The following is a 143,490-nucleotide window of genomic DNA, read 5'->3' as shown; positions in this document are numbered from 1 at the left end:
CGTTGCCATAGAAGCCGAGTTCTCGTTACCATAGAAGCGAGTTCTCGTTATCATAGAAGCCGAGTTGTCGTGACCATAGAAGCCGAGTTCTAGTTACCATAGAAGCCGAGTTCTGGTTACCATAGAAGCCGAGTTCTCATTACCATAGAAGCCGAGTTCTCGTTACCATAGAAGCCGAGTTCTAGTTACCATAGAAGCCGAATTCTCGTTACCATAGAAGCCGAGTTAAAGTTACCATAGAAGTCGTGTTCTCGTTACCATAGAAGCCCAGTTCTCGTTACCAAAGAAGCCCAGTTCTCATTGCCATAAAAGCCGAGTTTTCGTTACCATAGAAGCCGACTTATAGTTACCATAGAAGCCGAGTTCTCGTTACCAAAGAAGCCAAGTTCTCGTTACCATATAAGCCGAGTTCTCATTTCCATAGAAGCCGAATTCTCGTTACCATAGAAGCCGAGTTCTCATTACCATAGAAGCCCAGTTCTCGTTGCCATAGAAGCCGAGTACTCATTACCATAGAAGCCGAGTTCTTGTTACCATAGAAGCCGAGTTCTCGTTACCATAGAAACCGAGTTCTCGTTACCATAAAAGCCGAGTTAAAGTTACCATAGAAGCCGAGTTCTTGTTACCAAAGAAGCCCAGTTCTCGTTGCCATAGAAGCCGAGTTCTCGTTACCATAGAAGCCGAGGTCTGGTTACCATAGAAGCCGAATTCTCGTTACCATAGAAGCCGAGTTCTCGTTCCCAAATAAGCCGAGTTCTCGTTACCATAGAAGCTGAGTTCTGGTTAGCATAGAAGCCGAGTTCTCGTTACCATAGAAGCCGAGTTCTCGTTACCATAGAAGTCGAGTTCTCTTTACCATAGAAGCCGAGTTCTCGTTACCATAGAAGCCCAGTTCTCGTTGCCATAGAAGCCGAGTTTTCGTTACCATAGAAGCCGAGTTCTTGTTACCATAGAAGCCGAGTTCTCGTTACCATAGAAGCCGAGTTCTCGTTACCAAAGAAGCCGAGTTTCTTTTACCATAGAAGCCGAGTTCTCGTTACCATAGAAGCCGAGTTCTCGTTACCATAAAAGCCGAGTTCTCATTACCATAGAAGCCGAGTTCTCGTTACCATAGAAGCAGAGTTCTCGTTACCATAGAAGCCGAGTTCTCGTTACCATAGAAGTCGAGTTCTCGTTATCATAGAAGCCGAGTTGTCGTTACCATAGAAGCCCAGTTCTCGTTGCCATAGAAGCCGAGTACTCATTACCATAGAAGCCGAGTTCTGGTTACCATAGAAGCCGAGTTCTCGTTACCATAGAAGCCGAGTTCTCGTTACCATAGAAGCCGAGTTCTCATTACCATAGAAGCCGAGTTCTCGTTACCATAGAAGCCCAGTTCTGGTTACCATAGAAGCCGAGTTCTGGTTAGCATAGAAGCCGAGTTCTCGTTACCATAGAAGCCGAGTTCTCGTTACCATAGAAGCCGAGTTCTCGTTACCATAGAAGTCGAGTTCTCGTTACCATAGAAGCCGAGTTCTTGTTACCATAGAAGCCGAGTTCTCATTACCATAGAAGCCGAGTTCTCGTTACCAAAGAAGCCGAGTTTCTTTTACCATAGAAGCCGAGTTCTCGTTACCATAGAAGCCGAGTTCTCGTTACCATAAAAGCCGAGTTCTCATTACCATAGAAGCCGAGTTCTCGTTACCATAGAAGCAGAGTTCTCGTTACCATAGAAGCCGAGTTCTCGTTACCATTGAAGTCGAGTTCTCGTTATCATAGAAGCCGAGTTGTCGTTACCATAGAAGCCCAGTTCTCGTTGCCATAGAAGCCGAGTACTCATTACCATAGAAGCCGAGTTCTGGTTACCATAGAAGCCGAGTTCTCGTTACCATAGAAGCCGAGTTCTCGTTACCATAGAAGCCGAGTTCTCATTACCATAGAAGCCGAGTTCTCGTTACCATAGAAGCCCAGTTCTGGTTACCATAGAAGCCGAGTTCTCGTTACCAAAGAAGCCGAGTTCTGGTTACCATAGAAGCCGAGTACTGGTTACCATAGAAGCCGAGTTCTCATTACCATAGAAGCCGAGTTCTCGTTACCGTAGAAGCCGAGTTCTCGTTACCATAGAAGCCCAGTTCTCATTACCATAGAAGCCGAGTTCTCGTTACCATAGAAGCCGAGTTCTCGTTACCATAGAAGCCGAGTTCTCGATACCATAGAAGCCGAGTTCTCGTTACCATAGAAGCCCAGTTCTCATTACCATAGAAGCCGAGTTCTCGTTACCATAGAAGCCGAGTTCTTGTTACCAATGAAGCCGAGTTCTCCTAGCCATAGAAGCCGAGTTCTGGTTAGCATAGAAGCCGTGTTCTCGTTACCATAGAAGCCGAGTTCTCGTTACCATAGAAGCCGAGTATTCGTTAGCATAGAAGTCGAGTTCTCGTTACCATAGAAGCCGAGTTCTCGTTACCATAGAAGCCCAGTTCTCGTTGCCATAGAAGCCGAGTTCTCATTACCATAGAAGCCGAGGTCTGGTTACCATAGAAGCCGAGTTCTCGTTACCATAGAAGCCGAGTTCTCGTTCTCAAAGAAGCCGAGTTCTCGTTACCATAGAAGCCGAGTTCTGGTTACCATAGAAGCCGAGTTCTCGTTACCATAGAAGCCGAGTTGTCGTTACCATAGAAGCTGAGTTCTGGTTACCATAGAAGCCGAGTTCTGGCTATCACAGAAGCCGAGTTCTCGTTACCATAGGAGCCGAGTTCTGGTTACCATAGACGCCGAGTTCTCGTTGCCATAGAAGCCGAGTTCTCGTTACCATTGAAGTCGAGTTCTCGTTACCATAGAAGCCGAGTTCTCGTTACCATAGAAGCCCAGTTCTCATTACCATAGAAGCCGAGTTCTCGTTACCATAGAAGCCGAGTTCTCGTTACCATAGAAGCCGAGTTCTCGTTACCATATAAGCCGAGTTCTCGTTACCAATGAAGCCGAGTTCTCCTAGCCATAGAAGCCGAGTTCTGGTTAGCATAGAAGCCGTGTTCTCGTTACCATAGATGCCGAGTTCTCGATACCATAGAAGCCGAGTATTCGTTACCATAGAAGTCGAGGTCTGGTTACCATAGAAGCCGAGTTCTCGTTACCATAGAAGCCGAGTTCTCGTTGCCAAAGAAGCCGAGTTCTCGTTACCATAGAAGCCGAGTTCTGGTTACCATAGAAGCCGAGTTCTCGTTACCATAGAAGCCGAGTTGTCGTTACCATAGAAGCTGAGTTCTGGTTACCATAGAAGCCGAGTTCTGGCTATCACAGAAGCCGACTTCTCGTTACCATAGGAGCCGAGTTCTGGTTACCATAGACGCCGAGTTCTCGTTGCCATAGAAGCCGAGTTCTCGTTACCATTGAAGTCGAGTTCTCGTTACCATAGAAGCCGAGGTCTCGTTGCCATAGAAGCCCAGTTATCGTTGCCTTAGAAGCCGAGTTCTCGTTACCATAGAAGCCTTGTTCTCGTTACCATAGAAGCCTTGTTCTCGTTACCATAGAAGCCGAGTTCTAGTTACCATAGAAGCCGAGTTGTCGTTACCATAGAAGCCGAGTTCTAGTTACCATAGAAGCCGAGTTCTGGTTACCATTGAAGCCGAGTTCTCATTACCTTTAGAAGCCGAGTTCTCGTTACCTTAGAAGCCGAGTTCTAGTTACCATAGAAGCCGAATTCTCGTTACCATAGAAGCCGAGTTAAAGTTACCATAGAAGTCGTGTTCTCGTTACCATAGAAGCCCAGTTCTCGTTACCATAGAAGCCCAGTTCTGGCTATCATAGAAGCCGAGTTCTCGTTACCATAGAAGCCGAGTTCTGGCTATCACAGAAGCCGAGTTCTCGTTACCATAGAAGCCGAGATCTGGTTACCATAGAAGCCGAGTTCTCGTTACCATAGAAGCCGAGTTCTCGTTACCATAGAAGCCGAGTTCTCGTTACCATAGAAGCTGAGTTCTGGTTACCATAGAAGCCGAGTTCTGGTTACCATAGAAGCCGAGTTCTCATTACCATAGAAGCCGAGATCTCGATACGATAGAAGCCGAGTTCTCGTTACCATATAAGCCGAGTTCTCATTACCATATAAGCCGAGTTCTCGTTACCATAGAAGCCCAGTTCTCAACACCATAGAGGCCGAGTTCTCGTTATCATAGAAGCCGAGTTCTCATTACCATAGAAGCACAGTTCTCATTACCATAGAAGCCGAGTTCTCGTTACCATAGAAGCCGAGTTCTCGTTACCATAGAAGCCGAGTTCTCGTTACCATAGAAGCCGAGTTGTCGTTACCATAGAAGCTGAGTTCTGGTTACCATAGAAGCCGAGTTCTCGCTATCACAGAAGCCGAGTTCTCGTTACCATAGGAGCCGAGTTCTGGTTACCATAGACGCCGAATTCTCGTTGCCATAGAAGCCGAGTTCTCGTTACCATTGAAGTCGAGTTCTTGTTACCATAGAAGCCGAGGTCTCGTTACCATAGAAGCCCAGTTATCGTTGCCTTAGAAGCCGAGTTCTCGTTACCATAGAAGCCTTGTTCTCGTTACCATAGAAGCCGAGTTCTCGTTACCATAGAAGCCGAGTTCTAGTTACCATAGAAGCCGAGTTGTCGTTACCATAGAAGCCGAGTTCTAGTTACCATAGAAGCCGAGTTCTGGTTACCATAGAAGCCGAGTTCTCATTACCTTTAGAAGCCGAGTTCTCGTTACCATAGAAGCCGAGTTCTAGTTACCATAGAAGCCGAATTCTCGTTACCATAGAAGCCGAGTTAAAGTTACCATAGAAGTCGTGTTCTCGTTACCATAGAAGCCCAGTTCTCGTTACCATAGAAGCCCAGTTCTGGCTATCATAGAAGCCGAGTTCTCGTTACCATAGAAGCCGAGTTCTGGCTATCACAGAAGCCGAGTTCTCGTTACCATAGAAGCCGAGATCTGGTTACCATAGAAGCCGAGTTCTCGTTACCATAGAAGCCGAGTTCTGGCTATCACAGAAGCCGAGTTCTCGTTACCATAGAAGCCGAGATCTGGTTACCATAGAAGCCGAGTTCTCGTTACCATAGAAGCCGAGTTCTCGTTACCATAGAAGCTGAGTTCTGGTTACCATAGAAGCCGAGTTCTGGTTACCATAGAAGCCGAGTTCTCATTACCATAGAAGCCTAGTTCTCGATACGATAGAAGCCGAGTTCTCGTTACCATATAAGCCGAGTTCTCATTACCATATAAGCCGAGTTCTCGTTACCATAGAAGCCCAGTTCTCAACACCACAGAGGCCGAGTTCTCGTTACCATAGAAGCCGAGTTCTCATTACCATAGAAGCACAGTTCTCATTACCATAGAAGCCGAGTTCTCGTTACCATAGAAGCCGAGTTCTCGTTACCATAGAAGCCGAGTTCTCGTTACCATAGAAGCCGAGTTCTCGTTACCATAGAAGCCGAGTTCTCGTTACCATAGAAGCCGAGTTCTGGCTATCACAGAAGCCGAGTTCTCGTTGCCATAGAAGCCGAGTTCTGGTTACCATAGAAGCCGAGTTCTGGTTACCATAGAAGCCGAGTTCTCGTTGCCATAGAAGCCGAGTTCTTGTTACCATAGAAGCTGAGTTCTGGTTACCATAGAAGCCGAGTTCTGGTTACCATAGAAGCCGAGATCTAGTTACCATAGAAGCCGAGTTCTCGTTGCCATAGAAGCCGAGTTCTCGTTACCATAGAAGCCGAGTTCTCGTTACCATAGAAGCCGAGTTGTCGTTACCATAGAAACCGAGTTCTAGTTACCATAGTAGCCGAGTTCTGGTTACCATAGAAGCCGAGTTCTCGTTACCATAGAAGCCGAGTTCTCGTTACCATAGAAGCCGAGTTCTAGTAACCATAGAAGCCGCATTCTCGTTACCATAGAAGCCGAGTTAAAGTTACCATAGAAGTCGTGTTCTCGTTACCATAGAAGCCCAGTTCTCGTTACCATAGAAGCCCAGTTCTCGTTGCCATAAAAGCCGAGTTTTCGTTACCATAGAAGCCAAGTTATAGTTACCATAGAAGCCAAGTTCTCGTCACCAAAGAAGCCAAGTTCTCGTTACCATATAAGCCGAGTTCTCATTTCCATAGAAGCCGAATTCTCGTTACCATAGAAGCCGAGTTCTCATTACCATAGAAGCCGAGATCTAGTTACCATAGAAGCCGAGTTCTCGTTGCCATAGAAGCCGAGTTCTCGTTACCATAGAAGCGAGTTCTCGTTATCATAGAAGCTGAGTTGTCGTGACCATAGAAGCCGAGTTCTAGTTACCATAGAAGCCGAATTCTGGTTACCATAGAAGCCGAGTTCTCATTACCATAGAAGCCGAGTTCTCGTTACCATAGAAGCCGAGTTCTAGTTACCATAGAAGCCGAATTCTCGTTACCATAGAAGCCGAGTTAAAGTTACCATAGAAATCGTGTTCTCGTTACCATAGAAGCCCAGTTCTCGTTACCAAAGAAGCCCAGTTCTCATTGCCATAAAAGCCGAGTTTTCGTTACCATAGAAACCGACTTATAGTTACCATAGAAGCCGAGTTCTCGTTACCAAAGAAGCCAAGTTCTCGTTACCATATAAGCCGAGTTCTCATTTCCATAGAAGCCGAATTCTCGTTACCATAGAAGCCGAGTTCTCATTACCATAGAAGCCCAGTTCTCGTTGCCATAGAAGCCGAGTACTCATTACCATAGAAGCCGAGTTCTTGTTACCATAGAAGCCGAGTTCTCGTTACCATAAAAACCGAGTTCTCGTTACCATAAAAGCCGAGTTAAAGTTACCATAGATGCCGAGCTCTCGTTACCAAAGAAGCCAAATTCTCGTTACCATATGAGCCGAGTTCTCATTTCCATAGAAGCCGAATTCTCGTTACCATAGAAGCCGAGTTCTCATTACCATAGAAGCCGAGTTCTCATTACCATAGAAGCCCAGTTCTCATTACCATAGAAGCCGAGTTCTCGTTACCATAGAAGCCGAGTTCTCGTTACCATAGAAGCCGAGTTCTCGTTACCATAGAAGCCCAGTTCTGGCTATCATAGAAGCCGAGTTCTCGTTACCATAGAAGCCGAGATCTAGTTACCATAGAAGCCCAGTTCTGGTTACCATAGAAGCCGAGTTCTCGTTACCATCGAAGCCGAGTTCTCGTTACCATAGAAGCCGAGTTCTCGTTACCATAGAAGCCGAGTTCTCGTTACCATAGAAGCCCAGTTCTGGCTATCATAGAAGCCGAGTTCTCGTTACCATAGAAGCCGAGATCTAGTTACCATAGAAGCCCAGTTCTGGTTACCATAGAAGCCGAGTTCTGGTTACCATAGAAGCCGAGATCTAGTTACCATAGAAGCCGAGTTCTCGTTGCCATAGAAGCCGAGTTCTCGTTACCATAGAAGGCGAGTTCTCGTTACCATAGAAGCCGAGTTGTCGTTACCATAGAAACCGAGTTCTAGTTACCATAGTAGCCGAGATCTGGTTACCATAGAAGCCGAGTTCTGGTTACCATAGAAGCCGAGTTCTCGTTGCCATAGAAGCCGAGTTCTTGTTACCATAGAAGCTGAGTTCTGGTTACCATAGAAGCCGAGTTCTGGTTACCATAGAAGCCGAGATCTAGTTACCATAGAAGCCGAGTTCTCGTTGCCATAGAAGCCGAGTTCTCGTTACCAAAGAAGCCAAGTTCTCGTTACCATAGAAGCTGAGTTCTGGTTACCATAGAAGCCTAGTTCTGGTTACCATAGAAGCCAAGTTCTCGTCACCAAAGAAGCCAAGTTCTCGTTACCATATAAGCCGAGTTCTCATTTCCATAGAAGCCGAATTCTCGTTACCATAGAAGCCGAGTTCTCATTACCATAGAAGCCGAGATCTAGTTACCATAGAAGCCGAGTTCTCGTTGCCATAGAAGCCGAGTTCTCGTTACCATAGAAGCGAGTTCTCGTTATCATAGAAGCCGAGTTGTCGTGACCATAGAAGCCGAGTTCTAGTTACCATAGAAGCCGAGTTCTGGTTACCATAGAAGCCGAGTTCTCATTACCATAGAAGCCGAGTTCTCGTTACCATAGAAGCCGAGTTCTAGTTACCATAGAAGCCGAATTCTCGTTACCATAGAAGCCGAGTTAAAGTTACCATAGAAATCGTGTTCTCGTTACCATAGAAGCCCAGTTCTCGTTACCAAAGAAGCCCAGTTCTCATTGCCATAAAAGCCGAGTTTTCGTTACCATAGAAGCCGACTTATAGTTACCATAGAAGCCGAGTTCTCGTTACCAAAGAAGCCAAGTTCTCGTTACCATATAAGCCGAGTTCTCATTTCCATAGAAGCCGAATTCTCGTTACCATAGAAGCCGAGTTCTCATTACCATAGAAGCCCAGTTCTCGTTGCCATAGAAGCCGAGTACTCATTACCATAGAAGCCGAGTTCTTGTTACCATAGAAGCCGAGTTCTCGTTACCATAGAAACCGAGTTCTCGTTACCATAGAAGCCGAGTTCTCGTTACCATAGAAGCCCAGTTCTGGCTATCATAGAAGCCGAGTTCTCGTTACCATAGAAGCCGAGTTCTGGCTATCACAGAAGCCGAGTTCTCGTTACCATAGTAGCCGAGATCTGGTTACCATAGAAGCCGAGTTCTGGTTAGCATAGAAGCCGAGTTCTCGTTGCCATAGAAGCCGAGTTCTTGTTACCATAGAAGCTGAGTTCTGGTTACCATAGAAGCCGAGTTCTGGTTACCATAGAAGCCGAGATCTAGTTACCATAGAAGCCGAGTTCTCGTTGCCATAGAAGCCGAGTTCTCGTTACCATAGAAGCCGAGTTCTCGTTACCATAGAAGCCGAGTTGTCGTTACCATAGAAACCGAGTTCTAGTTACCATAGTAGCCGAGTTCTGGTTACCATAGTAGCCGAGTTCTCGTTACCATAGAAGCCGAGTTCTAGTAACCATAGAAGCTGAATTCTCGTTACCATAGAAGCCGAGTTAAAGTTACCATAGAAACCGAGTTCTAGTTACCATAGATACCCAGTTCTCGTTGCCATAAAAGCCGAGTTTTCGTTACCATAGAAGCCAAGTTATAGTTACCATAGAAGCCAAGTTCTCGTCACCAAAGAAGCCAAGTTCTCGTTACCATATAAGCCGAGTTCTCATTTCCATAGAAGCCGAATTCTCGTTACCATAGAAGCCGAGTTCTCATTACCATAGAAGCCGAGATCTAGTTACCATAGAAGCCGAGTTCTCGTTGCCATAGAAGCCGAGTTCTCGTTACCATAGAAGCGAGTTCTCGTTATCATAGAAGCCGAGTTGTCGTGACCATAGAAGCCGAGTTCTAGTTACCATAGAAGCCGAGTTCTGGTTACCATAGAAGCCGAGTTCTCATTACCATAGAAGCCGAGTTCTCGTTACCATAGAAGCCGAGTTCTAGTTACCATAGAAGCCGAATTCTCGTTACCATAGAAGCCGAGTTAAAGTTACCATAGAAGTCGTGTTCTCGTTACCATAGAAGCCCAGTTCTCGTTACCAAAGAAGCCCAGTTCTCATTGCCATAAAAGCCGAGTTTTCGTTACCATAGAAGCCGACTTATAGTTACCATAGAAGCCGAGTTCTCGTTACCAAAGAAGCCAAGTTCTCGTTACCATATAAGCCGAGTTCTCATTTCCATAGAAGCCGAATTCTCGTTACCATAGAAGCCGAGTTCTCATTACCATAGAAGCCCAGTTCTCGTTGCCATAGAAGCCGAGTACTCATTACCATAGAAGCCGAGTTCTTGTTACCATAGAAGCCGAGTTCTCGTTACCATAGAAACCGAGTTCTCGTTACCATAAAAGCCGAGTTAAAGTTACCATAGAAGCCGAGTTCTTGTTACCAAAGAAGCCAAGTTCTCGTTACCATATAAGCCGAGTTCTCATTTCCATAGAAGCCGAATTCTCGTTACCATAGAAGCCGAGTTCTCATTACCATAGAAGCCGAGTTCTCATTACCATAGAAGCCCAGTTCTCATTACCATAGCAGCCGAGTTCTCGTTACCATAGAAGCCGAGTTCTCGTTACCATAGAAGCCGAGTTCTCGTTACCATAGAAGCCGAGTTCTCGTTACCATAGAAGCCGAGTTCTCGTTACCATAGAAGCCGAGTTCTCGTTACCATAGAAGCCCAGTTCTGGCTATCATAGAAGCCGAGTTCTCGTTACCATAGAAGCCGAGATCTAGTTACCATAGAAGCCCAGTTCTGGTTACCATAGAAGCCGAGTTCTGGTTACCATAGAAGCCGAGATCTAGTTACCATAGAAGCCGAGTTCTCGTTGCCATAGAAGCCAAGTTCTCGTTACCATAGAAGCCGAGTTCTCGTTACCATAGAAGCCGAGTTGTCGTTACCATAGAAACCGAGTTCTAGTTACCATAGTAGCCGAGATCTGGTTACCATAGAAGCCGAGTTCTGGTTACCATAGAAGCCGAGTTCTCGTTGCCATAGAAGCCGAGATCTTGTTACCATAGAAGCTGAGTTCTGGTTACCATAGAAGCCGAGTTCTGGTTACCATAGAAGCCGAGATCTAGTTACCATAGAAGCCGAGTTCTCGTTGCCATAGAAGCCGAATTCTCGTTACCATAGAAGCCGAGTTCTCGTTACCATAGAAGCCGAGTTGTCGTTACCATAGAAACCGAGTTCTAGTTACCATAGTAGCCGAGTTCTGGTTACCATAGAAGCCGAGTTCTCATTACCATAGAAGCCGAGTTCTCGTTACCATAGAAGCCGAGTACTAGTAACCATAGAAGCCGAGTTCTCGTTGCCATAGAAGCCGAGTTCTCGTTACCATAGAAGCGAGTTCTCGTTATCATAGAAGCCGAGTTGTCGTGACCATAGAAGCCGAGTTCTAGTTACCATAGAAGCCGAGTTCTGGTTACCATAGAAGCCGAGTTCTCATTACCATAGAAGCCGAGTTCTCGTTACCATAGAAGCCGAGTTCTAGTTACCATAGAAGCCGAATTCTCGTTACCATAGAAGCCGAGTTAAAGTTACCATAGAAGTCGTGTTCTCGTTACCATAGAAGCCCAGTTCTCGTTACCAAAGAAGCCCAGTTCTCATTGCCATAAAAGCCGAGTTTTCGTTACCATAGAAGCCGACTTATAGTTACCATAGAAGCCGAGTTCTCGTTACCAAAGAAGCCAAGTTCTCGTTACCATATAAGCCGAGTTCTCATTTCCATAGAAGCCGAATTCTCGTTACCATAGAAGCCGAGTTCTCATTACCATAGAAGCCCAGTTCTCGTTGCCATAGAAGCCGAGTACTCATTACCATAGAAGCCGAGTTCTTGTTACCATAGAAGCCGAGTTCTCGTTACCATAGAAACCGAGTTCTCGTTACCATAAAAGCCGAGTTAAAGTTACCATAGAAGCCGAGTTCTTGTTACCAAAGAAGCCAAGTTCTCGTTACCATATAAGCCGAGTTCTCATTTCCATAGAAGCCGAATTCTCGTTACCATAGAAGCCGAGTTCTCATTACCATAGAAGCCGAGTTCTCATTACCATAGAAGCCCAGTTCTCATTACCATAGCAGCCGAGTTCTCGTTACCATAGAAGCCGAGTTCTTGTTACCATAGAAGCCGAGTTCTCGTTACCATAGAAGCCGAGTTCTCGTTACCATAGAAGCCCAGTTCTGGCTATCATAGAAGCCGAGTTCTCGTTACCATAGAAGCCGAGATCTAGTTACCATAGAAGCCCAGTTCTGGTTACCATAGAAGCCGAGTTCTGGTTACCATAGAAGCCGAGATCTAGTTACCATAGAAGCCGAGTTCTCGTTGCCATAGAAGCCAAGTTCTCGTTACCATAGAAGCCGAGTTCTCGTTACCATAGAAGCCGAGTTGTCGTTACCATAGAAACCGAGTTCTAGTTACCATAGTAGCCGAGATCTGGTTACCATAGAAGCCGAGTTCTGGTTACCATAGAAGCCGAGTTCTCGTTGCCATAGAAGCCGAGATCTTGTTACCATAGAAGCTGAGTTCTGGTTACCATAGAAGCCGAGTTCTGGTTACCATAGAAGCCGAGATCTAGTTACCATAGAAGCCGAGTTCTCGTTGCCATAGAAGCCGAGTTCTAGTTACCATAGAAGCCGAGTTCTGGTTACCATAGAAGCCGAGTTCTCATTACCATAGAAGCCGAGTTCTCGTTACCATAGAAGCCGAGTTCTAGTTACCATAGAAGCCGAATTCTCGTTACCATAGAAGCCGAGTTAAAGTTACCATAGAAGTCGTGTTCTCGTTACCATAGAAGCCCAGTTCTCGTTACCAAAGAAGCCCAGTTCCATTGCCATAAAAGCCGAGTTTTCGTTACCATAGAAGCCGACTTATAGTTACCATAGAAGCCGAGTTCTCGTTACCAAAGAAGCCAAGTTCTCGTTACCATATAAGCCGAGTTCTCATTTCCATAGAAGCCGAATTCTCGTTACCATAGAAGCCGAGTTCTCATTACCATAGAAGCCCAGTTCTCGTTGCCATAGAAGCCGAGTACTCATTACCATAGAAGCCGAGTTCTTGTTACCATAGAAGCCGAGTTCTCGTTACCATAGAAGCCGAGTTCTCGTTACCATAAAAGCCGAGTTAAAGTTACCATAGAAGCCGAGTTCTCGTTACCAAAGAAGCCAAGTTCTTGTTACCATATAAGCCGAGTTCTCATTTCCATAGAAGCCGAATTCTCGTTACCATAGAAGCCGAGTTCTCATTACCATAGAAGCCGAGTTCTCATTACCATAGAAGCCCAGTTCTCATTACCATAGAAGCCGAGTTCTCGTTACCATAGAAGCCGAGTTCTCGTTACCATAGAAGCCGAGTTCTCGTTACCATAGAAGCCGAGTTCTCGTTACCATAGAAGCCCAGTTCTGGCTATCATAGAAGCCGAGTTCTCGTTACCATAGAAGCCGAGATCTAGTTACCATAGAAGCCCAGTTCTGGTTCCCATAGAAGCCGAGTTTTGGTTACCATAGAAGCCGAGATCTAGTTACCATAGAAGCCGAGTTCTCGTTACCATAGAAGCCGAGTTCTCGTTACCATAGAAGCCCAGTTCTGGCTATCATAGAAGCCGAGTTCTCGTTACCATAGAAGCCGAGATCTAGTTACCATAGAAGCCCAGTTCTGGTTACCATAGAAGCCGAGTTTTGGTTACCATAGAAGCCGAGATCTAGTTACCATAGAAGCCGAGTTCTCGTTGCCATAGAAGCCGAGTTCTCGTTACCATAGAAGCCGAGTTCTCGTTACCATAGAAGCCGAGTTGTCGTTACCATAGAAACCGAGTTCTAGTTACCATAGTAGCCGAGTTCTGGTTACCATAGAAGCCGAGTTCTCATTACCATAGAAGCCGAGTTCTCGTTACCATAGAAGCCGAGTTCTAGTAACCATAGAAGCCGAATTCTCGTTACCATAGAAGCCGAGTTAAAGTTACCATAGAAGTCATGTTCTCGTTACCATAGAAGCCCAGTTCTCGTTACCATAGAAGCCCAGTTCTCGTTGCCATAAAAGCCGAGTTTTCGTTACCATAGAAGCCGAGTTATAGTTACCATAGAAGCCGAGTTCTCGTTACCAAAGAAGCCAAGTTCTCGTTACCATATAAGCCGAGTTCTCATTTCCATAGAAGCCGAATTCTCGTTACCATAGAAGCCGAGTTCTCATTACCATAGAATTCGAGATCTAGTTACCATAGAAGCCGAGTTCTCGTTGCAATAAAAGCCGAGTTCTCGTTACCATAGAAGCCGAGTTCTCGTTACCATAGAAGCCGAGTTGTCGTTACCATAGAAGCCGAGTTCTAGTTACCATAGAAGCCGAGTTCTGGTTACCATAGAAGCCGAGTTCTCGTTACCATAGAAGCCGAGTTCTCGTTACCATAAAAGCCGAGTTAAAGTTACCATAGAAGCCGAATTCTCGTTACCAAAGAAGCCAAGTTCTCGTTACCATATAAGCCGAGTTCTCATTTCCATAGAAGCCGAATTCTCGTTACCATAGAAGCCGAGTTCTCATTACCATAGAAGGCGAGTTCTCATTACCATAGAAGCCCAGTTCTCATTATCATAGAAGCCGAGTTCTCGTTACCATAGAAGCCGAGTTCTCGTTACCATAGAAGCCGAGTTCTCGTTACCATAGAAGCCGAGTTCTCGTTACCATAGAAGCCCAGTTCTGGCTATCATAGAAGCCGAGTTCTCGTTACCATAGAAGCCGAGATCTAGTTACCATAGAAGCCCAGTTCTGGTTACCATAGAAGACGAGTTCTGGTTACCATAGAAGCCGAGATCTAGTTACCATAGAAGCCGATTTCTCGTTGCCATAGAAGCCGAGTTCTCGTTACCATAGAAGCCGAGTTCTCGTTACCATAGAAGCCGAGTTGTCGTTACCATAGAAGCCGAGTTCTAGTTACCATAGTAGCCGAGTTCTGGTTACCATAGAAGCCGAGTTCTCATTACCATAGAAGCCGAGTTCTTGTTACCATAGAAGCCGAGTTCTAGTAACCATAGAAGCCGAATTCTCGTTACCATAGAAGCCGAGTTAAAGTTACCATAGAAGTCGTGTTCTCGTTACCATAGAAGCCCAGTTCTCGTTACCATAGAAGCCCAGTTCTCGTTGCCATAAAAGCCGAGTGTTCGTTACCATAGAAGCCGAGCTATAGTTACCATAGAAGCCGAGTTCTCGTTACCATAGAAGCCGAGTTCTCGTTACCATAGAAGCCGAGTTCTCATTACCATAGAAGCCGAGTTCTCGTTGCCATAGAAGCCGAGTTCTCGTTACCATAGAAGCCGAGTTCTAGTTACCATAGAAACCGAGTTCTCGTTACCATAGAAGCCGAGTTCTGGCTATCACAGAAGCCGAGTTCTCGTTACCATAGAAGCCGAGTTGTCGTTACCATAGACGCCGAGTTCTCGTTTCCATCGAAGCCGAGTTCTCGTTACCATTGAAGTCGAGTTCTCGTTACCATAGAAGCCGAGGTCTTGTTACCATAGAAGCCCAGTTCTCGTTGCCATAGAAGCCGAATTCTCGTTACCATAGAAGCCTAGTTCTTGTTACCATAGAAGCCGAGTTCTCATTACCATAGAAGCCGAGTTCTCGTTACCAAAGAAGCCGAGTTCTGGTTACCATAGAAGCCGAGTACTGGTTACCATAGAAGCCGAGTTCTCATTACCATAGAAGCCGAGTTCTCGTTACCATAGAAGCCGAGTTCCCGTTACCATATAAGCCGAAGTCTCGTTACCATTTAAGCCGAGTTCTCGTTACCATAGAAGCCCAGTTCTCATTACCATAGAAGCCGAGTTCTCGTTACCATAGAAGCCGAGTTCTCGTTACCATAGAAGCCGAGTTCTCGTTACCATAGAAGCCGAGTTCTCGTTACCATAGAAGCCGAGTTCTCGTTACCATAGAAGCCCAGTTCTCATTACCATAGAAGCCGAGTTCTCGTTACCATAGAAGCCGAGTTCTCGTTACCAAAGAAGCCGAGTTCTCCTAGCCATAGAAGCCGAGTTCTGGTTAGCATAGAAGCCGAGTTCTCGTTACCATAGAAGCCGAGTTCTCGTTACTATAGAAGCCGAGTATTCGTTACAATAGAAGTCGAGTTCTCGTTACCATAGAAGCCGAGTTCTCGTTACCATAGAAGCCCAGTTCTCGTTGCGATAGAAGCCGAGTTCTCGTTACCATAGAAGCTTAGGTCTGGTTACCATAGAAGCCGAGTTCTCGTTACCATAGAAGCCGAGTTCTCGTTCCCAAAGAAGCCGAGTTCTGGTTACCATAGAAGCCGAGTTCTCATTACCATAGAAGCCGAGTTCTCTTTACCATAGAAGCCGAGTACTAGTAACCATAGAAGCCGAATTCTCGTTACCATAGAAGCCGAGTTAAAGTTACCATAGAAGTCGTGTTCTCGTTACCATAGAAGCCCAGTTCTCGTTACCATAGAAGCCCAGTTCTCGTTGCCATAAAAGCCGAGTTTTCGTTACCATAGAAGCCAAGTTCTCGTTACCATATAAGCCGAGTTCTCATTTCCATAGAAGCCGAATTCTCGTTACCATAGAAGCCGAGTTCTCATTACCATAGAAGCCGAGATCTAGTTACCATAGAAGCCGAGTTCTCGTTGCCATAGAAGCCGAGTTCTCGTTACCATAGAAGCCGAGTTCTCGTTACCATAAAAGCCGAGTTGTCGTGACCATAGAAGCCGAGTTCTAGTTACCATAGAAGCCGAGTTCTGGTTACCATAGAAGCCGAGTTCTCATTACCATAGAAGCCGAGTTCTCGTTACCATAGAAGCCGAGTTCTAGTTACCATAGAAGCCGAATTCTCGTTACCATAGAAGCCGAGTTAAAGTTACCATAGAAGTCGTGTTCTCGTTACCATAGATGCCCAGTTCTCGTTACCAAAGAAGCCCAGTTCCATTGCCATAAAAGCCGAGTTTTCGTTACCATAGAAGCCGACTTATAGTTACCATAGAAGCCGAGTTCTCGTTACCAAAGAAGCCAAGTTCTCGTTACCATATAAGCCGAGTTCTCATTTCCATAGAAGCCGAATTCTCGTTACCATAGAAGCCGAGTTCTCATTACCATAGAAGCCCAGTTCTCGTTGCCATAGAAGCCGAGTACTCATTACCATAGAAGCCGAGTTCTTGTTACCATAGAAGCCGAGTTCTCGTTACCATAGAAGCCGAGTTCTCGTTACCATAAAAGCCGAGTTAAAGTTACCATAGAAGCCGAGTTCTCGTTACCAAAGAAGCCAAGTTCTTGTTACCATATAAGCCGAGTTCTCATTTCCATAGAAGCCGAATTCTCGTTACCATAGAAGCCGAGTTCTCATTACCATAGAAGCCGAGTTCTCATTACCATAGAAGCCCAGTTCTCATTACCATAGAAGCCGAGTTCTCGTTACCATAGAAGCCGAGTTCTCGTTACCATAGAAGCCGAGTTCTCGTTACCATAGAAGCCGAGTTCTCGTTACCATAGAAGCCCAGTTCTGGCTATCATAGAAGCCGAGTTCTCGTTACCATAGAAGCCGAGATCTAGTTACCATAGAAGCCCAGTTCTGGTTACCATAGAAGCCGAGTTTTGGTTACCATAGAAGCCGAGATCTAGTTACCATAGAAGCCGAGTTCTCGTTGCCATAGAAGCCGAGTTCTCGTTACCATAGAAGCCGAGTTCTCGTTACCATAGAAGCCGAGTTGTCGTTACCATAGAAACCGAGTTCTAGTTACCATAGTAGCCGAGTTCTGGTTACCATAGAAGCCGAGTTCTCATTACCATAGAAGCCGAGTTCTCGTTACCATAGAAGCCGAGTTCTAGTAACCATAGAAGCCGAATTCTCGTTACCATAGAAGCCGAGTTAAAGTTACCATAGAAGTCGTGTTCTCGTTACCATAGAAGCCCAGTTCTCGTTACCATAGAAGCCCAGTTCTCGTTGCCATAAAAGCCGAGTTTTCGTTACCATAGAAGCCGAGTTATAGTTACCATAGAAGCCGAGTTCTCGTTACCAAAGAAGCCAAGTTCTCGTTACCATATAAGCCGAGTTCTCATTTCCATAGAAGCCGAATTCTCGTTACCATAGAAGCCGAGTTCTCATTACCATAGAATTCGAGATCTAGTTACCATAGAAGCCGAGTTCTCGTTGCAATAAAAGCCGAGTTCTCGTTACCATAGAAGCCGAGTTCTCGTTACCATAGAAGCCGAGTTGTCGTTACCATAGAAGCCGAGTTCTAGTTACCATAGAAGCCGAGTTCTGGTTACCATAGAAGCCGAGTTCTCGTTACCATAGAAGCCGAGTTCTCGTTACCATAAAAGCCGAGTTAAAGTTACCATAGAAGCCGAATTCTCGTTACCAAAGAAGCCAAGTTCTCGTTACCATATAAGCCGAGTTCTCATTTCCATAGAAGCCGAATTCTCGTTACCATAGAAGCCGAGTTCTCATTACCATAGAAGGCGAGTTCTCATTACCATAGAAGCCCAGTTCTCATTATCATAGAAGCCGAGTTCTCGTTACCATAGAAGCCGAGTTCTCGTTACCATAGAAGCCGAGTTCTCGTTACCATAGAAGCCGAGTTCTCGTTACCATAGAAGCCCAGTTCTGGCTATCATAGAAGCCGAGTTCTCGTTACCATAGAAGCCGAGATCTAGTTACCATAGAAGCCCAGTACTGGTTACCATAGAAGCCGAGTTCTCGTTACCATAGAAGCCGAGTTGTCGTTACCATAGAAGCCGAGTTCTAGTTACCATAGTAGCCGAGTTCTGGTTACCATAGAAGCCGAGTTCTCATTACCATAGAAGCCGAGTTCTTGTTACCATAGAAGCCGAGTTCTAGTAACCATAGAAGCCGAATTCTCGTTACCATAGAAGCCGAGTTAAAGTTACCATAGAAGTCGTGTTCTCGTTACCATAGAAGCCCAGTTCTCGTTACCATAGAAGCCCAGTTCTCGTTGCCATAAAAGCCGAGTGTTCGTTACCATAGAAGCCGAGCTATAGTTACCATAGAAGCCGAGTTCTCGTTACCATAGAAGCCGAGTTCTCGTTACCATAGAAGCCGAGTTCTCATTACCATAGAAGCCGAGTTCTCGTTGCCATAGAAGCCGAGTTCTCGTTACCATAGAAGCCGAGTTCTAGTTACCATAGAAACCGAGTTCTCGTTACCATAGAAGCCGAGTTCTGGCTATCACAGAAGCCGAGTTCTCGTTACCATAGAAGCCGAGTTGTCGTTACCATAGACGCCGAGTTCTCGTTTCCATCGAAGCCGAGTTCTCGTTACCATTGAAGTCGAGTTCTCGTTACCATAGAAGCCGAGGTCTTGTTACCATAGAAGCCCAGTTCTCGTTGCCATAGAAGCCGAATTCTCGTTACATAGAAGCCTAGTTCTTGTTACCATAGAAGCCGAGTTCTCATTACCATAGAAGCCGAGTTCTCGTTACCAAAGAAGCCGAGTTCTGGTTACCATAGAAGCCGAGTACTGGTTACCATAGAAGCCGAGTTCTCATTACCATAGAAGCCGAGTTCTCGTTACCATAGAAGCCGAGTTCCCGTTACCATATAAGCCGAAGTCTCGTTACCATTTAAGCCGAGTTCTCGTTACCATAGAAGCCCAGTTCTCATTACCATAGAAGCCGAGTTCTCGTTACCATAGAAGCCGAGTTCTCGTTACCATAGAAGCCGAGTTCTCGTTACCATAGAAGCCGAGTTCTCGTTACCATAGAAGCCGAGTTCTCGTTACCATAGAAGCCCAGTTCTCATTACCATAGAAGCCGAGTTCTCGTTACCATAGAAGCCGAGTTCTCGTTACCAAAGAAGCCGAGTTCTCCTAGCCATAGAAGCCGAGTTCTGGTTAGCATAGAAGCCGAGTTCTCGTTACCATAGAAGCGAGTTCTCGTTACCATAGAAGCCGAGTATTCGTTACCATAGAAGTCGAGTTCTCGTTACCATAGAAGCCGAGTTCTCGTTACCATAGAAGCCCAGTTCTCGTTGCCATAGAAGCCGAGTTCTCGTTACCATAGAAGCCGAGGTCTGGTTACCATAGAAGCCGAGTTCTCGTTACCATAGAAGCCGAGTTCTCGTTCCCAAAGAAGCCGAGTTCTCGTTACCATAGAAGCCGAGTTCTGGTTACCATAGAAGCCGAGTTCTCGTTACCATAGAAGCCGAGTTCTCGTTACCATAGAAGCTGAGTTCTGGTTACCATAGAAGCCGAGTTCTCGTTACCATAGAAGCCGAGTTCTCGTTACCATAGAAGCCGAGTTCTCGTTACCATAGAAGCCGAGTTCTCGTTACCATGGAAGCCGAGTTCTCATTACCATAGAAGCCGAGTTCTCGTTACCATAGAAGCCGAGTTCTCGTTACCAAAGAAGCCGAGTTCTCCTAGCCATAGAAGCCGAGTTCTGGTTAGCATAGAAGCCGAGTTCTCGTTACCATAGAAGCCGAGTTCTCGTTACCATAGAAGCCGAGTATTCGTTACCATAGAAGTCGAGTTCTCGTTACCATAGAAGCCGAGTTCTCGTTACCATAGAAGCCCAGTTCTCGTTGCCATAGAAGCCGAGTTCTCGTTACCATAGAAGCCGAGGTCTGGTTACCATAGAAGCCGAGTTCTCGTTACCATAGAAGCCGAGTTCTCGTTCCCAAAGAAGCCGAGTTCTCGTTACCATAGAAGCCGAGTTCTGGTTACCATAGTTGCCGAGTTCTCGTTACCATAGAAGCCGAGTTCTCGTTACCATAGAAGCTGAGTTCTGGTTACCATAGAAGCCGAGTTCTCGTTACCATAGAAGCCGAGTTCTCGTTACCATAGAAGCCGAGTTCTCGTTACCATAGAAGCCGAGTTCTCGTTACCATGGAAGCCGAGTTCTCGTTACCATTCATCGGCGAGCGAGTGGCTGCGGACGATGGCGCGTTAAGCCCCTCCGGGATCACGGCGGCGTGGCGGCTGGGCCCTTAAACTCCTCTAAGCGGCGAACACCAAAATGAATGTCTCTGCCCGCCTCGCGGCGCGACGTTCGTGACCCCGTCCCTTGCTCCGAATCGGCGGAGCCCCCTGGGGAGCTGCAGCCACGACGCCCCCCCCCCCCCCCCCCTCGTACCCCCCCCCCCCGCTCCCCGCTTTGCGCCGCCACGAATAGCGATCGTGAAATTGGGAGTTTGAGGTCAAACAGAAGCAGCCGCTTCCCGTCATCGGCACAGACCACATCGCCCGTTGATGCTGCTGCTGGTCAGATATCTTTACCCCGGCCCATCATCATCATCCCTACATCCGTGGGTCGATAAAGTTCATTCCAACTCTTTTGGGGAGGTCAACGGTAGTTTCCTTATGAATATACTCGCCCTCGTCATAATGCGGAATTTCAACCACTGGCTGTGCAGGAGAGCTGTGAACGTTAAACGAGTACCGATAACATCCGTGCGTCTCATTGCATCAGCAGGAGCAGCAGCAGGGGAACCAGCAGCAGGAGCAGGGGGAGCAGCAGCATGAGCAGCAGTAGGTGCAGCAGCAGGTGCAGCAGCAGGAGCAGCAGCAGGGGGAGCAGTAGGAGCAGGAGTAGCAGCAGGGGGAGCAGCAGGAGCAGCAGCAGCAGCAGCAGGAGCAGCAGCAGGAGCAGCAGCAGGAGCAGCAGCAGGAGCAGCAGCAGCAGGAGCAGCAGAAGGAGCAGCAGCAGCAGGGGGAGGAGCAGGAGCAGCAGCAGCAGCAGGTGCAGCAGCAGCAGCAGCAGGAGCAGCAGCAGGGGGAGGAGCAGGAGCAGCAGCAGGAGCAGCAGCAGGAGCAGCAGGAGCAGCAGGGGGAGGAGCAGCAGCAGGAGCAGCAGCAGGGGGAGGAGCAGGAGCAGCAGCAGGAGCAGGGGGGGCAGCAGCAGGGGGAGCAGCAGCAGGAGGAGCAGCAGGAGCCCCACTCTCGACCTCTGACTCCACCCATTGTCCCATTCCCTCTGCTGAGGGAGCCGTTGCCTGACTCGTCGTGAACTCAGTGGGACGCGTAGCACTGCTTGCGGGGGGGGGGCTCTCGCCAAGTCTTCCAATTACAGGATTACACGAAAAAACAACAACTCTGTGCTGAGTGGGAGGGATTGGCCGATTAAGTCCTGGCGAATGTCAATATTATCAGGTTGCTGGAGCATGCGCTATTAAAAGCATTCCGTACCTCCACAGCCGTAGCAGCGGCAACAGCAGCAGCGGTGGCGCCTTTGTTAACGAGATACCGAGCTCAGTGACAATGCCATTCTGGCGAGTTGAGCATGCGCGTTCGCGTTTGTTCCGTGCTTGAATACTCTCACCTTGTCTATTTTCAAAGATCCCGTTGGCTCACATCTCTTACTACCTTGACCGTGCTGTTTGCTGCTGGCCGCATGACGTTTTGGACCTTTGAGGCAGTGTTCGGCAGTAGCTGTGTGCAAAAAAAAATGCATTTCCGGGCAAATTCTAATCCGAGTAATAATATCTCACAGGAATGACCCGCCTCGCGATTCCTGGTGAGGTTTCGTGTGAGGCCACGGAACTGAGCGATTATTTCATGTTAAGAGCCCTCGATTATGGATCGAGATGTTGGCTTGCTACGGGAACGCTAACGCGCAGAGAAAATGCAATTCTTTTGAGTTACGGGAGAGAATTGCCACTTATTCCGCACTTAAACACAGCACCGCATCCCATAGCAAACCGAGCCGCAGCGAACCACGGACAGTAATGCGAGTGGGCGCTTGTGAATTCAATCCTAGAGTGAACCCCACGGTAAAACAATCAACTCGTCGTGAATTAAACCACAGTGGCAGGCGCGATGCTGAAATGCAATTCCCTGCGTCACAATCGGATTCACTAATGCGGTGATGGCAGCCAAGTGGCTGATGTGCAGTGACTCATATTGCACGGAGCGCTCTGCACGACTCGCTGGGTTAGAGGACCCACAGGGGGCTGAGGGGAGGTGGAGGGAGTGCAGGGGGGCCGGGGGGATGGGTAATATTCCACGCATGCTGCTCGCCCACGAGATGTGAATTCTCCTATGAGGAGCACGTGGACCCCATCGCACTGTGGCTGTGGTGGCGGCTGCGATGGTGGTGGCGATGGTTTCAGCGGTGATGGTGGCGGTGGTGGTGGCGATGGTGGTGGCTGCGGTGGTGGTTGTGTGTGTGGTGCAAGGGATCCTCTGCGAAGATGTAACAATGCAGAAGATTCGCTTACCAAACATGACATTACAGTTAATAAAACTGTAATGTCATGTCGTGTATGTAGTGTGCTGATCATGTAGTGTATGTGAGTAAGTTCATGGAGTGTATTAGGGAGTGGCAGTATGACGGTCAGCACGCTGCTCTACAATCCCCGCAAACCGAGTTCGATTCCCGCTCACGGCAAACATCAGTGACGATCATCTGAACCGGTCCTGGGCCTCCCCTAGGTCGACTCGGCCTCAAATTAGTACCTGGTGTGATGTGTAAAAATCGCCACTGGGGAGGGAGACAAAGGCAGTCGGGCGTGGTGCTGGCCACCAACCCCCTCGTGTGCCGTACCGACCTTCATAGTGCTACTTGCTAACAGCACCAACAGTCCGTTAAGGCTGTACGGGGGATCTTTGTACTTATAGTGTATATGTGGAGTTCGTGTCATGTATGTAGCAGAACTGGTCCAGAGTAGTGACGCAGCACAGCACTGGTGGAGACACTCGCGCGACACACGGCCATGGCACGGCGACCGGGCAGCAACGTCCATAACGATGGCGACGGTGTTCAGGGCGAAGGTGACGCCTTGGGCAGCGGAGCCCACAGCACGAGAGGAAGGCACCACGAGCAGGGCCGCCGACGAAGCACAGCGGTAGTAGCAGCGCCCACACCGACAGTCCTGGCGGTGCCGCAAGTGAGCCCCACGAAGTACGCCGCTGGAAAGTGGAGGCAGCCACCCACCAGTACAGACGCCTCCATAGTTGAGCCCCACGAAGGGCGCCAACAACAGGACATAAATCTCTGCTTCATTGACCTGGTCAAGGACGATGATACTTATCTCGGCCTCGCTGTGCGCTGCGTTGCTCCATTATCCGAGTAGTTAACCTCGCATTCAATAAACCCTCAGAACCAGGGTGAACATCTGACTCCAACATATTTAATGAATTAAACTAGGTAAAACTGATGTAAAACACAACACAAAATATAGCATCTGTTAATACTTGCAATATCAATGCAATTGTAATAAAGCACTTTGACGATGATTCTGGACTTGCGTCTTCTTTATTATTTATTTCTCGACGGCTGGACGGCTCCGCGTTCCGCCCACGTAAACGCCGCTCGCTCCGCGTTGTGCGGTGTGAGCTGCTGTTGTCCCTCGCACGGCTCGCTCCCACTCCCCGCTCCCGCGCACCGCTGGCAGACGGCGCACGAGGAGACAGCCTCCGGACCGCCACGTGGCCGCTGGCGTTCCGGAGGCGTGAGACGTGGTCCCGCTTCCAGACTTCCCACACTGACCCCGAGCCTCTTCCTGCTTCCCCTTATAGCCCCCTCACGCGTCACCAAGCCCCGCCTCTAGCCATGCCCCCTTACGAACCCTCCAGATGGTTCCCCACGAGCACCCTTGAGCTCCGCCCTTGAACTTTGGCCCAGATAATCCCATTCCCCTGATTGGCTAATGGCTGAAGCGGCGAAGCCTATCCCACCGATCGGTGACCGTCGGTATACTCTCGTATTACATCACCGCCACCAGTGTAAAAGACTAGCCGTCCCGGCTAGGAACGAGCTAAAGCGCATAATGCGAGAGACACCGCGAACAACGAACAACTCAAAGCTAACAATAACAACTGCATAACGAACACAAGGTAAGTAACGGGAACAATCAACAAAATGGAACAGATTTGGAACGAGTACGTGACGCCGGCCCATTTCCCGCATCAGCACGAGGCCTCGCCGGCCGCAACCCAGTAGGAGGCGGAAGAGCGGCGGAATCAGCATCCACCGACGCAGGTGAAGGCCCGGCCGGTGCAGGATCCTCAGCAACTGGACTGTCCATGGTCAACGAGTCTGTGGGAGACAAAACAGGCCCCTTCGGGGGTTCAACCGGCAACTGAGATGGCACGTCGGACGCATCAGACACCGGCAAGGTAATTATTGGGGATGAAGGATCGACGCGCAGAGGAAAGGAGGGTTTCAACCGAGACATGTGGATGTACCAACGGCGCGAACCCGCCCAAATACGAACACATTGAGGATTGCGAACATAAATCAATTCCACAGGCCCTTGCCATGGCCTGTGCAGCTTGGGAGAGGTACCCACCGGCACCTGGGGGCAATGGAGCCAGGCTCGGTCACCCACAGCCCACGGCATGTCGCGATGCGACCAACGAGCACACCGCTCGTTACGAGCCTGGGTTTTGGCCGTGGCAATTTGTGCCGCCTCCCGTGCTTCTGAGACACGGCGAACAGAGTCGCGGACGTGTTCGGGAAGGGTCTGCGCGGGCCCTTTAGTGGGCGCTCCCAGTTGCACACCAACCGGTGGCACGTTCTCCCGACCATACATGAGGAAGAACAGCGAGTACCTGGTGGAAGCATGTAGGGCCATACGGTAAGCGGAGAGCACGCAAGGGTTATGGAGATCCAAATTGACCTGTTTCTTGCTTACAGTGTGGCAAAGCATAGCAGACAAGGTACGGTTCAATCGCTCAACCATCCCATCTGTCTGCGGGTGGTAAGGCGAAGTCTGTATCTTCTTAGTGCCCAAGGCATCACACACATTACGTAGCAACTTAGACGCAAAATTTCGGCCTTGGTCCGTGAGCAATCGTTCCGGCGCACCTTTGTCCATCACATAACTGTTCAAAAATGCATCGGTGATGGACGATGCCGACTGATCGGGCAAGGGCCAAGCCACTGGCCATCGTGAGAAATATTCCACCCCCACTAACAAGAATTTATTACCCCTAGCAGTAGAAGGAAAAGGGCCCGATGATTCAAGAGCCACCAGTTCGTTAATTCGTGTAACCTGAATCGATTTCAAGGGTGGAATATATTTCTGTCTCGGTGGTTTCCGCCGAGCGCATTCGGGGCAGGCCTGAATAGCTTTGGCGACATTGACCGTCATGCCGGGCCAAACATAATCCCTCTGTAACGTGAGTAAGGTCTTCTGCATGCCGAGGTGCAACAATTTATCGGCGTGCAGCACCAGAATCAACTCATGCCGAAGTGCGACGAGAACCACCAGACGCCAACGGCCCAGCAAATCGTCCCTCCACATTAATAGACCGTCTTGGAAGGCCACCTGCGGGGAGTCGTCCTTGGACGAGGACACCCGCGGCCCATCAGCTTGACATCGCAACGAAACCAACGAGTCGTCCAACAGTTGCTCGCGAATCCACATCGAGCGCTGCAGGTGCAACGCACTTGTTAGCCGGCGCCGGGCTGGCATGGACTGCAGAATCCGTCACCGTGGACAAAACAGGCTGAGGGGGCTGAGGGGGACGTGTGCACTGATTAGTGCTCGAAGCGCATGCGCAAGAGGACCCCTGCGGCAACCTGGAGAGCGCATCCGCATTACCATGGCGAGAGCCCTTACGGTACTGTATGTCGAAGGAGAACTCCTGCAGCGTCTCCAGACATCGAGACAGTTGGCCAGATGGCTGTTCAATTTTCAAGGAGTACTGCAGGGCAGCATGGTCAGTGCGTACTAGAAATTTTCTGCCGTACAGGTAAGGACGATATTGGCGAACAAAATGGACGATCGCCAATAGTTCCCTGCGTGTAACACAATAGCGACTTTCTGCCGGAGAGAGGACACGGCTACCATATGCGACCACTCGTTCAACGCAATTTTTGTACTGGGAAAAAACGGCGCCAATGCTGGCATCAGTGTCCAGGATAAAAGGCAAGGAGAAGTCAGGTTAAACAAGCGTCAGCGTGGTCGCCAACCAATCCCGAAGGGTTCGGAAAGCCTGCTCCTCCGATCCCCATTTAAACAATTGATTCTTTGCCGTGAGGACGTGTAGAGGCCTTACGATGGTAGCAAAACTTGGAACGAACCGACGGTAGTAGGACGCGAACCCGACAAAATGGCGCACATCCCCCACAGAGGTGGGGGTCGGCCAGTCACGGACACAAGAAGTTTCATTCGGGTCCGTGGCGACGCCGTCGGTACTGACAATGTGACCTAAGTAACAAATGGAGCGTTGCAGAAGATGACACTTCTTAGGTTTAAATTTGAGATTAGAGGAATGCATTCTGTCGAAAACAGCCCTCAATCGCTGAAGGTGTTCCTCGAACGTACGACTGAACACAATAACATCATCCAAGTATATGAGACACGCGTCCCATTGCAACCCGGCCAAAACCAGCTCCATCAACTGCCGGAACGTGGTGGGAGTGGCGTTCAATCCCATAGGAAGGCAGTTAAATTGGAATAGTCCTTGAAGTGTACGGAACACCGTCTTTGGCTTCGAAGAATCATCGAGAGGTAACTCCCAAAATCCAGCAGAAAGATCGAGGGTGGAAAAGTATTTCGCTCCTGACAGGGCATCGAGGGAATCGTCCATCCGTGGCAGAGGATACGCATCTGCCATTGATACCTTATTAAGCTTACGTAAATCAACGCAAAATCGGAGACTACCATCCTTTTTCTTAACGAGAACAACATCAACGGCATCATGCGAGTCACGAATCGGTGAATGTTTATGCACGTCGGAAGATACTTAAGGTGTCTGATGCATGCCGACTTGCCTGGCCGGGGTCGCAATCTGTCCATGGAGGCGCCGCTGAAGATGGAGTCCCGGGAGGCGCCGGAGGACGGGAACGACTCCGACAGTCCCGCACAAAGTGGCCCAAGCGGCCGCACTTGAAGCATGTCATCCCGGCTCGCTGAGTGGCCCCGCCGTCGTCCCCGTGCGGTGTTGAGGACCCTCTAAGGCGCGCCACAGATCTGTGCCACGGATCCCAGCGAGGCGCGGCGGCGGCCAGGTCTCCGACCCCCACGTCGTCCGAGATGTGGACAACTCGAGATGGTGCACATTCTCACCAGCACACCATCCTTGGTGTGCTGGTGAGAATGGCTGGCTTTCCCATGAAAGTTATATAACTCTCTCATCTACCAACGGTAGGTATTAATAACCAATACGAAACAAAACAAAGCACTCTAATGCTGTCCCAATGACCCTCAAGTTCACACTACACAACTCCTTTGACACTGCCAAAAGCCTAGGCCATGTGAGCTGATATATTTGCACAGTTCAACCATGCGTTCTGACATAATAATAACAGCCATAGGAGCCTTTTTCACCGCCCTGAATGGGTCTCAAACGGCGTGGCTAAAATTCTAAGCAAATCGCAATGAATGAAGGGATATCTCTCACTTGGACTACTTCACAACTGCCCTTACACCTCCCCGAGGCACAAATCAGACTGTGTTGCAGCAGTTTCTATTATTAACTGAAAATGTTATGTTCATTAGGCAATTAACGTTCAAATACTAATTATATTTTATTTGTTTTTAAACGCAACAAAATAATTTATAGAAAAGTATTTTTATTGGAAAAATAATTTATCATCTCCAACTGCTTTTTGGGACGGCACCCAACGCCCCTAGTGGACGAACCTCACCTGCATCTGGTACAGATAAAATGGGAAGCTGATCGATACCCGGGTGCGATCGAGGGATGGCTCCTAATTCGCCTACCATGTTATGTATGCTGATGATTTGGTGATTGTTGATCACTCAGGGAAGGAGTTGGGGGCTCTGCTGCTAAACCTGGAGCGTGCCACTAAGAGGTGGGGCCTTTCCAGCAGCCCTACCAAAACTAAGCACCTTCCTGGGAACTTTGTGCCATCAAACACTCCACCCCCTCAACTCCCTATTGATGATGCGGCAGTTGTGGAGAGAGTGGAGAGGTTTCCGTACGTGGGCAGTGTGCTTATCACCAGACCTAGCTTGGCACCAAAAGTCTCACTCCCAATCAGTCGAGCAGCATTATATTTTCATCGGCTGCATAATGCTGTTTGGAGGCTACCTGGTCTGTCGCTCCGCACGAAACTTCGAGTCTTCTTGGTCACAGTCACATCCTCCTTTCTCGATGCTTGGGAAACATGAACCCCTCTAATGGAACATCTGCGCCGGTTAGAAACATTCAGGCTGTTATGCCTACGATCCATCCTGGGTTTAACCAGGCTGGATTGTGTGTGGTCAAAAATCCTTGATATATCTGGACACATTCCCATTGGTGCGCTCCCCCAGCGGGCAAGGCTGCGTTGGTTGGGTCATGTAGCCCGCATGCCCATCCACCGCATGCCCAAGCAGTTTCTGTTTGTCCGGATAGATGGGGCTAAACGGGCGCGACACAGATTAGAAAAGAAAGATGTAGAGCTGAGTGGACTTGCCGATGATTGGTACCAGCGGTGTCAAGATCGGCGTCTATGGAGGAGGCTCATGAAGGACGCTACTGGCCCATTGGAGGCAGTCGCCCTCCAACAATAACTGAGGGCAGAGAAGCAATGCTCACAACAACAAGCGAAACGCGGGTGGCTAAAACACAGCAAGTTGGCACAGTAGGGGGGCAACAGCTAGTGCATCATCTGTCAGTCGTCTCAGTCTGTCAACTCATGGCACCTGGGTTTGTCTCGTGACCTCCTGTCAGCGAGCCTTCGACACTTCACGTAGCTTCAGAGTGCACTTGGCCTGGCACAGACGCCGTGGTGACGTCACAGCCACTTTGTGGCGAATGGCGGCTGATGTTGTTGGTGGTAGGATCGGCGGTGATGGTAATGATGGTAGTCGTGGCTGCAGTGGTGGTGGTTGTGTTGGTGGTGGTGGCGTTGGTGGTGGGGTTGGTGGCGTTGGTGATGGTGGTGGCAGTTGTAGTGGTGGTGGTGTCTGCCGCCGTCTCTCGATATCGAGAAGTCTGGGCGTGTGGATCCGGTGGAACCAGAGGAGGATGGTCAGGGCCAGCAAGGCCTTCTCTGCTGGACTAGAGATTGTCAGAATCAGACATTTAATTTTTTATAATTTAATATTAATTTTCATTAATGCTATATGTATTTTACAAAGTTCGTTCCCACAAGTCTATTAACTTCATTTCATTGCTACTCTCTCCCGCAGTTGCGCTGCTTCCAGTGCAGCTCATACATGAGAGCTTTTATCCAATCAATGTTTTCACCTGTGCTGTCTCTGCCTCTCCGGGTGAAAAATCTACCCTGAGGCCTTCAGAATGTCGAGTGAATCCCCTCTGCTGTTGAAGCAAATGGGGACGATGTTGTCGATTGTTATATTATTCAACCAATCAGATTCCGAGTTTGTCATGTTGGGCGTATTCTAGCTGACCTAGCCGCCTACGTCAGCATTTTTGGAGTGGCGTGATCGGAGGGCCAGTTATCTAACTGAAGTAAAACTAGCTAGCACGTAACGTAGCATCATCTAAGATGTATTTAAACTTTATTTCGTGACGTTCAGATTTTTAGATGTAGTGCTTTCGATTTTTTTATTTTTCTGTGGGGAAGCCTGTTGAATCCTGATTGTGTTATTTGTGTTTTACGTCATTTTGCTTGCTGTGAGTTTGTTCTTGTTTCTTTGGTAATGACATTGATTTAGGCTATGCGATGTCTACTTGTGATGCAGCATCCTGTCATACTGCGTAATAGTGGTACATCCTTGATGGTTTCAGTCACCATGTATTCATGTGTCTGCAATTCATGTATTGTAACTCTCATAGGTGTTGAGCCTCGTGTTAAATCTCTTTATTCCACTCGATAAAAGTTACTGGGACTGTGAATATGGAGTGGTTACGTCGAAGGACAATAGCCGATAGCCCTAGTGTCATGGTGAGGTTATTCAAAGGCGGTTTAATTGCGGGAGGATAGCACTGAAGGCTTAGGTGTAAAATACACGGCCCGCCACTGGGTGGAACAGGAGTCAACCCTAGGGTGGTTGGGTCGGTGAGTAGGTGAGTATGTGCGCAAGTGGGTGAGTGATTGGCTAAGTGGGTAAATGGGTAGGTGAGTGAGTGGGTGGATTAATTAGTGGGTGAATGAGTAGGTGAGTGATTGGGTAAGTGGGTGAATAGGTAGGTGAGTGAGTGGGTGGATTAATTAGGGGGTGAATGAGTGGGTAATTGAGCGGTTGAGTGAGTGAGTGGATGTCTGGCTCAGGGTCGCCACCTTTTACACATTTAGAACCCGGACACATTTCTGTCCAGACTGCGCAGTCGGCTGTCAATAAAAAGTTCAACACAATTCCATCAGACGTCAGTAAAAATCTATTCCTGCCACTCAAAAGCAGATGCACATTCCGGGACTGGTGGCAAACCCGCGGACTCTCTCCTGCGCTCGATTCGAGATTGTCTCGGCTCGCAGTCCCTCTCCACGTTGATCCCCGTCATGAGAATGAGGAATTTACACCATTCTGGCTCACGACTGTGAAGGGAGATTCATCGCCAACCTTCTGAGATTTCAGCAGGAAACCACTGACTCTCTTTGACTTTCGAGAAGCTCGCCAACCCACGCGGCTGTCAGCCGCTCTACCCATCGGGGAGATATTGATCTGTCAATTGCCCTGCATGTGCGTCTGTTTGTTGAGATGTACAGTATACTGTGTACAGTACACATAGACTTTGTAGAGTAGACCGTGCATGTGCACTACCACGAGGGTCGTGGTTAGCACACCGCTTTACAAACCTGGTGACCCGAGTTCGATTCCCTCTCACCACCAATAACAGCGACAGCAAATATTTGAACCGGTCCTCCCTAAATGAGTACCTGTTGCGGTGTGTAAAAAAAAAACATCAGCTTGTAATTGCTGTGTCTGCTCCGCGTCTCGTGTAAGGGATTATTATCTGGGCGCTGGTTTGCCTTACCGCGGCCGGGCGTGGTGTTGGCCACCCACCCCAAAAATATGCTTGTGTTTAGTTTGTTGCCCTTCCCCCGCACCTCCGATGAGCGCGGTTGCCTAAGTATCATGCGAAAGAAGCTCTACAACATGCATACAAAAGAAGTTCTACAACATGCATACAAAAGAAGCTCTCAACATGTATACAAAATAAGTTCTACAACATGTATACAAAAGAAGCCCTACAACATGCATACAAAAGAAGCCCTACAACATGCATACAAAATAAGCTCTACAACATGCATACAAAATAAGTTCTACAACATGCATACAACATGCATACAAAAGAAGCTCTACAACATGCATACAAAAGAAGCTCTACAACATGTGTAGTGTTCGACTTTAGGCGGACAACTTCTGTCTTTCTTCGAACACCGCTTTATTTACAACATTCAACATGTCCTACACACTCCACAGTATCCTGGTCACCACGGCTCGCTCGCCGTGCTCCGCTCGTCTCGCTCACCACCTTTGTCTCCCCACTATCACTTCACTTCTTTCGCACTCAGCGACTCCCCGTTCAGCAACTCCGCACACAGCGTCTTCAGCTCCGCTATCGCTATGCTCTCTCCACTGCTGGCTATTCTCCTCAGCTCCTTCGCACACAGCGTCTTCGCACACAGCGACTTCGCACACTCCGCACACAGCGTCTTCAGCTCCGCTATCGCTATGCTCACTCCACTGCTAACTACTTCGTCTTGCTTCACACTCTGTTCCAACTCCGTTTCCCACTCTGTCTCCAAACTTGTTTCCAAACTCTGTTTCCAAACTCTGTTTCCAAACTCTGTTTCCAAACTCTGGTTCCAAACTCTGGTTCCAAACTCTGGTTCCAAACTCTGGTTCCAAACTCCACGTCTTCCTCGTCCAGCTCCCAACTCCAACTCCCCACTCCAGCTCCCCTAAGCTCTTCAACTTCAACCCATCTCCAAGTTCTTCACCATTCAACAACCTCCTTCTTTTGACTCCGACTCCCGCTCTTACCCGCTCTCATTACACCCCCAATTAATTAACCCGCGGCTCAACCGGCCCTCCGCGTGACCATTGCACCTGTTTCTCGCCAGACTTCTCGACGCCTCTCCAGCCCCAACAACAGTACCAAACAATCACAGCCGTTGCTGATCTTCTGGCTTAATTGGCCCAACCGTTACCTCATCATCCCAGCCTTTGCACCTGGCTGTCCTAACACGACCCACACTGTCTTCGCCTTCTCCACAGGCTGACCCCAGATAACCCACACTGTCCATGTGATCATGCAATCGCGCAGTTTCCACAACACACCTTCATACTCCACTACACATGTATACAAAAGAAGCTCTACAACATGTATACAAAAGAATCTCTACAACAACATACAAAATACTGTGCCGGCCTTCATAGATGCTCGCTCACAGTACTTGCCCCCAACAGTCTGTTAAAAAGGTTATACGCGGGACCTTTTGTCTTGAATAGGTAGAGAGAGATATCCGGCTGTGTTTTCCCAGGTGTGTTCGTCCAACGATAGCACGTGGCATCAGATAAACCCGACACAAGTCGGGGGGTAATTGCTGTGTCTGCTGTGCGTCTCGTGTAAGGGATTATTATCTGGGCGCTGGTTTGCCTTACCGTGCTGCACGTGGGCTGCCTCGTAACCCAGCACTGTTGATGCAGAGTGGGGGTTGGTGGATCACGCACACGCGCGCACACACAGAAGCGCGGAACTCGATTTCCCTACCCGCGGGCAATGACATCGGTTCCTGGGCTTTGAGCCAATTGAGAGCCACACTGGTAAAAGTTTAGCAGACTGTGTGACTGTGATGGTGGAGGTCCTTGGGTTTGACCTCTCCAACTGTAGAAGTCAGTCATATGACAATGCAAGCAACATGTCAGGAAAATACAATGCGCTACAGGCCCACCTGAAACAAAAAAACCTCTGATAGAGTATGTGCCTTGCGCAGAGCATTCACTTAACTTAGTTGGTGTTAACTTCTAAGACGGTAGTAGCCCAGAGGTCGACGAGTTTTTTTACTTGCTGCCGCGACTGTACACATTTTGCTCTTCATTCACACACAAACGGGGGAAAGTCTTTCGGAAGACAGATGTCAGACTGGTATTAAAATCGCTGTCCAGTACTCGGTGGAGTGCTCGGGCAGAGTCAACCAATGCACTGTGGAGACATTACACCCACATTAGAGAGGCCTTCGGTGGTATGTGCAATGATGATAATGAAAAAAAAGACACTCGAATTGAGGCCGCTGGACTATGTGATAAATTGGACACCTGAGAGATGGTGTTCATGACACATTTCTGGGGCGTCATACTTGACTAGTTCCAGATGGCGACGCACACAGTTGCAGCAGCTCAGTGTCTACCCGGTCGGTGCCTTGTATGGTTGTTTATGTACGCATTATGGCTTGTTTTGCGTACATTTTGTCGGGCGAGTAACACCTTTAGCCTGCACGATCTCCTTAAGATCAGACTATGTTATGAACGGAGTGTTACAAGCGAGTTTCTCCGTCTTCACAAGATTCCGGTGGAGTTGTCGAGGAACCAAGGCTCTCCGTGGATAATCATCCCGGTGGGGAGGAGGCGACGGCGGCGTAGAGAGAGAAGGCAGAAGCGAGGCTGCAGGGCCGGTCCGCTAGCCAGGCTACGGAGGCAGCCACTCAAACCACCGCTACCCAGCCTATTTCTCACGAATGCAAGATCCCTCGCGAACAAAATGGATGAACTGAGGCTACAGACTACAGCGAACAACATAGTGAAGGACAGCTGCATTCTGCTCTTCACAGAAACCTGGCTTCATTCATCCATCCCGGACTCTGCTATTGAGCTAGCAGGCTATACAGCACAGCGCCATGACAGAACAGTAGACTCCGGTTAGAGCAGAGGAGGGGGGCTCTGTGTGTACGTGAATAACAGCTGGTGTACTAACACAGTGACTGTAGACAGCCAGTGCTCACCAGATCTGGAGTATGTGACTGTTAAATGCAGGCCCATTTACCTCCCAAGAGAGTTTACTGTGGTCATGATAACTGCTGTTTCCATCCCACCAGATGCTAATGCTAACTCAGCTATTGGACTTTTACATGGCAGCATTAGCATTCAGCAGAGCAAGTATCCTGACGCTGTGCAGATTATAGCAGGGGATTTCAACCATGCAGACTTAAAGGCAGCACTCCCTAAATTCCACCAGCATGCTAAGTGTGCTACTAGGGGAACTAAAACTCTGGACAAGGTCTACACCAACATCAAACTAGGCTACAGGGTTAGACCACTACCACACCTGGGCCAGTCTGACCATTTGTCGCTGCTTTTGATCCCTGCATACACCCCCATCAAGAAAATGGCTCCTACCATCATAAAAACTGTCGCCACCTGGCCTGAGGGTGCCACCCAACAGCTGCAGGACTGCTTTGATAGGACCAACTGGGGGGTCTTCGAATATCAGGACCTGGAGGTGTTCACAGATAGTGTATTGTGCTACATTAAAAACTGCATAGACACTGTCACTGTGGACAAACGCATTCGGGTTTACTCCAACCAGAAGCCCTGTATGACCGGGGAGTTCCAGCAGCGGCTGAAGGAGAGGAACATCGCCTTCAAATCCCGAGACAAAGCTCTCTACAGCACAGCTCGAGCTAACCTGAAGAGAGGCATCCGTGAGGCCAAAGCAGACTACAGGAGGAGGATTGAGGAACGCCTGGACAGTAACGACAGCAGGCAGGTGTGGCAGGCAGTTCAGCACCTCACCAACTACAGGGCCAACCTCGGAGCTGCTGATGGTGACACCGCTCTGGCAGAGGAGTTGAACCTCTTCTTTGTCCGCTTTGAGGTGACACCACCAAGGACAGCATCACCAAACCCCACGGTCCACAGCAGCTTGAATCTCACAGTTGAGGAGCATGAGGTGAGGCACACGCTGCGGGCCGTCAACCCGAGGAAGGCTGCAGGACCTGATGGCGTCCCGGGACGTGTGCTGAGGGACTGTGCTGACGAGCTGGCTGGAGTCTTCACAAGGATTTTCAACCTGTCTCTGGAACAGTCCACGGTACCACCCTGCCTAAAGTCCTCGACCATAGTCCCCCTGCCGAAAAAAAAACACATTTCCAGCCTCAACGACTATCGGCCAGTAGCACTGACGCCAGTGGTGATGAAGTGCTTTGAAAAACTAGTCCGGAGTCACATCATTGCAACATTGCCCCGAAGCCTTGACCCCCACCAGTTGGCCTACAGAGCGAACCGATCCACGGAGGACGCCGTGGCCACAGCACTGCATGCTGCACTGTCACACCTGGAGCAGCAGGGGAGCTATGTGCGGATGCTCTTCGTGGATTACAGTTCTGCGTTCAACACCATCCTGCCACACAAACTGGTGGTAAAAATGGGCGACCTGGGGCTTCCACATTCCACCTGCATGTGGATACATAGCTTCCTCTCGGGCCGCAGACAGAGGGTCAGAGTGGGCCGTCATACATCCACAGCCCTGAGCCTCAGTACTGGCTCCCCCCAGGGCTGTGTACTGAGCCCCCTGCTCTACTCCCTCTACACACATGACTGTGCCCCCGTCCACCATAGTAACACCATTGTGAAGTTTGCTGATGACACCACAGTGGTGGGGCTCATCTCTGGGGGGGATGAGTCTGCCTACAGGGACGAGGTGGAGCGGCTGACAGCATGGTGCAGGGGCAACAACCTGTTCCTTAACACCGCAAACACCAAGGAGCTCATGATAGACTACAGGCGAAAGAAAACGGACACTCCACCACTAACCATCAACAGGGACTGTGTGGAGAGGGTGGCAGACTTCCGCTTCCTGGGAGTCCACATTGGGGAGGGCCTGACCTGGAGCGCCAACACCTCTGAGCTACTGAAAAAGGCCCAGCAGAGACTTTACTTCCTGAGAATACTCAGGAAGAATAACATCACACAGAAACTGCTGGTGTCCTTCTACCAAGCTTCCATCGAGAGCATTCTTACATACTGCATCTGTGTATGGTACACCAGCTGCACAGTGGCTCAGAGGAAAGCGCTGCAGAGTGTCATCAACACGGCCCAAAAAATCGCCTGGTGCTCTCTCCCAACATTGGAAGAACTACACAATTCCCGTTGCATCGAAAAAGCGAAGAACATTATAAAGGACTCTTCTCACCCTGGACACTCTCTGTTTGAGCTGTTGCCATCAGGCAGACGATTCAGATCAGTCAAAACAAGGACAAACAGATTCAAACACAGCTTTTATCCTACAGCAATTACCACACTCAATACTGCTAATTAATTACTAAGTAATACTGTATACAATTGACTGTAAAATAAGGATGTGCAATGATAAAATGTACTTTTATGTGGGTATAATTGGGTAGTTTTTATATATAAAATTTATTGATTATCTTTTATTTTATTTTTATTTCTTGGTTTATTTAAATTTATGAATGATGTACTGACTGGTGAGCACTTTAAATTTCGTTGTACTGGTGACAATGACAATAAAGGATCTATCTATCTATGTTAAAAGCATGCACCTACAGAAAAGTGACATTGACATCTCTGTAGCAGCACAACTTTTGTCTTCGTTGAGGGATTTTGTGGCGGGACAGCGAGACCAGTTTGAGGCTTTTGAAAGGGCAGCCTTAAATGTGACAGGTGTCTCTCAGTCATAGAAGCACGATCTTCAGCAAAATAGGGAATGAAAAACATTTGCAGATGAGAGCTCAGAGTCAGGTGTGACACTTGAGAGGAGGGAGAAGTTCAAATAGAAACATTTAATGGGATCATTGATAAGCTAGTGGTATGCCTTGAACATTGCTTGGACGCTTACAAGCGTTTGATCAGGTGTCTAACAGTGATGTCATAACACATAATAAAGGTTTTTTTGGGTTAGATCGCGTTATTTATAAATGTGTCACAACCCGCCACCACCCGAGAGGTGATTTCTTTAAACAAAAGGAAGGAGCAGCAATGGGCTCGCCTTTATCTCCTGCTATAGCAAATCTGTACATGGAAAAGTATGAAACAAGAGCACTTGCCTCAAGTACATTAAACCCATCTTTTTGGTTCAGATATGTTGATGACACTTTGGTTGTCTGGCTACATGGTAAAGATACACTTAATGGATTTCTAAATCATCTCAATGCACAAAACCCGGCCATCCAGTTCACCATGGAAACAGAGGTGAATAACACACTCCCTTTCCTAGATATTTTGCTTGGACATGGCCTAAATGGTAAAATAACACAAAGCGTTTACCGAAAGGGAACGCACACTGATGCCTATCTGAATGCAGATTGGCATCATCACCCAGCTCAGAAATCCTCTCTTATCAAGACGCTCATTCATCAGGCTAAAACAGTGTCAGATGGTGAAAGTCTAGGGAGAGAGATTAAACATGTTAAAGAAGCACTACGACAGAATGGCTATAATAATGATCAAATTAACAGAGCACTGAATGCCAAATCACGATCACAAAGCAACACTGCTGAAAGTGATCAGATTAGTAAAACAATAAAAAATACCATATATCTCCGGAGTAACTGACAAATTAGCCTGTGTTTTGCAAAAGCAAAACATTAAAGTAAGATTTGGTACAGTACACAAAATTAAAAAAAACTAGTATCTTGTACTAAAGACGAATTACCTAAATTATCAGCAAAAGGTGTATCTCGGATTAATTGCTTATGTGGCAGATGCTACATTGGACAGACGGGACGTAACATCAGCGTAAGACTAAAAGAATACCAAAGAAATATTAAATTATCTCAAACACAACTGTTGGCAGTGGCAGAACATGCTTGGCAACAAGGCCACTCAATTGATTTTGATAACGTTGAAGTGTTGTGTAAAACTAATTATTACTGGCCAAGACTGATTAGAGAATCCATTGAAATTGAGAGAAATACAAATATCTTTAATCGCTCTGAAAGCTACAGGCTTAGTGCAGCCTGGAAGCGTATTATTAAATAATACATATTACAATTCCTTATAGGGGAAACATACTATTTAACTGATTACTAACGTAGTATATAATTACAATAACCCCCTCCCCCCCCTCCGCCACCTCTGATTTCTGCACCTGTTGGGTATAGTGATTGGGTTCAGTTATTAAATAATACACATTACAACTAATTATTAATCTATAACTGATTACTAATCATAACAATTACCTGATTAATAATATATATCATTACAATAACCCCCCCCCCCTCCACCACCTTTGATTTCTGCACCTGATTGGGTATAGTGATTGGGTTCAGTTATTAAATAATACACATTACAACTAATTACTAATCTACAACTGATTACAAATCATAACAATTAACTGATTACTAATCTATTATATCATAATACCCCCCTCTCTGCCTCTGATCTCTGCACCTGATTGGGTTCAATGATAACGTCACCCTGCTGCTCTATTTAAGATCGGGAGCAGGTGGAGGGCTTCACTATTCTGGCAAATTGCCCGATGATGCTGGATGTAATGACCAGCGGAACCCGTTCTTCCTGAGGTGCCACTGCAGCATACGTTGGCATCCCGTGGACTCTCCAGCCACCCCGGGGTTTGCAAGGGCCCCAGGCCGGCCGGTCTGGGGTGGCCTCGCTGCCGGAGGGTGGGGGAGCCACACGTGCTGCGGGAGGGGTGATCCCACTGCAACGAGCATGGAGGAGGCGGGGAAGGAGACGGAGACGCGGCGTACGCCACGGACTATGGAGGGAGCCCGGGGAGCTGAGAGCGACCGGAGGGACGGCGCGGGCCCGTCTGGAGCGGGGGAGGTGTTGGGTGAGGTGCAACGTGGGAAGGGTGTGGAGAGGGTGGATGGGCCGGAGAGTACGGGGAGGGAGGAGCAGACAGAACGAGGGGAAGCGCCGGGAGGAAGGGGAGAGAGTGCCCCAGAGCAGAGTAGGGAGGAAGGAGCAGGAGGGATACCAGCAACCCAGGGGCCGTGGGAGGGGCAGTGGAGGGAGAGGACTGCGAATGCTGGCCCGGTGGGAGCGGGGAAACCCAGTGGAGTAGCGGGGAGGTGGCACAGTGGAGCTGGGGCGAACCTGACGCCGACGCTTGCCAGGAGGCAAAACTGCGTAAGGGTAGAATTCAAGGATGACGTGGAAGAGGAGGTGACTCTGGACAGAACAACTTTCGTGAGGACGGTGATGCTCGGGATGCTGCGGGTGGAGGTGGCGGACCTCTACTGCCTGATTGCTCTGCCGGGGGGAAGAGCGTTTGATGTGAGTTTCAATTCAAATTTGCTGCTGCAAAATTTCCTCACCCATTTCGAGGAGAGGGCAGGGAAGCCCCTGGCATCCATGAGGACGTGGCTGCTGTCAGACCTGGAAACGAAGGTGGTGACTGTATTCCTGTACAACGAGGCGCTACACGACCAGGATGTGGAGGTGTGGCTGAGGCAGCACTGTGTTGTTGTCTGGCTGCAAGAGGGTGCAGGACGCGGCGGGGATATGGACGGGGGCCAGGCAGTGAAGGGTGCGCCTGAAGATGGAGGGGGGGTCTCTGAGGCACATCCCGAGCACTTTGAACATTGGGGGGAACAAGGGCTACGTCGTATACGCGGGCCAACCCAAATTGTGTAGGAGGTGTGGAGGAAGGGGGCACGTGGCGGCAGCGTGCGAGGCACGGATTTGTTATAGGTGCAGGGCGCTGGACCACACGGTGGAGGAATGCGGGGAGCCGGCCCGTTGCAACCTCTGCGGCAGCAGAAGGCACCTGTATAGATCCTGCCCAGAATCTTATGCCAACAGGGTGCGGGCATACCGGAATGGACAAGCAGGGGAGGTGGCGAAGGAGACGGCCGGATGGGAATCAGACCGGGAGGTTGGTGGGGAAGAGGAAGGAGAGGCGGAGGAACCACGACCCCCTGGGGAGGGTGAGGGGGGGGGACCTGTGGGGGGGGGGGAAGCAATACCGCCACTGGAGGGGGAGGGGGAGGAGAGGGGAGACGGGGGAGAAGACCCGGGAACCCCAGTGGGGGACTGGGCGGAGGTAATGGGCGAGGAGGAGGACGAGGAGGAGCAGCGGGTGGAGGAAGGAGCGGACGGAGCATGGGAGGCAACGGCCGGGAGAAAGAGGAAGCTGGATAGAGCCCTGAAAGGGGCTGGCCCCCAGCATGACACGGGCCCTTCAGGTTCCTCGCCAGATACAGAGGAGTCTGGATGGAGGAGGGCGGAGGGGGGGACGTTTGAACCGGGGGAAGCCCCGGAGGTTGAAGGAGAGGAAAAAAGTGAGGGAGTAAGCGGGCAAGGGCGGATGGGGGGAGTGCGCAGTGGAATCAGAATCAGAATAAAGCACGCCTCGGCATGGATATTTCCATGGCGTCTATAAACGTGAGAGGGATGAAGGGGAAGGGAAGAAGGGGGGCAATCATGCACTTGTTGGAGTCTACCAGGAGAGATGTGATCTTCCTCCAAGAATGCCACCTACCATATACCCTGGGTTCGGAGGCCTTGCTGGAGGATTGGAACGGCCACTGCGTTTGGTCGGGTAGTAATGGGAACCGATGCACCGGTGTGGTCACCCTCCTAGGCAGGAGGGAAATGAGGGTGGAAGGGACCCAGGAAGTGATACCGGGCCGGCTCCTCTGTGTGGATGTATCCTACCAAGGCGTGGAGTTTCGACTGGTAAACATGTACGCCCCGGTACGTTGCGTGGACAGGACAGAGGTGTGGGAGAGCTTGGCGGCTCTACTGACCACCAGGAGACAAGTCATCGTGGGGGGTGATTTCAAATGCCCGATGTACTTGGCGGACCTGGTATCGGTGAAGGGGAAGAGGAAATTAGACTCTTCCTCCAGAAATCTGAAAGAGCTGATAGAGGACCTGGGTACTTTAGATGCGTTCAGGAAGGTGCATGGTGCATGGCCAGGGTTTACGTGGTCAGACAAGAGCGGGGGAACACAGTCACGGATTGACTTTATTTTCGTCTCGGCCAAAGTGGAAGTTGGAAGTGCGGGGGTGGAGCCATTTCCCCTCTCTGACCACAAAATGGTAGTGGCAGGGCTCGCGATCCCAGGTGGGGCGAGGAGAGGGAAGGGAGTATGGAAAATGAATGTGGGCCTGTTGGAGGACCAGAAGGTGGTGGGGGACTTTGTACAAAAGTACAAAAGCTGGAGGACATTGCAGGATTGTTTCCCCACGAGGGTGGAATGGTGGGGCCAGGTAAAGGACAGGATAAAAACATTATTTCAGCATCATAGTAGGAGGAAGGGAATGGGTAGGGATTTATTTGAGGCAGTGGAATGCTAGGCTAGAGAAGATGTACAGGCTGTTAGAGCTAGGGTTCCCGATGGGGGAAAGGATAGGGGAGTTGAAGGTGAGAGTAGCTTCAGTTTTGGAAAGAAGGGCTAGGCAATTAGTGTACAGGGCGAGGGTCAGGGCAACAGAGGAAGGGGAAAGGTGCACAAGGTTTTTCTTTAAAGCAGGTAGGGAGGAAGATAATGCAATAAGGGAATTGGTAAGCCCTACCAGGGGTAGACAGACGACGACGGTAGGGATGTTGAGTGTAGCGGAATATTTTTTATAGGGAGTTGTATGAGAGGAAAGGGATAGAGGAGCTGCTGGGGGCATTGGGGAAGAGGGTTGGGAACCCGGAGGCGCTAAAGGGAATGATTCGGCAGGGAGAAGTGGAAGAGGCGGTGAAGGGGTTGAATAAGAACAGAACCCCAGGCCCGGATGGGATCCCAGCGGATTTCTACATCAAATTCTGGGAGCTCCTGAAGGAGGATATATTGCAAATTTGTAGGGAAACCTTGGAGGAGGGACGGGTGCCAGATGATATGCGGGAGGGCCTGGTTACTTTGGTTTATAAAGGGAAGGGGGACCGTAAGGACTTGGGAAGCTGGAGGCCGATAACCCTCCTAAACGCGGACTACAAAATCTTGGCAAGAATAGTCGCGGCGCGTTTGGGGAAGGTGGTGGGGGAGGTGGTGGTGGTGGGGGAGGTGGTGGTGCCGGACCAGACGTGCGCGGTCCCGGGGAGGAGGATCACGGACTCCTTGGTGGTACTGAGGGAGGCGATAGAAGGGGAGAGAGAGGGGGTGTCCGCTGGGAATCCTGAGTCTGGATCTGGACAAGGCGTTAGACCGTCTCCCACATGAATATATGATGGCGGTGATGGCGAGAATGGGAGTGAGTGGGCCCCTGGTGGAGTGGGTGGCATGACTCTATGGGGGGCTCAGAGCTAGGCTCTTGATAAATGGGGAACGTTCGGGGGTCATTCAAGTAGGGTCCGGGGTACAGCAGGGATGCCCGATGTCCCCAGTCCTATTCATTATGTGCATGGAGCCGCTGGCGCAGGAATTAAGGGACGACCAGAGGATTAGGGGGGTGACAATACCGGGGAGCAAGGAGGAAGGGAAGGTAAGCTTGTACATGGACGATGTGGCCATGCTCTGCAGGGACGTTGCGTCGGTATGGAGGGCAATGGAGGGGACAGGAAGGTTCTGCGCGGCCTCCGGCTTGAGGGTTAATGCGAGGAAAAGCGAGTTAATGGTCTTTGGAGACTCGAGGCTGTTCGAGGGTCGGCCGCCGGAACTGAGCTTGCAAACAGAGGAGATAAAGGTGCTAGGAGTGTCCTTATGTAGGGATAGGACGGGGGGAAGTAACTGGGAGAAGGGGGTAAGGAAGACAAAGGGTTGTCTGGGTAAGTGGGCAGGGAGGCTGCTCACTATGGCTGGCAGGATTATGGTGGTGAAGACGGAAATACTGCCGGCTCTAAACTACCTGGCGCAGCTTTTCCCACCTGGTGAGAGGGAGGCCAAGGTTTTGACCTCGGCACTCTTTCGGTTTATCTGGGGGGGAGGGATGGAGAGGGTGAGGAGGGCTGTGCTGTGTTTGCGGGTTGGGAACGGGGGGAGGGGTGCCCCAAATGTGGGGTATACCCTGAATTCGACATTTGTATGTAATGCGCTGAGGCTGTTCTTCTCCGCAGAGCCGCGGGGCAAGGCAGCGTGTTATATGCGGTATCGCCTGGCGTGGCGGCTGCAGGGACTCGGGATGACCGAGGCGGAAAGGAGTACACCTTTGGACTGACCGGGGGGCTGGATCAGCGACGTGGTGGGGGGCTACATTGTGCAGCACGGCTTGAACTGGTGGGGGGGCCGGTGGACCCCCAGAGAGGTGCGGGCCGCGGTGGCGAAGGAGGAGGCCTGTGACGAGGTGCCCGGTGCGAGGAGGGAGGTGCACGGGAAAATTTGGAAAAACGTCATCGGCGGCACTCACGAAGGAGCAGAGGGACTTGTCATGTCTGGCAGTCCGGGACAAGCTGGAGATGCGGGGTTTTTTGCACGGCCACCAAATGGCACACACCCCCAAGTGCCCGAGTGGCTGCAACGCGGACGAAAGTGCAGTGCACGTGATGGTGGCGTGCCCTTTTGCCCAGGAGGTATGGAGGCGGAGCAAGCCGTTGTTGGCCCGGTTTGCGCTGTCAAGAGTGACGACATGGGACATTATGTGGGGGGAATTGCGAGGCGTGGGAAGGGAGGACAGGGACCGGGCGGGCTATAATAGGAGCAATGAAGGAGGCCTTATGGAAAGCGCGAAAGAAGGAGTTGGAGGGGTCCCAAATGTCCCCATTGGAGACATGTTATGTAGCAAGGAGGTTGTTGGAGAGGGTGGTGGAGGTGGACCGGGTGAGACTGGGACGCGAAGCCAGGGGGAAAGATGGAAGTGGCCGCTACCCAGGGTGGGTTATGGCGGCCGGGGGGGGGTGCCTTTAACTGGCGCCTGGGGGTGAAGGCGTGCGTGGCTGGAGGGGAGGCAGCCCCTCCAGTGCTGTGTCGGGGGTGACTCCGGTCCAGAGGATGGGTCGGTGGCCGAGTGGGGCCTTCACGGTGCGAGCGAGGGGGTGGCCCCTCGGTTTTTGCTTTGTTTTGTTTTTCCGCTGAGATGCTGAATACATTTTAAAAATCATAATGACCTGCAAAACGTCTTACTCAAAAATTGAAAATGTTGTGGATTCACTCTTCAACACACCCGTGGGCTAAAGTAGTGAAAGGTTTGTCTTTTGTCAACGTGACACATTTTTTACTGATTAGCCATGTCAGGTGGTGGAGGGTTGCAACACGTTTATAAATAACGCAATCTAACCCAAATACTTGTATTATAAGTGATGTCATAGTGGAAAAGGTAAATGCACTCTCCGCTGCATATCCATCAGACCTGGACATGAACTTTGGCAACAAACTCATCCAATTCAAGTCTTTCATGTCTGACTCTGAGGGTGAGAAGTGCCCAACTACGTGCCCAACAAGTCTTTCATGCTTGAGACATTGCAGGCACTTCATCTGCAGCCAGTGTTCCCCAATGCTTTCGTGGCACTTTGGATTTTTCTAACTTTGCCAGTGACAAACTGCCAGGGTGAGCAGACATTTTCCCTTTTAGGCAGAATAAAAAATGAGCTGCGGAGTAGCCAAACACATCTCAGCTCATTGTCACTTATGTCAATAGAGTCAGACCTTGTCAGACAGCTAGATTTTGACGATCTAGTGGATGATTTTGCGTGGAGGAAGGCAAGGAAGACACTGTGGTGCCACGACCGCGCAGCGACTCCGCAAACGCCGCGAACCCCTCCCGGCTCCCTCACTAAACACACACCCGCACGCAGTGCTCCCACGTAGTGTCCTGATGGGGGGTTTCCTGGCACATCGTGTTTTAATCCGAAGGGCCCCTAGTTGGAGAGTCCCACGTTTTGCGTGTGCCAGGAGATTGGCCGACCCTCACAGGACAGGTTACATTGCGGTGCCCCTAAATTGGCTTAAAATTGTATGGGCAAACAGAAACTCGCTGGGCTAACCACAATGAGAACGCTCACAGCACGGGGGAACTGGCCAGGGGGGAAATAGCATGCAGGCGGCACAGACAGGGAGGGGAGAGGGAAAGCCCTGGACCTTCCGCGGAGGTGTATTCCGCGGGACCCAGGGCAGGTGCATAGACAATGGGTCGAGGCGTAACGTAAAATAACGCTCCAGGTAAGGGCGGGACATCAGTTTAAAATCGAAAGGTAGGCGCATGATTGGCTGCGCGGCGCAATGTCCCCCTGGGCCTTTGAAGTTTAGAGAATAAAGGTGGGAGCACCGGGACAATTCACTCTCTTCTCTTCAACCTCTGGGCGGTCAAGACCCTCTCCCTGCCATTCTGCCTCTTCGAGCTGCTCACAGCATCTGTATGATGCCAGCGAGTGCTGCTGCGAGACAGTGATAGGTCAAGTCTTCTCTCGTCCTTCTCCCTCCGACTCTCTCAGTGTTGTATATACCGGGTATGAAATTTGATGAAAATAATAAAATGAAAATGGAATTTGGAAAAATGTGTAAGTATCCGAGATTATGTTAATTTAAATAATTATGTACATAAATTATGCTAATTCGAGAGATAATCGTATTAATTATATGCGAATGTGTGTGGTTATGCTAATGTACGCAGTTATGATAATTAGGTTCTGCCTCGCTGACGAGGGTCATATCATCAATCGGGATAAGATAATTAATCGTATGAACTTATGCAGGTGCGCTGTAAGTACGCCAGGTTAAACTTGGTTTCGTTGCATAGGTTCATATTATCGATCGGTATAATACAATTATTCTCGCTTTGACATTTACTGATTATGTATTAGTGTGTTTATATCAGGTCTCCAAATTCAAATCTCAACGCAGGATACAGTTCTTATAAATAAGATTATTACGCATGAACTCAGGAAATAAACACTCAAACACTTCTGTGTTAAGCAATTTTAATTTCTAACAAAACCTTAACACTCTAATATGTCATTCCCATGCTTGAAATTGTCAACACAGTACTCCAGGAGATGTTCTCCTCATTGATCCATACGTTTAACCCTCAATGGTCGTTTGTTAACTGGGTAACAGTACAATCGATTATTCCTCGGAGTACGCGAGCATACACGGCGAGAGGAAAATTCATTAAAAATTCATGCAACCATATTCATACGAAGGGCAATAAAGAAACATGTCCCGAAGGCAAGAGTAGTTGTCAATTAATTCGTTTGTAAGATCATGCAATTAAAAAGAAAAAAACGAATGACTAAAATACTTCTAAATGACCATATCCACATAACTCAATGGGCAGCAATGTTCTTCATGATCAGTTGATATTTAATGCACCACCTTGGAATGGCAACCCTTCTTGAAACACAAAGATACTTTTTGGAACAACCTTAATTGTCCCGATATGCGTGTTGTGTGTCTTCTTTGCCACTTGTTCAATTATTTGCGTAAAGCAGACGCCGGGCGATGTGTCGTGAGGGTGTGGGTATGGGTCATACAAACGGCTTCGTTGCTTTTTCTTGCTCGGGGCGTCGGCTTAGCTGCTCGTCCGCTGGCAGATACGGGCTCTTTCCACTGCTGGAGGAGCTGCGTCGGCACTTTTCTGGTCCTTGAAGATGCTCAATCACGCTTGCCGCTGGTCCGCTGACACTCTTGCTCACGGGCGGCTGGTCAGGCTCTTTCCCCTGCTGGATGAGCCGAGTCAGCAAAACGCTTGTCCACTGGCAGCTGGCACCCTTGCTTGGTGGCGCTGGTTGCGCTGGTTGCGCTGATTGCGCTGATTGCGCTGGTTGCGCTGGTTGCACGCTCTCTCCTGCTGCTTGCTCTCCCGCAGTGGACAATTGCTTTCGTCACTCGTCATTCTTCCTCTCGGGCTGCAGCTGCTGCTGGGAGCTGGCACTCTATGTAGAATAAAACTATTTTAGCGATACTTCGTCTTTCAGCTCTGAACTCACACTCGGTGACACATCGCTACTCTGCAGGCCTCGCCATCCTCGGTTGATTGCGGGGCCTACCCCGGAGCCTGCCGCGTTCCGCCCTCTTCTGTCGCTCGCCGGGCTGTCCCTTGTCGAGATGAACTGTGTGAGCTGAATTGTGTGTGCCGTGTTGCTGTTTATATCCAAAAAATCTCCCCTCTGCGCGTCTCTTGCGAGAGGAAAAAAAAACAGATGCTTACTCCGTCATGTTGTTTCACAAAGGATCGGAACTTTCTTTGATCTCGCTCTGCGTAGTGGGGGGGGGGGTACGTGAGTCCGTGTGTGTGTGTCATTCATCAAGTCATCTTTTCATCCGTGGATGCACAGATGGCCCCTGCAATAAAGAGAAATTTTCCTCGCTCTGGTGTTACATTATTTGCTATCCCGTGCTGCGGGAAGACAAAGACGGCCGGGTGGCTCTCTTCCTATGGAACACAGTTTATCTTGGTTGTGTAAGTTTGACCTCATTAGACCTCCTTTGCCAGTACCAAAATGTAATAATAGGGTTTTTCTGTGGTAGCAACTACATTGGGGAAACCAAACGACATATCTCGGACCGCATCCGCGAACATAAAGCAGAATTGAAACACGGCAGGACGAACTCTTCTGCCATGGCAGATCACTGTTATAATTCAGTGGGTTCACATGACATTGACTTCTCCAAGACGGAGGTTCTTTGCAAGCCAACCAGCTACCATGAGAGATTCGTTCATGAAGCCATCCACATATACAAACACAGAGACAATTTCAACCGAGAAGATGTATTCTGGCTTAGTAACCATTGGAAAGATGTTTTAAACCATTTCGGTTCTTAATTAATTGTATTTTTCGGTGATCGTCAGACCGCAGCTTTTTTGCTGGCATTGTGACTGTTTCTCCCTCCCCCCTCCTCCCTTCCGAGTATGGATTGACCCGTCCGCCTGAATGTCGTTGTCCTTGGTGCTGGTTGTTGAGGAGATGGGAAAAACCGCCATTTTTTTTCTCTCCTTGGTGCTCTTCTCTCCCTCACACCAATGCTAATCCCCCAGTTACATGCTAATTTATATGTAAACTCCTCTCCCCCCGTCCCCCGGTGATAGCTCGTCGTTTGCTGTGGTGCTAATCCCTCACACCAACATCATGCTGATCCCCCAGTTACATGCTAATTTATATGTACACTCCCCTCCCCCCTCCTCCAGTCCCAGCTCGTTCGCTCTCTGTAATGCTAATCTCCCAGTTACATGCTCCTTTGTCAAGGCTCTCTGTTCCTCCCACACAGCTTAAAAGACGCTGTCAAGCTTGACAGGGTTCACTCAAGCGCTGTCTTCTGGACAGTCCTGTTTCTTCACCTGAGGACGGCTACTTATGTTGTGGCCGAAACGTCGTGAGAATTTTATTGTTTTATTTTATTATTTTATTCTCATTCTACGTGACTTTACCGAAAGAACCAAAGAAGATGAATCCTTGCAGTCACGAAAGTTTTCAATCGAAATTTAAGGGTTTTTCCCCTTTTTTTCTGGCAACAAAACTGAAACCTTTTTACGAGGATTCATGTCTGCATTAACCACAATACCTGCAGTCAAAATGCAAACGAAAAACATACTATGATAATATATGCATTGTCCTTGAAACTGATTGGTCCACACCAAGGGACGGCTTTCTTTTGAGCCTCGACCCAATTGGTCCCAATTATCATAGTATGGTTTTTTTGGGGCATTTTGACTGCAGGTATTGTGGTTAATGCAGACATGAATCCTTGTAAACAGGTTTCAGTTTTGTTGCCAGAAAAAAGGGGAAAAACCCTACTATTATTATTAAGTTTGACCTATTTCGCCTCATTTCCTCTGGACAACCCTCGGTTCAATACTGCACAAATATCATTTGGTCTATGTTTCCTAAGACCTGCGATTCATTGTCATCACGACGCATTTCCTAGGCTTTATTAATTTTCGTCCCCCCGTCTGTATCCGGGGATCGGTGCTGTTATGCTTGAGTTATTATTTACTTTAATTTTTTATGTCTTGAGTTTTAGAGGTAAGTTTCTTGACTGTTCGAATTCATATTCCTTGGTTTTTGTAAGGTCATGTAATGGCAAGATGTAATGTAATTTAAGGTGAATAACGTTCGTGTTAATATGGAATTATTATTTTGGTTGATGTTTTAATGTCAGCTTATTCTTTTTGTTGAGCTTTTCTTGGACTTTCTGTTAATTAAATATAACCCAAAACCTGTCTGTCCGGTTTTCGTCTGATGTGTGTTTGTTCTATTGTTTGTGGTGATGAGACGTCTCCTCAAGGCCTGGCCCCTTCCTTCGCGGGGGGGGGGGGGGGGGGGGAGCATGAGTGTGTGTCTTTTTTTTATTTGACTTTATGACTGACCCTTTCCGTTGGTGGGAGGGGAGGGTGTCATTATCCTTGCGAGAGTGACAAGACAGCTGCTAGAAAAAGGGGGGGGGGTTCGTATGTTTGTGCTCCCAGCGACCCCGCGAGTGATTAAAAAAAATCGGCAAAATCATTATGAATATCAAAACAAAAATGGAAAAAGGCCTATATACAACATCAGCATCCACGGGACGCCATGAGTCCAGCTTCGAGGAATGTGCTAGGACGTTTAAGCAACTGAGTTCATAGGCAGAGTTGAGGCTAAGCTCTCCCCGCAAAATATTCCCCCCCCCGCCCCAAAGTAGTGTGTATTTGCGCCGGTAATAAACTTAGAGGATCGGTGCAGTGTGATTTCTGTGTGTGTGGGGGGAACCTCGGCGCGGTGCTGGTAATTTGAGCGTGTGTGTGAGGTGCGCATGTATTAAAACATACACGGCCGCCGACGCTGGCGCGTGTTAACGCGCGCGTGTGTGAAACACGAGCGCCTGCAGTGTGCCGCGTGAGTAATTAGGGCAGGGGGGTGGTACGCTCGCGGCGTTTACACAGCGACAATAGCATTAACGGCGAGGCGTGCGCGCAAATTTATACAGTCCTTTAGCATTAGCCTTTGTGTGCTGCGGATTAGGGCTTAACCACCGAGGGGGTGCGCGCGCATATTAACATCGCCGTTTTCTTTATCGCTAACCTTTGCGCGAAATAAGCGCCTGTAGGGGCGCGCGTGGTTACGCGCGTGTGTGCGAAATACGCGCCTGCAGGGGCGCGCGCTTGCACCCTTCCGCGTTTACTTTTCTGGTGGTGTACGTGGGCGTGTGCGGGATAACCCCGGGCGGTGGTGAGCCAGCCAACGGCCATGTCCCTCAGAGAGGGCGCAGGCGCGGGGGGGGCGATCACCCGATCGGCGGGGGCCCAGTGAGAGGGGCCGAACGGCGTGGTGGAGGAAGGAGTGGAGGAGGGAGTGAAGGGGGCAAACGCTGCGCTCCACCTGCCCAACGAGGGCGGCGGGGTGGACGTCGACCCCCACAACACCAATATAGGAAAGCGGGACCATGATCCGGCCCTGCAGGAGAGCATCACCCATTAAAGTCTCAAGGTACTCGTTTAAGACTAAATCGAGCTATGGTAGGCCCGGAACCAGTTCAGATAATCTTCAATTGTGGTTGACCGTGAGCGGGAATAAAACTCGGGTCGCCGGGTTAGTCGCGCACGGCGCTAACCACTACACTACCGCCGCTCCTCGCGCACACATGCGCAAAATACAAACATCCCCTGCAATAGCCTTAAGGGGCCGTCCATAAATGACGTCACGCACCTAGGGGGGGGGGGAGTCAGACATTTGTGACGATGTGTGACGATGGGGGGGGGGGGGTTTGAGAAATGTGACGTCACATCAAAATGCGCAACTTTAATACATATAGATAACACGTTCTACTTAATTAAATAGACTTTTTGATGAATGTTTTCTCCTACAACATCAGAGTGCAGCGCCACATTAAATACGCACTACAATGACAATAGTTTAAAGTGATTTGAAGCATATTTTATATTTTGGGGGGCGGGGGGGGGCGGAGCTTTGTCACGTCATATTTGAGGGGGGTCTGACTTTTTTTGACGCCGAAGAGGGGGGTGGGCAAAAATCGTCCTAAATCGCGTGACGTCATTTATGGACGGCCCCTAACAGACTGTTGGGGCAAGTGTTATAATCGAGCGCCTATGAAGACCGGCACGGCACACGAAGGGGTGGGTGGTCATCACCACGGCCAGCCGCCTTTGTCTCCCGAGTGCCAATGTTTACACATTACACCAGGTACTCATTTGAGGCTGAGTCAACCTACGGGAGGACTGGTTCAGATAATCGTCACTGGTGTTGGCCGAGAGCGGAAATCGAACTCGGGCGGCCGGGTTCATAGCGCAGTGCACTAACCACTCGTCTACTGCTCCTCACGCACGCACACACACCGCGGCTGATAGAATGATTGTGAATGGGCCCGACTGCTGCTGCCACTCGATGCATTATCTATCGCTCTCACCTGGAGCGCGCGCGGACCTCGACAAATCAATGCACACGCGGCCGCCGGGGCGCCAAGAGGCCGGGGGTCCGAGGGTCGCCGGGCTCCTTCCCGCCGAGCGCGGCGTGCGGCCCGGGCCGTCCATGCCGCGTGCCTCCGCGTGACGGGAAAACCCGGAGGAGCTGGAGAAAAATCCACGTTGACCACGGAGAGAGAGACACGCAAACTCAAAATATACAGCAGGCGTCAGGGTCGGGATCGAACCCATGACCTCCTGCGTACCAGGTGAAAAGTGGTGATCCATGCGACGGGGGCCGGGGTCACAGTTAGGCCGGGGACACGACGCGCGGCATCAACACTCAGGGTTGATCTTCACGCTGACTGGGACGCGTGGGACGCTCGCGCCTCGTGCCTGCGTGACAAAATCGTGCCCCACGGGTGGAGGAGAAGGCGCCTCTGGTAATGCTTCTGAGCTGCCCGCGTAACACAACATCGGGGGCTGTTGCTACATTGGTATTATTATTGTTGTTGTTGCTCATCACGACGCTTGCTGACCCAGGAAAGCCTTCACCGAGTCTCATGCCTCTTTTTTTAGGAGGGGACTGCCAACCTTGTCGCAGTGGGAGGCGATGTTGCTGCTGCTTTATGATCCAAAGTGATAATGTGCCAGTGAAGCGTTTCTGCAGAAATGACTCCCCATGCGTCACGATCGGGCGTCACTTTTACCGGTTCCAATTTCTTCATGTGGCCAATGCCGCTGAGTTTCGTGATAACCATGTGGAGTGAGTGGGTCATCACTTTATCCGCTCTTATTGGCCGTATTTGAAGAACCGCCACGGCTAAAGAAGGCGGTAGACATTTCTGCTTTGCCCCATGGACTATTTGGGATGTTTGGCCAACACTAAACAGTAGCAGGCAGCAAGCTGCAGCGGGCAGCAGCAGGCAGCAGCAGGCAGCAGCAGCAGCAGGCAGCAGCAGCATGCAGCAGCAAGCTGCAGCAGGCAGCAGCAGGCAGCAGGCAGCAGCAGGCAGCAGCAGCAAGCTGCAGCAGGCAGCAGCAGCAAGCTGCAGCGGACAGCAGCAGACAGCAGCAGGCAGCAGCAGCAGGCAGCAGCAGCAGGCAGCAGCAAGCTGCAGCGGGCAGCAGGCAGCAGCAGGCAGTAGCAGGCAGCAGTAGCAGCAGCCGGCGTGACCCGCTCATTGTGCGAGAGCCACTGGCACGCGCGGCATCACCGCGACCCTTTGATGCGAGTGCGGCACCAAGCGTGCCCCTGCTGCTGCCGCCATTGCGAGGCGCTTTGATGTGTTGTGGGGGGCAGAGGGGAGCGGTGGGGGGCGCGGTGGGGGGTGGGGGGGAGCGGTGGGGGGCAGAGGGGAGCGGTGGGGGGCGGGGGGGAGCGGTGGGGGGAGCGGTGGGGGGCGGGGGGGTGCTTCGTACGAACCCGGCTCGGGCTCCGTTGTGGACCGCCTGCGAATGCAGCGACCGTAGGTGGCCAGACCGCTCAGGAGACCCTCCTCGGAGCTCCTCGGAGCTCGATCGCCGAATTCTGCTGCTGCTGCTCATGGACCTTGCATCACTAAACGCTCATTAGCCACCGCTGGGGGGACAGGGAGAGCCTAGGAGCAGTTCTGATATCACTCACCGCTGATGTTAGTCGTTAGACCTGGGAATCGAACTCGGTTGCATTGAATGTCTGTACCCGTGTATCTATGTTGAGCTTCTTTCGCACCGTACGTAGCCAATCGCGCTAATCGCAGGGGCGGCGGAAGGACAGCAAACGGTGGCGGGAAAAGTCGCGTCACGATCCGTGTCGATTGCTGGTGATGATGATGAAGGTGATAATGGTGATGATGATGAAGGTGATGATGAAGGTGATGATGATGAAGGTGATAATGGTGGTGATGATGATGATGAAGGTGATAATGTGGTGGTGGTGGTGATGATGATGATGAAGGTGATGATGAAGGTGATAATGGTGGTGATGATGATGAAGGTGATGATGTGGTGGTGGTGGTGGTGATGATGATGATGATGATGAATGTGATGATGGTGATGATGATGAAGGTGATGATGGTGATGATGGTGATGATGATGATGAAGGTGATAATGTGGTGGTGGTGGTGGTGGTGGTGATGATGATGAAGGTGATAATGGTGGTGATGATGATGATGAAGGTGATAATGTGGTGGTGGTGGTGGTGGTGATGATGATGATGAAGGTGATGATGAAGGTGATAATGGTGGTGATGATGATGAAGGTGATGATGTGGTGGTGGTGGTGGTGATGATGATGATGATGAATGTGATGATGGTGATGATGATGAAGGTGATGATGGTGATGATGGTGATGATGATGATGAAGGTGATAATGTGGTGGTGGTGGTGGTGATGATGATGAAGGTGATAATGGTGGTGGTGATGATGATGAAGGTGATAATTTTGGTTGTGGTAGTTGTGATGATTATTATTGTGGTGGTGGTGGTGATAATATTGAAGGTGATGATGGCGATGGTGGTGGTGATGATGATGATGAAGGTGATGATGGCGATGGTGGTGATGATGATGAAGGTGATGATGGCGATGGTGGTAATGATGATGAAGGTGATGATGGTAATGGTGGTAATGATGATGAAGGTGATGATGGTAATGGTGGTGATGATGATGAAGGTGATGATGGTAATGGTGGTAATGATGATGAAGGTGATGATGGTAATGGTGGTGATGATGAAGGTGATGATGGTAATGGTGGTGATGATGATGATGAAGAAGGTGATGATGGTAATGGTGGTGATGATGATGAAGGTGATGATGGTAATGGTGGTGATGATGATGATGGTAATGGTGGTGATGATGATGAAGGTGATGATGGTAATGGTGGTGATGATGATGGTGATGATGATGAAGGTGATGATGGTAATGGTGGTGATGATGGTGGTGATGATGAAGGTGATGATGATGGTGATGATGATGATGATGGTAATGGTGGTGATGATGATGATGATGAAGGTGATGATGGTAATGGTGGTGATGATGATGAAGGTGATGATGGTAATGGTGGTGATGATGATGATGGTGATGATGGTAATGGTGGTGATGATGATGAAGGTGATGATGGTAATGGTGGTGATGATGGTGATGATGATGAAGGTGATGATGGTAATGGTGGTGATGATGGTGGTGATGATGAAGGTGATGATGATGGTGATGATGATGATGATGGTAATGGTGGTGATGATGGTGGTGATGATGAAGGTGATGATGATGGTGATGATGATGATGGTAATGGTGGTGATGATGGTGATGATGATGATGGTGATGATGATGGTGATGATGATGATGAAGGTGATGATGGTAATGGTGGTGATGATGATGGTGATGATGATGATGGTGATGATGATCATGATACTGCGCTGCTCCCCTCCCTGACGCCGCCCCCCCAACTCGCTGTCGCGTTTTCCGCTGCGCGTGACCTGTAACCAGCACTGTTGAGGCAGCAGCGAGGGTTGGTGGATCACACGCGCATGTTGAGCAACTCCCTCCCTTCTCGTGGACTGAGTCAATACAGCAAGCGGGTGGTTTGCGTCCATCTGCACGGAGACTGAGCGTCACCCCTCTCGTCACGTGTACAGGCGACATTCTCGTGTACGGTTCATATCATTTTGACTTCCTGAATCTTATCCTGAAGATGCTTGGCGAAGTTCCAACCGAAACGTCGAACCTAACCTTGTGACAATTACATTTCTGTGGCTGTGCCGGGTAGCGGAGGGCATTGCGACACGAACCTGGCCCCAGATCTTTCAGTGGCCGAACCAACAACTCAACTCCGAATCCCATCGTCTGTGTCCTACCACGCAAACGACGGAGAGCCGATACACGTGGCGACCCTGTGAATGTTTTCGGATAAACAGGATTGAATGTGCTGCCGCGACACCAGCGCTCTCTGTCCTCTTGCCCACTCAGCCGCGCGGATAGAAGGGAGTGATTGGCACTCCCGAGCGACCGTGGAGTAGCCTGGATAACGGGAGAGAAGAATTTGTGCACAGACAATAAGAATATCGGTGTGGATAACAGGAGGGCAATTAACAGCTGAGCGGACAACGAGGCGCTTCCCCGCGTCGTCTCGCGCTGCGGCTGGGTTATGCATGCTACGATCGTTTGTACATTTATATAATTTGTGAAGATATTTATTCACAAATGATGGAGATGGAACATCTCGAGGAGTCCGTCCAGTAGGAGAAGGAACATCTTAGCTGGCATGGGTGTTCAGGTTCCGAGAGACGCGAGCGCGGAAAGGTGACGGGGAACGCCGAAGTCACGATCCGTGTAGATTCAATTATTCAGACGCTGTCAGAATTGCTTCTCTTCTGCTGCCAACTCAATCGGGAGCAAACGAATGGGATATACATCCAGTGTGGTTTTCCCAATGTCACCTCCGTTATATTAATATATTAATGCAATAATGTATTTATATTATTAATGCGCATTAATGTAATAATGCGTCGACCCAAGGGAAGCGTCGCTGGGTCTGAATGCTCTCGTTCAGGAGGCGCCCGCTACACCCGAGGAAGTTCGACCAATTCCCTGCATGATGATTTGGGCTTGATGTGGGAGGCTAGCAGAGAAGCCTTCGCACTCTACTGCTGGATGAAGCCCTCCCCTCGGCGAGTCGGGTCATGGACCTTGCATCACCGAACGCTCATCAGCCACCGCTGGGGGGACAGGGAGAGCCCAGGAGCAGTTCTGAAATCACTCGCCACTGATGTTAGCCGTTGGACCTGGGAATCGAACTCGGTTGCATTGGATGTCTGTACCCGTGTATCTATATTGAACCTCTTTCGCACCGTACGCAGCCAACCATGCTAATCAGAGGTACAGAGGGGAAGGGTAACAACACTAAATACGCAAAAATAAGTTTAAATAACATTTATGAAAATCAGTTTTAAATGTTTGTGTTACCTATGGAAGGAATCGCAGAACCCAAGGGAAACTATGCAGAACGGAGGAGGGGAGACCACAAACCCCACGCAGAAGCCGCCCGAGTCGGGAGTGGAACCCAGGCCCCTTCTCACCGCGCGAGGCGCGAGTTGTCTCCACTGCGCTCGCCGCCACCGCCGCCTCCCGCCTTCGCTGCCGTCTCAACATTTGCAGGCGGTGCACGGAGTGGAGATGAGGACGGAGGAGGAGGGAGGAGGACACGGGCAAGGGCAAGGCACGCGAGGCCACCAAGCAGGCTTTTAGAATCGCCCCCTCCCCCGTGATTGCGTGTGGGCAGTGGCGAGGTCCCCGGCGTCTCCCCGAGGGGGCCATCAGCACGCGCCGCGTGAGTGACGAAGCACGCATGGCGAGATTGTTCGGGCGGCCTCGCGAGGGGGGGGGGGCGCTACCAGCGGTGGCCCCTGCGTGCGACCTCGGTGTTTGTCCACGAGGCTGTGGACACAAAGGTGCCGCTGGCTACCTCCTGCATGCCGCTCACGCAAAGGCGCGAACACCCTTTTGTGTGCGGAGCAGAGTGAACCGTGATTAATTTTGGGCTGGGGGGGGGGGGAAATCAATTCTGCGGAGCTTCTGCAACATTGGCCCAATGTTTGGCCACGCGGTATTGGTTTTGGCATTGCGCGTGGTGTTGTCTGCGCGGTCACGTGGGCACGGGGGGGGCGTAGCGCATTCACTGCGAGTTGCAGAGGTTCGGTTCGGGCAGGGCCCGCCCTGGTTAATCACCGCGGTGCGTATTAACAGTCAAAACATATACTCCTACCACGTGCCGTCTGCTTCACTCGCATTGGAGGTTTAAAGACCACCGTGATATCATTTGAAAAGAGTGGGCGCCATTGTTGTACCGGCCGGCGTCACGGTCCACATTTGCAAAAAAATTTAAAATGACACGAACAGTTTACACACAGCGGCAACACCGCCCAACGCTACTGCTAGACTACAGCCGGCAGTGTCTGGGATAGTCAGCAACGGCGCCTTCCCGCCTGATGATCGCCCCCCCCCCCTGCGCTATAGGAACCACAGCGTCAATACCAACAATGTACTCATGGCTGAGTGGGTGAGTAAGGCGGTGAGTGAGCGAGCGAGCGAGTGAGTGGGTTATTGAGTGGGTGATTGACTGCGTGGTTGAGTGAGTGAGTTAGTGGGTGCCAGGATGAGTGAGTGGTTGAGTGAGTGGTTGAGTGCGTGGTTGAGTGAGTCTGTCAGTGAGTGGTTGAGTGAGTAAGTCAGTGAGCGGGTAGTTGAGTACGTGGTTGAGTGAGTGAGTTATTGAGTGGTTGAGTGCGTGGTTGAGTCAATGAGCGAGTGGTTGAGTGCGTGATTGAGAGTGAGTCAGTGAGTGAGTGGTTGAGTGCATGGTTGAGTGAGTGAGTCAGTGAGTGAGTCAGTGAGTGAGTGGTTGAGTGCGTGGTTGAGCGCATGAGTGGTTGCGTGCGTGAGCCAGTGAGTGAGTTGTTGAGTGCGTGAGCCAGTGAGTGAGTGGTTGAGTGCGTGGTTGAGTGAGTGAGTGGTTGAGTGCGTGATTGAGTGAGTGCGTGGTTGAGTGCGTGGTTGAGTGAGTGGTTGAGTCAGTGAGTCAGTGAGTGAGTGGTTGAGTGAGTGAGTCAGTGAGTGCGTGGTTGAGTGAGTGAGTCAGTGAGTGCATGGTTGAGTGAGTGAGTCAGTGAGTGAGTAGTTGAGTGAGTGAGTGATCAGGTGCTCACGCCCTGCCCATGTCGCTCGTCAGGGAGCGACTCCAAGCGAACGTCTCTCCCCCCCCCACATTCTCCCCCGTCCCCCCCCCCCACCTCGTCCACCCCCCCCCCCCCTCGTCCTCTCCTCGTCCCCTGCCTGGACACTGCAGTCCGGCTCAGCGGCTCCGTGAGCACGTGGTCGATTTATTTTTTCTTCTCCCACAATGCACGAACCTCTCTTAATTCTCTCTCATTAGACCGTGGTGAACAATAGGCGATTTAATGAAAATTTAAAAACCCGATTAGATTCCATTCAGGGGAAGCAAAGCGGTCTCCATTCATCTTCACCCCCCGGGGGAGCGGATGGGCGCGCACGAGTCGTGTGGAGGCGGCGCGCGTGCGTGCGCGTGTGCGGCCGTGTCAAGCGGACACCGCTAAACCGGTAACCGTTTTTTGTCTTTAGAAACCGTTACCGAGTTCTAAAAAAAAAAACAATCAGGAACCCCGTTGAATCAATTTCAGTCGAACTTGCAAAAACCGCACGGCGAAAGGCATCTCGCCAGCACGTGGTACACAGTCTGCCCTCGTGTCTCGGTTCAACATTAAAGGCGCGGCACTGCAAAGTGCTCGCCCCCTCTGTTCCAAACGGCGCGCTGCGGGAGATGGAATCGAACCGGCGAACCTCTTGGATTGCAAACTCCGCTTGGGCTTCTCGCCATTGCACCACCGCCACCGTGGTTGCCGCTACTGCTGCCGCTGCTCTCTTCGCTTCTCCGGCAGGGCCCTGAGCGCGTCGCGGTCATTGATCTCGACATTGATATCGGTGCGGCAAACCGCTAATAACAGTTTTGCTGCTTTTCATTCGGTTTGTCGCTAAAGCGAAGCGAACCGAGGCTAAACTCTCCACGCGTTCGTGGTGACCAACACTTTGTGGGCAGAGGGAGGGAGCAGTAGTCAGCAGTGGAGAGACTCGCCCCCGCCATAGGCATGTGGAATGGCACGCGTTGGCTCTGCAGGGTTATCAACAGAAAATGAGCACTTTGAGCAGGATGTGTGTGCGTGTGCGCAGAGCCGCCTCTTGGGTACGGCGAATCGAGGCGAGCGCCCCAGGCACCGCACTTTGGGGGGACCCCGCGCTTCGACGTCACGGTATGAGATGTAACACTGCCGCTTCGGTTTGAAGGTGTCGAGGGGGGGCACAGTGAGATTTGTCCCGGGCCCCGCATCCCCCTATGGACGGCCCTGTGTGTGTGACATGTTTGCGATGTGTTTGATGAGTGTGTGTGTGCGTGATATGTGTGTGGTGAGTGTAATGTGTGTGATGTGTGTGACAGATGTGTGTGGTGAGTGTAATGTGTGTGACGTGCGTGATGTGTGATGTGTGACGTGCGTGTGATGTGTGTATGATATGTGATATGCGTGTTGGATGTGTGTGTGTGTGACGTGTGTGTGTGACGTGTGTGTGATGTGGGATGTGTGTGATGTTTGTGTCAAGATCGGCCTCTGTGGAGGAGGCTCGTGAAGGACGCTGCTATTGGGCAGTTGGAGGAAGTCGCCATCCAACAACAACTGATGGCAGAGGAGCGACGCTCACAACAACGAGCGGAGCACCAGGTGGATAAAACGCAGGGAGGTGGCACAGCAGGGGGCACAGCTGATTCATCTGTCAGTCATCTCAATTAACCCATGGCACCTGGGTGGGAGTGACTGTGATGTGTGACGAATATCGATCGCGAATATCTGAACCGGTCCTGGGCCTCCCCTAGGTCGACTTGGCCTTAAAACGAGTACATGGTGCGGTGTGTAAACGTCAGAACTGGGGAGACAAAGGTGACCGGGCGTAGTGTTGGCCATTCGCCCCCCTTCCTGTGCCGTGCTGGCTAACAGCACTTGCCCCAACAGTCTGTTGAAGGCGACACACGGGGGATCTTCGGGTGCGCGTGGGCCGCGTGTAAGTGGTGTGTGATGTGTGTGTGTGTGATATTTGTGTGTGAAGCGTGCCTGTGATGTGTGTGTGGTGTGTGTGTGTGTGATGTATGTGTGATGTGTGCGTGTGATGTGTGTGATGCGTGTGTGTGATACGTGTGTAATGTGTGTGTGTGATGCGTGTGTGTGATGTGTGTGATGTGTGTGTGTGATGTGTGCGTGTGATGTGTGTGTAATGTGTGTGTGTGATGTGTGTGTGTGATATTTGTGTGTGAAGCGTGCGTGTAATGTGTGTGGTGTGTGTGTGATGTGTGTGATGTGTGCGTGTGATGTTTGTGATGCTTGTGTGTGATACGTGTGTAATGTGTGTGTGTGATGCGTGTGTGTGATGTGTGCGTGTGATGTGTGTGATGCGTGTGTGTGTGATGTGTGTGTGATGCGATGTGTGTGTGATGTGTGTGTGATGCGTCCGGCAAAACAACCCCCTACCTCCTCGCGGTGCCGGACGGGCAACTCTGTCGTGGACAGTGCTGTGGGGGGAGGGCCAATTCCGATTGGTTCCTCCCCTCATGACGTCTGTGATCACCACAGGGGCTAAACGGGGGCTCTGGACGGGTGCGAGGGGCTGGTAACCCCTCCACCTTCAAAAAATGACCACGAAACTGCGACTTGAACTTAAATATGTAACAAATAAGCTTGTGCCGGAGGCCCCGGGGGGACAGGCGTCTATGACGTCTCCTGGCCAAACCCCAATTGGCGGAGCCAGGAAATTGAATCTCAACCCTCGGGGCTCCTCCAGAAACAACGAAAAGCCATTACGGATGGCCACGTGGAATGTTCGAACGCTCACTGCAGAGGAGAGGCTGCCACTCCTCTGTCGGGAACTGGACCGGTACCGCCTGGATCTCTGTGGCATTCAGGAGGTCCGGTGGACCGGATCTGTCTCCTGCGATCATGAGGGGTGGACAGTCCTCTACTCGGGGCAGGAGACTGCCAAACAACAGGGTGTGGCTCTTCTTTTGAACAAAAGAATGAAGGCGGCGTGGGAGAGTGGCGGTGAGGTGTGGGAAGCTGTAAGCCCCAGGCTACTTTGGGCTCGCCTTCCCATCAATCGGAGGCGAGGATTGGTGGTCGTGGTTACTTATGCCCCCACCGAAGACGAACATCTGTGGAGGGATGCAGGCAAAGCCGATGAGTCAGATGCCTTCTATGACCTCCTGTCACAGGTGCTGGCTAAAGTGGCCCCTCGGGATAGAGTCATCTTGTTGGGTGACTTCAATGCCCGAGTTGGTTATGATGCTGGCACCTGGCCTGGAGTGATTGGAGGGCATGGGCCGGATCATGGATGCATGCCGGGTCCAAGCAAGAACATCTGCTGGACTACATAGTGACGGACCAGCGGATGCGAGCCCATGTCCTTGACACCAGGACCTACCGTAGAGCTGATCTGCCCTCTGACCATCGACTTGTCATCTGTAAGATGCGCCGCCCATTCTTCCGCTCCGGTGGTGGGTGTACACCCAGGACCCCATTCCAACCAAAAGTGGCCTGGTCTCGGTTATCTGATGAAAGTTGCAAGCGAGAATTTCATCATCGCGGCTGGGGTTGGCATCGTCCCCCACTCCTCCTGATGTCGAGGGTAAATGGGCGAGGTTTAGAACTGTGACTCATGCGGCTGCAATGTCTGCTTTGGGTACGCAGTCAGGACCTCCCCAGAGACCCTGGCTGACAGAGGAGGTGTTCAGGATGGTTGAGAAAAAGCGACAGGCCAACTGTCATCGGCTACAGAATCCCACGTCAGAGAATGAGGAGGCTTACCGCAACCTTCGCTCGGAGGTTCGGAGAGCCGTGAGGCGCTGCAAGGATAGGTGGTGGTCGCGGGTTGCTGAGGAGATGGAGTCTGCCTCAGTGGCCCGCGATCACAAATCTCTATTTAACTCCATCAAAAAAGTAACCTGCAGCGCCACACCTATTACCATCATTAGGGGAAAAACGGTGATCCAATCTCCGACCCCCAGGAACAGGTTTGCAGATTTGCTGAGAATTTCTGTGAGGTCCTGGGGGAGGGAAAATCCCTCAGCCAGGAAAACATCGTGGCACAAAGTGAGGATGACCCTGCTGAGGCTGCAGTGCCTCAAATATTGGAAGAAGTCACCCCCTATGAGTGGCTGGCTGAAGTGCCATCTGTTGAGGAAGTACTAAGGGCGATCTGGAGTCTGAGACCAGGAAAGGCAGCGGGCAGAGATGATCTCCCAAGCGAAATGCTGAGGGAGGGTGGAGTTTGTGCACAGACTGCCCTATATGACATCATAACAACAGTCTGGACCACTGGACGGGTTCCGCAGGATTGGAAGGATGCCCTGGTGGTCCCCCCCTTTAAGAAGGGGACCGCACAGACTGTAACAACTACAGGGGCATTTCACTCCTCAGTGTGCCGGGAAAGGTCCTGACAAGGATTATTCAACATTTCCTTGCCAGACACGCTGAGGAGAGGCTTGTGGAGCCCCAATGCGGTTTGAGGAAAGGGCGGTCCTGCACAGATGCCATATTTTCTGTCCGTCTGCTACAGCAGAGGTGTAGGGATTCCAGCAAGACCTACATCTCTGCTTTGTTGACCTGGTCAAGGCCTATGATACCATCAATAGGCCTGGGCTCTGGGTTGTTCTTCGTGCTTTTGGAGTACCTGACCCTCTACTCACGATCATTAAGGACCTTCATGATGTTGAGCGGGCCCGGGTAAAACTACGTGGCCGGGAGTCCAAGCGTTTCCCTGTACAGCTAGGGGTGTGACAGGGATGTCCTCTGGCTCCCACATTATTTAACATCTATTTCGACCACGTAGTTCATGAAGCCTTCAATAGCTGTACCGGGGTAATCTCCATATGGTACAGATATAATGGGAGGCTGATCGATGCCCGGGTGTGGTCAAGGGATGGCTCCCTATTGCTCAACCACGTTATGTATGCTGATGATTTGGTAATAGCTGCTCATTCAGAGGAGGAGTTGGAGACGCTGCTGCTGAGACTGGAGCGTGCCACTAAGAGATGGGGCCTTACCATCAGCCCCACCAAAACTAAGCACCTGCCTGAGTATTTTGTACCATCGGACACTCCACCCCCACAACTCCCAATTGGTGATGGGGCAGTTGTGGAGAGAGTGGAGAGTTTCCCATACCTGGGAAGTGTGCTTATGATCGGCTCCAGTTTAACAGCAGAGGTCTCACTCCGAATCAGTCGAGCGGCAATATCTTTTCATCGGTTGCGTAATGCTGTGTGGAAGCTACCTGTTCTGTTGCTCTGCACTAAGCTTCAGGTCTTCTCGGCCACGGTCATTCCCTCCCTTCTCTACGCTTGCGAAACGTGGACCCCCCTAATGGAACATCTTCGCCGGTTAGAAACATTTAGGCTGGCCTGCCTACGACCATCCTGGGGTTTAACTAGACTGGATTGTGTGAGGAGCTCACAAATCCTTGAAAGATCTGGGCAAGGTCCCATCGGTGAGCTCCTCCGGCGGACAAGGCTGTGATGGCTGGGTCATGTAGCCCGCATGCCCAGCCACCGCATGCCGAAACAGCTTTTGTTCGGCCGGATCGAGGGGGCTAAGCGGGCGCAGCACGGGCTAGAGAAGAGATGGAGTGATGGGGTACAGGAGGACGTGGAGCTGAGTGGAATTGCCGATGACTGGTACCAGCGGTGTCAAGATCGGCCTCAGTGGAGGAGGCTCGTGAAGGACGCTACTGGGCAGTTGGAGGAAGTCGCCCTCCAACAACAACGGAGGGCGGAGGAGCGACGCTCACAACAACGAGTGGAGCGCCGGGTGGCTAAAGCACAGCAGGTTGGCACAGTAGGGGGCACAGGTGGTGCATCAGCCAGTCATCTCAGTCAGTCCACCCATGGCATCTGGGTCTGCCCCGTGACCTCCTGCCACCGGGCGTTCGACACTCCACGTGGCCCCAAGGTGCACATGTCCTGGCACAAGCGTCGTGGTGACGTCACCGCCACTTAGTGGCGAATGGCGGTTGTTGTGTTGTTGTTGTGTTGTGTGATGCCTGTCTGATGCGTGTGTAATTTGTGTGTGTGTGTGATGCGTGTGTGTGATGCGTGTGTGTGATGTGTGTGTGCGATGTGTGTGTGGGATGTGTGTGATATGTGTGTGATGCGTGTGTGTGTGATGCGTTGTGTGATGCGTGTGTGTGATGCGTGTGTGTGTGTGATGCGTGTGTGTGAGCAGGGTGTGAGTGAGTGGTGAGTGTGGGGAGAGGAGTCCGGTGAGCCCGCCTTGGGCTCACCGCAGAGCGGCGGCGAAGTTGAGCCTGCAAAGTAATTTACTAAATTCATCAGCTTGGATGCACGGCGGCTGAGATTAGTGCCGCATAAATGACGTCGAAATTGCTCGCGTGAGTCATGTCCGTGCATCTATCCGCGGGGTCAAGTCTACGGGATGGCGGGGGTGGCAGTGGGGTGCGGTATAGCCCATTATAAAGAACCCCCCCCCCCACCTGCTCAACCTTTAGAAGCTCATTAGGGGGGGCAGCACCCCGCGCCGTGGACAAATAACCAAAGCGGGCATCTTGGCCCCATCGCGAGGCGTGCGGAGCAGCGATACCGTGGTTCGTGTCGGAACAGCGAGAGAGGGAGGGGAAATGATGAATTGTGAGACTGGTAACAGGGCTCAGCGTGCGTTTGAGCATCGAAAACAGCGCTCGAGACACAAGACGGCCGGTGACGTTTGGAGGGGCACAATTAATAAATAAATTACAGCGTGGCGGCGTTTGAGGGTAACACTCGAGCCTCGAAGCAAGAGTCGTCTGGGTTCGATTCCCGACTCGGGCGCCTTTCTGCGTGGAGTTGGTATATTCTCTCTCCCTCTCCCTGTTTTGCAGGGAGAAAGAAATAATATAGCTACAAACACATAATAGTTCAGCACACCGGTGTGTTGGAGAGTAAACACACAATAGTTCAGCACACCGGTGTGTTGGAGAGTAACCCCACCACATTCACAATTCGAGTACGACGTTTCGCCGGTAATTACAACCAGCTTCATCAGGTGACAGCCAGAATTGTGGAGAAATTGAGAAATTTTCCGGTTTCGGTCTTAAATAGAGGTAAATGTGATGTCGTCACTTGTGAGCCAATCAGATGCGAAGACCAGAGGGGAGCGGGTTAATGTAGTCGTATAAATTACAAACGGATATCCATTATAGCTTGGCTTATTCACAGTTAATTAACCTACATAATGTATGTACATTACGTATGTATACTCTGTATGTCATGGTATGATGCAGGGGAAATGCAGTACCTTTTATTGGCTGCTCACAGTTAATCACCATTGGTGTTGGCAAAATACACATCCAAAATGCTGGAAAATTGTCTGCAAATAATTAATTCGGCTATTGAATGATTTACGCAAGTATATTCATACTGGTGAAACAGTGCCATAGTTGCTCATGTGGGATCACGCACAGCAGCAGCAGCAGCATAGCCCCCTACTGGAGGGGGGCCCTGGCTCGGGAGGGGGGCCCTGCCCCGGGCCGCCACGAGTCTGCGTGCTGCCTCCCAGAATCAGACTTTGTTTATACTGGAGGAAACCGATGAAAGAATCAAGCTCTTTTTCACAGATGTCCAATACCCCCCCTCCCTCCCGCCCCTCCAGGGGAGGCTGCGCGTGACCTCCTCTGCGGGGTCAAGCGGGTGGTGGGCCCCCCCCCCCACGGGGGTTGGGCGGTTGTGGGGGGTTGTAGCGGGGGGGTTGGAGCGGGGGGGGTGGAGCGGGCGGGGGGGGGGTCCGCGCGTGAATCCGAGTGACGGAGCGGGGCTCTCACGCCGGCTCAGGGCTCGGGAGAAGCTGAGTGGCGTAGCGAGCCGCGACGTCGCGCCCCGAGCGCTGCGTGCGCCGGAGGAGCCGTGGAGGGCCCAGGGGCTGTGCCGGTAATGTCGCGCAACCCCCACCACTCCGCGCAGCTGCCACGAGGGCAACTCGGGCAATTACAAAAACCGGTTATACAATCCGGTTACCGGTTTGTCGCACACAGAGGAATATCTCCACGGAACACGAAGCATCTTCACCGTCGTAGCTGAGAAACGAAGGCCGCTGCGGCTGTCACCAGTGGTGGTGCTGTGGTGAGAATATCCTTGGACTTGCCCCACAGAGGTCGTCGGTTCGATTCTATTTCCCGGCGCGGAAGTTGAAGCGATGGAGCAAAACTTCTGAAACTCCCCCACCACCGCCACCTCTGTCCACGCAGCTGTGACAACTTTCTGACCCCGTGCTCCTACTGGACATTTGTTTTTTAAAAAAAGAGCTTCATATTTCATCGGATTGACTTCAGGTGTAAATAAAGATTCAAATTCTGAACTGAGTTCACCCCTCAGTTACGCCTACGATGATCGGCAGGTCCGCGTAGCAGTGGGGTTAAGTGTGGAGATGCCTGTGTATGTACTCTATGTCGAACGTCTTTCACACTTTAGAGTGTGATTCATGGATCACCTTTCACTGTGCTGTGAGCGAGTAGCATCTATAGTTCATAGTTATAGTTCATAGTTCCATTTATTTGGTATAGCCCTGTGAGCCATTCGGCTCTTGAATCGGGTGCAACCGCAACAAACAAAAAAACAAAAACATGAACAAGAAAACATCTTACAGTGACTATGTGACTGTGCAAACAGAAAATCCAGGAAAAAAACATCAAAATATTCCTGAAATAGCACCGTACACCAACGCTGTGTGCAAAAATCCCAGTGGGATGCAAGTCAAACAACAACAACCACAAGACAACTAAGATTTAGGCCATCAGTCTAACTCCGTACTACAATAAACAAAAACATGGCCAAACCATGAAGACCGGGACGGCACACGAAGGGGTGGGTGGCTAGCACCACGCCCGGCCGCCTTTGTCTCTCCAGTGACGATATTTACACACCGCACCAGGTACTCATTTGAGGCTGAGCCGACCTGGGGGAGGCCCAGGACAGGTTCAGAAAATCGTCACTGGTGTTGGCCGTGAGTGGGAATCGAACTCGGGTGGCCGGGTTCATAGCGTTGCGCACAAACCGCTACGATACCGCATGTGTGTGCAGCACTGCGTGCACAGAAGCTCTCAGCCTTGTCTAAACCGCCATCTCAAAAAAACTGCGCGCGTGGCCGTTTTGTCATTTATAACCACCGACTGGGAGAGTGGATAAACTGAGGACGTCCCAACGACAAACTGCAGACACAAACACAGCTGTTCGCCCGGTTTTTTCCTCACTCGGACTCATCAGGACAGTAGCCATCCACATTCGCTGCTGCTGCTGCAGCCTCTCTCTGGCAGTCCCATGCGTGCATCATGGCGAGGACTTGCCTCTTGGAGTTGGTGTTCATAAGCGACGACATGGCCACACATTCAGTTCTTTTGAGGTGGTGGTCTGGGCAAGGCTGGAAGCTTTCGTACACGTGCAGTGACCGATGGGTTGGGGGGGAGCAGCTGGGGACATGACAAAGAGCAGCAGAAGAAGGTTGTAAGAGTCTCCTAATTAATTAGTGAGGGGGAGGTAATGAATGAGGAATCTAAAGGGGAGGAGTGAGTGAGTGAGGCGTAGCGAGGGACGAAGTGGGCAGAGGGAGAGGCCAGCGCGTCGAGTGAGTGTTTGTATGGAACTCTGCGGGACGGCTCCTCGCGTTCGGGGTCGCGCTGCGTGCCCCCACACCCCAGCCCCTGCGAGGCGACGCGCCCCAGGTGACGGAGCCCTCGCGTCTGTTTATGAATAAAAGGAGGCGCAACGCGAATAATTCCGGGTAACGCCGCCGCGTGTCCTCGCCGCTGTTTGTAATCGGGGCGTGTTCATTATTCACGCGGTGACCTCCTTCGAGCAACGGGGCCGGCCCGACTTTATTTTTAACTGCCCGACATTTTCGCAAATTCTGTTCGTGCAAAATTAAAGCCTCTCCCGGCATGAACTGGCGACACGCCCTGCAACAGGCGTCTCCCCCCCCCCCCTCTCTTACCCCCACTCTCTCATCTCTCTCTCCCCCTCTCTCTCTCTCCCCTCATCTCCCTGTACTTGCTCCGGCAGTACATATACTAAAATTGGAACGGTACAGAAAATATTAGCATGGGCCCTGCGCAAGGATGACATGCACATTCGTGAAGCGTTCTCTTTCATTCCACCCCTCCTCTCAGCCCCTCTCTCTCTCATCTCCTCCTCTCAGCCCCTCTCTCTCTCTCTCATCTCCTCCTCTCAGCCCCTTTCTTTCATCTCCCTCTCTCCCGTCCTCTCTATTTTGTCCTCTCCCTCTCTTGTCCTCTCATCATCCCTCTCTCGCCAAAGATCCACCCCCGTGTAACCTACACAGGCTGTTGTGAGCAACTGATGTTAGTGAACAAGACTCGTGTCTCACAGCAAGAAAAATGGGTTCGATTCCTGACTCGGGCTTCTTTCTGTGCAAAATGTATACATTATCGCCTTGTTCTGCATGGGTTTCCTCCGGGTTCTCTCTGGTTTCCTTCCATAGCTAAGCACACACAACACACAATGCCATTAGTGTTAGCCAATCATCCCAGTGTAGCAGGACCCTTCTGACTATGAGTCGTCGGGCTCAGTGTGGCTTCCCTCCCCAATGGTGATATTAATACACAGAACTAGGTAATCATGCAAAGCTGAGTCGACCTAAGGGAGGTCCACGACCGGTTGGCATTAATAGGTGCTCGCTAACAGCAGTTGTCCCTAACGTATGTTCAAGCTATACGGGGGATCTTTGTCTTTATGTGAGCGAGTGTGAGAGAGTGGGGAGCGGGTGCGTAGTGGTTAACGCATTGCGCTACGAACCTGGCAACCGGAGTTCGATTCCTGCTCACGACCAACACCAGGCAATGATGATTTGAAGCTATCCTGTCTTCCACTAGGTCGACTCAGTCTCAAATGAGTGCCTGGTGCTAAGTGTAAAAATCGCCACTTGGGAGACAAAGGCGGCCGGGCGTGGTGCTGGTTAGTGTCCCATGCCTTCATCGGTGTTCGCTAACAGCACTTGCCCCAACAAATCCTGTTAAGGCTACATGGGGTATCTTTGTCTTGGTGAGCGAGCCAGAGCGAGACAGCGTAAACGTGTGTGGCAGGGTGAGCGGGTGTCTACCCGGCACCCACCACGCGTCCACCACCGTCCCCACGGTGAGGCCGTCGCATTGAGTTCACTGCGTCACGTGTCCGGGTTCGTGCGTGGGTTCTCCTCCTCCTCATCATCACCCAAGCACGCGGACGTCAGCTCGAGTCCTTGCACGTGTCGTGACATGGAATGGGTCACTACGTAGCAAAGCGCTGGTTGCTGGCAGAGAAAGGGATCTGCAGTTGCAGCAGCCCTGTCTGACAGCAGGTCACGTGATAAGCCAGAGAAAGGGATGTAGGGGGAAGGTGATAGAGGGGGCAGGTGAGGTCAGCCCGGGAACCTTCTAGTTGGTTCTAGAAGGGGGACGAGGCTGGGGCGGAGCGAGGCCACGCTGGGAGGATAAAAGGGGACCCCGAGCGAAGGCTCAGGACTGTTGCCTGGAGTGGGATCCCGTCGTGCTGCTGGAGTCTTCGTCTGCGTCTTCACCATCTCGGCGTCGTTAGTCAGGCAGTCTGCCAGCTGTCCTGACTGGGAGCTGTAATTACCTCTTTTGTGAACTGTGAAGGCTGTTAATAAATAGAGTACCTCCTACTCCTAGTGTCTCTGAGTCAGTAACTACACATGCGACACTGCGCTCGACGACGAACAGTTGCAGTGTCACCTACTGGAGCGATGTTTCAGTTGGCAGAGAATGGAGCGGCTTTGACTTTCTGAACGTCATCAGCAGGGTCTCTCTCTCTCCACGTGAGCCGCGTCCTCTCGGTGACCGTGGACCTCCTTCCACTGAGCTCTGTCCGTGAAATGTACTCAGGAACTTTGCATTCGCTACTCCCACTTATATCCAGTTGTTCAAATTGCTACGGTAACTTAATTCGCCGTCTTTCCCATCTTGGTGCCGATCATGTTCCAGATTAAAACATTACATGTGCAAGAAATGGAACTCTGCCTTTGTCAAATTATTATCATGGATGTCCTTGTTGTGTTCCCTGCTGCCACTCCTAACACGTCTCCCTCCTTGCAGCCTACCACCGGAATGAACGTATCCTGCAAATTGACCAGTCCCCCTCCTTAACCCGCTTCCGTTCCTCTCTTAAAGTCTCACCACCCCTTCTCCATCGCCCATTCGATTCCTCTTCCCTTCCCCTCACCCCTGCACTCCGCCGCGTCCCTCCTCTGTAGCCCTTTCGTGACTCCCACGTGCCCTCTCTCACGGTCACTCATTCCTAGGCCCTTGCATTGCCCCTTGCCTTCGAAATACTGTAATTCGGCTTTTAAACGATGTTGTATGTATATTGAACTTCTTTTGCACCGTACTCCCCACGCCCCACCTCCCTCCCCCTACTAATCGGAGATGCGGGGGAAGGACAACAAACTAAGCAGAACAATTTGTTATTTTTGGTGATTTGAAAGTGCGTAGCCGCAGTGGCTTCCTAGTAACGAAAGGAAAAGCGGTCTTTGTTCGATGGCCGCAGCCACAATCCGCTGCTGCTGCGAGGATGAGCGGAGATCGCGTGATGATGATGGTTCATGCTCCTTGACATGATCAGCGAGGTATTGTGATTCATTTGTGGCAAGCACTTTGCGTGTAATGAGTGCCGAGCGATGCTCACGAGCGCTCTCCGGGCCCTGGTTGAACAGTTCGCCTTGGGCTAAGGCGCTCTTACACTGTCACATAAAGATCTGCGTCACTCGTCTTGTTTTTCGTTGGCAGGACGCGGTCCGTGACCGCGAGTCGATGTCCCGCTGGAGGTGGGAACCGCTTCGTGGGCGGCTATCGCTGCTGTTTGACCCCAACCGTCCCCGCCTGCCCGCTGGTCCCTTGGGCGCACCCGCGCCGCTTGCGTCTCGATCTCCATCGCTCTAAAAGTAGACTCGGCGCATGAGAAAAAAATAACCAAACTCCCCGCGTGGTCTAATCATCATCATCACGGTGATCATCGCGGGCCACTCGTCACTCATGTGAATGCATCGCTCCGTGGAAATACACGCCCCCACCTCCCCCCTCTCCTCCACCTCCCCCCACCTCCCTCCTCTCCTCCACCTCCCCCCACGGCCCCACCTCCCCCCACGCCCCCACCTCCCCCCACGCCCCCCCTCCCCCCACGCCCCCACCTCCCCCCACGCCCCCCCCTGCCCCCACGCCCCCACCTCCCCCCACGCCCCCCCCTTCTCCCCACGCCCCCACCTTCCCCCACGCCCCCACCTCCCCCCACGCCCCCCCCTGCCCCCACGCCCCCACCTCCCCCAACGCCCCCCCCCTCTCCCCACGCCCCCACCTCCCCCCACGCCCTTACCTCCCCCCACGCCCCCACCTCCCCCCACGCCCCCAACTCCTCTCCCTCACCCCACGCCCTCACCCCCCCTCTCCCACCCTCCTATCCCCCACCCCCCTATCCCCCACCCCCCTATCCCCCACCCCCCTATCCCCCACCCCCCTATCCCCCACCCCCTACCCCCCACCCCAACGCGCCGCGGCCTGCAGAGTCGTTAAACGGAGAGCCAAGTAACATGAAGGCCGGGCTCTATAAATACAATTTATTACTCCCACGTGTTTACCCACAAGACCTCGCCGAGTCTCGAGACTCTCTTTGTTTCAGGAGGGTCCGCAGTTAGGGGGCCAATAGGACACCTGCCATTGTGAAATCCACTCTCATTCTGCAAAACAGGGGGAGAACATATAAACTCTACTCACTCTCACTCTGCAGACCAGGGGGAGAACATGCAAACGCCACTCACTCTCTATAGACCAGGGGGAGAACATACAAACTCCTCTCACTCTGCAGAACAGGGAGAGATCATACAAACTCCACTCACTCTGCAGAACAGGGGGAGAACATACAAACTCCACTCACACTCACTCTACAGAACAGGGGGAGAACATACAAACTCCACTCACACTCACTCTATAGACCAGGGGGAGAACATACAAACTCCTCTCATTCTGCAGAACAGGGAGAGATCATACAAACTCTACTCACTCTACAGAACAGGGGGAGAACATACAAACTCCACTCACTCTACAGAACAGGGGGAGAACATACAAACTCCTCACACTCTGTAGAACAGGGAGAGAACATACAAACTCCACTCACACTCACTCTACAGAACAGGGGGAGAACATACAAACTCTACTCACTCTCACTCTACAGAACAGGAGGAGAACATACAAACTCCTCTCACTACAGAACAGGAGGAGAACATACAAACTCCACCCCTCTACAGAACAGGGGGAGAACATACAAACTCCACTCACACTCACTCTACAGAACAGGAGGAGAACATACAAACTCCTCACACTCTACAGAACAGGGGGAGAACATACAAACTCCTCTCACTCTCACTCTACAGAACAGGGGGAGAACATACAAACTCCACTCACTCTACAGAACAGGGGGAGAACATACAAACTCCACCCCTCTACAGAACAGGGGGAGAACATACAAACTCCTCTCACTCTCACTCTACAGAACAGGGGGAGAACACATAAACTTCACTCACACTCACTCTGCAGAACAGGGGGAGAACATACAAACTCCATTCACACTCACTCTGCAGAACAGGGGGAGAACATATAAACTACACTCACTCACTCTACAGACCAGGGGGAGAACATATAAACCCCACTCACTCTCACTCTACAGAACAGGGGGAGAACATATAAACTCCACTCACTCTCACTCTACAGAACAGGTGGAGAACATACAAACTCCACTAACACTCACTCTGCAGAACAGGGGGAGAACATACAAACTCTACACAGAAAGGCACCCGAGTCGAGAATCGAACCCAGGTGCTTCTCGTAGCGAAGTGTTACCCTGACTGTTAATTCGTTGTTTTGCAACATCAAAATCTCTCCAAGAACAAACCGGAAAATCATCAAGGAAGTCACAAAGAACCGCAGAGAAACATCCAAGAATCTGCAGGTCATTCTCGCCTTGGCTAATGTGAGTGTTCACGCTCAACTATCAGAAAAAGATTGGACAAAAATGGTGTTTATGGAAGGATAGAAATGAGAAAACCACCGCTCTCCAAACAGAACATTGTTGCCGGTCTGAAGTTCGCCAAAGAGCACATTAGATGATCCACAACACTTCTAGAACAATGTTCTCTGGACAGACGAGTAAAAGGTATAAATGTTTGGCCTCAATGAAAAACGTTATTATAGGGTTTTTCCCCTTTTTTCTGGCAACAAAACTGAAAACTTTTACAAAGAATCATGTGTGCATTAACCACAATACTTGTGGTCAAAATGCAAACAAAAAACACACTATGATAATATATGCATTGTCCTTGAAACTGATTGGTCCACACCAGGGACGGCTTTCTTTTGAGCCTCGACCCACTTGGTGCTAGACGAGAGGACAATGCATATATTATCATAGTGTGTTTTTTGGTACTGGCAAAGGAGGTCTAATGATGAGAAACGTTATGTTTGGCGAAAACCAAACGCTGCTTTCGAACAGAAGAACCTCATCCCAAGCATCAAGCGTGGTGGTTGGGAATGTAATGGTTTGGGGCTGCTTCGCTGCCTCAGGACATGGACTGCTTTCCATCATTGACACAACCATGAATTCTGCATTCTATCAGAATGTCAGGCCATCCCGTCCGTGAGCTGAAGCTGAACCGAAAGTGGGTCGTGCAGCAATACAATGATCCTAAAAATACAAGCAGATCTGCAAAATATTGACTGCAGAAGACTAAAACTCCGCGTGTTACAATGGCCTAGTCAAAGTCCGGACCTAAACCTCATTGGAATGTTGTGGCAGAACGTAAAGCAAGCTGTTCATGCAAGACAACCCTCGAATATCATGGAATTTAAGGAATTCTGCAAGGAGGAATGGGCCAACATTCCTCAAATTCGATGTGAGAGACTGACCAACGGTTACAGGAAACGCTTAGTTCCAGTCAGTGACTGAATCTAAAGGTTCAAAAACTTTTTCACACTTGGTTAATTACGTATAATAATGTTGAAAGAGTATCATGTTTTGTGTAATTTGTTTAATAAAGTTATCTTTGTCTATTATTAGGACTTAGATTAAGATCTAGGTTTGAAATATGTAAAATGTGTGAAAATCCTAAGAGTTTAATAAACTTTTTCTCGGCACTGTATATTGAACTTCTTTGTAGCCAACCCGACTAACCGGAGGTGCGCGGTAAGGACAAAACACAAAAAGCAGTTCAAAAGAAAAAAAGTTTTCAATCCAGATGATTTAAAATTGCATAGCTCCAGTGGCTTCCTAATATCGGACGCAAGAGCGTTCCAGACGGCCGCAGAAGCCGCCCATCTGAAAGTGCGCGATGCGGTGACCACCGTATTTGTTCGACGGTTTGCACAGAAACTGCTGCTGCTGCGAGGATGACCGGAGTCTGCGTGGAGAGCGAGAGGTGAGCAGGCGGGCACGGGGGGGGGGACGCGGCTCCACGCTGGGGGACCTCGCGACGATCCCTGGCCGGGCACAGCCGTCGCGTGGATTTCATCGCAGCGCGGCAGACGCGGACCCGCAGTGTTCCAGATTCCGCAGCGGCTTCCTTTTAAGAAGAGCGCGCATCTAGCGATGTTTCTGATTGAAGCGCGCGGTGCCGTTCCTTCACTACCCAGCCCGGCCTCCTCCTCCACCGGGCAACAGAGACTCCCGCGTGCTGCACGATCCGTTCGGCCGCCACGGTGGTGCTGGGAGGCGGCAGCGCGGTGATGGCAATCGCGCCTCGTAGCAAGAAGCGTCTGGGTTCGATTCCCGACTTTCTCATCCCCCCCTCTCTCTCGTCCTCTCTTTCTCGTCCTCTCTCATCTTTTTCTCTCGCCAAATATCCGCCCCCGTGTAACCTGCACAGGTTACTGGCAGCAACTGCTGTGACGTCATTCTCGTGCCTCACACCAAGAAATCTGGATTCGATTCCCGACTCGGGCGCCTTTATGTGTAGAATGTTGTATGTTCTTCCCCTGTTCCCCGTGGGGTTTATCCGGGTTCTCATATTTACTGCCACCGCGATGACAAAATACAAAAAAACCTCTCTACAGTGGAACTGGTATTGACCAAAACATTCCAATGCTGACATAAAATACCCGCAAAATACTCAATTGGGATCACGCACATCGGTAACATCGCCACCCTATGGCGAATTCTTGGCAGGACCCTCCTGACAAAAGAGTCTTGAAACTTGGCGAGGCTTTCCTCGGTAAACACGAGTGATAACAACAACAACAATAAGCTTAGACTACGTGTGTTCGCTGTGATGCACGCATTTGACATTCGACACAAGCAGTACAGAACTCCAATTTCCCACTTAATCCACGTGCACGCGGACAAAAAGGCCATTCGCATTCGAGGGCGCAGTGGTAACCAGGATGGCCTGCCGGATTCGAACCTCCACAAGCGAGCGAGCGGGCGGGCGGGCGAGCTCCCACTGGTGTCGTGCCGCCACCGCGCGAGTGGCCTCCAACAACAGAATCAGAATATTTATTTAGACTGCAAGAATCCGATGAGCTGTGAAGCTCTTTTTCACAGATGTCCAGTAGGTTCGGATAAGAACTTTACAAACAACAAACAGTACAAAAATACGATTGTAGTGCTAAGTACCAGAAAGTTAAAACAAATCACCCAAACACACATACAAATACAACTAAACCATCTTCATCCTACCAAGCACAGCCCACCGAGGGTGTTACCGTATGCTTTAGAAGCGACCTGCCCACTAATGCAAGCTCCTTGCCGTCGTGCGAATCACTCGGCAGCTGAACGAAGTCAAATTTACCCCGAGCGCGCGCGGCCGCTCGGGGCGGTGCTGCGCTGGGCCACGGAGCCGTCTGGGGCTGCGTGCGCGAGGCAGCCAGCGGCGCACCGCCCGGCTGCCTCGCGCCGCCCTCCCTACCGCCGGCGATGGGGTGATTATCGATCGAGAAAAACTGAGGGCGGAAACGTCGACGTCTCTATTCAATTGGGGGAAACAAATCAACATTCCCCCCTTTGTACAGCCATTGCGCCGGTATTTTGTTTGTTTTCAACGGGCAATTGAATTACGCCGCGGCTCGTTTGATGCACGCAAAACGACGTCCCTCGTCAATTCCCTTCGCCACTGACAGCTGCTGCCGTTGCCGCGCGGAGCGAGCGCAGTTGGCGAAACTCATGTGCCGCACAGCAACAACAATTGGCCGGGATTGATTTACAGCTCGAGCGTCTCTCTCTGTGTGCCTCCTCTGAGTTGTGTGCCGTTCTGTCCCTGTTCTTGTGGGTTTCCTCCCGGTTCCCAGGATTTGCTCCCATAGCTTTAAAGGAAACACACACACACCCAACGTTACGAGTACCGGTCAAACAAAATATCCCCACTGCTGAAACATTACAATGCTAATGAACTCAATCGGGATAACACAGCAGCAGCAGCATCGCCCCTCCTCCATCCTACTGCGAAAATCTGACAGGACCCTCCTGAAAATGAATCTTGAGATTCGGTGAGTGTTCTGATATTTGCATAGTCTCTGTACTGATCGCCTTTCGCCATTCTCTGCTTGAACTCTGAAAAGTGAGACAAGGCCATAGAGAAGGCGGTGTCTCTGGTGTAGGCCACTCAGTTTCAAAGACAATGTGTACATTATGATCACAGGATGTTTGCGTACATGTTTTGCCTCAAGTATGTGTGGTTAATGCAGACTTGACGTCTTGCAAAAGGTATGTATTTGGTGTTCGAACATCACAACCCACCTCCCTGTTATATTGCCAGAAATAGTAAAATCTATTCTTAGTAAAATCTTGACGTAAAGCTTTCGTGACTGCAGGAATTCATACTCTTTGGGTCTTTCGGTAAAGTCACGTAGATAGAAAAATAATAAAATAAAATCACGACGTTTCGATCGAAACACAAGCAATCGGACTGCTGAGGCAGGAAGGAAAATATCATATTTTCCTTCCTGCCTCAGCAGTCCGCCTGCTGCGATCGAAACGTCGTGATTTTTTTTTCTATTCTTACTCAACACGATGCTTCTGTGATTTCGTGCGGGCAATGGATCCCTTCATAGGCAGAGTTTTCGGGGGGGGACACGGGGTGGCAACGCCCCCTTCCCAACTGGACACCTCTTGATTTATTATAAGTAGTTTACAGTTAAGTTTTAAAATAAATAAATTATATCTATCCGCAATTCTTAATGCAAGAGGCAAAGCAAACCCATGACCCCCACCCCTTCCACAGATATAGAAGTCAACCTCCGCCTGTGGTCCCGTGCGCGCTCACCGTGGAAGAGTCACGCGGAGCTTGGCGAGCTGCTGCCCCTTAGAGGTTCCCCTCTGCGACTTCACCAATCACAGGGACGGCGCATCGCGGGCTCGCCTTGGGGGCTCGGGCAGTCCTCTCGCCCGCTCGTCGTGACGGGCGAACCTTCGTAACCTCCTCGTACACCACCACCATCATCATATCTGCGTCCCTACACAATGGCCGTGGAGGGTCAATCCAAACCCCCATCCCGAGCACTTCCGTTGGACTGATCTGAGAGCGTCAGTGAGTTGAAGTCCCTCCAGGATCGTGGGGTTCCCACTTTGACGCTTTCTCGGCGCGCCCGTTGTGTTTAGATAAAGGTTTGGTTTTATTAAATATAATTTCTAATCGCGTTTTAACGTGGCCATCGGTGTAACATCACTGGAGTCGTTCACAAATTTGTAACGCGCCGAAACAGATTCCGTTCACACTCATAGAGAGAGAGGGAGAGTGATGCAGAGAGAGAGAGAATGATGCAGAAAGAGACTTTTGACTTTTAAACCAATTTTATTGCTGCCAACAGCAACAGCTCTGGAGCCGCTTTTGATTTTCGGGATCACCAACATCGAGTACAGCAACGTCGCCATTGCAAAAAAGCGGCACATGCACCACACCGCCACGTGCAATACAAGCACCGCGTCGTCACGCACATCGCCCGCTTAAAGTCGATTGGTCAACGTGAAAGTCAGAGAGGCAATGATGCAGAGAGAGAGAGAATGATGCAGAGAGAAAGAGAGAGAGAGAGGGAGAATGATGCAGAGAGAGAGAGGGAGAATGATGCAGAGCACTTCAAACGCGAGTCCTCGACTTCTTCTGGTCGGGTGGAGGACACCGGGTCGCGGCTGGGGTCCTGGCCCTGCCACTGGACGAGGGCGGTCACGGGCTGGTGTGCGTGCGGAGTCAGCTGGCCACCTTCCGACTGCAGGCAGCGCAAAAGTTCCTGCACGCCGCCCCTGCACCGGCCTGGAGCGTCACGGCCTCCTTCCTCCTGAAACAGCTGGGGGGTCTGCAGTGCTCCAAGCAACTATTCTACATGGACCTGCAGGGCCTCCCACTGGGACAGCTGCCACCCTTCTACAGAAGCGTCATGCAGACATGGAGCTCCCTCGCCGTCAGGAGGCTGAACCAACCGCGATTGGCCGAGGATCTGGTCTTCGAACCGATCCTCAGGAACCCACAGACAAAGCTGCCATCCACCACCACCACCCCTGGCACGGAGAGGCGCCTCGCCAACGCGCGGCTCACCGGGATGGGAGATCTGGTGGAGCCTGAAACACGGGGCCGGTGGCTCGGACCAGCAGACGTGGCAGCAAAGACAGGGCTGCAGTTGCTCCGGGTGGCTGCCCGGATCCTGGCCGAAGCCAAGGGGGCCTGCACAGCGGTAGCGGGGAGAACGCGCCCCATCGGCGTTGGGGATGACGAGGCCCCTCTCGGTCCTCCTCCACCGGAGCTCTCAGTCGTGCCACTGCATCGCCAATGCCGACAAATGAAGGCGGATCACAACCTGTGCCGGCTGGAAGACCTGCCAGAGGTGGCCTTCGCAAATGTACAGAGGAAGGTGCTCTACTCCTACATGGTCCGGTTCCACCAACAGGACACCCTGAGGAGCCACAAGGACCATGCCTGGAGGAAAGCCCTGCCCTGCGTCTCTCCGGAGAGGCCTCGCTGGAGGCAACTCTACTGCAGACCGACGTACAACCGCATCGGCGACCTCAGCTGGAGCATCGCCCACGGCACCGTCACCACCAACGTCTCCCTGGCGCGCTTCACCGACACGTCCCCGGAGTGCCGGTTCTGCGGTAAAGTGGAGACGGTGGCGCACCAATACGTGGAGTGCAAGAGCCTGGACTCACTGTTCAAGGTCCTGAGAAACATCCTCCTAAGGTTCAGCCTCCACTTCTCCCCGACGGTCCTCATCTTTGGATACCCGAAGGGCGACGGACCCCAATATCTTCAGGGGCTGGTCAACGTGTTCTTCGGCTACGCCAAGCTCGCCATATACAGGGCGAGGAAGGTGGCCCTGGAGGGGCAACGTCCAGCCAGCAGCCTGGGCATCTTCCGCGCTCTGGTCGGAGCCAGGGTGTGGCTGGAGTTCCGCCACGCGCGGCTGACTCACGTCGTGCCGGCCTTCAAAGAGCAGTGGGCGCTGGAGGAGGCCGTGTGCTCGGTGGCAGATGACGGAGAGCTCTGCATGCAGATCTAAGCTACCCGTCGGAGGCCGTTTGACTGTGGGGAGGGCTGCTTGCAGATGCAGCACTTGTCGTAGTTATAAAGAAAAAAGAGAGAGCGAGAGAGAGCCAAATGGAGTAGGAAGAGAGGGGGCAGAGAGAGAGGGGGGCGGAGAGGGGGTAGAGAGAGAGGAGAGGCAGAGAGGGGGGTAGAGAGAGAGGGGGGCAGAGAGGGGGGTAGAGAGAGAGGGAAGGAGAAAGAAAAAATAAAAAAATTGGGTCTTTCATTTAAAAGGGGGGGGGGGGGGTTACATAAAGCAAAGCATTAAAAAAAAACCGAAATGATGAACGGAGCAAAGTGCCGACTACACCGAGCATCTTCTTGTTTCTTCTGATCGAAAAAAAAGAGAGTGAAAGAGAGAGAGAGAATGATGCAGAGAGAGAGAGAGAATGATGCAGAGAGATAGAGAGAGAGAGAGAATGATGCAGAGACTTTTTTGACTTTTTAGTCGCCTTTATTCAGGCTTCCTGCTGTACGTGCAGCGGAGCCTTGCTGTGGTAATACAAATCAGCCAGCGGCTCATTGGGGGAAAACAAAAACCACACTGAGCGGCGGCACGCACGCCGTTACCCACAGCAAATCAGTGAAAAGAAAACTCCCGTGTCCATCGTACGCGCTCAGGCAACATCCGAGCAAGGCGCGTGGTGGGGGGGGGTCAGGGGGGGCAGGGGGGGTCAGGGGGGGGAGGGGGGGAGGGGGGGGGATGATGCAGAGAGAGAGTGAAAGAGAGAGAGAATGATGCAGAGAGAGGGAGAAAGATCATGATTCACAGGCACGGAAAAAAACCACGGATAAAGAGGCAGGTAGCCAGAACCGGTGCCACCACCAAGAATTACCCAAGCTCTGTAGTCCTATATTGGGATGCTTAGCCAACTGCCGCACCTCCTATTAGTGCGGTTGGCTACGTACGGTGCGAATGAAGTTCAACATACATACAACACACATACAACTCCATTCATGTCGAGTGGAAGAAAACCGGAGTGTCCTCGGACAAAAAAACCCACGCGTGCGAGAGAGGGGTAACACTCAATCCTCGTACGGATTCTTTACAGATGGACATTAACCCCCTTGATGCCCTGCAATTTTATCCTGGCAAGCCGCGAGCAGGTGGCGACCTCCACGCCCACGAATACGGAGAGAGTTTCACATCTGTGCGTGCGTGTGTGATCCACCAACCCCTCGCTGCTGCCTCTGCAGCGCTGAGCTACAAGGCGTGAGTTTGTGATGGCTCGCTTCAATGTCCACTGAGCCCGTGCCTCGTCGTGTGGGCGTCACGGGTGAGTTTGTACTGTGTATGTTGAACTTCTTTCGCACCGTAAGTCGCCAAACGTTGCTAATCGGAGGTGCGGGGGAAGGATAACACACTAAACACAAAAAGCAGTTCTCGCGTAGTGAGTTTTCATTCTAGATTATTTAAAAGTGCATCGCTCCAGTGGCTTCCTAATATCGGAAAGAAGAGCGTTCCAGACGGCCGCGGAAGCGTTCCAGACGGTTAGCCAAAAACCACTGCTGCTGTGAGGATGAGCGGAGTCCGCGTGATGATGATGATGATGATTTATGCTCCTTGACGAGATGAGCAGCGGGGTATTGTGCAAGCGCTGTGTGTGCGTCCTGAGTGCCGAGTGATGCTCCCCTCGGTTTCAGCTGACGTCCCGTGGGGGGCGAGGGGTGGGTGGTGATTGCACCGCATGAGGGGACCGCGAATAACGCAGTGGGAAAGAAGTCTGTAGGAGTGGGGCTCAAAATGAATAACGAGCGGTGGTCGAGTCGCACCCACGGCGGGCTCGCTCCAAGCAAGTGGCGACGTCTGTCAGAGGCGGCGGAGTGCGAGAGAGCGAGAGAGCCTGGCACGACCACTGAAGGCGGACGGGCATCATGAAGATGAAAGAAAGAGGCGGACGAGGGCAGGGGCTGGAACGGTGAAAAAGAAAGTGAAGCGAGTTGGCGTAAAGCGATGACAAGAGCCGTGAGCCTCGAGGAGCAGCAGGAGGAGGAGTTCAATCGGAGCGCCACTGGGGCGGCCTGCGAAGCGTGCATCGCAACCACGGATACGGAGTGAAAACCTTGTGATCATCACGCCAACTGCGATCGTCATCCTCACAGCAGCAGCGGCTTCTGGCTGGCCATCGAACAAAGACGATCACCGCCATCGCGCGCTCTAGGATGCGCTTCTGCGGCCGTCTGGAACGTTCATCCTTCAAATAATAGAAAGCTACTGGAGCTACGCACTTTTAAATCAACCAGATTGAAAAAAACTATTTTCTTTAGAACTGTTACGTGTGTGTGTTAGTCTGTTGTCCTTCCCCCGCACTTCCGAATAGCAACGTACGGTGCGAGAGAAGTTCAAGACGACATACGTGCATACAACATCCTACATACGAACACAGCGGCTGGAGCAGCGACCAAAGAGTCTGCACAGGAGCACAGGGAGGCGCGTGCCTGGTACGTCACTGCGAGAGCAGCAAAGAGGGCCGCGTGCATGAGACGACAGACGCAAGCTGTAAGCGACATAAAGACCGTTAGCAAAATCAGCTAAGTGCATGGTTGAGTGCTGCTCCTGCTGCTGCTACTGCTGCGTTGCCGTCGTGCGAGTGACTCGGGAGCTGAATGGAGCCAATTATCTCGAGCGCCCGTGGCTGCTCAGCGCTGCTGTCAGGGCTGCCGCTGCGGCGACGCCGCCGCCACCGCTAAATCGGCGCGAAGCCAGCGCGCACCGGCTGGCTGCCTCGCTACCGCAGGCGACGGGGGTTATTGATCGAGAAAGGCTGACGGCAGAAATATTGAGGTCTCTTTTCAGTCAGAAACAAAAAAACATTCTCCCTTTTGTACATCCATTGCGTCGGTATTTTTTAACGTGTAATTGAATTACCCGCTGCTCATTTGATGCACGCAAAATACATCTCTCGTAAATTCCCTTCGCGACTGACAGCCGCTGTCATTCCCCGTCGAACGTTCCCTATGCAGTGGTCACGCACAACGCGAAGGAGCTACCCAGGCCGGCGCAGGGCGCTTCATCCTCCCATGCTTTGCGCCTTCAATTGACTCCGAGTCTTTGAAATCACTCTCCGAGGCCGACGCATCACAGGCGTGGGTCCACTTTTTAGTTTTTCTCTCGCCGAGTCCCTCCGGCGCATCGAATTGAAGGTAAAGGGTGTGAAACGTTGAACCTTGGTGCTGTGATGCGCCCCGGCAGTGGCGTGTTCGCCGCTTGTTGCATAGGCACGCGGTTAGAATCCGACAGGCCGCCCTGGTCGATACTGTGGTGCGTGTCAACCATAAAAATACAATACAGTAACGACGCGCCGTCTGCTTCACAGCGGACGTAAAAAAATCCCATGGCATCATTCGAAATGAGAAAGGCCACTGTGTGCCGCCGCTGCCGCCGTCAGGGTCGAAATGATCCAAGGTTGAAAACAATTCCATCGCGGATTATTCACTCGGGATGGCTCGCATAGCAGCGACTGTCGTGGCGGACTCCGCTCATCCGTGGACGTGAAGCGGATAACCGAGTGGGTGCCGTTGGTGCCGGGCACGCATCGGTGTGGCGGCTCTGGGAGGACGGACGAAATTGGAGAAGCAAAACTGATAGTTTCGTGTCAGGACATAAGGCTGACTCTGCCGATGACACTCCGAATGACCGAAACTGGTGCCAGTGTTTGCTTATGTCGATTAATAAAGTCGTGCGGCTAATGGGATAAGAAAAAATAGATTTTATTTCGTTACATGGAGGGGCAGTTATGGAAACGAGGAGGCGTCTTGTCTGCTTCATTATATGGTCACGAATAATCCCCACAAAGACGCGAATGATAGATTACGTTTTTTTATACTATTTTTATTTTACCAGGTTAGGTTCCACTGAGCTACGTAGCTCTTTTTCAGAAGCGACCAGGCCAAAATTATAGCTTAACTAAGTGGCTTGTCACGTGGAAATTTATAATAGCCAAACACTGTAAACGCACGTTCAGAGTATTTTGCCCAGGAGAAAAACCCACGCGACCACAGGGAGAGACATACAAACTCCAAATGTGCAGGCATCAGGGTCGGGATCGAACCCACGGCCTCCTGTATACCAGGCGAGGTAGATAACATCTCGCCACGTGGCGCCCATGATACATATAAATACAGTATATACAGACTCCACTCTCCACAAACATCTCTAGATCGCACGATGCAAACGGGACAAGGATGGCAATGCACGCGCGCTGCTTCACGACGCACCTAACGCGGCGCTTCATAAATACGCGGCTACCCACGACTACCCGCGGCTACACGCAGCTACGCGCGACTACCCGCGGCTACCCGCGACTACCAGCGGCTACCCACGACTACCCACGACTACCCGCGGCTATCCACGACTACCCGAGGCTACCCGCAGCTACCTGCGGCTACCCGCGACTACCCACGACTACCCGCGGCTACCCGTGGCTACCCACGACTACCCAAGATTACCCACAGCTACTCACGACTACCCGTGACTACCCACGACTACCCTCGGCTACCCGCGACTACCCTTGGCTACCCGCGACTATCCGTGACTACCCACGACTACTTGCGGCTACCCACAACTACCCGTGACTACCCACGACTACCCGCGGCTACCCACAACTACCCGCGGCTACCCGCGGCTACCCATGACTACCCGCGGCTACCCGAGGCTACCCGCGGCTACCCACGACTACCCGAGGCTAGGCGCGGCTACCAACAACTACCCGCGGCTACCCTCGGCTACCAGCGGCTACCCACGACTACCCACGGCTACTCGCAGCTACCTGCGGCTACCCATGACTACCCACGACTACCCAAGGCTACCCACGACTACCCGCGGCTACCCGCGGCTATGCGCGACTACCCGCGACTACCAGCGGCTACCCACGGCTACCCACGGCTACCCACGACTACCCGCGGCTATGCGCGGCTACCCACGGCTACCCACGACTACCCACGGCTACCCACGGCTACCCACGGCTACCCGCGGCTACTCGCGGCTACCCACGACTACCCACGGATACCCACGGCTACCCACGACTACCCACGGCTACCTACGGCTACTCGCGGCTACCCACGACTACCCACGTCTACCCACGACTACCCGCGACTACCCACGACTACCCGCGGCTATCCACGACTACCCACGGCTACCCACGACTACCCACGGCTACCCACGACTACCCACGGCTACCCACGACTACCCGCGACTACCCACGGCTACCCGCGGCTACCCGCGGCTACCCGTGGCAACCCCCAACTACCCGCGGCTACCCACGACTACCAGCGGCTACCCGCGGGTACCCGCGAATACCCACGGCTACCCACGACTACCCGCGGCTACCCTCGGCTATCCGCGACTACCCACGGCTACCCGCAGGTACGCACGGTGCGCTTTGCTTTTTACTAAGATCTGTATTGGTTATTTTTGCTCTCAATTCGATTTCCTTCGTTGTTGGACTTTTCTTCCTCTCTGTTATTGTTTTTTGTCTTTTTGGTGGCCCAAGTCAATCTTGCAAAATGAGACTCATCTTGGTCTCTTTGAGTTCTCGCCTGGGCTGAACAAATTACACTTGATCTGTCTCTACACCTTGAGACAGAACGAGGCCGGCTCACCAAAAACGAGAGAAGCCAATAAGACGCGTGCAGCCATGAGAAATCGTACAATCAATGAGCGCGCAACATAATATCTACAGCAGGCTACGGCGATGCCTCGGCGTGCCTACATTCGACAGCTGCGCTTGGTGGATTCCTCCGCCCGTGTTGAGGACTCGGTCACCCGGACACCGCCCGCGTCGTCTCAGCCACACGAAAGGCAATCTGCCGCAGCGCGATGGTGAGCAGCAGCACCACTGGACTTGAAAATCCACAGAGGTCGCCGGTTCGACTCCCATCTCAAACAATAGCGAAGGTTTCTCACCAGCCTCTCTTCTATAGGGGCCGTCACTATTTGGGCACAAAGGTGTAGAGCGTGCGGCTGACGTTCTGGGTAAGTCCCAACAACAACGCACGTGAGCGAATCGCGCTCGGCGAAAACCTAAACTCGAGGCAGACCCTAACATTGAATGCCACCGCCGGCAAACATCGTCATCATCATGGTCGTCGTGAGAGTGATGACCTGGTAACGACCCTGCTGCCAATCCTCGTCATGCGCTCTCATCCATCGCTTTGGCTCGCGGGTTCAAGCGTCGCCCACCGCGCGCTGCGCCCCCCGCTCCTCGCACCGTAGCCGACTGAAGGCCAACTCACGGTGTAAATTAACCAAAGTTGAATGTTTTCATCGCGGATTATTCACACGGGATGACTCGAACAGCAACAACTGTCGAGGCGGACTCCGTCTATCCGTGGACATGGCGCGGATAACCGAGTCGGTGCCACTGATGCTGGGCACGCATCGGCGTGGCGGCTCTGGGAGAACGGACGAACTCCGAGAAGCCAAACTACTGAATAAGAAAGTCGTGCGGCTTGTGAGGGTTGCGTGTATCTACGCTTTATCACCACCACACATCACCAGCTAAATCGCCCGACCTGCGGTAAAGCCTTTTAACGCTGCTTTGTTGGAGTGGCGAGGGCCATTTGAGAGCCGTGCCCAGCGTGCTTCAACCCGCCGTGCCCTGGAGCTGGAGTCGAACCGGCGTGAACCGCAGCGCACTGCTCGCCACCAGCACAGCCGCTCTGCGCGCGATGGTAATTGGGCGAGGCGGGCTACTCATTACCATTTTGACGGAGGGTTGTGGACGTCGGTAAACGCGGCGCGACAGAGAGGACGAGGGTCGTGTTCTAGGAATTCGCACCTGCCAATTGGAACGGGGAGAGGAGGGAGGGGGGCTTCGTCTCAAGGTCAGTGACGGACGCGGTGTCGCTGAATAAAAGCGCTTTGCTTTTGGTAGCGGCAGCAGCGGCAGCATCTCGCACCGCTGCCCCCCAGATTGTCACGCGACCTGCAACTCACGGCTGCACGCTCAGCAGTTGAAGCGAGCGGCTCGCAATGGAAAGTTCAAATCCTGGTCGGTTAGGAGTTGGCTCTGCACGGGGGTTGTAAACAGGAGATGAGCACGGATAACTCACTGTGGCTCTTTTGCCATGACATCTGGAAAAAAATCCAGCGGGTGGTCAAAGTGAGAGCCCCCGGGCGATGTGTCCGCACTCCTGGGGAGCGCGAGCGCCGGCCGCCCAGAGAGAGATGGGCAATCGGAGTGTACGCAGCGAGGCTGAGAATGGGCACTGAGAGCTTGGCACTCCGGGTGCCCAGCACTCTGGGTACTCAGCACAAGGCCCCACGACGGCGAAACGACCAAACAACCAACAGCACTGCCGAAGTTGTTGGCGGTAAGAGCCGACACATTTCTTGAATTGAGCAGGGCTATTGTTGTAAGAGCCTAGTGGAGAAGACACGTTGATGATGATGACGGGAGAGGGAATTCCCAAGTGGAGCAATGCAAGCGAAGAAGCAGAAAGATAAATTAGGTGACCTGCAGTGTGGTGAGTCGGTGAGTGTGTTGATGTGACCGGAGTGTGGTCGGTGAGTGAGTGGGTCAGTGTGTTGTTGTTGCAGTGTGGTGAGTGAATGAGTCGGTGTGTCTGACCACGTTGTTCGAGAAGCTTTCCTTGGCTGTAACAGAGATATTTCCATCTGGTATGCATACAATGGGAGGCTGATTGATTCCCGAATGCCATCAGGGGATGGCTTCCTATTAATCAACCATGTTATGTATGTTGATGATCTGGTAATTGCTACTCGCTCCGAGGAGTTGAAGACCCTGCAGCTGAGCATGGGCTTACCATCAGCCCCGCTAAAACTAAGCACCTGTCTGGATATTTGTGCCATCAAACACCCCACCCCTTCAACTTCCCACGAGCGATGTGGCAGTGGTGAAAAGAGTGGAGGAGTTCCCATACCTGGGCAGTGTGGTTAAAATTAAAAAAATCAGCAGTCATTGGAAAGATGTCTTCAACCACTTTGGGTCATTACTTGATTTGTCCATGATAAAGGTTTTTGGGCTAGATCGCGTTATTTATAAATGTGTCGTAGCCCTCCACCACCCGACACGGCCAAACAGTAAAAAATGTGTCACGTTTACAAAGGACAAATAGTTCACTACTTTAGCCCACCGGTGTGTTGAAGAGTGAATCAACATCATTTAAAATTTGAGAACGACGTTTCGCTGGTAATTACATCCAGCATCATCGGGCAATTCGCCAGAATGGTAAAGCCTTCACTTGCTCCCGGTCTTAAATAGAGCAGCAGCAGGGTGACGTCATCATTTAACTCATTTCAGGTGCAGTGATTTGAGGCGGAGGAGGGGGGGGATTTTAATTATATAATCGATTGGTAATCAGTCAATGGTTATGATTAGTAATGAGTTGTAGATTAGTAATTAGTTGTAATGTGTGTTATTGTGATTATATGCTACGTTGGTAATCCGTTAATTAGTATTGTTTCCCCTATAAGGAATTGTAGTATGTATTATTTAATAATACGCTTCCAAGCCGCACTGACAGCTACAGCTTTCCCTCCGAGGCGAACCTCCCTGTTCCTGATGACGACCGCTTGTTTTGCGATCGAAACGTCGTGATTTTTTATTTTTATTCACTTTATTTTCATTTTTTATTTTAATTATTTTATTGTTATTATTTTTCTATCTACGTGACTTTACCGAAAGAACCATAGAATATGCATCTGGGCAGTGTGCTTATGACTAGTTCCAGTTTGGCAGAAGTCTCAATCCGAATCAGTGTCGAGCGGCAATCTCTTTTCATCAGCTGCGCAACGCTGTGTGGAAGCTACCTGGCCAGTCGCTCCAAAATAAGCTCCAGGTCTTCTCGGCCACGGTCATACCCTTCTCCTGTGCTTGCAATACTTGGACCCTTTGAAAGAACATCTGCTCCTGTTTGAAACATTCAGGCTGGCCTGCCTCGGATTCATTCTGGGCTAAGCCAAGCTGGATTGTGCAAGCTCACAGATCTTTAAAAGATCTGGACACCATCCCATTAGTGAGCTCCTCTGCCATGCCCAGTGACTGCATGCCCAAACAGCTTCTGTTTGGCCGGATAGAGGAGGCTAAAAGTGCGCGGCACAAGCTCGGGAAAAGATGGATCGATATGGTACACGAGGATGTGGAGCTGAGTTGACTTACTGATAACTGATACGGGGCCGTCCATAAATGACGTCACGCGATTTTGGACGATTTTTAACCCCCCCCCCTTTCGTCACACGGCTTCACAAAAAGTCAGACCCCCCCTCAAATATGACGTCACAAAGCTCTGCCCCCCCCCAAAAAAAAAAACATGCTTCAAATCGCTTTAAACTATTTAATGTGGCGCTGCACTCTGATGTTGTAGGAGAAAACATTTATTAAAAAGTCTATTTAATTAAGTAGAACGTGTTGTCTATATTTATTTAAAGTTGCGCATTTTAATGTGACGTCACATTTCTCAACCCCCCCTCGTCACACATCGTCACAAATGTCTGACCCCCCAGGTGCGTGACGTCATTTATGGACGGCCCCTACCACGGGTGTCAAGATCGGAAAATGTGGAGGAGGCCCGTGCAGGGGCAGTAGCATCCTGCAACGGAGGACAGAAGAGTGAGGCTCACAACAACGAGCACAGCGCCGGACGGTTAAAAGCAGCGAGTTGGAACAGTTGGGTGCACCGGTGGTGCATCTATCAGTCAGTCGACCCATGGCACTCCCATGACCTTCCATCAGCGGGACTTCGATACTTCACGCAGCCTCAAAGTGCACCTAGCCTGGCACAGGCGCTGTGATGACAAACGGTGGCTGTTGTTGTTGTGATCTGCAGTGTGGTGGTCAAGCACTGCGTGGAGGAGACGAGGCTGTCAGTGCCTGGCAGACCGAGTTATCAACACGGGCGGAGGAATCAACGGAACAGTGACCACGTTTCGAACCTCCGATTAGCGCGGTTGGCTACGTACGGTGCGAAAGAAGTTCAACATCCCTACGTACACATGGTTGTTCCGACATGAGAGTGATCGGAGGCGACCGTCATCAATCGCCCTGCCTACTCTACGTCGCACTCCTGTCCAGCGCAGCGAGGTAACTACCAGGGGTGCTGCACAACAGCAGGCACGACCACGGACGGCCTCCGGCCCTCTCCGCCCTGGTCACGCATTCGCTTGCAGCGCGGCTGGCTGCGGGCCGTGCGGCTCGAGCAGGGCGATGTCGGGGACGCTCAGCTGGAAGGCCACCCCCCTGCGCTCGCTGCCCCCCGCGAGGCTGCTCGTGCTGCGCACGGACGTGGCGCGCGTCAGCACGGACGCGAGCCTCGTGCTGCGCCGCCGCCGCCTGCGTCGCATCGCGGCTCCCGCGTCTCCTCCTCCACTGCCGCCGCCTCCGACACCGCGGAAGAGGCGGCGGCACGGAGACAAATCGGCGCGGAGGTGCGCGCGGAAGCCGTCGCTGAGCAGGTAGAGCGCCATGGGGTTGACGCAGGAGCCGCAGAAGGAGAGGGCGCGCGCCGCCACGGTGAGCAGGAGGTGAGCGCGCGACGCGGCCGCCTGCCCCGGGGCGAACGCGCGGTAGAGGTACAGGAGGTGTGCGGGCAGCCAGCACGCGGCGAAGAGCGCCGCCAGCACCAGCACGGTGCGCGCCAGCTTCCTGCGCGCCTGCACCTGCGGCGACACGGACACAAAGACCCCCCACGCCCCACCCGTTTATAGTAGCCTCGACAGACGCGGTCAGAGCAAGTGCTGTGTGCGAGCACCTATTAAGGGTGGCACGGCACCTACGGGGCCGGCCAACTCCACGCCCAGCTGCTGCCTGTGCTCATGTTGACACACCGTGCCAGATGTTAATTTAAGGCTGAGTTGATGAGGGAATGCCGAGAACCGGTTGACATATTCGCCACTGTGTTTATGTAAGGGGTGGAAAGATGTTCTCCCTCGCCTGGTATACAGGAGGTCGTGGGTTCGATCTTGAGCCTGGCGCCTGCTGTCTATTTAGAGTTTGCGTGTCTCTCATTCCCTCCCCGTGGATTTTTCTCCGGGTCCTCCGGTTTTCCCCCTCCACGTTTAGGATCGACGTCACGCACTGAGAGTGTTTCGCTGCTGTTATCCATTTTAGACACGATGACGATGAGCCACTTCGTTGAGCTATCATTTGTGACAGCCAGGTCGCACACTGTGAAGTGTCTCCCCGACGCCTTCAAACTAAAGCGGCGGTATGACATCTGACACCGCGACGTCGATGTCCCCCCCCCCCCCCCCGCTAAAGCGCAGGGCCCGGGGCGGTCACGACCGATTGGCCGCACCATAGGGACGGCTCTGGCCGAGGGAGAGTGAAGAACGCCAAGCGTCAGCCACCCACCCCTGCACCATCCCCACGTGTGGGGACTCTTCCTGGCGCGCAGTGGAAACGATCCTTTAAACCCTCCACCACCACCTTCCTCTGCCCCCCACCCCCCCCCCCCCCCTCAGCAGTGTAATGGATACGCCGCAGTTAATCGAGTCTGGTGGGGTAAAGTGTGGGTACTCCTACCCAGGGGCGCAACTATGGGGGGGGGGGGGGTGTATGTGGCAGCGTTCTGCGACGCGTCGGGGGCTCAGTCGCCCACGGGGGGGGGGGGGGAATCGACGGATAAACAAATTATACAAGTGTTGAGAAAACATTTTCAAAAGAAAATATCCCACAATTAACCGTAAATTTCAAACACATTTTTTTTGTTACAAATGAAAAAAAAATCAGCATTGAAATAGCTGAGGGATTAGCTTGTGACAGAAATAACTGTGTTAAAGTCAAAGTTTACATATCAACAGAGGCATTTAGTATATGGACGCTAAAGGCCTCCAACTACCAACTATCATAAAGTAAACCGATGTGAAAAAAACAGCGTTCATTCAAGCTCTGTTGTCCCGACAGTTCTGTTCTTTCACCTGAAGAAGGCTACTTGTGTTGTGGCCGAAACGTCGTGAGAATTTGATTGTCTTATTTTATTATTTTATTCTCATTCTACGTGACTTTACCGAAAGAACCAAAAAAGATGAATTCTTGCAGTCACGAAAGCTTTAAATCGAAAAAATTCGTTAGCTATTTCAATAAAAAGTGAGTCGGGAGAAAGGAGGGGGGCCACAGTCGGATCTCTGATAGCCCCCCCCCCCAACCCGTTGAAGGGAGCTGCGCCCCTGCTCTCACCTCTTCCCGCGCACCTCCGATTAGCACGGTTGGCTGCTGTATGTTCCTGTACGTGTGTTAAACTTCTTTCGCACCGTACGTGGTGCGCGAGAAGGACGAAAGAAGTTCAACATATAGACACGTGTAGGGGCATGGAATGGGTCACTACGTAGCATAGCGTTGGTTGCTGGCAGAGAAGGGAATCTGCAGTTGCAGCAGCCCTGTCTGACAGCAGGTCACGTGATAAACCAGAGAGAGGGATGTAGGGGAAAGGTGATAGAGGGGGCAGGTGAGGTAAGCCCGGGAACCCGCTAGTAGGTTCTAGTAGGTTCTGGAAGGGGGCGTGGCCGGGGCGGAGCGAGGCCACGCTGGGAGGATAAAAGGGGACCCCGAGCGAAGGCTCAGGACTGTTGCCTGGAGTGGGATCCCGTCGTGCTGCTGGAGTCTTCGTCTGCGTCTTCACCATCTCGGCGTCGTCAGTCAGGCAGTCTGCCAGCTGCCCTGACTGGGAGCTGTAGTTACCTTTGTAACCTGTTAAGGCTGTTAATAAATAGAGTGCCTCCTACTCCTAGTGTCAGTGAGTGCGTCACTATACACACACAACATATATACAATATATATACATCTGGCGAACGTGGAATGAGGTCCAAAACACCCTCTACAACAGTGGTTATCAACTTGTTTGGCTACTGCTGTTACCCCCCTTGTTGAATTTTGTTTCAACCGCGTACCCCCTTCAACTGACCCAACATGGCTCAGAGGCAATAAATGCATTAATAATGAACATAGATATTTTAACCAATTGTCGATTTTGTGAGATATCCTAACTAGTGAGTAACTGCAAGCGAATAAAACAAATCAACGGACGCTCTGCATGCATCACGTAATTTGTTCACTGGTTAACTCTTGGAAACAACTTTGTTTACGATTAATGAGTTTAGAAAGGTATTTATATAGTTCTAGGTTACATATGGATTTACATTTTATCATAGTTATTTTATATTGGAAGATTCATACAACATGATTATTCAACATTAACTCACGTATGAAATAATTTCACACATTTATAAATCGACTCATGTACCACCTGGGACAATGCCACGCACCCCCAGGGGTCCGCATATCCCCGGTTGAGAACCTCTGCTCTAGTGACGCGGTCTCTGGAGCTCGAGTCTTAGACCATTGGACTCCCTTCCACCAGCTGGGGCGTGAGCAAGAATAATAATTCAAATGCCTAATGCAAATTGCATCCTGGATCCCAAATGCGCAATGCATAAAAATCAGGAAACTAAAATAGAACCAGGGGCAACCGACCAAACTATAGAGGGAAGGCCACTTTCAAGAGATGGGGCTTCAAAGCAGACAAATTTATCTACCAACTTCGATTGCCTGATTTCAAGTGCCAAGGCGTTCCATAGCGTTGGTGCCACGCTCACCGATCACCAAAAGAGCGCAACCTGACCTGGGAGCGCTGAGCAGTTGGAGATCAGAAGATCATAAGGACCTTGATGGAATATATAAATGTATTATGTAAGAAGTTGCAGGGCCGCGCATTGAGCTCATCCATACAGGACCACCACCCCAGACACGCGCTCAGGAGGGTCCTGCCACGTTTCCCCGGTTGGGGCAATGTTGTTTCGTGTAATCCGACTTTAGACATTAGCAGGCAACTGATGTTTGGCCAATACCAATTCCATGTTTTAGCTATTCGAACCGAAGAACCCCGGAGGAAACCCACGCAGAACACAGGGAGAACATACAAACTCCACACAGTAAAGGCACCCGAGTCGGGAATCGAACCCAGGGTCTATCTTGCTGAGAGGCGCGAGTGTCACCACTTCGCCATCACCACCACCGCCACTACACCCTGCCGCACTGTGGCGGTGCAACCCTGAGGAGCGCGAGCGCTGAGAGCGGGCACCTGTCTCCACGCGTGCTCTCCACCGCCGCCTCCGCGCTCCCCCGGCAGCTCGCGCGCGCTGGCGAGGAGCGCGCGCGCGATGTGATAGTAGTAGCCGCAGATAGCGCACAGGGGCAGCGCGTAGTAGGCGAGGAAGAGGAGCGAGGCGTGGATGCGCAGCGGCTGCGCGTCGCCGTCCAGCGGGAAGGGCACGCAGACGAGCAGCGTGCGACCGTGGGGGGCCGCCGCCGCCCCCGTGGCGTCGCCCCCGTCGCCCGAGGCGGAGTCGCCCGTCCGCGGCTCCTCCTCATCGTCCACGGCGGCGGTGTCGTCGTCGTCCAGGTAGAAGGCGTGGACGTGCGAGAGGACGGCGTCGGGCAGCGCCAGGGCGAGCGCCAGCGCCCATATGAGGGCGGCGCGCGCCAGGGCGCGGCGCAGAGCGTGGCGCGGCGCGGCGCGCTGCAGCTTCATGGGCTTCACGATCGCCCTGTACCTGCGGGGTGTGTATATTCCACATTTCCATGACGAGTTTATCCACAGGACAACCACCGTTGATTTCACCCCAACAAGTGGTATTTATCTTCTGGGTTCTTTCGGTAAAGTCACGGACAGAACCCAGAAGATGAATCCCTGCAGTCACGAAAGCTTTAAATCGAAATTTAAGTGGTATTTATTTGGGTCGACCCTGGAGGGATGATGGGCCTAGCCAACCCGGCACCACGCACGGATCAGAGTTGCGTCCGTCATCTGTGCGATGGTGTGGCGAACAGGATGGTGTTGGCGAGCGGGTGGCAGGATGGGTACCGAGATCTGGTATTGAGTTGAGCCTCATTGTGACAGTAAGGGCGCGCAGTGTTGGTAGAGCTGATGCTGCCTGAGAAATACGTCCCGGTTTTGGTTGATGGAAAAGGTGGCCACCCTCACCCACCCACTCGCTCCCTCGCCACGCACTTATTCATTCGTTCTCTCGTCACTCACTAACTCGGCGCCTTCGTGATTGCCTTGCGCTATCCGTGTGGTGTGAATACCAATTGTACTCGTATCATTATTGACTTGACACTCAGCGGTACTTACTTTATCCACCCTGGAGAGAGTGTGAGTTGTGCACGCTGAGCCACAATGCAAACACAATGCCCCCCCCCTCCCCCCAGACGAGTCCGGCTCAGAGCAGGAGCCACGCTTGAGTCTATAATCTATTCTCATTTCCGCCGTCGTCTCTCATGGGTTTGTTTTCGTGGTCTGGATTTTGTGTTTTACTGCGGCGTGCATTCGTCTTCCTTGACGTCGTAGATCTGGATAAAGGTCCGCATCTCTCCATCGGCATTCTCGAGCTCCTGGAGAGGAATTCCACATTCCACCCCTTCTACACGACCCCTCCGAGACCACCCCCCCCTCTCTCTGCCTCTCTCTGCCGGGAATCTGCAGAAGCGTGCGGATCGCTGAGTTCAGCTCCTGTTTGCTTATCTCACTTTCATTCTCGATGCAATATTCAGAAATTTGATATATTATTGAACACGTAGTAAGATTTCGCGACCAACATTATCCATAATAGAGGTTTTTTTTGGGTGGTTGTACTGGGATTGTAAATGTTTGTGGGTTTATTCTCCAACACAAACGGTGTGCTGAACTAGTAGCAAATTGGCACGTTTTGTTTACGTGACAAACCTTACTAAGTGGGCTGTGTCGGGTGGTGGCGGGTTAACGACACATTTATATATTTACGCGATCTAATCTAAATAAAAAATAATCTCTATTCGGGAAAATCTATTATTTTATTATTATTATTGTAGGTGGTGGTGAGGCAATAGGCGGGCCCGTTACATGGCGTTATGTCGCCTGCTCGAACCATCGGCGTGCAGCTAAACCGGGGCTCGGGGTGAAGAGAGCGGGGGATATTCTGCAATTTAACTTCTTTTACAGTTCCGCCACTTTTATTTGCCTCCATTTATACCCTCCCCACGCGTCCATCGGTAACCGATTAGCTTTGATCGATCCCTCCCGGGGCATTGTATGCGGTGTCGCGAAATCGCCAATTCCGTGGCTGCTCCGAGCGGGAACGGCTTGCAAGCAAATCCTGGCACGGAGGGTTCACTCGCCTGTCATCCTCATCATCCTCCTCCTCCCCAGAGGGTCGGTAAAACAAATGAATGAGTACCACCACAATAACTACAACAACCACAACAACAACCGCCGTTCACTACTAAGTGGAGGTGACGTCACCACAGCGCTTGTCCCATGCTCGGTGCGCTTTGAAGCCACGTAAAGTGTTGAAAGTTCGCTGACAGGAGGTCACGGAAGAGAACCCGGTGCCGTGGGTTGACTGAGGACTGGCAGATACACCATCTGTGCCAACTCTCTGCGTTTTATCCGCCCGGCGGTCCGCTCGTTGTTGTGAGCGTCGCTCCTCTGTCCTCAGTTGTTGTTGGAGGGCGACTGCCTCTAACTGCCCAGCAGCAGCGTCCTTCACGAGCCTCCACACATTCACTCACACAGTCTGCAGAACAGGGGGAGGACACACAGACTCCACACTCACTCTCAGCCTGCAGAACAGGGGGAGAACGCACAGACACCATACTCACTCTCAGTCTGCAAAACAGCGGGAGAACACAGAGACTCCACACTCACTCTCAGTCTGCAGAACAGGGGGAGAACACACAGACCCCACACTCACTCTCAGTCTGCAGAACAGAGGGAGAACACACAGACCCCACACTCACTCTCAGTCTGCAGAACGTTGTTGCCGGAGGGCAACTGCCCCAAACTGCCCGAGCAGGGGGTCCTTCACGAGCTGTGGACAGTGGATGAGCACCAACGCCTCAGAGCCGACTCGCGCAGCAGGAACTCACTCCAACTGTGAGGAAACGTTGTGCGGATTCTCTTCGACTTCCGCCCCTCGTGCCGCGTCTTCACCGCATTGGACACAGCTGTGGATCGTTCACCTCCAGAGGCCAAGAACCACTCGGGAAGCATCACCAGCCACGGTGACGAGATGTTAACTACCTCGCCTGGTATAAAGGAGTTCGTATATGTCTCTCTCTTTCTCCCCGTGGTCGCGTGGATTTTTCTCCGGACCCTTCGGTTTGTCCCTCCGCATTTAGAATCAGCATCACGCGTTTAGAGTATTCGGCTGCTACACATTTACACATGATGATAAGCCACTTCGTTGAGCTATTATTTGTGGCCAGATCGCTTCTAAAAGAGAGCTACCATAGCTCAGTGGACCTTACCTGATAAACTACAATAAACATCTTCTTGGTTCATTCGAGAAAGTCACGTAGAAGGGAAGTAATAAAATAAAAATAAAACATAATCAAATAAAATGATCACGACGTTTCAGCCACAACACAAGTAGCCTTCCTCAGGTGAAGAAACAGAACTGTCGGAAAGACAGCGCTCCAATGAACACTGCTGAGCTTGGCAGCGTATTTTGAGCTGGGTGGGAGGGGCAGAGCGCCTTGACAAAGGAGTTTATATATCAACAGAAGAATTTAGTATTGAAGTAGCTGTGTTAATGTGAGAGATTAGCAGGATGTTAAAGTCAGAAATTAGCATGTAACTGGGAGATTAGCATGATGCTAGTGTGAGGAATTAGCATGTAACTGGTCACGGAAGTAGCTATGTTAAAGTCAGAGTTTACATATCAACAGAGGCATTTAGTATATTGATGCTAAAGAACTGCAACTACCCAACTATCATACAATAAACCGATGTGAAAGAACTAAATATAAACTACATGAATATAATCAATGTACTCAATATATTTTCCAATAAGCTGAGCTATTAAAATAAAGTAACATAATTCATAAGGCAATATATAGTATCGCAATTCCACAGCAAATACACAGCAGTGTGGTACACAGTAGGGTTGGCAGAACAACACATAGTGCAATACCACAAGTCCAACATTTCTATAGTCCAAAGTATAATTCAATGGTGTGGTTTGTCTATGGCAGTGCATACCACAGCGCACAGTCGTGCAATGCAGAAAAAAGTTCAGCTGGAGGCACATCAATATAATGCACGATGCTAGAGCCCACATTGGGCTGTGTATACGACACCATACAATGTAGTTTAGATTGAAAGGTACAACATTGCAATGCATAGCAGTCCAGTCCACAGCACAGCCGCAACACAACACAGAGCAGCGCACCGCGGCCGCCTCCCCCTCTCTCTCCCCTCCTCCGTTCCGAGCATAGATGGACCCGCCCGTCCGAACAACGCTCGCCGCTTTCCGTGGTGCCAACGCCGAGGAAAAAAGAAACCGCCACTCTTTTCGACGTAGAACTGCAATGCACAATGACTCACCGTCACTGTGCAATGGAATGCTATTGCCAATAAACTGCAACTTGAATCACTACCAATGAGATATTCTCTCAAAACTGCTCTAGAGGAGTTGTACACCCCTAGCTGCCACTGCTATACATTGACGTAAAATAAAATAAAATGTTTCGCTCAGGATGACGCTGCAAAGTATTATCTGTATTTTGATTTAGCGTGCCGATCTTAAAGGTGCATTGAACAATTTGATACTCCGACCGATGCTTCTATTGTTGAGGAGTAACTCATGCAGACAGCTATGGCTCTAGGATTTGGTGTTACATGTTATTTATGTAGTTTATTGTAAAAATTCGGTCACAGTCCTTGTGATCACTGTTACGTTGCAATTATGGCTTTATTTTTTGGTGATTTGGAAACGTTTTTTGGTTTAAACATGTTTGTTTTGTTGTAGTACGGAGTTAGACTGATGGCCTTAATCTAAGTTTTTGTAGTTGTTGTTGTTTGACTTGCATCCCACTGGGAATTTTTGCACACAGCGTTGGTGTACGGTGCTTTTTTCAGGAATATTTTTGCTGTTTTTTTCCATGGACTTTCTGTTTGCACAGTCACATAGTCACTTTAAGATGTTTTTCTTGTTGAATTATACTTTGGACTATAGAAATGTTGGACTTGTGGTATTGCACTATGTGTTGTTCTGCCAACCCTACTGTGTACCACACGGCTGTGTATTCGCTGTGCAATTGCGATACTATATATTGCCTTATGAATTATGTTACTTTATGTTAATAGCTCAACTTATTGGAAAATATATTGAGTACATTGATTATATTGATGTAGTTTATATTTAGTTCTTTCACATCGGTTTATTTTATGATAGTTGGGTAGTTGCAGTTCTTTAGCGTCAACATACTAAATGCCTCTGTTGATATGTAAACTCTGACTTTAACATAGCTACTTCTTCTTCTTCTTTGGTTCTTTCGGTAAAGTCACGTAGAATGAGAATAAAATAATAAATTGATAAAATAAAAATAACACAATAATATTCTCACGACGTTTCGGCCACAACACAAGCGACCTTCGTCAGGTGAAGGGGACGAGACTGTCTGGAGGACAGCGCTGAAGTGAGAAAGCCACGCTGAGATCACGACCTTTAAGCTGTGTGAGAAGAAACAAAGCGCCTTGACAAAGGAATTAGCATATAATTTAGCATTGAAATGGCTGAGTGATTAGCTTGTGACTGGTGACAGAAAAGGCTATATTAATGTTAAAGCATACACATCTGCAAAGGCACCCCTTGACAAAGGAATTAGCATAGAATTTAGCATTGAAATAGCTAAGTTAAAGTGTACACATCCGCAGAGGCACCCCTTGACAAAGGAATTAGCATAGAATTTAGCATTGAAATAGCTGAGTGATTAGCTTGTAACTGGTCACAGAAATAGCTATGTTAAAGTCAGAGCATATACATTCACCGAGGCACCTAGTACAAATCAAACAGGAGAATTTAGCATTGAAATAACTAGGCGAATTTAGCATTGAAATAACTGAGTAATTAGCTTGTGACTGGTCACAGAAATGGCTATGTTGAATTCAAGCCCTACACATCTGAGCTATTCACAGTAACTGGGTATACAATACAATATATAATGAATACTACATAGTGAACCAATAAAAAAAGAAAATATAAATTACCTCAATGTTATCAATAAACTCTATATTCTCCAATCAGCTAAGCTACCAACAATAAGTCGTTATATATCACAATGCTATATGGCGAAAAATGGGTGGATTCTTACCCTCAACTCAATCAGCTACTTCAATGCTAAATTCTTCTGTTGATATGTAAACTCCTTTGTCAAGGCGCTCTGCCCCTCCCACCCAGCTTAAAATACGCTGCCAAGCTTAGCAGTGTTCATTGGAGCGCTGTCTTTCCGACAGTTGTTTCTTCACCTGAGGAAGGTTACTTGTGTTGTGGCTGAAACGTCGTGATAATTTTATTTATTACGTAAAATTTTTATTATTTTATTATTTCCCTTCTACGTAACTTTACCGAAAGAACCAAGAAGATGAATCCATGCAGTCACGAAAGATTTAAATCAAAATTTACAATAAACATGTTTAGTTTAGCAACGCATTCACCGAGGGCAACTATGGTAACTCGGTGGGCAATAGGATATGGCCACTGAGCGCTTGCTAAACAATGATGGGTCTATATACTCTACATTCAACCTGCTGTAATGGTTCAGAGGCCCATCACACCATCACTCCGCAACATCACTCCACACCATCACTCCGCAACATCACTACACACAAACACTTCACACCATCACTCCACAACATCACTCCGCAACACCACTACGCACCATCACTCCGCAACATCACTCCACAACATCACTCCGCAACATCACTACGCACCATCACTCCGCAACATCACTCCACACCATCACTCCGCAACATCACTCCACACCATCACTCCGCACCATCACTTTGCACCATCACTACACACAAACACTTCACACCATCACTCCACAACATCACTCCGCAACATCACTACGCACCATCACTCCGCAACATCACTCCGCACCATCACTCCGCACCATCACTACACAACATCACTCCGCACCATCAATCCGCACCATCAATCCGCAACATCACTCCACCCCATCACTCGACAACATCACTCTACACCATCACTACACAACATCGCATCACACCATCACTCCGCACCATCACTCCACACCATCACTCCTACCCATCACTCCACCCCATCACTCGACAACATCACTCGACAACATCTCATCATAAGCATTGAGGCATTCCTGCTCATCTCCCGTTCACAGCCTTGCAGAGCCAGTGGTGCAAATTCCACATTCCTATGACAGGATGGAGGGAGACCATCCATAGAACAACCGCTGTTGATCTCCCCCACACCAACTGGTACTCATTTATCGACCCTGGAGAAAGGAATGATGATAATGGGCTGAGTGGACCCCCCACCCCAGCATACACACCATGCGTCGTCGCACCTCGAGATAATCACAGAAACAGTGCAAGTCGGTAGGATGGATGAACAGGCCGGGTATTCTTAGTGTTCGTATTATTCTGCTCTGTGGGACTGCAAGGTTATAGCTTTAAGGGCCAATTAACCCCGTGGTGCGAGGGCATCTCTCAAACGCTTTGGGGATGAGGGGGGAGCATCATTGACCTTGAGGGGCCGTCATTAACACATATTGTGAGGTTCTTTTTGTTATTGCTCTCTTCCTGCTCGACAATGAACGTCCCCGTGTTGGCGGGAGGATCATAGCAGCTGCCCGATGGGGCTGAGCGCGGCTGTGCGTCCTATGGGCGCCACCACCACCACCATCATCATCATCGTCAGGAGCGATGCTCTCTCCCTCCGTCCCTCCTCGCCGAGCGCAGCAGAATCTCCACCGCTCACGCGTGCACACCCAGAAACTGGCGACATCCTGATTGCTGATCGTGACCTCAAGGAATGCCACGCGCAATGTAGACACGAGTGCAGATGGCTCTTCTATCGCTGCTACGACTGCTGCTGTTGCTGCCACGGTGACACCGACCGGTGTGAGGGACACGCCGCTCCGCCACCCCGCGTGGAGGGGAGCCGCACGGAGCGCGCCCAGCCACACTCGCCGGGTACACAGGAGAGCGTGGGTTCGATCCTGACCCTGGCGCCTGCTGTATATTTGGAGTTTGCGTGTCTCTTTCTCTCTCCTCCGTGGTCGTGTGTATTTTTCTCCGGGTCCTCCGGTTTTTCCCTCCACATTTATAATCAACGTCACGCGTTTAGAGTATTTGGCTGCTATACATTTCCACACGATAATCCACTTCGTTGAGATATCATTTGTTGCCCGATCGCTTCATAAAAAGAGCTGTATAGCTCAGTGGGAGTCGACGCGGCTCCTCATAGAAACAGGTACCACGAACATCCTCATAAAATTAGAAATGTAATGCACAATTTTATTCGAAGGTGTCACGCGCCTCCTTGTCACTCCTCTATCGCTGCTACTACCGTGGTCACTTTCCCGTAAACTTCGCTCGTGGATTCCTCCACCCATGGTGAGGACCAGACGCCCGCTGCGTCATCTCATCCACGCTCTATTCAACCACCACCGTCTTGCCGGTCACTACAAAGACTCACTCATACTCTCATCCACTCACAAAGACAAAGTATAGCTTTTCGATTTAAAGCTTTCGTGACTGCAATGATTCATCTTCTTTGGTTCTTTCGGTAAAGTCACGTAGAATGAGAATAAAATAATAAATTGATTAAATAAAATAACACAATAATATTCTCACGACGTTTCGGCCACAACACAAGCGGCCTTCATCAGGTGAAGGGCGAGACTGTCTGGTAGGACAGCGCTGGAGTGAAAGAGCCACGTTCAGATCACGGCCTTTAAGCTGTGTGAGAGGAACAAAGCGCCCTGAAATTTCACCTGATGAAGGCCGCTTGTGTTGTGGCCGAAACGTCGTGAGAATACTATTGTGTTATTTTATTTTATCAATTTATTATTTTATTCTCATTCTACGTGACTTTACCGAAAGAACCAAAGAAGACAAAGTATAGCATTGGCAGACTGCAGAAGCATGTGCCGTTGACGAGAACCTATAGAGGCCGGTACGGCACATGAGGGGGTGGGTGGCCAGCAACACGCCCGGACGCCTTTGTCTCCCGAGTGGTGATGTTTATACACCGCACGAGGCACTCATTGATCTAGGGGAGGCCCAGGATCGGTTCAGATAATTGTCACTGGTGTTGGCCGTGAGCGGGACTCGAATGTGTGATCCCCCCCTTCCCACATTGTGCAAGAGAGCAGAAGCGTGGTCACCACATCTACGCCTCTATATAAGGAACGAAACAGTAAGACTTCTCCACAAAACTGACTGTAGCCTGATTAAGCTAGTTGTAATTACTGGCGAAACGTCGTACTCAGATTATAAATGTTGTGGCTTGGCTCTCCAACACACCAGTGTGCTGTACTAGTGACGAATTGGCACGTTCTGTTTACGTGACAACCCTTACTAGTTGGCTGTGTCGGGTGGTGGCGGGATTTAACGACACATTTATATATTTACGCGATCTAACCCAAAACCTCTATCACGTTTGATTAGCGCATCGTGTAGAGCTCGTCGAGAGGAATAGATTGCCGTATCGTTCGCCTTCAACAGACATACAATAACGTCGCAACGCAGTTTATGCGAAAGCCGAGGGCTTATGGGACCCTGGGGTCCCGCTATAAGGTTAAATTCAAGCAACGCGTTAGCAACTCTTAGCTATTACATCTACGATACTGCTGTTTGTTGTTGACCGTTTGACATTTTCGGCCTTTGCGCCTGTGCTCGTCAACTGTGTTGAAATCCCGTAAATATAAATACGTCGTTAACTCACCACCACCTATTCTTAGTTTTTTCGGTAAAGTCACGTTGAAGAGAAACAACAAAATAACAAAATATATATAAAACAATAAAAAATTCTCACGACGTTTCGACCATAACTCAAACGGTCATCATCAGGTGTGTCGGTTTGCATAAATTTATTTTGAAAACGGCATATTTATTTATATATATATAAAAAATAACGTTTGCGTCACGCGCAACGTTATTTTTTATATATATATAAATAAATATGCCGTTTTCAAAATAAATTTATGCAAACCGACACACCTGATGATGACCGTTTGAGTTATGGTCGAAACGTCGTGAGAATTTTTTATTGTTTTATATATATTTTGTTATTTTGTTGTTTCTCTTCAACGTGACTTTACCGAAAAAACTAAGAATATGAATTACTGCAGTCACGAAAGCTTTAAATCAAAATTCACCACCACCTGTCACAGCCAATCAGTGAGGTTTGTCACGTAAACAAAACGTGACAATTAGCTGCTAGTTCAGCAGAGCGGTGTGTTTGTGGGTTTACTCTCCAACACACCGATGATGCTGAAGTAGTCACTAATTGGCACGTTTTGTTTACGTGGCAGACCTCACTGATTGGCTGTCGGGTGGTGGTGGTGGGTTAACGACACGTTTATATTTACGTGATCTAACAAACCATACTTTTATTATGGACAGTATTGGTCACGAAAGCCCTCCTTCTACTACTGCTGCTCTGTGTTAAACCAAATAACACTGCTAAGTGACGGGGTCAGAGGTTAAGACCGCGAGCCGCCACTCTGTGCAGTAGCGAGAGGCTGCACATCACGGAGAGCAAGCCACAGGTGGTGCGGTTTCACGTCGTCCGTCATCATCGTGATCATCCACCGTGCTCTATCCACTACTGGACGACAGCTTCCCCAAGTCGTCCCTATTGAGGAGTGAGTTCGAGCCGTCCCCTCGCCGTCGTGGAGTGTGCGGGTGAGCAATATGCAGGCGAAGGGTGAGGCCGGGTGAGGTGGCCGTGCCCCCTCCTCCTCCTCACCTGTCGGCGGAGAGCGCGGTGAGCGTGAACACGGACACCCCGACGCTCGTGAGCTGGATATAGGGGATCAGCTTGCAGCCGAATTCTCCGAAGAGCCACTGCGGCGCGAAATACTTGGCGGCGTCCACGGGCACGCAGGCGAGCAGCAGGACGGCGTCGCCCAGCGCCAGGCTGCACAGCTGCACGTTGGGGCCGCTGCGCAGGGAGCGCGCGCGGCACACGGCGCTCATCAGCGCCACGTTCCCCACCACCCCCACGGCCATGATCGCCGCGTACAGCGCCGCGATGGAGGCGCGCAGCGCAGGACCCGGCATCGCGGAGTCGCCCTCCGCGTCCTCCGCCGGAAGCCGCTCGTCCCACACGGCGTCGTCGTCCTCCTCCATCCACCCGTGCTGCACCCCCGAGGCGCCCGACCACAGCAGGGCAGGCGACTGCGTCGCGTTGCGCGGGGCGCTCATGGATGAGTTGAGCGACGTTCGCGCTCCTCCTCCGCTCGCCCGTTCTCTCTCGGAACTCTGAGAGACGAGGCGAGGAGGACTCGGGAGTTTGAGACTTCAGGTCGGATCGTGCCAGCACGCGTTGGGGAGGCGTGCGCGGGAGAGCAGCGTGGAGGTGAGTGCAGAGAGTGAGAGAGTGCGGAGGAACGAGTGGAGAGGGGAGATGGGACAGGAGGAGAGTGGCGATGAGTGGAGAGAGTGGAGAATGCAAATTGTATTGGAGAGTGGATGAGTGTGGAGAGGGCGGTGGAGGTTAGAGGAGATTCGAGAGATGAGGGGAGGGTGGAGAGTGGAGGAGCGTTAATATTAAATGAGAGCAGACTGGAAATGAGAGGAGAGTGTAGGGGAGAGTGTAGGGGAGAGTGCAGGGGAGAGTGTGGAGGAGAGTGTAGGGGAGAGTGTGGGGGAGAGTGTAGAGGAGAGTGCAGGGGAGAGTGTAGGGGAGAGTGTAGGGGAGAGTGTGGAAGAGAGTGTGGAGGAGAGTGTAGGGGAGAGTGTGGAGGAGAGTGTAGGGGAGAGTGTAGGGGAGAGTGTAGGGGAGAGTGTAGGGGAGAGTGCAGGGGAGAGTGTAGAGGAGAGTGCAGGGGAGAGTGTAGGGGAGAGTGTGGAGGAGAGTGTAGGGGAGAGTGTGGAGGAGAGTGCAGGGGAGAGTGTAGGGGAGAGTGTAGGGGAGAGTGTAGGGGAGAGTGTAGGGGAGAGTGTGGAGGAGAGTGTAGGGGAGAGTGTAGGGGAGAGTGTGGAGGAGAGTGTAGGGGAGAGTGCAGAGGAGAGTGTAGGGGAGAGTGTAGGGGAGAGTGTAGGGGAGAGTGTAGGGGAGAGTGTGGGGGAGCGTGTGGGGGAGAGTGTGGGGGAGAGTGTAGGGGAGAGTGTGGGGTAGAGTGTGGGGGAGAGTGTAGGGGAGAGTGTAGGGGAGAGTGTGGAGGAGAGTGTGGATGAGAGTGTAGGGGAGAGTGTAGGGGAGAGTGTAGAGGAGAGTGTAGGGGAGAGTGTGGGGGAGAGTGTAGGGGAGAGTGTAGGGGAGAGTGTAGGGGAGAGTGTAGGGGAGAGTGTGGGGGAGAGTGTAGGGGAGAGTGTGGATGAGAGTGTAGGGGAGAGTGTAGGGGAGAGTGTGGAGGAGAGTGTAGGGGAGAGTGTAGGGGAGAGTGTAGGGGAGAGTGTGGAGGAGAGTGTAGGGGAGAGTGCAGAGGGAGAGTGCAGAATCCTCTGCTCGCCCTCAGCTCTGGCAGCACGTACTCTCTCTCTCTCCGTCTCTCCTCTGCAGGAGTGGAGAGTGGCACAGGGACAGACGCGCGCCTGCAGCTCTGAGCGCACGAGGTGGGGGACGAGGAGGGGCCTGCGAGCCGGGAGGAGGAGGAGGATGCGAGCAGACGCCAGGGGATGCGAGGGGAGTCCTCCACAAGGGCCACGTGGCTCCACCTGGCGGTCGCGGCCCCAGATCCACTCGGCGGCGCTCGGGGGGAGGGGCGACCCCCTCTCCGGTGCAGCAGCGGCAGCGTTCCCGATCCTAGCTCTCGTTGGAAGCCGTCACGTGTGGCTTATTGCGGCGGTGCTCATGGGAATGTCGAATTTTCAGCACTGGCTCAGGACGGAGAGTGGAGACTGAGCGCACCACTCCGATTCAGTTTAACACGTAGGCTTTAGATGAGAGTGTAGGGGAGAGTGTAGAGGGAGAGTGCACTCCGATTGCTCGTAGATCACAGCAGGGTGGCAGCCGCAGTGGTGACCGGTCAGGCGTCACGGAAGGAAGTTCCTGAGTTCGATTCCAGACTCGGGCGCTTTACTCTAAGGAGTTCGAGGTGTTTTTTCGGGATGGTTCTGTCGAGTTTCCGCAATACGATTAAGGGTGGGGGAGGAGCAATGTAGATGCTTTGTGAGATCCCAATTGGTGAAATTTTAATTAATTGTTTTTCAGAATTTGGGATGTTTTACCCAATACCAGTTGCTGTTGTACGTTATGTGAGTGGGCTTAACTATGGGAGGGAACCGGATAACCTGGAGGAAACCCATGTAGAATAGGGGGAGATCATACAAAACAGCACACTGACACTCACTCTGCAGAACAGGGGGAGATCATACCAACTCCACATTGACACTCACTCTACAGAATAGAGGGAGATCATACAAACTCCACCAACTATACAATACAAACTTTACTCACTCACTCTGCAGAATGGGGGGAGATCATACAAACTATATTTACTCACTCACTCTGCAGAACGGAGGGAGATCATACAAACTATATTAACTCACTCACTAACTCTGCAGAACGGGGGAAGATCATACAAACTCTATTGGACCACTCACTCTGCAGAACAGGGGAAGAACATAAAACTATATTCACTCACTTTGCAGAACGGGGGGAGATCATACAAACGCTATTGACTCACTCACTCTGCAGACAGGGGAAGATCATAAAACTATATTCACTCACTCTGCAGAACAGGGGAAGATCATACATACTCTATTCACTCACTCACTCTGCAGCACAGGGAAAGATCATACAAACTCTATTCACTCACTCTGCAGGACGGGGGAAGATCATACAAACTCTATTCACTCACTCTGCAGAACGGGGGGAGATCATACAAACGCTATTCACTCACTCTGCAGAACAGGGAAAGATCATACAAACTCTATTCACTCACTCACTCTGCAGAACGGGGGGAGATCATACAAACGCTATTCACTCACTCACTCTGCAGAACAGGGGAAGAACATAAAACTCTATTCACTCACTCACTCTGCAGAACGGGGGAAGATCATACAAACTCTATTGACTCACTCTGCAGAACAGGGGAAGAACATACAAACTCTATTCACTCACTCACTCTGCAGGATGGAGGAAGATCATACAAACTCTATTAACTCACTCACTCTGCAGAACGGGGAAGAACATAAAACTCTATTCACTCACTCACTCTGCAGAACGGGGGAAGATCATACAAACTCTATTGACTCACTCACTCTGCAGAACAGGGGAAGATCATACAAACTCTATTAACTCACTCACTCTGCAGAACGGGGGAGATCATACAAACTCCGGTCACTCTGCAGAACAGGAGGAGAACATACAAACTCCACACCAATACAACCGCCATTCGCCACTAAGTGACGGTGACGTCACCAAGGCGCCTGTGCCAGGCCAGGTGCACTTTGAGGGCACCTGAAGTGTCGACAGCTCGCTGACAGGAGGTCTCGGAACAGACCCAGGTGCGATGGGTTGGCTTACTCAGATGACAGGCCGACGCACCAGCTGTACCCTATACTGTGCCAACTTGCTGTATTTTAGCCGCCCGGAGCTTCGCTCGTTGTTGTGAGCGTCGCTCCTCTGTCCTCAGTTGTTGTTGGAGGGCGACTGCCTCTAACTGCCCAGCAGCAGCGTCCTTCACGAGCCTCCACACATTCACTCACACAGTCTGCAGAACAGGGGGAGAACACACAGACTCCACACTCACTCTCAGCCTGCAGAACAGGGGGAGAACGAACAGACACCACACTCACTCTCAGTCTGCAAAACAGCGGGAGAACACACAGACTCCACACTCACTCTCAGTCTGCAGAACAGAGGGAGAACGCACAGAATCCTGAATCAATCTCACTCTGCAGAATAGAGGGAGAACACAGAATATATCAACTCACTCTGCAGAACGGGGGAAGATCATACAAACTCTATTCACTCACTCAGTCTGCAGAACAGGGAAAGATCATACAAACTCTATTCACTCACTCTGCAGGACGGGGGAAGATCATACAAACTCTATTCACTCACTCACTCTGCAGAACAGGGAAAGATCATACAAACTCTATTCACTCACTCACTCTGCAGAACGGGGGGAGATCATACAAACGCTATTCATTCACTCACTCTGCAGAACAGGGGAAGAACATAAAACTCTATTCACTCACTCACTCTGCAGAACGGGGGAAGATCATACAAACTATATTCACTAACTCACTCTACAGAACGTGGGGAGATCATACAAACTCCGGTCACACTGCAGAACAGGAGGAGAACATACAAACTCCACACCAATACAACCGCCATTTGCCACTAAGTGACGGTGACGTCACAAAAGCGCCTGTGCCAGGCCAGGTGCACTTTTAGGCCACCTGAAGTGCTCGCTGACAGGAGGTCTCGGAACAGACCCAGGTGCTATGGGTTGGGTTACTCAGATGACAGGCCGACGCACCAGCTGTACCCTCTACTGTGCCAACTTGCTGTATTTTAGCCGCACGGAGCTTCGCTCGTTGTTGTGAGCGTCGCTCCTCTGCCCTCAGTTGTTGTTGGAGGGCGACTGCCTCTAACTGCCCAGCAGCAGCGTCCTTCACGAGCCTCCACACATTCACTCACACAGTCTGCAGAACAGGGGGAGGACACACAGACTCCACACTCACTCTCAGCCTGCAGAACAGGGGGAGAACGCACAGACACCATACTCACTCTCAGTCTGCAAAACAGCGGGAGAACACAGAGACTCCACACTCACTCTCAGTCTGCAGCACAGCGGGAGAACACACAGACTCCACACTCACTCTCAGTCTGCAGAACAGAGGGAGAACACACAGAATCCTCACTCAGTCTCAGTCTGCAGAACAGGGGGATAACACAGACTCCAAACTCACTCTCAGTCTGCAGAACAGAGGGAGAACACACAGACTCCACACTGACTCTCAGTCTGCAGAACAAAGAGCGGACACACTGACTCCACACTCACTCTTAGTCTGCAGAACAGGAGGAAAACGCACAGACACCACACTCACTCTCAGTCTGCAGAACAGGAAGAGAACACACAGACTTCACACTCATTCTCAGTCTGCAGAACAGGGGGATAACACAGACTCCACACTCACTCTCAGTCTGCAGAACTTTGGGAGAACACACAGACTTCACACTCACTCTCAGTCTGCAGAACAGAAGGAGAACACACAGACTCCACACTCACTCTCAGTCTGCAAAACAGGGGTAGAACACAAAGACACCACACTCTCAGTCTGCAGAAGCAAGGGACGGCACACAGACTCCACACTCACTCTTAGTCTGCAGAACAGGAGGAGAACACTGACTCCACACTCACTCTCAGTCTGCAGAACAGGAGGAGAACACACAGACTCCACACTCACTCTCATTCTACAGAACAAGAGGAGAAAACACAGACTCCACACTCACTGTTTGTCTGCAGAACAGGAGTAGAACACACAGACTCCACACCCACTCTAAGTCTGCAGAACAGGGCGAGAACACACAGACTCCAAACTCACTCTTAGTCTGCAGAACAGGAGGAGAACATACACACTCCACACTTACCCTCCGTCTGCAGAACAGGGGGAGAACACACAGACTCCACACTCACTCTCATTCTGCAGAACTTGGGGAGAACACAAAGACTCCACACTCACTCTCATTCTACAGAAAAAGAGGAGAAAACACAGACTCCACACTCACTGTTTGTCTGCAGAACAGGAGTAGAACACACAGACTCCACACCCACTCTAAGTCTGCAGAACAGGGCGAGAACACACAGACTCCAAACTCACTCTTAGTCTGCAGAACAGGAGGAGAACATACACACTCCACACTTACTCTCAGTCTGCAGAACAGGGGGAGAACACACAGACTCCACACTCACTCTCAGTCTGCAGGACAATGGGAGAACACACATAATCCTCACTCAATCTCAGTCTGCAGAATAGAGGGAGAACACACAGACTCCACACTCACTCTCAGTCTGCAGAACAGGGGGAGAACACAGAATCTATTCACTCACTCTGCAGAACAGGGAAAGATCATACAAACTCTATTCACTCACTCTGCAGAACGGGGGGAGATCATACAAACTCCGGTCAAACTGCAGAACAGGAGGAGAACATACAAACTCCACACCAATACAACCGCCATTCGCCACTAAGTGACGGTGACGTCACCAAGGCGCCTGTGCCAGGCAAGGTGCACTTTGGGGCTACGTGAAGTGTCGAAAGCTCGCTGACAGGAGGTCTCGGAACAGACCCAGGTGCTATGCCATTCGCCACTAAGTGACGGTGACGTCACCAAGGCGCCTGTGCCAGGCCAGGTGCACTTTGGGGCTACGTGAAGTGTCGACAGCTCGCTGACAGGAGGTCTCGGAACAGACCCAGGTGCTATGGGTTGGCTGACTCAGATGACAGGCCGACGCCCCAGCATTACCCCCTACTGTGCCAACTTGATGTATTTTAGCCGCCCGGAGCTTCACTCGTTGTTGTGAGCGTCTCTCCTCTTCCCTCAGTTGTTGTTGGAGGGCGACTGCCTCTAACTGGCCAGCAGCAGCGTCCTTCACGAGCCTCCAAACATTCACTCACACTCAGTCTGCAGAACAGGGGGAGAACACACAGACTCCACACTCACTCTCAGTCTGCAGAAAAGGGGGAGAACACACAGACTCCACACTCAGTCTGCAGAACAGGGGGAGAACGCACAGACACCACACTCACTCTCAGTCTGCAGAAAAGGGGGATAACACACAGACTCCACACTCACTCTCAGTCTGCGGAACAGAAGGAGAACACACAGACTCCACACTCACTCTCAGTCTGCAGAACAGAGGGAGAACACACAGACTCCACACTCACTCTCAGTCTGCAGAAAAGGGGGATAACACACAGACTCCACACTCACTCTCAGTCTGCGGAACAGAAGGAGAACACACAGACTCCACACTCACTCTAAGTCTGCAGAACAGGGGGAGAACACAAATACTCCACACTCACTCTCAGTCTGCAGAACAGGGGGATAACACACAGACTCCACACTCACTCTGTCTGCAGAATAGAAGGGGAACACACAGACTCCACACTCACTCTCAGTCTGCAGAACAGGGGGAGAACACAGAGACTCCACACTCACTCTCAGTCTGCAGAACAGGGGGAGAACAAACAGACTCCACACTCACTCTCAGTCTGCAGAACAGAGGTAGAACACACAGACTCCACACTCACTCTCAGTCTGCAGAACAGGGGGGTAACACACAGACTCCACACTCACTCTCAGTCTGCAGAATAGGGGGAGAACACAGACTCCACACTCACTCTCAGTCTGCAGAACAGAGGAAGAACACACAGACTCCACACTCACTCTGTCTGCAGAATAGGGGGAGAACACATACTCCACACTCACTCTCAGTCTGCAGAACAGGGGGATAACACACAGACTCCACACTCACTCTGTCTGCAGAATAGAAGGGGAACACACAGACTCCACACTCACTCTCAGTCTGCAGAACAGGGGGAGAACACAGAGACTCCACACTCACTCTCAGTCTGCAGAACAGGGGGAGAACAAACAGACTCCACACTCACTCTCAGTCTGCAGAACAAAGGGAGAACACACAGACTCCACACTCACTCTTAGTCTGCAGAACAGAGGGAGAACACACAGACTCCACACTCACTCTCAGTCTGCAGAACAGAGGGAGAACACTCCACACTCACTCTGTCTGCAGAATAGAAGGGGAACACACAGACTCCACACTCACTCTCAGTCTGCAGAACAGGGGGAGAACACAGACTCTATTCACTCACTCTGCAGAACGGGGGAATATCATACCAACTCTATTCACTCACTCACTCTGCAGGACGGGGGAAGATCATACACACTCTATTCACTCACTCACTCTGCAGAACGGGGGGAGATCATACAAACGCTATTCACTCACTCACTCTGCAGAACGGGGGGAGATCATACAAACGCTATTGACTTACTCACTCTGCAGACAGGGGAAGATGACACAACTCTATTCACTCACTCTGCAGAACGGGGGAAGATCATACAAACTCTATTCACTCACTCTGCAGAACAGGGGAAGATAATGTATTTAAACCAATAAGGACCAGTTTGTGACCTAACTGGCTTTGATCTAGATAGTTTTTGAGTAATAATGCCCATTTCATCGTTCCGGACGCCTGTCATGGGGTATGGGTTTGAAAGGCATGGTAACTACAACTAAGGTGCCACTCCGCAAACGGGCCGCCCATAAATAACGTCACGATTTTGACCTCCCCTCCCCCCCTCGTCACACGGCGTCACGTAAAGTCAGACCCCCCTCAAATATGACGTCACAAAGCTCTGCCACCCCCCCCCCCCGAGAACCATATTTACTTTTTGAAAATAAAACATGCTTCAAATCACTTTAAACTATTGTCATTGTAGTGCGTATTTAATGTGGCACTGCACTCTGATGTTGTAGGAGAAACACGTATTAAAAAGGAGGCGTTGGAAAGCTGAAATTTAGCATAAAATTCACTTGAAAATATTCATCGTCTAACTAAAACTGCAGATGTTCAGAATATGATGTTGAAATTATCTTATAATTATCAAATATTAAAAGTAATTATAACTCTCAAAAAAACACTTGAAACTTTGTAGTAGAACGAAGCAAAATGGAGATTACAATTATAACAATCACATTAATTCCACAATGAAAAGCCCTGGTAGAATCATTAGAATCCAAATGTTTAATAACAATCATTAAAAAAATATACAAAATGTAATAAAAAAACAATGTATTTTTTGTGCATGAAATACTGAATCGTGCACACTATATACTGATTCGTGAGCGGTTAAAAAAATAATTTCCATAAGATCCTAAATTGTTAAATTCAGTCACTCATGGTAAAGGACAATGGCGAAAAGAAGCATGACGCCATTTTCTGGGTACAAAGAACTAACATTTAATGGAGGAATAATTAATCATGGAGAACGCGGTGGATATTGCATGCTTGCCGAATGACGTCTATTTAGTAGGTACCCCATGATTAATTATCCCTCCATGCTCAAAAATGACTGTTTGATATCTTTGTACCCAAAACATAATAATAGCATGTAAATTTAATACTGATATCAAATATATTATTTAATAAACAAAAGTGTGTGATTTAAAATTATGCCGATTGATATGACAGGAATAATAGTACTTAACTTATTAAAATTCTTATTCGAAACTATAAAGCGTTTTTAATATAACGACTACATTAAAATGTTATTTGCACTTCCTCTTCCTGACGAAGTATTATTCTATATAAAGATGTGACGTAGTTTGACTTCCGGTTCTTAAGTTTAACATAATATAATCTATACTAAATATAAAAGGTGACCTTAATAAATTTAAATAATCAAAAAGTTAATAATGAAAATGAATCAATATTAGTGTTCTATTTCAAATTCGCGTTCACGCAGCCCCGCCTTGCTTACCTTTATAACCTCTTGCCACGGCAACTCTCGCCTACTTCAGCATTTTTCTTGCTGTGGTTGTTCCACCTGATGAAGATTGCTTGTGTTGCGATCGAAACGTCGTGATTTGTTTTTAGTTTTATTTCCACCTACGTGACTTTACCGAAAGAACCAACGAGTATAGAACGTGTTGTTTATGTATATTTAAAGTTGCGCATTTTTATGTGACGTCACATTTCTAAACCCCCCTCCCCCCTCGTCACACATCGTCACAAATGTCTGACCCCCCTCTCCCCCTAGGTGTGTGACGTCATTTATGGATGGCCCCATAGGTTATATCAGAATATGTCCCACACACATGGAGGATTACAAAAATCATGACTAGACTCTGACACCTCAGGTGGTACCAATAAGTGATGTTTTGGTCTGGGCCCATGGACTAAAGGCCACGGGGTGACCAATGAGGTCTGAATTGGTCTGTGATGAGGTCGGACTCTGATACGGGGTTCACAGGTATGTGAATGACCCCCAGTGGGGGGGGCGGGGTCTCCGCGTGGGCACGTGACGAGGGGGGGGGGGCACCCCGCCCGCCCGCCCGCCCGCGTCATGCAGCTGCGCGGGAACGGCGCGAGACGCCAGCGGCATTTTGGCGCGAAAACCGCGAGGGGAAACGGAGCGCGCCAGAGGCTCCTGCTGAGAGAAAGGCCTTGAGAGGAGAGACTGTGAGTGAAGTTCCTGTTGTTGTTGTTCGGAAGCCATGGCCGCGACTCCCATCCACGCCGCGTCTCCATTCAAAGTGAAGGGGCAGATCCAGGTGACATACACATCCACACCTCTCACTCACTGCCACTCTCACGCTGACTCTTACGCTGTTACTTACTCACTCTGACTCTATCACGCTCTCATTCTCACGCAGTCACTGACTCTCACTCGTGATTCTCACATTGTCACTGATTCTCACGCTCTCACTGTGACTCTCTAAATCTCACACTGACTCTCAATCTCACGCTCTCACTCAGACTCTCACTCTGTTATTGATTATCACTCTTGATTCTCACGCTCTCATCGACTCACGCTCTTACTGACTCTCACGCTAACTCACGCTCTCAACCCTCACGCTCTGACTCTCATGCGGACTCCCCGTGAGGCTGTGAGCACCGCGAGTGGAGTCGTCTCAATACCAAACCCGTAATTGCCACACACTCATATATTCACTCTCACAGTCAACACAGCTAACATCAGTGGCGAGTCACATCTGAACACATCTATTACCGCCCCATCCCTCCATTCAACCTGGACTGACCAGCGTGAAGTATGATCAAAGACCTCCCGTGACCCATATAGGTCTGGGGAGGCCTTCATCCAGTAGAGGACTGACAGGACCCAAGACATTTGTATTGACTTTACAACGAGAGAAGTGGAGATTTGTCCACCTCGTGTCCCGCATCACACCACTTCTCATCCAGAACACCTTCGTCTCCCTGGTTATGAGTGAACTTAACCACAGGCAATCTATCCACATAGCCTAGGACTTCATGAAGAGAATGATAATCTTTAATTAGACTGGAATAATTCAATGAGCTATGAAGATTTTTTTTTCACATATGTCCAGTAGTGGCGGGTCAGAAAGTAAAAACAAACGCATCGTCACTCCATCATACGTAATAGTAACAGTAGTTCGCCATCATCATCAGCCACAATCTAGCATCAGTCAGATAGTTCTTCACCATCATCAGCCAAAATCCATCATTAGTCATAGTCTCATAAAGTTCACCATCGGCCACAATCCATCATCAATGCATATATTATTAGAGTATGTTTTTTGTTTGCATTTTGACCACAAGTATTGTGGTTAATGCAGACATGATTCTTTGTAAAAGGTTTCAGTTTGATATTTTAACACCTGTTTTGTTGCCAGATAAAAGGGGAAAAACCTATTCTCATCAGTCATAATCTCATATAGTTCATCAGCCACAATCCATCATCAGTCATAGTCTCATAGAGTTCACCATCATCAGTCATAGTCTCATATAGTTCACCATCAGCCACAATCCATCATCAGTCATAGTCTCATGTAGTTCACCATCATCAGCCACAATCCATCATCAGTCATAGCATTCATCATCAGGTGAGTCTTGACGATTCGGCGATGCGATTTGGCCCGCAAAGCGATTGAATCATCCTGCATGACGCCGTCTTCGGCTGAAAAAGCCACCAGGTTAGGAAGTTAGAACCCTGATCAGTAGCACCGAGACTCAACAGCTAATTCAGTTCACATGACGGCCGGTCACTCACTCACGTTACTGGTAACCCATTGTGTCTTATGCTGGCCGATGAACGGGCCTGCATCAGTGTGCTAACACGCAGCATGCTGTGCCCTGCAGGTCATCTTCGGGCCCATGTTCTCTGGCAAAAGGTAACCCCAGCACATTCTCGACACGAACTGCGCTAGCAGATCTTCAACCCCAGTAAGGCCAATACTCATCAACACTGCCCTGGCCTCAGTGCTGTTAGGATTATCTCTTTCACATGGCATTAGGAATACAGGCTAGCTATAGATTTTCATCTGGTGACTTTTAACTCTGAAACTTTAACGCCCATATTGGATTTTATTTCGTACTTTTGTATTTAAGTGGATTACGTTTTAATCGCATTGGGAGGCTGGTTGGTGACGGAGTGGTTGATATATATTCGCGCCTCACAGTAAAATGCTGACTCATACAAACTCCACACAAAAGGTAAGCGGCCTTCTGTGTGGAGTTTGTACGTTCTCCCCCTGTTATGCATGGGTTTCCTCTGGCTTTTCTCTAGTTTTCTCCTGTAGCTAACCACACACACAGAATATCATTGATATTGGCCAGTCATCACAGTGTAGCAGGATCCTCCTGAAAAAAAGATCTTCAGGCTGAGTGTGGCTTTCTGGGAAATAAACTTTAATTGTTTATGCACTGTAATAATATTAAATGTTAATCGGTGCATTTAATATATTATAACGTAGAGTTCCAACAGTAAAACAAACACTCGAATTGAAGATGTTTTTATTTGTTCAACCAAATACTGTTTGCTTTTGTAACTGGACTGGATTTGTTTTTTAATAATCTGCACATGGGGACACAACCCTCATGTGCAACAACCACCACACCAACAACCACAGCCGCCATTCACCACTACGTGGTGGTGTTGATGCGGTGGCCATGGAGCTCGTGCCAGGCTAAGTGCACGTTGTGGTTTGTCAAATGTGGAAGGCGTTGGCTGGTTGAGATGACCATTGGTGATCCCCAGTGTGCCATCTTGTGAGTGTCGCTCTTCAACTCTCCGTTGTTTTTGGAGAGAGATTTCTTTCAACTGCCCAGTCGCGTCCTCCACGAACCTCCTCTACAGAGACCGATCTTGATTCCGCTGGTATTGGTCATCAGCAATTCCGCTGAGCTCCACATCCTTTTACCGCATTAAACCCACCTCTCCTCCAGCCTGTCCCATGCCCGTTTATAGCACCCTCTATCTAGGCAAATAGAAGCTGCTTTAGCATGTGGTGGCTGGGCATGCGTGCTACATGACCCAGCCAACGCATCCTTGCCTGCTGCAGAAGCTCACTGATAGATGTGGCTCGATCCATATCTTTCAAGGATCTCACACAATCCAGTCTGGTTATAAACCCAGGATGGCTTGCAGGCAGGCCAGCCTAAATATTTAAACTGGCGAAGATGTTCCTTCAAAGTGGCGCACATTTTGCAAGTATACAGAAGGAAGGGCATAACTGGCTGAGAAGACCCGGTACAATTTAGTAGGAATGTGTATGACTATCATGTATTAGTGTCAGAAATGCATTCAAAGTCAGAGTGATTTCATGCTCAAATGAGCATTGATGTTGCCGTGGTCTGTGATGCTGAAATGCTGCTATACTGCTTCGATGTTGCTGCTAATGTTGCTGCTGTGGTGCTGCTGCTGTGATGATTTCCCGCAGCACGGAGTTGTTGAGACGTGTGCGCCGTTTCCGTGTCACACGGCACGAGTGCCTCCTGATCAAATACGCACGTGACACGCGCTACTCGGAGAGTGGGCTTGCCACACACGACCAGTACGTACACGCACAACATACACTATAACAGCAGGCTCGCCGCGCACGACCAATACGTACACACACACATTATACACACTCTACACACTCACTACACACATACCAAACCACACATGCTACTTAGAAGTGGTTTATAGAGCCAATAACTCACTGCTCTAGTCTGTGCCCTGTCTCTTTGTGTGTGTTCTCTCTCACTCTGTGTGTCTGCCTCTGTATACCTTTCTTTATTTGTCTGTGTGTGTGTTTGTGTCTGTGTTTCTATATCTGACGTTCTCTGTGTGTCTATGTGTGTCTCTGTGTCTGATTCTGTGTGTATTTGTCTGTCTCATTCTGTGTTTGTGTAGATATGAGATGGCAGCTGTTCCGGCGTCATGTCTGTACGACATTCATTCCCTCGCACTGCCCTGCTCCGTCATTGGCATTGATGAGGGCCAGTTCGTGAGTAACACACACTGCGACTCAGAGACAAAGATCCCCCGTGTAGTCTACGCTGGCTTTTGGGACAAGTTCTGTTAGTTGGAACCTATTAAGGCTGGCATGGCATAAAAGGGGGTGAGTGGCCAGCAGTACACCTGGCCGCCTTTATCTCCCAAGTGACGATGTCTACACACCGCACCAAGTTATCTTATAAGGCTGAATCTGCCTAGGGGAGGCCCAGTACCATTTCAGATATTTGCTGCTGATGTTCGCTGTGAGCAGGAATTGAACTCGGGTTGCTAGGTTAATTGCACAATGCGCTGTCCCATGCGCCACCCCTTCACTCCCGTGGGCCTGTGTGGTACAAAAGACAAAGATGCTTCGTAGCCTTCACAGGTGTTGGGGCAAGTGCTGTTAGTGAGCACCTATGAAGACCGGCACGGCACACGAGGAGGTCGGTGGCCAGCACCTTTGTCTCGCCAGTGGGAATGTTTTTACACACCGCACCAGGTACTCATTTGGGGCTGAGTCGACCTAGGGGATGCCCAGGACTGGTTCAGCTATTCGTCCCCGATGTTGGCTGCGAGTGGGAATTGAATTCAGGTCGCTGTGTTCGCAGCACAGCGCGCTGATGACTGCTGCATTGCTCCCCACTCCCTGTGTGGTACACACATATGCACATACATATACACATATAAAAGACAAAGAACCGCCATATAGCCTGAACAGACTATTGGGGCAAGTGCTGTTGGGGCGCACCTATGAAGGCCGGCACAGCACGCGAAGGGGTGGGTGGCCAACAACATGCCCAACTGCCTTTAATTTTCCAGTGGTGATATTTACACACCACACAAGGTACTCATTTGAGGCTGAGTCGACCTAGGGGAGGCCCATGACCAGTTCAGATAATATCGTCACTGGTTTTGGCCATGAGCAGGAACCGAATTCGGGTTGCCGGCATTCGTAGCGCAGCATGCTAACCCTACACTACTGCTCCTCACATAACAACAACAACCGCCATTCGCTACTAAGTGGCGGTGACATCACCATGACGCTTGTGCCAGGCCATGTGCACCTTGAGGCCACGTGAAGTGTCGAATGCCCGCGGGCAGGAGGTCACGGGGCAGACCCATGTGCCACGGGTCGACTGACTAAGATGACTGAGATCACTGGCTGATACAACACCTGTGCCCCCTACTGTGCCAACCTGTTGTGGTTTAGCCACCCGGCGCTCCGCTCGTTGTTGTGAGCGTCGCTCCTCCGCCCTCCGTTGTTGTTGGAGGGCGAATACCTCCAACTGCCCAGTAGCGTCCTTCACGAGCCTCCTCCACAGAGGCCGATCTTGACACCGCTGGTACCAGTCATCGCCAAGTTCACTCAGCTCCACGTCCTCCTGTACCACAACACTCCGTCTCTTCTCTAGCCCGTGCCGCGCCCGTTTAGCCCCTTCGATCCGGCCGAACAAAAGCTGTTTCGGCATGCGGTGGCTGGACATGCGGGCTACATGACCCAGCCAACGCAGCCTTGCCTGCCGGAGGGTCTCACCAATGGGACCTTGCCCAGATCTTTCAAAGATTTGTGAGCTCCTCACACAATCCAGCCTGGTTAAACCCAGGATGGATCGTAGGCAGGCTTGCCTAAATGTTTCTAACCGGCGAAGATGTTCCATTAGGGGGGTCCACGTTTCACAAGCGTAGAGAAGGGAGGGAATGACTGTGGCCGAGAAGACCTGAAGCTTAGTGCGGAGCGACAGACCAGGTAGCTTCGACACAGCGTTACGCAACCGATGAAAAGATATTGCCGCTCGACTGATTCGGAGTGAGACCTCTGCTGTTAAATTGGAGCCGGTCATAAGCACACTGCCCAGGTATGGGAAACTCTCCACTCTCTCCACAACTGCCCCATCACCGATTGGGAGTTGTGGGGGTGGAGTGTCCGATGGTACAAAATATCCAGGCAGGTGCTTAGTTTTGGTGGGGCTGATGGTAAGGCCTCATCTCTTAGTGGCACGCTCCAGTCTCAGCAAGCAGCGTCTCCAACTCCTCCTCTGAATGAGCAGCTATTACCAAATCATCGGCATACATAACGTGGTTGAGCAATAGGGAGCCATCCAATGACCGCACCCGGGCATCGATCAGCCTCCCATTATATCTGTACCATATGGAGATTCCCCCGGTACAGCTATGGAAGGCTTCACGAACTACGTGGTCGAAATAGATGTTAAATAATATGGGAGCCAGAGGACATCCCTGTCGCACCCCAAGGTGTACAGGGAATGGCTCTGACTCCCGGCCACGTAGTTTTACCCGGGCCCGCTCCCCATCATGAAGGTCCTTAATGATCGTGAGCAGAGGGTCAGGTACTCCAAAAGCATGAAGAACAACCCAGAGACCAGGCCTACTGATGGTATCATAGGCCTTGACCAGGTCAATAAAGCAGAGATGTAGGTCTTGCTGGAATTCCCTACACCTCTGCTGTAGCAGACGGACAGAACATATGGCATCTGTGCAGGACCACCCTTTCCTGAAACCGCATTGGGGCTCCGCAAGCCTCTCCTCAGCGTGCCTGGCAAGGCGATGTTGAATAATCCTTGCCAGGACCTTTCCTGGCACACTGAGGAGTGAGATGCCCCTATAGTTGTTACAGTCTGTGCGGTCCCCCTTAAAGAGGCGGACCACCAGGGCATCCTTCCAATCCTGCGGAACCCGTCCAGTGGTCCAGAGTGTTGTTATGATGTCATATAGGGCAGTATGTGCACAAATGCCACCCTCCCTCAGCATTTCGCTTGGGAGATCATCTCTGCCCACTGCCTTTCCTGGTCTCAGACTCCGGATCGCCTTCAGTACTTCCTCAACAGATGGCACTTCAGCCAGCCACTCACAGGGGGTGACTTCTTCCAATATTTGAGGCACCGCAGCCTCAGCAGGGTCATCCTCACTTTGTGCCACGATGTTTTCCTGGCTGAGGGATTTTCCCTCCCCCAGGACCTCAGAAATGCTCAACAAATCTGCAAACCTGTTCCTGGGGGTCAGAGATTGGATCACTGTTTTTTCCCCTAATAATGGTAATAGGTGTGGCGCTGCAGGTTACTTTTTTGATGGAGTTAAATAGAGATTTGTGATCGCGGGCCACTGAGGCAGACTCCATCTCCTCAGCAACCCGCGACCACCACACATCCTTGCAGCGCCTCACAGCTCTCCGAACCTCCAAGCGAAGGCTGCGGTAAGCCTCCTCATTCTCTGACATGGGATTCTGTAGCCGATGACAGTGGGCCTATCGCTTTTTCTCAACCATCCTGAACACCTCTGTCAGCCAGGGTCTCTGGGGAGGTCTGGACCGTGTACCCAATGCAGCCATTGCAGCTGCATGAGTCAAGTCCTAAACCTCGCCCATTTACCTTCGACATCAGGAGGAGTGGGGGACGATGCCAACCCCTCCTCACATATACACACGTACACATGCAATTACCGTATTTTCCCGCATATAACCCGCGGGGTATGCCACTTTTTACAAACAAACCAAGACCCTGCGGGGTATATGGAGGTGCGGGCTATCCCAAAAATATTTTACACGTGTAACATGTCGTAACACGTTACATTTTTTCATGGTAGGACTATCCACTATGCAACACTTATCTTTGACTAAAGCACTGCTGAATAAACCACTCACACTAAAATTCAACATGTTATCACGTTTTAGTTTATTCGAATTGTTTGTACAATGAAACGACAATGTTTGAAGTGGGCGCACTTTGTTTACCGTAATACTTTCAGTGGCTGTAGGGGGGTGCGAAAGTTTCAGCTGAGGTAATTGATTGCACAATGGGAAGGGCCTTAACAAGCGTCTACCAATTTCGATTTAAAGCTTTCGTGACTGCAGGGATTTATCTTCTGGATTCTTTCGGTGAAGTCACGTAGAATGGAGATAAAAAAAACAGAATTAAATTCTCACGACGTTTCGGCCACAACACAAGTAGCCTTCCTCAGGTGAAGAAACAGGACTGTCCGGAAGACAGCGCTGTCTTCCGGACAGCTACTTGTGTTGTGGCCGAAACGGCATGAGAATTGTATTCTATTCTCATTTTTTAATTATTTTATCTCCATTCTACGTGACTTTACTGAAAGAACCCAGAAGAAGCATCTACCAGACGTGGAATCATAATTGCTGAGTCCCTTAGGCCGCTGCTATTGGCTGAGCACTATACAGTCACGACCATGAGCTTTGTTTCAAACTTCCAATGGCTTTGTTGCCAGGAGGCAATGGCGTCACCGTAGTGCTGCTATTGTCAGCGCACTGCACAATCTACCAGTGCTAAAACTGTACAGGGGTAACTACCGGTCCAGTAGCTGTAATATGATGAGGTCGAATGCTGGTAAGCCTAACAAGTACGCTTACTTACGGTAGTTATCTACCAGTTATGTGTTACTTATTTATTGGATATTTACTTTTGTTACTTATTTACTGTTTTAAGTTCACTCGTTTCCGGTTAGTTTGTTTTCTTTGTGCACGTTATGATTTTAATGTTAACAATTTATAGTGGAATGTATTACAAATGCAAACTTTGTATTAATATGATGGAATTAATCTGCGGTAACGACGTTAAAGATATGAATGCATGCGGGGTATATGGAGGTGCGGGCTATTTGAAATTTGTTTTACACAAAATGCTATTTTTGCGGGGTATATGCGTCTGCGGGTTATATGCGTATGCGGGCTATATGCGGGAAAATACGGTACACACAAGGCTCCATGAGTCTGCCACACTACGGACATTATGGTAACGGGACAGCACGGTAACAAGACACAGGCCGACACAGTTAACGCGCAGCACATACTACTGCCATGCCGTGATGGTGAGTAGTGCACTGCGATCTAGAGGTCGTCGTGTTCGATCTCCCAGCATGGGAGTCGATTGGGCTGCCCTGATCGATTGGCGAGCCCTGGTTTGCACGCCTCACAAGCGAGAGAGAGTGCTGACACGTGGCATGCCATTCCACAGTTCCCAGACTGTGTGCAGTTCTGCGAGGAGATGGCGAACTTGGGCAAGACTGTCATCGTCGCGGCCCTCGATGGAACATTTCAGCGCAAGGTTTGTGCCCCCGCCCCCATGTCTGAAAAATTCTCAAACGTCCAATAGTTCCACTTTTAAATTTTTACTGATTAGCAAACACCGAGCAGCAAACACCGCGATCAACTCGGCCTGTGTAGGCTCCACGGGGTGGTGTGTGTGCGCGGTGCCTTGCTGGCCTTCATAGGTAGTCGCTAACAGCACTTGCACCAATAGTCTGTTAAAGGCTATATGGGGAAACTTTTTTGTCTTTGTGTCTGTGTGAGGCAGGCGTTTGGGAACGTTCTGGCACTGGTGCCGCTTGCAGAGAGTGTGGTGAAGCTCAGCGCTGTTTGCATGCGCTGCTACAAGGAGGCGGCCTACACCAAGCGCCTGGGCTCCGAGACACAGGCAACGCTCTCAGATCATTCACTGTGCTCTTCCCTCACTCCCCTTTACCGTGCAACTGATGTGCTTGTGATTGGGTTTCCTGTGTGCATGTGCGTTGAGAGGGAGTGTGAGTATGGGGAGCAGTAGTGTAATGGTTCATGCACTGCACTACGAACTCGGCAACCCGATCTCAATTATCGCTCGTGACAAACACCATTGCCAATTATCTGTACTGGTTCTGAGCATCCCTGAGGTTAACTCAACATCAAGATGAGTACCTGGTGTGATGGGTATATATTGCCAATAGTGAGATAAAGGCAACTGGTCGTGGTGTTGGCCATCCACCCCCTTCATGTGCCGTGCCAGCTTTCATAGGTGCTCACGAAGAGCACTTTTCTCAGCAGTCGGTTAAAAAGGCTACATGGGGGATCTTTGTGTGAGGTGTGATTGAGAGAGAGTGTTCGTGAGTGTGGCGCAGTGATTAGCACACGGTGCTATGTAAACCGGTGACCCGAGTTCGATTTCTGCTCACAGCCAACGTCGGTAACATACATCTGAACCGGTCCTGGGCTTCCCCTAGGTCGACTCGGCCTCATTTGACTACCTGGTGCAGTGTATACAACATCAGCAGTGGGGAGGTAAAGCTGGCTGGGCGTGGTTACGGCCACGCCACCTCCTCCTGTGCTGCGCCGACCTTAATAGGTGATAACTAACAACACCGGTGGACTCTTTTTGCGCAGGTGGAGGTGATAGGAGGAGCAGACAAGTACATGTCCCTGTGCAGACTCTGCTACTTCCACTCGGAGCACGAGGCGCTCCTGTCAGAGCTCCCGGCTGAGAATGAGACTCCGCTCGGCGCCACCGCGCAGGCGGCACCGTCGTCACGCCTCCCGGCTCGGCAGCTCTTCCCCCTGCAGCCTCACAACTCGTAGCGGTGCCACGCCGGTCTCCAGAGGGGAGCGCCTGCCGTCTTTGTCGCGCAGTACGAACGGCACTCCTCAGAAGGAGGCAGACATTGAGCATTTTATATCTGCCACTCGTACCTGATTTTTTGCTTGAGGCCACGTAATGATCTGGACACATTTGTGCGTCATTAAGAATTCGATAATTGTCATGCGATGCACGAGCGTTTAATGACGTGCCAGTTATTATTGTTTGGGCTCAACTCGCCGGTAAGCCGATAAACAATTCTCTCAACCAAGCATCTTTAGGACGAGATCCAGAAAATCAGTCAGAATCACTTCCTGGATCTTTATTCTGAATTCCTGGCACTTTGTCCTGAAGACTTGATGCAGTTTCAATAAAACGTAATTTCTTATCTAATCGATGTTAAATCTGGCTGTGAGAATAGTTTTTTCTAACTCACCGGTAAATGAGCTGAAACAATAGGTGTGTCTTTAAACGCTTGCACGCTGTGAAACTAATTTGTTTGGCTGTGTCGGGTGGTGAAGGGTTTCACTGCATGGTCTAATCCAAAAGTCAATGATGATTTCTAACATATTCTTAGCTCTTTCGGTAAAGTCACGTTGAAGGGAAACAATAAAGAGAACAATAAAGAGCTTAGAATATGAATTACTGCAGTCACGAAAGCTTTAAATCAAAATTTGATTTCTAACATTGTCTGCAATAAATATCAATTTTTAAGGCTGTATATAATTGTGGAAATGCCAGCACACTACGCCGGCACTTCTTACAACACCAAAGACGTGCACTGGCACTATTCCTATTTCTCTGCTTTGATGTTCGTGCAGATGGGAAAGAGCAGCGAGAGTGACTGGGTGTGTGAGAGTCAAGGTGTGTGCGACGTAAATTTTGTGAGTGCAAGTTTATTAGGTGTGCGAGCCGATGCGTGAGTGTGCGAGTATCGGTGTGGGATGCGGTACATTCGGGTGAAATATTACCACTCGTATATTGACGCCACGTGCTATATTATATTACTAAATATGGACAATGACGAACATTGTCATTTTAAAAAGAATAAAAAAACTACTTTGACCTGTATCTAGAAGCCGTCTCTTTGAATTGCCATTGGCTTGAGTGAGGTTTTTTGGTGTTCCAGTACCACGCCACGTTCGGTGTGTAGCTTCTCACTCGACATCACTGTGGTTTGTCTTCGATTGCCATTCATGATGGAGATGTGCACATCAGCCTGTTGATGTTCTGATTACTCCAGTGTGAGGAGGAATGTCAAAACCAAGAGCTGTGATGTTTGTCTCGAATGAGGAGGTGTTTATTCTGCATGTCCGCGTTGTTCCACTGTTTGCGACCATTCTTCTGGATCTGAGTGAGATCCTCAGATGGTAATAGCAGCATGATCCCAGAATGGGGAACTGGGCTTGAGTTGACGTTGGGGTACATTACTGAGGTCTGGTTTGATGAGTAGGTTATTATTGCAAGAAAGTGTGTAAACTCTACAGTTTGCAAGTCTGCCAATATTTGATGGCAGGATGTTTGCCAGAACAGGGTACCCAGGGTATTGATTGGTGCCTGGTTGAGAGTTATGGTGTGCATCGCGTTATTCAACTGTGCATCTAGGAGTTGTGTGTGCGAGCTCCTGGACCAGGCTGCAGCACAGTTACTCTGCCACTGAGTAGATCAGTGAGAGAGTGGCAGTTCTCAGAACATCACCTGAGGCTCCCCAGGTTGTTTCTGGCAAACTAATATACGTGGACAGCTGCCACTGCGGGTGTCAGAGTGTATCGTTGTTGTGATGTATTTGTGGATTGGGCATTTCGTCGTTGTGTTGTACAATCTGTTCTGGATGACCACAGTCGGATAATGGAGAGTTTTAATTTCCAATTGTGCATCAGGTATCTGCATCTGCCATGGTTTGTGCATATGCATTTAGGGTAGACCATGAGCTTTATGGAAGATCAAACCCAGGGATCTTCTGCGTTGGGTCTTTCACGAGGTGTTTTTGAGTTCTTTTGAACTCCAGCTCTCCAAGCTTCATTGGGGTTGAACTCGCAATGTGTGAAGGTGAAGTCCATGGGTCCAAAAGGGCTTGCGGCGTGACTTCAAGCGATAACGAGGGACGTTATTGAGGTCCTGATGAATGGGAAGGCGACTGTTTTCCTCGATTCGCAGGGCTTCCCAGAGGGTTGCAGCGTTTCGGCAGATGGATGGGGGAGAGATTTGTGACAGCACGGGCAGCCAGGGTATTGGGGGTCGATTGGAGGGTTCCAGTGATACACCGCATTTCTTTGTTCAGTTCGACATCAACAAGTCGAGTGTGACTACTGATTTATACTGGTGCACAGTACTCGGCTACAGAGTACACAAGGGCCATCGTTAATGTCCGTTGCACTGTTGCTGATGCTCCCCAGGTTGTGCTTGCCAGTTTATGGATAGCAATCATCGCCCCCTACAGGCAGACTAATGCCATCTCGCAGAAGCTTGATGCCATAGGCTAGACCACATCGCCCCCTACTGGCAGATGAGGGCACAGGGACCGGTCGACTGAGGGTGCCCTTTCAGCGTGAAGCGCCCAGCCGTTCTCAGTCATTCACCTGTCGGCCCTTGTGTCTCCACCGTGGTTGCCATCAGAGTCGGGGGGCTGGCGTCTGTGGGTGGTAGGGGTTGATTTTTCACGGAGGGATGGGGGGCTGATATAGCAGCAGCTGCTTCTCGGGTCTCGCGGTGGAGTCGGCACTCAAAAGAGGAGCCCGGGACCACTGCATAGGAGTATGTGGCAACTTATGTCCGACTGGACATCTGTGGGAAAAAAGAGCTTTATAGCTCATCGGATTCTTCCAGCATTTCTGATTCTGAACTCGATCTTACCTGCATCGATTCCCGCGTGGGATTCACCGAGCCGTGCGCATGCGCAGTCCCGGCAAGCACCAGGCCGGATCCCCGGCACGTGAATGGGGGCCAAGCGCCCCGTGCCGGCACATGAATGGACGCCAAACCTGGTCACTCGCGGCCGCCGCATTCTCTCTGCGATGTTTCTGCCCGCGGAATGTTCACTCGGCTCATTTTCAAATTGATTTGCTGAAAAAAAATCTTATACTTTTTTGTGAATGACTTTCCATTTTTTTCATTCCTGTAACGCGGTTTGCTTTTTAGCGCTGATTTTTGTTTTGCTTTTGAAGTGGCGAGGACCCCCCCCCCCCCCATAGTCTAGCAGGGAGAGTCCTTGCTATCATCATCTAAGGCAGCGGTTCAAAGCGTGCCTGACTGCTGCTGCAGACACTGAATGTTGAGACCGGTCCCGACTTTTTCAGTACGCAACCCCTAGAAGCGCCGTGTGACTGATGGGAATGTGTAAACAAAACGTTCGTTTGTCCATAATATAGGTGTCTGGGTTACATCTCGTAAATATAAATGTGTCCTTAAACCCACCGCCACCCGACACAATGCGTTACTAAATTATGGTTTAAAGCTTTCGTAACTGCAGGGATTCATATTCTTGGTTCTTTCGGTAAAGTCACGTTGAAGGGAAACAATATAATACCACACCTGATGATGATTGCTTGTGTTGCAGTCGAAACGTCGTGAGAATTTTATTTTTTTATATTTTTATTATTTTATTGTTTCCCTTCGACGTGACTTTACCGAAAGAACCAAGAATATAAAAATGCGTTACTAGTTCAGCACACGCCGGTGTGTTGGTGAGTAAACCTACGACAATTTACAATTCGAGTACTCTGACGTTTCGCCTAATTACAACCAGCCGCATGATCAGGTGACAGCCAGAATTGTGGAGAAATCCTGCTCCTGTTTCGGTCTTTAATAGACGGGAGATAAATGTGATGCCGTCACTTGTGATCCAATAAGGGGGGGTAATTTAGTCATTACAATAGATATTCTTTGGGTCTTTCGGTAAAGTCAGAAGATAGGTTCAAAGAAAATAAAAAAAACTACGAGCTTTCGATCGCAACACAACAAGCATTCGTTATCAGGAAGAAAAAAAGAGGGGGGCAGCTGCGGAGGCAGACTTTTAAAGGTTTTGGATACTTATTACATTATTATTACAATGGAAACTTATTGTTTGGGTTATTCACAGTTAACACACGGTAGGGATGCACATTATGCGTGCACAGTATCCATGCACATTATGCAAGCACATTGTGTATGGACATTATGCATGTACATTGTGCATGTACATTGTGTATGTACATTACAGCTTCACATGCGAAAGTCTTCGTGGTAAACTGAGTGCGAGGCGGACGGAAACGAAGAGAAGTGGGGGGGGGGGCGCGAGTCGCCGCGTCTTGAGCCGCATCGAGCCGCCCCCTCCCTGCGCTGCGTTCCGTGGGGGCCCCCGGGGTCATTGAGCACGCGGGGACGGCTCCGGTGGTGAGGCGAGACGCGGTCTCAGCTACCGCATCTACACTGCGACACAGCAGCATAACCACAGCTACACTGCGACACAGCAGCATAACCACAGCTACACTGCGACATAACCACAGCTACACAGCAGCATTACGACGGCGACATAACCACAGCTACACAGCAGCATAATCACGCCTACACTGCGACAAAGCCACAGCTACACAACGACATACCCACTGCTACATAACGACAACCACAGCTTCACAACAACAGCTACACGACATAGCCACAGCTACATGACATAGCCACAACTACATAACCACACAACCACACCTACACACCAGCTACACAACGACACTACTGTGCATACAATGTGCTTACAATGTGCTTCTCTCTGTGTCTCTGGCACAGGGTGGCCGGTTAGAACACATTGAGGCTGGCCTGCCTACGAACCATCCTGGGTTTATCCAGGCTGGATTCTGTGAGGAGCTCACAAATCCTTGAAAGATCTGGACACGGTCCCATCAGTGAGCTCCTCCGACAGGCAAGGCTGCGTTCGCTGGGTCATGTAGCCCGCATGCCCAGCCACCTAATGCCCAATCAGCTTCTGTTTGAACGGATAGAGGAGGCTAAACGGGCACGACACGGGCTGGAAAAGAGATGGACTGATATGGTATAGGAGGTTGTGGAGCTAAGTGGACTTGCTAATGACTGGTAGCAGTGTTTTCAAGACCGGCCTCTGTGGAGGAGGCTCGTGAAGGACGCTGCTACTAGGCAGTTGGAGGCAGTCGCCCTCCAGCAATAACGGAGGGCAGATGAACGACGTCACAACAACGAGCGGAGCGCCTGGCGGATAAAACAGCAATTTTGATTTAAAGATTTCGTGACTGCAGTGATTCATATTCTTGGTTCTTTCGGTAAAGTCACGTTGAAGGGAAACAAAATAATAAAATATATATAAAACAATACAATTCTCACGACGTTTCGACTGTTACAGTCATCATCAGGTGTGAAAAAACCAACGGCAAGAAACATTTGAAAGAAGTGGCGGTTTGTAGTTATTTATTTTTAAACGTTTTTATTTAGTTACTTTTAAACGGTGTTTTTATTTATTTTAAAAACCCGATTTGACAGTTTGAAAATTTAATGTATGCATACATGAAATTTTCGTCTCCCCCCTCCTCTTTTCCGAACATAGATGGACTCGTCCTTCTAAACAAACTGTCAAATCGCTATCCGTGGTGCCAACGGTTTTTTAAAATAAATAAATACAACACCTAGGAATAGGTTTTACCCTTTTAACTGGCACATAAATAAAAACAACGTTTATAAATAAATACAAACCGCCACTTCTTTCAAATGCTTCTTGCCGTTGGTTTTTTCACACCTGATGATGACTGTGTTACAGTCGAAACGTCGTGAAAATTTTATTGTTTATATATTTTATTATTGTATTGTTTCCCTTCAACGTGACTTTACCGAAAGAACCAAGAATATAAAACACAGCAAGTTGGCACAGTAGGGGGCACAGCTGGTGCATCATCTGCCAGTCATCTCAGTCATCCCATGGTACCTGGGTCTGTCTCGTGACCTGTCGGCGAGCCTTCGACACTCAAAGTGCACCTGGCCTGGCACTGGCGCCGTGGTGGCCTCACCACCACTAAGTGGTGAATGGCGTCTGTTGTCTCTAACCCAATGAGGAGCGGTGGCGCAGTGGTTTTGGGCACTGTGATTCGAACCCGCCGACCAGAATGTTATTCCTGCTCACGGCCAACACAAGTGATGAATATCTGAACCGGTCCTGGACCTCCCCTGGTCGACTCAGCCTGAAATTAGTACATGGTGCGGTGTGTAAGCATCGGCATTGGGGAGGCATGCAAACAGATGTACTGGCCACCCCACCCCCTCGTGTGCTGTATGTATATATGTTTAACTTATTTCGCACCGTACGTAGCCAAACGTGCTAACCGGAGGTCCTGTGCCGGCCTTCATAGGTGCTCATTAACAGCCCTTGCACCAAACAGCCTGTGAGCTCTGCAAGCGAGGCTGCATTGACTGGGTTATGTAGCCCGCATGCCCAAGTAGCTTATGTTTGGCTGCATAAATGGGGCTAAGTTGGCGCAGCATGGGCTACATAAGAGATGGACCCGTGCGATACAGAAGGACGTAAAGCTGATTTGGATTGTTGAAGACCCAGCGGTGTCGAGATTGGCCTCTGTGGAGGAGGCTCGTGAAGGACGCTACTGCGCAGTTGGAGGCAGACGCCCTCCAACAACCAGAAGACGGTGGAGGAACGACGCTCGCAAAAGCAAGCGGAGTGCTGGGCGGATAAAATGTAGCAAGTTGGTACAGTAGGGGGCACAGGTGGTGCATCAGCCGGCCATCTCAGTCAACCTATGTCACCTGGGTCCCATTAACTGCTAGTGAGCCTTTGACACTTCACCTGGCCTCAAAGTGTATCTAGCCTGACACAAATGTTTTGGCGAAATGGCGGATTTTCCATACATATTTTTCCATGTGTACGTCCGTGTGTACACATCTACGGCTCTCTGCGTGGACGTACAGCCGTGTGTGTGTGTACATCATACGTGTACCGTACAATCTGCGTCTCCCCCCCCCCCCCTCGTGCGGTGTCAGTGAGCCAGGATTTCCTCTGGAAATGGGGCTGCTGTCGCGCGTGGCGCTCGGCCTGGTGCGTGGCGCCGACCGCACCTCACCGTTTACGAGCAAACGCGGCCCGCGAGACTTCTACAAGGGCCGCGGGGCACGCATCGCCGGGCGTCACACGCCCTCGGGGAAGTTCGTGCCGGTGCGGGAGATGATCCCGGAGCTGGTCGTGCCGGACTTGACCGGCTTCACGCTGCGGCCGTACGTTTCGTACCGGGCGCCCCCCGGCTCGACGGCACCACCCACTGCACAGAGCCTCTTCGATGCCGTGGTGGCGCCCGACATGGAGCGCGACATCAAGGCCGGAGCCTTCGACCCGGACGCGCTCGAGAAGTACGGGTTTGAGCCATCGCAGAGCGGGAAACTTTTCCAACTCTACCCTAAGAACTTCCCGCGGTGATCTCCCTCCCCGCCTGCCCTGCCCGCGGTTCTCCTTGGTTCCTGCGAAATGAATAAACAAAACGTTTGTCTCCAGTTTAAATTGTCGGTCTTTTATTTTCCATTAACATTACCTTTTCAAATTTTCTTGCTGTGGTTTTCACACCTGATGATGATTGCTTGTGTTGCAGTCGAAACGTCGTGAGAATTTTATTGTTTTATATTTTTATTATTTTATTGTTTCCCTTCTATGTGACTTTACCGAAAGAACCAAGAGTATGAATCCCTGCAGTCACGAAAGCTTTAAATCAAAATTGCTGTGTGCATCAGAGAACTGGATCCTAACCAAGCATTACAGAGAGGTTGCTTCACCTGAGCACCGGTGTTGTGAGACAGAACGCTGAGTATTTGGGAATGTTGTAGCGAGGCAGGAGAAGCGATGCAGAGGTCCAGAAGAAACGCGAAGCAGGAGGTCAACGTTACAGATGTGATCGAGCAGAAGCGGGTACACTGGGTGTGGGCACGTGCAAGGTGGGGGGGCCTAATAAATTTGGTTTGCTGTCATATCTCAAGTTTTGGTGAGATTTGCTCTGCTACATGCTGACCAGGCGTGTGTGTGAAGAGTCCAATCGACTGTGGTTATGAACCCATTTATGCTGCTGGTTGGATAGAAGCCGTGAAGGGCGATTTGATAAACATGCAGCTCCACTTGAACTGCCTTGCCAGGAGATAGAATTGAACCAAATCGGAGGGTACTGCCCATTACACCATCAATGTGACAGATGCCTTTTCTCAAGGTTTAAAATTTGAAGTTAATTTTGTATAAAGAGGTGAGAACTCAAGAGGGGTGCTGTGGTGGAGATATGGTAACTACCTCTCGTGGTATACAGGAGATCGTGGATTCAATTCAAACCGTTGTATATGTGGAGTTTGCATGTCTCTCGCATGGATTTTTCTCCAGGTCCCCCAGTTTTTCTTTCACATTTATAATCAACATCACGCGTTTAGAGTATTTGGCCGCAATACATTTCAACATGATAAGCCACTTTGTTGAGCGATCATTTGTGACCAGGTCGCTTCTGAAAAATGGCTACATCGCTCATTGGGCCTTCCCTGGTAAAACAAAAAATACAGATTACACCACTGAAACCAAATATACATTGGAACAAAAAAAACAGTCGCCCTCCAACAACAGCGGAGGGCAGAGGAGCAACGCTCAAAACAACGAGTTGGAGCACCGGGTGGCTAAAACGCGGCAAGTTGGCACAGTAGGAGGCACAGCTGGTGCATCTGCCAATCATCTCAGTAAACCCATGGCACCTGGGTCTACCCCCATGACATGTCAGCGAGCTTTCGACGCTTCACGTTGGCCTCGAGGAGTACCTAGCCTGGCACAAGCGTCGCGGTGACGTTTCGCTACTTGGTGACGACCGCCTGCTAGCTGCTGGTCCCGGGCTGCGTTTTGGCGCTGCTTGGAGGTGGCCGCGACACCAGCCAGGAGGCGATGGGGAGCCACCAGGCTGGAGTCTACCAGGCAGGCAGCAGGGGGCTATCCGTGCGGATCGGGCCGCTTGTGAGAGTCCGTGGTGAAAGGGACACTCACCCTGTCTGGTAGGATGGGGATGGTTTCGTTTAATATTTGTGTTTTTTTTGGCCTGTGCACTTCTGCAGTGTGTTTGCGTTGATCGTTGTAACGTTCTTACCCCGTGCCCCTACTGGACATCTGTGGAAAAAAAAGCTTTATAGCGCATCGGATGCCTCCGGTATTAAAACATATTCTGAATCGGATTCACTTGTTTTCCAGATCGGTGAATGGGTGCTGTATGCAGCACACCGAGCGTTAACTTTGACCCTGACCCGTGTGTGGAGAGTTCAATTTAAATGTGGCAGCTGTACTGAGGGACGAACTGCGCCGTGTCTTGGTGTGGTCATCAACTCTGTTATTTTTCTGCCTTCCCCAAGCTGTTCTCTCTGTTGCACTCCTATTGTGTTTGTGTTGTTGTGACTCGCTTGACCTCCTACCCCTACTCACAGCTCATCGGATTCCCTCCCCGAAGCATCGGCACGCAGTCTCATTCTGAATTGCAAAATTCTAAGATTGAGCGCATGACGTCATGTCAATATGACGTCACGCAAGCGATGTCTCGCTTTTACCCGAGGTGGACGTCATCGCCAGATGTTCTCGTCCACCCAAGAAAACAACGGGCTATTACGTCATTTCGCGCTGTCCTGCTTTGCCAAATTCAAGTTGCAAGAAGGAGAGGGCGTAACGTCATGTCCGCGGAGAGGTCACTCGTGACGTAGTGCCGGGCCCCGCAACGCTCGGGGAGAGGATAGGGCGGCTGAGAGACCGGGAGAGCGTGGGGAGAGCGGGGAGCGCGAGAGAGAGGGAGCGGGGAGCGTGCGGGGAGCGCGAGAGAGAGCGGTGAGCGCGAGAGAGAGAGGGAGCGGTGAGCGCGAGAGAGGGAGTGCGAGAGAGAGTGCGGGGAGCGCGAGAGAGAGAGCCGGGGAGCGCGAGAGAGAGAGCGGGGAGAGAGCAGCAGGTAGAGAGAGGGAGACGCGGCGCTGGGTGTGTGCGGCCCAGGGGCTCTGCTCTGCGCGACTGACGACGGCGGAGGGAAACAAAGACGGAGGCGAGGAGAGAGACGCAGTGAGGGAGAGACGGGGAGAGGAGACCACGGTGCTGGGTTGCGAGTCGCCTGGGAGACGCTTCCACAACAGTCGGCGACCCTCGCTCGCGCCACCAGTGCCTGGTGCGCTGACTGACTGCCATGACTGTACCATGACTGTACCATGAGTCTCTGTACCATTACTCTGTCTAATACCATGTCTCTCTCTAATACCATGTCTCTCACTCTCTGTACCATGACAATGTATCACCACTATGTGTACAAATACTTTCTCTGTACCATGACAATGTATCACCACTGTAACATGGTAATGTACCACCACTCTCTCTGTACCATGTCTCTCTACCATGACTCCGTACCATGAGTGTACCGTGATTCTGTACCTTGACAATGTACCATGTCTCTGTACCAAGACTCTCCTTTTAACTTCACTGCCAGGTCTCGGTGCCTCTCAGGACTGCGACCGTGTGTGTGTGTGTCTCGTCTCTATGCATCGTGACTGTGGCCCTCCTTGTGGGTTTGCTCTTGGCCTAGGGGAGAAGTGAGGAGTAGGTTGGCCCCCCGCCATGAACCTGTCCAAGATCGTGGAGAACGTGAAGATGGGCCGCGAGTTTGCGCTCTTGGGCCTGTACGACGCGGCGCTCGTGTACTACCAGGGCGTCCTGCAGGAGATCCAGCACTACATCGCCTCGCTCAAGGAGCCGCTACGGCGCCAGCGCTGGCAGGAGGTGACCTCGGCGAAATGAATCCCCACCGTCGTTTGAAATTCGTAGGAATCGCGAGCCAATGACACCGACGGCATTAAAAACCCCGTGACCATTGCCGATGACGGACGCACGTACGTGCACGTCATCGGGTTTTTCTTCCGATTCCGTTCCAACGACATACACGTACGTCACGTCGTCATAGGAAGGGAATCGGAAGAAAAAGGACATTCGAGAAGGTGTATGGCACAGTTTGGCGCCAGCTATCGTAAGAGTGTGGTCGTATCGCTACAGTTTTCAGCGGTGAGTGTGATGTCTTTAAAAACAGCGGCCCTACGCCTCTCTGAATAAAATTAACATTGAACCGCGGTGCACGGGGCATTGACCCTGCCTGGTAGGATAGGGATGGTTTAGTTTTATATTTCTATGTTTTTGGGTGATTTGTTTACCTTTCTTGTACTTTGCACTTCTGTCGGGTTTTTGTGTTGTTTGTTGTTGTAACGCTCTTACCCGCCCCTACTCGACATCTGTGAAAAGGAGCTTTATAACCCATCGTATTCCTCCTGCAATCTAAATAAATATTCTGAACTTGCGGTCATCTCGGAACGGGAAGAGGGTTATGCAGGTGGAGCATTTGAACTTCAGTATTTAGGTAGTATGGTAACTGGAGATGGAAGGTGCATCGCAGACATAAACAGAAGAATAGCATTGGCAAAAGATAAATTGCAGAATATGGGACCTATATTGAAGAATAAGAAATTGTTAATGACAACAAGAATTATAATACTGCAGCGTTGCATATGCTGGTCTGTATGGATGTGAAAGCTGGACCATTACAACAGGCCCTGCAGAGCGAACTGGAAGCGACAGAGATTTGGTTTTCAAGGAGGATGTTAAACATTTCACGGACAGACAAAACGAGTGACGTAAATGTAGTTTGGATAACGTCAGGTTACATAACAAGAAAATGTTTAAGAACAATCATAGAAATTTAATAGTTAGATTTCTTGGACTTGTAATGAGAAAACAGGGTACTGAATATAAACGTGGTTTTAACTGGGAAAATTATAGGTACCACAAGAAGCCAGGAAAGAGCGAATTATGTTACAAAATCAATTTGAACAACTGAGTAGCAAGCGCGAACTTCTCGAGTGAATATTGTGGACAGAGCTGCTAAGTGGAAGGAGGCCACGACCACCAGACGTCTTCGAGAAAGGACGTGGCCCGTAGAGGGAGGAGCGAGATGCAAATGCGACATTCGAGCTCGTTGAAAAAACGAGACAGGACGGACTAGAAACAGCGTGGGTGTGCTGTGAACCCATTCGGTCGAATCGCAACACTGAATTCACGAGGATTGACGTAACTGCCGGTGTTGACGGACGCAACGGGTCACCGCTGCGTACCTCATAGAGAGAGAGCGCCGGCGGTCGGGCTGCTGTTTAGCGAGTGACTAACATCGTTTGTCATGCGTGCCGCAGGTGAGGGCAGAAATGGTGCAGGAGTACGAGCAGGTGAAGGATATCGTCAAGACTCTCGCCAGCTTCAAGATCGACAGCTTCCCGCTGCAGGTTTACGAGGAGCCCACCCGAGACCCTGACGTGTGGCCGGCCCCAACACCCGCCGAGAACAGGTGACCGCAGGGGCAAGGTCATTTATAATACATTTTTAGTATGGTTATCACGCTTCTTTACCCAGGAAAGCCTGTATATTTGTAGTTTGTATGTTATCCCCGTGGTCACGTGGGGAGAACATCCAAAGTTCAAATATACAGCAGGCGTCGGGGTCGGCATCGAACCCACGGCCTCCTTGCATACCAGGCGAGGTAGTTATCATCTCACCACCGCGGCACCCATGCAAAGCACAAGCGCGTCCAACTCTGTCTGGACTTGAAACTGTTAACATGAACAGTAGTTAAAAATGTAGTACATTTGGTATTGGGTTTCACAGACGCGGGCTGCAGTAGTTTCACAGTAGGTGGGGGGCGATGTTGCTGTCGTGTGCAACCCCAATTGAGTCATTTGCGATGGGTTTTTTAAATCAAATTTGAACTGTGGCGCCAGCCACACAATGGCCTACCCATTTGCAATCACGTCAGGAGATCTCTAAAGTACCCTGAGAGTGAAGGAAGATGGCGCATAGTATTAGTATGGTTAATAACGCAGGGCAGCCTGCAGGAATCGAACCAAGAACCTCTAGCAACCTGCGAACGCACTAAATCGCTGGGCTGTGGTACCCCCTCAAACATTCCCACTTCATTTGTCTTTTCACAGGCATTCTCCTGCCATCTTCAGGCCAGTGGATGCAGGGAAAGGCAAGAGGGAAGTGAAGCTAGGTCGGAGGGAGCAGCAGGCAGCCGCCGCCGCCGCCGCTGGCAGGGTGAAGCCATCCCAGCCGTCGGCTCGGAGCGAGAAGCCGCGGATTTCTGTTCCCTCTGCCAAGGACAGGGAGGGGCGGGCACGTGGGCGCGACGCTGACAAGGTGAGGGAACTCGGGCACTCACCGCGTCCTCACACCTCGGCCTTTTTGTAATGTGATAAAGAATGTGCAACGCGCACGGTTGTCATTCACTCTCAAGAGCTAGAGAGACGGACTATTCAACCGCCACACTGCAGGTCACCTCACTTCCCTTTGTGCTTCTTCCCTTGACACCGCTCCACCTTTGAGACCCCTCCCATCGTCTCTTATCCCGAGCTCTCATGATGACAACCTTTCTCAATTCAAGAAGCGCGTTCGTAACTCTTTGCTACTGTACCTGTGATACTCATGCCGTTTATTGTTGGGGCCTTAACATTGTGGGGGCCTTTTGCACCTGCGCTCGGAAAATCGTTCGGGAAACCATTTAATCCTCACGTGTTTTGCTGGCGGGGAATGCGCAGGGCAAGCGAGGAGTTCAGGAGCCGCTGTCGGAAGAAGGGAAGAAGTTTGACGGAACAGGCTACGACAAGGATCTTGTGGAAGCTCTGGAAAGGGACATCGTCTCCCGCAACCCCAACGTCCGCTGGTGAGCGTGGTGCCGCGTTACCACTGGTGTCCACTCGCTCCAGTCGCCGATCCCCCGTTTGGCCGGGGCCGTGTGCCTAGTGGAGGCCACGCCACGCTGTGCCTGGGGACGTAGCCGCACCCCCCCGCGTCGTCCCCACGATTGTTTTCCCACTGCTTGTGTTCAATTTTATTTTTTCGTGCTTGATTGCACATTTCTTACGAAGGAGTAATCTTAATTTTAAATCTTCGTTGTAATGGTGCATCTGAATACGTACGGTTGTGTTGTTGTTTTGCTGTAAACAGTAATTGTTGTCGTTCTGTTGTCTTGTTTAAGCCAGGTCTAACCAAGGTCAATCACTTATTGCAATTGAGAGTCATCCTCGTCGCTTCAATTCTCCCCTCTCGTTAACAAAAGAAACTGGGAACTCGCGTGACCGAGGCCGGTCTTAGTGGGCTGTCGCATCGCATGGTTTTTAAATTAGAGATTCACGTTCATTGACTCAGTTGTTACTGCCCTGCGGCGGTGTCATTCCCAGGGACGACATCGCAGACCTTGACGTGGCCAAGAAGCTGCTGGAGGAAGCCGTGGTGCTGCCAATGCTCATTCCGGATTTCTTCAAAGGCATCCGTCGACCGTGGAAGGTGAGACAGAGGGGTGGCGAAGGTTGACGCCCCTGGTGCCCAAGTTAGTGGGGAGCGTAGACACGGACACACGCCAGTAACTGTTACAGACTTCCCCAGTGGTGCGTGGTTACTTTGCACGGCAGGGCGGAAGCAGCGCAGTGGTGATGCCCGTGCTTCACAGCAAGGAGTGCCTGGGTTGGATCACCGACCCGGGCGCATTTCTGCCTGGAGTTTGTGTGTTCTCTCCCCGTGTTATGCGTGGGTTTCCTCCCAGGGTTCTCTGGTTTTCTCTCATGGCTAAAACAAACTGTACAATTAACCGGTATTGGTCAAAACATTCCATTGCTGAAAAATTGCCTGAAAATTACTCATGGGGTTACACACGGCAGCAACATCACTCCCTTCTGCAAAAATTTGGCAGGACCTTTGTGACAGAAGAAATCTTGACACTCACGCTTTCCTGGGTATAAAAGTGTAATAATATGAATGTTGTGCACTGACGAGTCTCCCATTGGCAGGGTGTGCTCATGGTCGGCCCTCCAGGCACAGGCAAGACCATGTTGGCCAAGGCCGTGGCCACTGAGTGTGGAACAACCTTCTTCAACATCTCCTCGTCCACGCTCACGTCCAAGTACCGCGGCGAATCCGAGAAGCTCGTCCGTCTGCTCTTCGAAATGGTAGGACGGCAGGTTTGCTTCCGGCCGCCCTTCCTGCCAGATTTAGAATCTTGTGCGGCCAAGATCCTCGATCGCCGAGGGGTCTCGTGGCGCAACCGCAGCATGACCGCGGCACGACCGCAGCATGACCGCGGCACCAGTGCGCCCCGGTTGACTCCTGTTCCGCGCTGTGTGTTTTGCTCTTTGCCCCAGGCGAGGTTTTACGCCCCGACCACCATATTCATTGACGAGATTGACGCGATCTGCAGCCGCCGCGGCACCTCGGACGAGCATGAGGCGAGCCGCAGGGTCAAGTCCGAGCTTCTCATCCAGATGGATGGTGAGAGTCTCCCCCATCCCCACTCCCTCCATGCATCGCGCACACTCTCTCCATTTACTTTCATTTAACGGAAACCTTATTCTTGGTTCTTTCGGTAAAGTCACGTAGATAGAAAATAAAATTTAATGAAAATATTAATAAAAAATAAAAGCAAACAACCATGACGTTTCGATCGCAACACAAGCGTGACTTTACCGAAAGAAACAAGAATATTAATTCCTGCAGCCACGAAAGTTTTAAGTCAAAACGGAAACCTTGCTAAATTACAGACTGTTGGGGAAAGTGCTGTTTGCGATCACCTATTAAGGTCGGCGGTGGGGTGGGGTGGTCAGCACCACGGCTGGCCGCCTTTGCCGAAATTTCACACCGCACCAGGTACTCATTTAAGGCTGCTTAGTCGACCTAGAGGAGGCCCAGGACCGGTTTAGATAATTGTCGCCGACGTTGATCAGGAATCGAATCTCAGGTCGCCAGGTTTGTGGCAACCGCTGCGTCACCGCTGGCGAATTTGTGGGCGCAACAGCACGCATGCTCGCACGCACCCACATAGGTTTCTTCGGCGCCGGTTCACGCTCCGCCAAATGTTGCCGTGCAGGTGTCGGGGGTGCCTTGGAAAACGATGACCCCACCAAGATGGTGATGGTCCTGGCCGCAACCAACTTCCCCTGGGACATCGACGAGGCCTTGCGACGCCGCCTGGAGAAGCGCATCTACATCCCGCTCCCGTCGGGTAGCTCACGGCGGCACGCGAGCACCAACACGCACTTGTGCGCCACTAATTTAACGTCGAATTTAGTACATGTGGTACTGGCGCTGATTTGTAGTGGAGTTAGCACATTTGGAAAATTTGGGCCGTGACCACCAGCCACGCAACGGCCCACTCGCTTGGAATAACGTCACGGGATCGTTAATGTCGACTGTGAAGCAGACACACGGAATTATTTGAGACAAATTATTTTTTATTTACCAGATAAGGACCACTGAGCTATGTAGCTCTTTTTCAGGAACGACCTCGCCAAAAATAGCAGCTGAATAAAGTGGCTTATTGTGTGGGAATATATAGCAGCCAAATACTCTTAATGGCATGATTCTAAAAATGGATGGAAAAATCGGAGGACCCGGAGAAAAATCCACACAACCACAGGGAGAGACACATGGAAACTCCAAATATGCAGTCTTCGGGGTCGGAATCAAACCCACGACCGCCTGTATACCAGACGAGGTAGTTAACAAGCGACTAACACCCCACCGCTTGGCGCTTCACCGTGATGGCAGACTCGGGTCGCGAGGAGCTGCTCAAGATCAACCTACGTGAAGTGGAAGTGTCAGCCGACGTGGACATGAAGAAGATAGCGGAGCAGCTCAATGGCTACTCGGGCGCCGACATCACCAACGTTTGCCGGTGAGTCCAGATGGCGCCCCGCTGTCACCGCCCCGGGGCTCCGTAAAGGGAACCGTTGGTTTTACATTTAATATAATAAAAAAAAATAGTTAAAGCCACACGCATAATATTAATTTGGATGCAGATAAGTGTATGGCGCCATATTCTTGGTCACGGCTTGGCTCAATTAAGCCAGAGTTGAAGCCATGCACTTAATTTGAGCCGGCTCTTATGGGCCTGGTCCAAGCCGCACTAACTCAGGATTCCCATGAGCTGAGCCCGATTCGAGCCCGTAGCTGAGGCCGTTCGCGCATCGTTGGAAGCAGCTGAGCAGCTCAATCCAGAGCTGTGCCGCGTTCGAGGCCGAGCCAGAGCCGAGCCACGACTGAGAATACGGCCCCAGGAGATTTGACTGACGTTACTGTCATCATTTTGTATTATTTTTATATTATATTTTTTTGGCCTCCCCAAATCCCTTACCTATAAACTGCAATCGATAAAAAATGCCACCGTCTCTTCTTGTAAAACAAATGATAAAGTCCGCTGTGGGGAATGCTGTGTTTGACGATGGCATGAGATGGTTAGTGGTGTCTGTTTGCTCTTGATGTATCCTGTAGGGACGCGTCAATGATGGCCATGAGACGCAGGATTCAAGGTCTCACCCCAGAGGAGATTCGCAATCTCTCCAGGGAGGAGCTGCAGATGCCCACCACGATGGAGGACTTTGAGTCTGCCATCCATAAGGTCTCCAAGTCGGTCTCCGCTGCCGACCTGGAGAAGTACATCCAGTGGATGGCAGAGTTCGGTTCTACTTAGCCACGCTGCAAACTCTTCAGCTGGAGAGGAAGTTTACAGGAGACCAAATCAGGGCAAACTGAAACCCCCTTCTCTCCTCCCACAGTACAACAAGTGTAACGAGAAGTGTGTGTGTGTCTCCGTCTGATGTGAAATCCCGTGGCGAAAGATTTAACCGCATATCTTCACTCGGTGTGCGATAATATTTTAACAACAATAATAGGTTGAGTTTGAATCCAATCTTTTTGCCGCACTTACGACTAAAGTAGGGTCAAGCATAACTCCGTCTTCTTGTGCATCTGAGCGAATCAAATAGCGTGTTATTTACCTCTTTCCAGTTAAGCATGGTGGAGAAATCAAACGCCGTATTGCTGCTGTACGGTGGCACAGAGTGGTGGCAGTGCAGTGGTGACCCGGGCGCCTTTTCTCTTTGCGGAATTTGTACGTTCCTCCCCTTGTTCCGCGTGGCTGGTATTGGACCAACATCCCACGTACCTGCAAATGACTCAATTAGGGTTAGACAAAGCAACATTGCCCCTGACTGTAAACACTTGGCAGGACCCGCCTGATAACAGCCTTGAGACTCAGCGAGGCTTCCCCGGGGAAACGAGTGTAGCAGTAGTAATCGTAATGAGTGGAGTGCGGAGCTCCTCTCTGCGTATCGCGTGTTTGCGCTCTCCGTGCTTTATTTAAAATGCAGCTGTTGGCACGAGAGTTTAACCATTGACGTGGCTCAGGGTTCAATGGTAAGTTGTGATGTAATTTTTCCATTCGAAACACCCACCTGCACGCGTCCGTGAGGTCGTGTGACGCTGTTGTATCGCTGTGTGCGCTGTCGTGCGCGCGGTGTGCCGCGCCGTTACGGATCTGTACGTTTGAGCCCGGCGAGGTTTGCTTGTGAAATGAACGATGCAATTAAAATAAAGATGCTAATGATGACTAAGAGGGTGATTTTGAGAGCTTCACTGTTAATGATTACATGGCCCATGGGCAGCGCAAGGTTTGTGGAGGTTCGCCAGTTCGAATCTGGTAGGCCGCCACGTGGTTATTACTGCGGTATGTGTTGACCGTAAAATATTCCGCAGTTGACGTTCAAGATTCCTAATCGAGTGGGCCATTGTGTGCTGGCGTTCCGCTTCATTATTTGCCAAATTTAAAAAGTTACACCGCTAATGACTCGGTTGGGTTTGCACGCGACGACACAGCAGG

The 143,490-nt window shown here is 50.6% G+C and overlaps 4 protein-coding genes and 1 non-coding gene across 6 annotated transcripts; 4 read left to right on the top strand and 1 right to left on the bottom strand.

Moving 5' to 3' along the window:
- Window positions 1–67,973: 67,973 nt before the first annotated feature.
- LOC116953446 (U6 spliceosomal RNA) lies at window positions 67,974–68,080 on the top strand. Its single transcript, XR_004404593.1, has one exon. It is a non-coding gene; the product is annotated as a U6 spliceosomal RNA (small nuclear RNA).
- A 19,534-nt stretch (window positions 68,081–87,614) lies between these two features.
- LOC116953326 (neuromedin-B receptor-like) lies at window positions 87,615–104,684 on the bottom strand. Its single transcript, XM_076074881.1, has 2 exons — window positions 104,220–104,684; window positions 87,615–90,150 (listed from the first exon to the last, which is right to left on the bottom strand). The coding sequence occupies exons 1-2, from the start codon at window positions 104,675–104,677 to the stop codon at window positions 89,601–89,603; spliced, it is 1,008 nt and encodes a 335-aa protein (XP_075930996.1). The 5' UTR covers window positions 104,678–104,684; the 3' UTR covers window positions 87,615–89,600.
- Window positions 104,685–114,484: 9,800 nt separating this feature from the next.
- Window positions 114,485–125,848, top strand: TK1 (thymidine kinase 1). Its single transcript, XM_032973370.2, has 7 exons — window positions 114,485–114,729; window positions 116,300–116,331; window positions 117,880–117,993; window positions 118,338–118,431; window positions 123,410–123,499; window positions 123,749–123,868; window positions 124,588–125,848. Exons 1-7 carry the CDS (start codon window positions 114,673–114,675, stop codon window positions 124,777–124,779), a joined length of 699 nt encoding a protein of 232 aa, XP_032829261.1. The 5' UTR covers window positions 114,485–114,672; the 3' UTR covers window positions 124,780–125,848.
- Window positions 125,849–129,004: 3,156 nt separating this feature from the next.
- MRPL41 (mitochondrial ribosomal protein L41) lies at window positions 129,005–132,265 on the top strand. 2 transcript variants are annotated; one of them, XM_032973369.2, is made up of 3 exons: window positions 129,005–129,148; window positions 129,536–129,668; window positions 131,762–132,265. In XM_032973369.2, exon 3 carries the CDS (start codon window positions 131,784–131,786, stop codon window positions 132,189–132,191), a length of 408 nt encoding a protein of 135 aa, XP_032829260.1. In that variant the 5' UTR covers window positions 129,005–129,148; window positions 129,536–129,668; window positions 131,762–131,783; the 3' UTR covers window positions 132,192–132,265. The 2 variants fall into 2 exon arrangements, with proteins under 2 accessions (XP_032829260.1, XP_032829259.1); XM_032973368.2 differs by lacking the exon at window positions 129,536–129,668 and having other exon boundaries at window positions 129,015–129,148.
- Window positions 132,266–134,413: 2,148 nt separating this feature from the next.
- Window positions 134,414–143,224, top strand: LOC116953303 (katanin p60 ATPase-containing subunit A-like 1). The gene is made up of 11 exons (XM_032973395.2): window positions 134,414–134,922; window positions 135,334–135,527; window positions 136,982–137,133; window positions 137,774–137,981; window positions 138,380–138,504; window positions 139,022–139,127; window positions 139,628–139,786; window positions 139,979–140,105; window positions 140,701–140,835; window positions 141,381–141,507; window positions 142,104–143,224. Exons 2-11 carry the CDS (start codon window positions 135,366–135,368, stop codon window positions 142,300–142,302), a joined length of 1,500 nt encoding a protein of 499 aa, XP_032829286.1. The 5' UTR covers window positions 134,414–134,922; window positions 135,334–135,365; the 3' UTR covers window positions 142,303–143,224.
- The last annotated feature ends 266 nt before the right edge of the window (window positions 143,225–143,490 follow it).

This window comes from Petromyzon marinus, chromosome 51 (assembly GCF_048934315.1).
Source record: "Petromyzon marinus isolate PM22_M1 ecotype Great Lakes invasive population chromosome 51, UKy_Petmar_22M1.pri1.0, whole genome shotgun sequence".
In the NCBI taxonomy this organism is placed as follows: domain Eukaryota; kingdom Metazoa; phylum Chordata; class Hyperoartia; order Petromyzontiformes; family Petromyzontidae; genus Petromyzon; species Petromyzon marinus.
The sequence above is the reverse complement of the archived record's forward strand: the minus strand, read 5'-3'. Positions and strand labels throughout refer to the sequence as shown.

Bases quoted from the DNA above. Each gene is read 5' to 3' on its own strand.
- LOC116953303 (XM_032973395.2), top strand. From the start codon at position 135,366: ATGAACCTGTCCAAGATCGTGGAGAACGTGAAGATGGGCCGCGAGTTT. The intron at 137,134-137,773 runs GTGACCGCAGGG...GTCTTTTCACAG, and splicing joins CCAACACCCGCCGAGAACAG to GCATTCTCCTGCCATCTTCA. The intron at 137,982-138,379 runs GTGAGGGAACTC...GGGAATGCGCAG, and splicing joins GTGGGCGCGACGCTGACAAG to GGCAAGCGAGGAGTTCAGGA.
- MRPL41 (XM_032973369.2), top strand. From the start codon at position 131,784: ATGGGGCTGCTGTCGCGCGTGGCGCTCGGCCTGGTGCGTGGCGCCGAC.
- LOC116953326 (XM_076074881.1), bottom strand. From the start codon at position 104,677: ATGAGCGCCCCGCGCAACGCGACGCAGTCGCCTGCCCTGCTGTGGTCG. The intron at 90,151-104,219 runs GTGAGGAGGAGG...GAGGCTACTATA, and splicing joins ACCGCGCTCTCCGCCGACAG to AACGGGTGGGGCGTGGGGGG.
- TK1 (XM_032973370.2), top strand. From the start codon at position 114,673: ATGGCCGCGACTCCCATCCACGCCGCGTCTCCATTCAAAGTGAAGGGG. The intron at 116,332-117,879 runs GTAACCCCAGCA...GATTTCCCGCAG, and splicing joins CCCATGTTCTCTGGCAAAAG to CACGGAGTTGTTGAGACGTG. The intron at 118,432-123,409 runs GTGAGTAACACA...GCCATTCCACAG, and splicing joins GCATTGATGAGGGCCAGTTC to TTCCCAGACTGTGTGCAGTT.